At 48.9% G+C, this 141422-nt stretch overlaps 5 protein-coding genes and 2 non-coding genes across 9 annotated transcripts in view; 4 read left to right on the top strand and 3 right to left on the bottom strand.

Moving 5' to 3' along the window:
• Tns4 (tensin 4) overlaps positions 1-13463 on the top strand; it is a 16072-nt gene extending 2609 nt beyond the window's left edge. The window contains exons 2-12 of the mRNA XM_026387126.2: positions 3080-3443; positions 4435-4859; positions 7383-7469; positions 7783-7908; positions 9335-9427; positions 9547-9624; positions 10558-10632; positions 11478-11646; positions 12328-12396; positions 12838-12864; positions 13322-13463. Coding sequence (XP_026242911.2) covers positions 3080-3443; positions 4435-4859; positions 7383-7469; positions 7783-7908; positions 9335-9427; positions 9547-9624; positions 10558-10632; positions 11478-11646; positions 12328-12396; positions 12838-12864; positions 13322-13463 — 1655 coding nt within the window. The remainder of the gene's footprint in view (positions 1-3079; positions 3444-4434; positions 4860-7382; positions 7470-7782; positions 7909-9334; positions 9428-9546; positions 9625-10557; positions 10633-11477; positions 11647-12327; positions 12397-12837; positions 12865-13321) is intronic.
• Positions 13464-26609: 13146 nt separating this feature from the next.
• On the bottom strand, positions 26610-38435 carry Igfbp4 (insulin like growth factor binding protein 4). Its single transcript, XM_026386858.2, has 4 exons — positions 37786-38435; positions 30804-30961; positions 29769-29903; positions 26610-27791 (listed from the first exon to the last, which is right to left on the bottom strand). Exons 1-4 carry the CDS (start codon positions 38132-38134, stop codon positions 27657-27659), a joined length of 777 nt encoding a protein of 258 aa, XP_026242643.1. The 5' UTR covers positions 38135-38435; the 3' UTR covers positions 26610-27656.
• Positions 38436-54009: 15574 nt separating this feature from the next.
• Top2a (DNA topoisomerase II alpha) lies at positions 54010-79626 on the top strand. Its single transcript, XM_026387027.2, has 35 exons — positions 54010-54079; positions 55134-55289; positions 55489-55579; positions 56070-56133; positions 57739-57884; positions 58073-58170; positions 58352-58564; positions 58890-59063; positions 59221-59322; positions 59423-59560; positions 61019-61157; positions 64001-64158; positions 64477-64602; positions 64989-65099; positions 65218-65323; positions 65413-65522; positions 65769-65861; positions 66712-66826; positions 66928-67049; positions 68212-68360; positions 69129-69360; positions 69710-69844; positions 69949-70149; positions 70357-70552; positions 72347-72438; positions 72727-72891; positions 73021-73104; positions 74288-74470; positions 74820-74910; positions 76688-76840; positions 77016-77139; positions 77513-77556; positions 78055-78198; positions 78921-79120; positions 79498-79626. Exons 1-35 carry the CDS (start codon positions 54059-54061, stop codon positions 79624-79626), a joined length of 4605 nt encoding a protein of 1534 aa, XP_026242812.2. The 5' UTR covers positions 54010-54058.
• Positions 79627-83557: 3931 nt separating this feature from the next.
• Positions 83558-83664, bottom strand: LOC113181558 (U6 spliceosomal RNA). Its single transcript, XR_003300599.2, has one exon. It is a non-coding gene; the product is annotated as a U6 spliceosomal RNA (small nuclear RNA).
• Positions 83665-92787: 9123 nt separating this feature from the next.
• On the top strand, positions 92788-93942 carry Gjd3 (gap junction protein delta 3). Its single transcript, XM_026387140.1, has one exon. The coding sequence runs from the start codon at positions 92788-92790 to the stop codon at positions 93664-93666; it is 879 nt and encodes a 292-aa protein (XP_026242925.1). The 3' UTR covers positions 93667-93942.
• A 6140-nt stretch (positions 93943-100082) lies between these two features.
• Rara (retinoic acid receptor alpha) lies at positions 100083-135460 on the bottom strand. Of its 3 annotated transcripts, none has more exons than XM_026387021.2 (9): positions 135276-135460; positions 122368-122912; positions 108452-108600; positions 107125-107266; positions 104999-105159; positions 104598-104774; positions 103157-103361; positions 102198-102356; positions 100083-101615 (listed from the first exon to the last, which is right to left on the bottom strand). In XM_026387021.2, the coding sequence occupies exons 2-9, from the start codon at positions 122543-122545 to the stop codon at positions 101398-101400; spliced, it is 1389 nt and encodes a 462-aa protein (XP_026242806.1). In that variant the 5' UTR covers positions 122546-122912; positions 135276-135460; the 3' UTR covers positions 100083-101397. The 3 variants fall into 3 exon arrangements, with proteins under 3 accessions (XP_026242806.1, XP_026242807.1, XP_026242808.1); XM_026387022.2 differs by lacking the exon at positions 135276-135460 and adding an exon at positions 132364-132391; XM_026387023.2 differs by lacking the exons at positions 122368-122912; positions 135276-135460 and adding an exon at positions 113730-114319.
• A 4900-nt stretch (positions 135461-140360) lies between these two features.
• On the top strand, positions 140361-140433 carry Trnav-cac (transfer RNA valine (anticodon CAC)). Its single transcript has one exon. It is a non-coding gene; the product is annotated as a tRNA-Val (tRNA).
• Positions 140434-141422: the final 989 nt, after the last annotated feature.

The raw sequence follows: 141422 nt of genomic DNA, 5'->3' as shown, positions 1-141422 counted from the left end.
TAAAGGAAATAGTGGTAACCTCATTTTACCTACAAGGAAATTGAGACTCCAGGAGGGAAGCGATGGCCCCTGGCCAGGAGGAGGTTAGGTCAGACCTCAAACCCCACATTGCTGGGCTCCAAAGTCCACAGTCCTGCCAGCCATGGCACTCATATCTGTAACTCCGGCGACTTGGGAGGCTGAGGCAGGAGGATCACAAGTTCAAGGTGAGCCTCAGCAACTTAGCAAGACCCTGTCTCAAAATTTACAAAAAAATAATAAAATAAAGCGGACTGAGAATGTGGCTCGTGCCCCTGGGTTCAGTTCCCAGCATCCCCCCCAAACACAAACAAAGTTCTTGTTCCCATTGTTTTCTATTTCTTGAGGCTAATTTTCTGCCAGCTGGGGCATCCCAAAATATCGGTTTGGAGGTAGCCTGAGGGCCCCGCCTCTGAGGCTCAGCCTCCCCAGCACTTGGCCCTCCTTCCCCTGAGTCGCCTGCCTCTCTGCCTCCTGCTCACCTTCTCCTAGGCCTGCCCTGCAGGGTCCCCCTCCCCTCCTTTCTCCTCTCCCATGACCTCCCACCCCATCTTGGGAACAGGCCCCCACATTTCATTTTCCAGCAATTTCTGCCAGGCGAGGCAGCTTGCCAGTCCCGAGGGAAGGGTATTTAATAACCGTCTCTCCACCCCCCACCCACGTGCCCTCCCTCGGCCTGCCCGGCCTGCTGCTGGCGCCCGCATCCACCCTGCACTGCTCAGACTTGCCCCACAGGCCTGTAAACAGCGACTGTGCCCCAGGGTTGGGGTGGGGGCCCCTACCTCTCCAGCCACATCCACCTCAGCACAGCAGCGGGTGCCAGGGCTCCTCCTTCTCTTCCCACCCTGCGCTGCCTGCTCAGCCCCCCACCCCCCAGGGGTCTTTGTGTGGTCCAGGAAGCAGGGGACCAGGAAATTTATCAGGCCCAGAAGCCCTCCCCAAGGCCAAGTGGTCCCTTGAAATGAGGTCTCAAGGAGCCCAATCCTCTTCCTGACATAGGCATAAAAAGAACTCAGGAGCAGGAGTTGGGTTCCTCTACTCACTAGCTGTGTGGCATTGGACAGCTCGCTTAACCTCCCTGAGCCTTGATTTCTCATTTGTAATATTGCCTACTTTTATTGAGTTGTTGTGAGAGTTAAATGAGACAATACAGTTAACTTATTTGCAGCAGCGCTGGTACGTAGCACTCAAATGCCAGTCTTTATTTAAAAAAAAAAAAAATTGTGCAATTAAGTGCTAGCTACAGTTCTACTTATCTCCAAGCCTCAGTTACCTTCTCTAACAACAATATCTGTCCTGCCTAAGGACTGTTATGAGGTCCAAAGGTAGTTATGGATATAAACACTATAAAATCCTATAAAAATAGAAGTTGCACTTGCCAGTCTTCCAGAAGAATCCACCCCAGTCTAGATCTCTTCTCTTTAAGAGCCTATAATATAGTGCCCCAAAATGCTCCCCTCATGCCCTCATCTTCCTAAGGAGAAGGACATCTGCTGTTCCCCGCCTCAAGGGCCGCCCTGGGCCAGGCTCCAGCTCCGTTCTGCACGTAAACTCCCCGGAAGTTGGGTTTAAATCAACAATCTGCAGAAAAGGAAACTGAGGCTCAGTGAAGTTATGAAACCTAACCCAGTGCCTGTTGGCTTCCAAGTGACAAAGCCAAGACTCACACCCAAGTTCATGTGACTGCAAAGCCGTTACTGCACAGGCTGGGACAGCAAGCCCAGGTCAGCCCTCCAGTCCCGCTCACCTGACGCAATCCCCCCTCCTCCACCCTGCTCCAACAGGCTCAGGCAGAGGCTCCACCAAGAGCAAGGCCAGGAGGCCCTACCCAGGAGCGGGCTGGGGCAGGCTGGGACTCCACAGGCTTGGGGTGGGAGGGATGTGACTGTGCCAGGCCCAGGGGAGGTGGGAGGCCGGCAGACAGGAGCCAAGGGTGCGGATTCTCCCTGACTCTGACTCATAGCCCTCCAGAAGGGGGCAGCTGGCGACCTCTACCTTCCACCACCTTTGCTGGTACAGCACCAGGACAGCTCTCCTGCCCCAGGTTGGGAGGAAGAGTGTCCATCCTCCCCACAGGCAAACCACAGGGCACCTCACTCCATCTCTGGAGGAGGAACAGGGTGTCGGAAACCCAAGAGTCCTGGATGCCCGCATTGGGGCCCAGGAGTAAATCATCAGCTCCCCCCACCCCCACCCACCCCTGTGCTCATGGGAACCAGCTATGAGTGTGGGGACAGCCACAGTGGGAGGCCTGTGACACAGCCAGCCCTGCTCTTAAGGAGTTCTCAAACTCTACTCTGCACTCAGGTGCCCAGAGGGTCTCACAGAAGTGCAAATTCTGATTCCAAAGGTCTAGGGTAGAGCCTGAGGTTCTGCCAATGGCCAGCTCCCAAGAGATGTGGTGCTCAGGCTCCAGCATCAGAATCACCTGGGAAACTAAGAAAGCAAAATCATAAACCAACCCGAGGTCCGGGGGACCCTTCAGATCCTGATCTAGTTAGCATGGGGCAGTGGGACTTTTATAAGCTCCTGCATGATTCTAGGGTGTGACTGGGCTTGAGAACTCTGGCCTTCATTTGTGGGTACAGAGAAGCAGCCCTTACGCATCCTGATTGAGGAAGGCATTGGAAGCCTCTCCATCAGAAAGATGGAGATGATCCTTCAGATTTTAAATACCTACTAAGTGCCAGATCCATTTCATCCTTCCTGTGTCACCGAGAGGCTGGGCAAGGCAGCCTCCTTCTGCGGGATCTTGAGGCTCTAAGTGGTAAAGTCACTTGACTGAGCTCTCCGATCTCAAGTGGCAGAGTCATACCTCAAACCTAGGTCTATCTGATTCCAAGGCCACTGCTTCTCCTCACCCAAGGAACAACATCGCAGAAAGGGTGACTTTGGAACTGAGCCCTGAAGGTGGAGTTGGGTGTTCATTCCGATTCTGGGCCTGTTTCCGCATCTGTGTAAAAGAGGAGGGACCCGAGGGTCTTCAGGCTCCTTCCAGCGTTTCCATCCTGAGCGTCCAGGCTCCTGGGTTTCACCGATGTTCTGGTTTTTCTCCCTAAAGATATAAAGTACATCGAAGTGAACTCCACCCGATCGCGGTGCCACGATGGCTCTCAGCGCAGCTCCAGCCCATCTGTCACGCCGCCTTTTGGCTCTCCACGCAGTGGTGGCCCCCTCCTTTCCAGAGATATCCCCCGAGAGACTCGAAGCAGCAGTGACAGTCTCATCTTCTCTGGGAACCAAGGCCGGGGTGCCTCCCCTCACCCCTCCGCCTCACCCAGCATCTCCATCCCTGGCATGGGGAGCAGAGCTTCAGGCCCTCATGGCCTGGGCTCCCCACTGAGGGCCCTGGCTTCACAGCGGGGCAGCAGGGTCTCTGTGCTGTCAGCCAGTCCAGCATCTGATGTCAGCTATGTGTTCGGGAGGTAGGTTCCCTGGTTTCCAACCTTGCTCCCCAGCACGCACACGCACGCACACGCTTCCACACAGATCCTAAAATCACCGCGGGCACCCTGCTCTATCTGAGCAAAATCTGAGCATGCACTAAGACTGAAAGGATGATTATTGTCTTTTCTGCCATCACAGCCATTGGGATTTCGTGTTTTCCTCAAGCATTTAGAATCTAATTCAAAAACTGTGTTCCCATCTATCTGCCTTTTGAGAATGAAGCCGCTGCATTGATAAGGCTCACCTGTCTCCTCTCCAGCCCTGGCACAACCCATCTCCAGAAAGGGCTTTTTAAAACTCCAAACCACAGGGATGTATGTAGACATTGGAGGCCTGAAATAAACGTTCAGGAATGAAAAGCCATTGTGCTGACATACCCTTTGTTGCTGGCAAGACCTAGTAGAAGGAGGCCCCCATACCTGGGCATTATTTGCAATGGTCCCAGCTCACTTTTCCCCGGGCCTTGCGGTACAACTGCAAACACACCCCATCCTGCAGGGTTTCTGCAGCCATGCCCACCAGCTGGATGCCGAGCTGGCCTCCTCCAACTGGGATGTTGCCCCTGGATCAGCATGGATGTGCCCAATCCATGTTCACCCTGACTGCAAGGCTCCTGGGAATGATGTACAGGGGACAGACCAGTGTGACCGTTCAGGCAGACCTGCCTGGCTGGAAAGGCAGAGGGAGTTCAAGCCAGCCTAAGCCATGCAGCCTGCATGAGGTCAGCCTATGGGCTACTTAAAATGACCAAAGACCCAATGGCTAGACTTCTTTGACCTTCAGCATAGGATCTGTGTGGAAGGGATAATTGGTCATGCTCTTTGCTCTTTGATCTGGGTTTGGGGTAGCAGGATATGATCTGTTTGGCCAAAACCATGGCTCCCAGATCATTAGATTTTAGAACTTGGCTCTGGCCCTCAGTGTCCACCCTGACTCCCTAACACTTTGTTCCTGGTCTCTCCCCTGCAGCAGCCAGTCCCTCCTCCAGTCTAGCATCTCCAGCCCTCAATCATCTTCTAGATCCTTGGAAAGTCCAGCCAGCTCTTCTTCCAGCCTCCACAGCCTTGGTCCAGTGTCCCTCTTTATGAGACCCAGTGATGTCCAGGCCCCCAGCAACCCTGCTCTGAGCATGGGCCAGCCCAGAGCCAACCACTCTCCTCCACTGGCCAAGGAGCATGCCAGCAGCTGCCCACCATCTGTCACCAATTCCATGGTGGACATACCCATTGTGCTGATCAATGGCTGCCCACAAGCACAGTCTCCCCCACCCCAGTGGACACCAGGACAGCAAGGGTTTGTCCAGCCTGGAACTGCTTCTTCCAGCCATCCCCGTCAAGCCACCAAGAGCCACAGCCAGACCCTGCCAGATGCTTCCTTCACCACGTCCCCAGAGGGTAAGTTATAAACCTCGAGTGCTGAAAGGTTTGGTTAAGGGTAAGAGACAAAGCATCAGTGGATTTCTATAATAGCCAGTCAACCCATTTATTGAGTACCTACTATGTACCTGGCCCTGGGACAGGTTGTGAAGACACAGTCTAGAAAGGAGACCAAAAGCAAGAATCACTACAGAGTCAGATAAGCACAAGTAAAGATGCTCGAGCTTATGGGGCAACAGAGGAAGGAGTGATGCTTACAGTCTGGAGAACAGAGGAAGTGACTCTGAGCTGGATCGGGAAAGCAGATCGGAGGTGTGTGTCCAGGGAAGGAGAGAAAGGGCATTCCCTGCAGAGAGAACAGGGACTCCACAGTCACCACGCACAGAACACATTTAGAAGATGCTTAGAATGTTGGGTGCAGGTCATTGGGAGTAATCTGGAGGCAGATTGTGAAAAACCTTGAATGTCAAGTTAAAAAGTGGATTTTACACTTTAGGCAACAAGGGACCATCAGAGAGTCCCAGACAGGGGGGAGGCTGGCTTGGTGGCTCACGCTGGCAGCTGTATGAAAGATGGATTGCCATGGCAAGATCCAGGGTGGGGCAGTGGGGGTGGAGGAGAGAGAACAGAGCCAGGCAACCCTGGGGATGTGGAAGGAGCAAGCCTGATGACTAACCCAGGGAGAGCCAGAGGGCGCGTCGGAGCTCACTCTGACGTTCATGGATGACGAGAACACAGAGGGGGCGCACAGGGAATGGAGACAACGCATACCGATCCAGACAGCCGAAAACCACAAAACAGCAAACACCCTCCTTCCCGAGTCTGTGACTGCAGGCGTCCAAGAAGAGCACAATCAACAAGAACCCACAGCAGTAAACACAAAGGCTGAGCCACAACACCCCTCGGGCAGAGCAGAGCCCCAGGCATGCTGTCCCAGCTCCCCCTTCCTGGGTTATCTCTGTCCCAGGAATTCCAAAGGTGGAGCCGAGGGGTGAGGTGCTCACTAGCCTACTGCTCACTCCCAGGCAATGCAAGTGGCAGAAAATGGTACGTTAGGCCTGACTTTGAATCCGTCTGATCACTTTCTTGGGCAAATCATGTAGTGATTGTAGTGCATTTTTTATAATGAGTTACTCTCAACTGACCACCGCACACCTTCTTAAGATGCTGAAATTAAGGGCTGGGGTTGTGGCTAAGTGGTAGAGTGCTTACCTAGCAGGTGTGAGGCACTGGTTTTGATTCTCAGCAACGCATATAAATCAATAAAATAAAGGTCCATTGACAACTAAAAAATATTTTTTAAAAAGTGCCGAAACTAAGAACCTTTGCTGTCTGCCTTAGGAAGCCAGGAACATGGTCATTTTGTCATTTCAAAGAGCACTTTTGCATAGACAGGTGATATTTCCATCCTGCAATGGTGATGCCCCTGATATCACTAATGGTACTCCAGGATCTTATCAAATTCTGCAAAACATTCTCAAAACAAAATTCATTCTAATTTCCTATGTTCTTAGAAGATCAAAGACAGTCAGAAGCTGGGCATGATGGTGCACTATATAATCCCAGCAACTCAGGAGGCTGAAGTAGGAGGATCAAGAGTTCAAAGCTAGCCTCAGCAACTTAGCGAGGCACTAAGCAACTCAGTGAGACCCTGTCTCTAAATAAAATACAAAATAGGACTGGGGGGGGCTGGAGATGTGGCTCAGCGGTAGCGCGCTCGCCTGGCATGCGTGCGGCCCGGGTTCGATCCCCAGCACCACATACCAACAAAGATGTTGTGTCCGCCGAGAACTGAAAAATAAATATTAAAAAAAAAAAAAATTAAAAAAAAAACAAAAAAACAAAATAGGACTGGGGATGTGGCTCAGTGGTCCCATGCCCCAGAGTTCAATCACCGGCACCAAAATAAATAGATAAAAAATAAAAAGGGCTGGGAATGTGGCTCAGTGGTTAAGCACCCCTGTAACAAAAAACTAACTAATCCTCAGTAACAAAAAACTAACTAACCAACAAACAAAAAAAGATCATCAGAGGTTGTAGAGCCCACTCTGTCTCCTCTGGGCTTCAAGAGCTGAACCACTATTCAAGTACTCAGGCTCCCAAACTCTGAGCACAGATCTGCTGATTTCTTGCTCTTCATCTTTCCTTTAATTTTCTTTCCCAAGCCAAATATACCTCTAAGGAACTCAGAATTGCTAAGGACAATGTGAAACCAAACATGCGTCTGAGAATTCTTTATCTATCCCTATTTCAGTCCCCACCAGGCAACGTCAGGTTTGTTATCTATTTGTTTTTGATTCATTATGTTTTTGATTCATTACCAAGGATACAGGGGACTTCTCCGGTCCCAGATGACCCAAGCCCTTCTGTTTGGTTTTGCTTCTTTAGGCAGTTTGGAGATAACTGGGGATGGGGGCAGGGAGAGTGGGTCAAATGGGACCTCTGGGCGGGGGAGCAGGAGAGGGTCTCCAGCCTTCTCTGATGATCATCCCTCAGCAACCCTCCATCTCCCCTACAGAATTCCCTCCTCTGTGTTTCCAGGTCCTTCCAGGGACATGCAGCCCACCATGAAGTTCGTGATGGACACATCTAAATACTGGTTTAAACCAAGCATCACCCGAGAGCAAGGTAAAAGGAAGCCGTGTGTTTCGGGGGACAAGTGACCCTAGGAATCAGGTCTGGGTCCACACATTAGGCAGATGGGGGCCTGAGTCATTGGAAAAAAGGGAATAGCAAAGAGTAGGCCCAGGGAAGGAGAGAGTCCTAGTGACCTCAAAAGGAAATAGGACCTACAGTAAAAATGGTAGACATTAGCCAATACAGAGGACGTCCTGGGAGCAGAGGTAATTCTGTAACGACTGCTCTAGGAAGACCTAGGGGGCTGGGGCCAGAGAGTGTTCCTGTGGAGTGGTGTCTGCCTCTGACCCCAGCATTCTTCCAGCAATCGAGCTGCTGAGGAAGGAGGAGCCAGGGGCTTTTGTCATCAGGGACAGTTCCTCCTACCGAGGCTCCTTCGGCCTCGCCTTGAAGGTGCAAGAGGCTCCAACGTCTGCCCACAACCGACCAGGTACGCACCTGTCCCTGTGCTCACTCAAGGCCTCACTGAGGCCGTGAGGGGTGGTGGGTTCCATCCCAGCCTGATGCTAGATTTCAGGGTGACCTTGGGCCAGTCCCATAGCAAGTCTGGGTAGGAGCAGCTGCCTCCAGCCCTGAGCCACCACAGGAAAAAAAAAAAACTTTCACTGCCAGCATGAGTTGCCTCTGTCCTCCTGAGTACCCCCAAATTCCTTGCTCTCCCTTTGTAATAGGAAGAGGAAGACCTCAGCCCTTCCCTAGGTTGCTCTCGTGGGTAGCCACCCCTGTCTCATCAATCTAATGTAATAATGTGTGTGAATGGCTTAACACATTTGTGCAATAGCTCATTACATGCGTGTGATAGCCTATCTCGTGTGTTAATGGCTTATCACACATGTGATAGCTTATCACGTACTTTCTCATGATTTCACATGCTCGTCCGATAACTCAGCACACATCTATGAGGTCTCTGCAATGTGTGAGCAACAGGGATACAGAGGAGTTTCACGCAGAGGCCACTGCGTTAGGGAAAGAGAGGAAAACACATAATTATAGTACAAGGTACCTGGGTCCCAGTCCCTCCCCCAAGCTTCAGGTTGTACCTCTCATTTAACAGATGAGATAACGGAGGCTCAGAGGTAATGACCCCAGAGCAATTAAGTGTCAGAGGGAGAATGAAAACTCCAACCTTATATTCTATTTTTTTGGACTGGGGATTGAACCCAGGACCGTGTGCATGCTAGGCAAGCTCTCTGCCCCCTCTACCATCCCCAGCCCTTTTTATTTTTAATTTGAGACACGTTGACACTAAGTTGCCAAGGCTGGCCTTGAACTTGCGATCCTCCTGCCTTAGCCTCCCAAGCAGCTGGGATTACAGGCATGCTCCACCAGTACCTGGCCCAACCTTGCGTTCTTTATGCCATATCTCACTGTCGGAATAAGAAAACTGGGACGAGTATTGGTCATCAAGGAAGCCTGGCAAGAAGCAGGGAACCCATATGGAGGAGGGAATCTATGGGCTGGAGGGCACTCTGTACCCTCCCAGGGCCAGCCTGGCTCTGGCAGGGATGATCTGGTAGAAAATAATAGCATCAGGGCTGGGGTGTGGAGAAAGAGACAGAAACCAGACAGAAGAGCGGATATTTAGTCTAAACAGTAATTGGGACCATCCCTGATAAATCTTAACCAAGAGAGAATTTTCCTGAAGGGGAAATGACTGGACACAGAAGCCTTTGAGCAAATGTGTTGGCACCACTTTGGGGGAGTCCTTGAACGTAGGATCTCCACTGCTGTTCTGTCCAGGGCAGGGGACAGCCAGATAACCTTTGGATGGCCCTGGAGGAGGTGGGTTGGGGAAGGAGTTGGACTGGGTTTGGCTACCACAGGGCTCTGGAACTCCTTCTTCTTCCTTCGTCCAGGTGAGGACAGCCATGATCTGATCCGTCACTTCCTCATCGAGTCTTCTGCCAAAGGGGTTCATCTCAAAGGAGCAGATGAGGAGCCCTACTTTGGTGAGCTGCCCCAACCTCCAGGCCCCTGGGGTGGGGGTCCCACTCTTCTGAGCTACTACGGTAGGCGGGCGGTGGGTCAGGAGAGCCTTCCTCATGCAGGGCCACCTGTTTTCCTGCAGGGAGCCTCTCGGCCTTCGTGTGCCAGCATTCCATCATGGCCCTGGCCCTGCCCTGCAAACTCGCCATCCCACAGAAAGGTAGGTCTGCGCCTAAAGGAGGCAATGTCGAGTGCCCAACCTGGCTGTTCCCGCTAGAAAGGCTCTTGATAGTCACCTTCTACCCTGTTTATGGATTCCTTTAGAGTCATGAACCAAAGTCCAGCTCTACTTCCTTAGCTGTGTGAATTTGAGAATGTGCACCTCTGAGCCTCAGTTTCCTCTTCTATAAAATAGGAACAATCGTCATCATACCTCCCTAAAACATTGGGATGTAGGTGGAAGGAAAGAGCGCCCACCAGGCCCGTAGCACAACGCTTTACACCGAAAAGATGAATTAAAAACAGAGGTGGTCCCCCCCCCCCCGCCGCCATCCCACCGGGATGGGATGAGCACGCGCTCATTCACTGCCCACCATGACCTTATGAAGTAGACAGTACTGCTATGTCCCATTTCACTCCGGCCCAAAGGCCCACGAAGTCACACCCAAGGACGATCAGCAAGCCCTATCCAAAATGCACAGCCCAGACAGAGCCGGTCACCTCGGGACGGGGCAGGGGAAGTTAGGTGTAAAAGCACCTCTGCTTTCCACAAAGAAAAGCCTGGGTTTGGGATGGGTTCTGAAAGAAGTGAGGTCTGGAGCCCAGGAGGACAAGCCCACAAGCCCATGAGGGGGGTGGGGGATGGAGAGGGAGGTGGAGGGGGCTGGGGGGGGAGGGCTGTGGGGGCAGGGAGCAGGGGGAGAAGGGATCAAAAGACTTCCAAGCAATGCATTTGGGAGCCCAAAGTGGCCTGTTTGCCTAATTACCCTAATCACACCTGGTTTCTCTGGCAGTCACTTCCTGGGGGTGGGGGTGGGGTGGGGGTAGAGGTAGGAGTTGTTCAAAGGGATTCATGGGGGCCTGTTCCTCTGAAGGGGGTCCACTCACTCCATCCCCATCCCCTTGGGGGGCCTGTTCCTTTACCTTGGCTCAGAACTGGGAGGCGCAGATGGGGTGGCCTCGGACTCCTCCACAGACAGCCCGGCCTCCTGCCTGAAGAAATCTGCGGGTGAGTGGTGTGGGGGCGGCGCCAGGCCTGGCTGTGCCCCCGGAGGGCCCCTCCCAGCCCTCCTCGCACAGACCCACACATGTTTCCCATCATGGCTTTGTTTCTGCAGTTTAACAAGGTGTCACAGCCCCCCGGCCCCCCTTTAAACCAGAAGATGAGAGGCTGCAGGCACTGACCCCAGGGAAGGGGGTGGGGTGCTAGCAGGGCTTACACCCCATCCTGTGCAAACACGGACACACATGTACGTCTGGGTCTCATATACCTGCCCTGGAGGAGGTATCTAGATGGGGATCCTCTGAAGGGTATCCGGAGCCCTGAGAGCGTCAATACAGGAAAGAACCCTGCCCCCACTCCCACCCCCACCCACCACCCCACCACCACCATCCCCCATCCAAGGGCCAGATAAAGATCAGCCCTGACAGCTCCTACTCTGTGCCCCCAGACACAATGTCTCCCCTCCACATTCTTAATTTCTCTCCCTGCTCTCACCAAAGGAGGAGGTGGGATGGGGTTTGGGGGCGGGATAGGTCCAGACAGAAGGCAGTTCTCCTGAGTGACCCTAGACACAAGGCAACATCCCCTCCCTTCCCTCACCCACCCCAGAGGGCCAAGGGCCAGAGCAACGCAAAGCAAGAGATGTCCAAAAGTCCTCTGAGGTTGGCCTCAACTCTGTCACCCTCTCCCTGCCTCTCTGGTGGCCAGTTCTAAGGGGAACCTCATGAGAATTCTGAAGAAGAAATCCCCCTCCCCTGGCTCTGGGCAGAGGGAAGATCTGGGCCTGGTGACTCCCCCACCCACTCCAAGGACCCTGGCTGCAGACTCGGGGCAATATCTGCATCCCACAGGCTGCCACACTCTGTACCTGAGCTCCGTGAGCGTGGAGACCCTGACGGGAGCCTTAGCCGTGCAGAAGGCCATCTCAACTATCTTGGAGAGAGAGGTCCTCCCCACACCCACTGTGGTCCACTTCAAAGTCACTGAGCAGGGCATCACCCTGACGGATGTCCAGAGGAAGTAAGGGCCTTCCCTCGTCCTGGGGCTGCAGGGATGGGCAGCGTAGGTCTGGAGGGATGGTGAGACTGATGCTGAACATCAGTGAGAAAGGCAGAGTTCAGGGTCCTGGACCAGATGGGACTGGTGACCTGCTGGGTGACTCCAGGCAAGTTCCCTGTCTTCTCCAGGCCTATCTCCAATGACCCCCTGCCAAGCCTCCCTCATGGTGACTGATTTTGGAGATGGAATTAACTATTCCTCCACTGGGTGCTGATTAAGTGTGCGCCCAATGAGGGGACATCGTTCATAGGCCAGATGCTGGCTGACTGCTGGGACACAGATTGGAATGAGATCACTGCTTCCTGGGGCTCAGGGACTCAGTCGAGCAGGAGCCCGATTCTGAGCTGGGCACTTATCTGGGAGATGCAAGAGAGAACCAGGATGTAGCTCCATCCTTAAAAAGTTAATGACATGGGGGGGGGGGTGGCAGAGGACCATAACGTGAGGACACAGGCAGAAGCCCTGGGTGGGAGTAGAGAGGCACAAGCACAATGGGGAGGCCACAGCAGTCAGAAGGATCTCACTGGGAGACTTCTTGGAGGATAGGACATCTGAGCTTTGGGGGACCCAGAGATGCTGGAGGCAGAATGTGGGCCCAGCATAGGCCCTCATCGGCTTCCTTTCTCTCCTGGCCTCCACCAGGGTGTTTTTCCGGCGCCATTACCCACTCATCACCCTCCGTTTCTGCAGCATGGACCCTGAGCAACGGAAGTAAGTTCAAAACTGGGTCAAAATAAGAAGGCCAGCCAGCCAGGCACAGTGGTGCAGGCCTGTAAGCCCAGCAGCTCGGGAGGCTGAGACAGGAGGATTGCAAGTTCAAGGCCAGCCTAAGCAATTTAGCAAGGCCCTAAGCAACTTAATGAGAACCTGACTCAAAATAAAAATAAAAAGGGCTGGGGATGTAGCTCAGTGGTAGAATGCCCCGGGGGTTCAATTCTCAGTACCAAAAAAAAAGGCCATCCAGGGCACGGCTCCCCACCAACTTTCTTAATGACTCTGGGATTGGGATGGCAGAAGGAGCCATGAACTCCAAGAGGTCAAAGGTGACAGAATGAGGGCAGGAGGGGCATGGTTGGGTGGGGACTTGACTGACCAGGCCCTGTCACCGCTCATCCAGGGTCCTCCTCAGTGTCTCATGTTCCTTTCCTACAGGTGGCAGAAGTACTGCAAGCCCTCCCGGTAAGACTTTCCTGACCCCCTCAGCCACCCTAAGAGATGTCCCTGTGGCAGGGCCCCAGACAGACCCAACAGAGCAAAGGATCTCAGAAAGAAGGGAGGCCTCCTCTTGACCCTAAAAGCTCATGGTGTCAAGGAAGGGACAGGCCCTGTCGTCAGGGAACCTTGGCCTACAAGGATGCCCCAAGCTGATGGTCAAGATACACCTTTGCCTTCAGGGAGCTTCTACTCTTAAACAAGGAAATACAGAGGTCCTGTCCTTAAAATGGAGGAAACCCAGAGCTTGAACCCAGAGAGAAGGCATTTCCCTAAGAGAGCTCCATTATAATGAGGTGCTGGAGCAAACTGCCTGGGGGAGGTGTGGGGAGGAATGAGGTATAGACCCACTATCCCACCCCAGTGCCATCAGCCTGCTGCCCCCTGCATCCCACCACCAACTCAGACTGCACTCTCCCATCAGGATCTTTGGATTTGTGGCCAAGAGCCAGACGGAACCACAGGAGAACGTGTGCCACCTCTTTGCAGAGTACGACACGGTCCAGCCAGCCTCACAGGTCATCGACCTGGTGACTGCTCTGCTGCAGGACACAGAAAGGATGTAGGAGGAGGGAGCTGCCCGTGTACCTTCCCAGACATCCTGAGGGGCTTGTCCAAGAGCCATCTCCGCCCCTGAACAGTGGGGTGTGGTTACACTAATAGAAGAGTCTATTGGACTGGAGAACAGTTATCCAGCTGGAACCCTGACCCTGCTCTGACCTTCAGCAGTAACCCCCCGAGCCTGTTTCCTCAACTGAAAAAAGGAGTCTGGTACACAAGACCAGCTGCTCTTCTGAGACATTAGTGGGCATCTTCAGCATGCTCCTCCATGACTCTGAGGCACACCCACATCTGAGGACCACTACTGAAAATCACCTCCAAGAACCTTCTGATTCTATCAGCTAGAAGAGAATCAGAATAATAGTTGGAGCTAGAGATCTGTGGCCCCTGTCTCATGGCAAACAACAGGTTCTGAGTTGTGACCCATGAGGATCCCAGTCTGAGGCTGGTTTATGGTTTATGAGGATTGAGGACAGACTGTCTTCTTTCCCTCCCTTTCCTGATGGCCTGTTGGATCCGCCTGCCCAGGAGTCAGCAAGCTGACCAGGATGTGGTGGTTGTGGCAGCTCTGGTGTAGAGGAGTGGGGCTTTCCCTTATGATCAGAGGAGACGCAGTTGTTCATTCTGTCTAATCTCCTCTTCCCATTGCAAATGAGCATTAACCCTACTTGGTAATCAAATCGCCCAAAACTCAGCTTCCCTAGTGTTGCTTATACAACCTACATCTGGCAGATGTGGGTAGAGAGACCCCTTTCTAGAGCAAATGTAAGAGCAGCTCTCTGTGGTTCTGCCTCAGCTCCAGTCTTGCTGAGTCCTCCCTACACACACACACACACACACACACACACACACACACACACACACACACACACTCCACAGCTGTGTGGCATCAACTGGCCTCACAGCCACAAGGGGGCAGCAGAGAGTCGAGAATGCAAAGAGGCGGCTTCCTCGAAGCTAGAAGAAGCTGGGCCCTTTCCTGTTCATCTTTGCCCAGAACTAAACCAACCCAGAAGCTGGAGCCTTTTCTCTAACAGACCCGGGTTCCTAAGGAAACCACACCACGGCTGGAAAGGGAGGCTCAGGGAAGAAGCCCACTCTGGCTCTATGCAGAGCAAGCACCTACCACCTCTCGAACCAGCTCTGCCAGAGCATCATTATCTTTGGCCAAGATTGGGCCTGACAGGTTATGATTTCAACCAGGAAACCAGACCAGACAGGAGCAACCCTGGGCTGCGGGACAGGCTGAGCCCAGCCCACCCAGGCTGTGGTCAGTTACTGCGCCACCCTTGGAATCTGCCAAGGTCCTCAAGGTCACAGTGCTCAGTCCTATGGCAGGGGGAAGAGGGTTGCTGGCGTAGTCCCCTGTAAACTCATGGGTGCCCGTATGGCTCCCATCATAAAAATAAAGTGTCTGTCTTTGCATAACATTTGGTCCAGAGGCACTCAGGGCTGTCCCCTCAGAGATGGAATGTTAAACAGAGAAGGGGACTCAGCTTATCAGGTAGTGACTACATCTCAGAGAAAATCAGGTGTGCCTCCCTCCCCTGGCCACAAAAATACAGGCTTCCACTGATTCCCATGTCACAAACCATCGCTTAAACCACTCTGTCCCCCACATGCCCAGCACACCCCTTTCCTTCTTCATGCCTCTGTGCAGAAAACAGAAGGATTGGAGTTCCCCTATGTCCAGGGCCTAAGGTGAGTTTATGGCACCCTGATGAGTTCCAAAGTCTCACTTAGCCTCCTGCATTGTGAGGAGAGTCCAGGGAAGCAAAGCAGCTCCACAGGAATCTAGAAGAATATCCGAACCCAAATGACCCCCAAGCGACCAGCTCAGTCCTGAAGAACTGGACAGTGGCCCCTTCATCCCACCCTGAGCCTCCTCGGGTTGGGATTCTACCCTAGCTTCTGCTAACTGGAAGCCCCCCCCCCACTCCAGTCCTGGGTCCTGAGATAGTAGGGCATGCCATGAGGTCACCAAGTGCAGGGGGAGGGCTGCCGGGCTATCTGGCTGTCCTGCAGAGCCTGAGTGATGTGACCTCAGTGGCAGGGGCTCTTCCAAAGGGCCTGTGAAGAGACCTTCCCAACAGCCTTGGTCCACCATTGGCCAGCCCCTGCTCCCCCTCCCAGCTGCCTCTCCAGCCTGGAGCTCCTCTCAGCCCCTCTGCATCTGGGCCTTTCAACCTAGTCAGGAACAAAGCTCATGGAAGGTGACCATCTCTGCAGCATTTGCCATCATCATTCATCTTTTCTCCAAGAAGTTTTAGCAGAGACCCCGACTCGGTCTTTTGCTGAGAGGCACAACAGTCAGCCCAGTAAGAGTGGGAGGGCTGGAGGCAGAGGGGAGCCAGGAGGCAGAGGGCCTTCGCACCCACACAGTGGCATCCCGGTCTTCTCTCCAGGAGGATCCAGGTCTTACAGTCCTTGGACCCCCTCCCGTGTCCCTCTTCCCTCAGTCTTTCCATCCTTCCCATCCCTTTCTTCATCTCTATACACCCTGACCCCACCTCCCTCCCTCACTGTCCCTCTCTCACTTCCTCTCTCCTTCCTAGCCCCTTCTCATCAGCCTTCTACCCAACCCTCCAACCCCAAGCCCATCCTCACTCTTTCCAGAAAACTCTTCCCTCCCTCTTGCTCTTTTCCAACTTCCTTCCTTTGCCTCTTTGTCCAGGCAGCTGGACCCACAGCAAAACCCAGCTGCTGGGGATAATGAGAAGGGAGGAGGCAGCCCCTGTGCTGCAGACCCCGCTGCAAAACCCAGATTCCCACACCCCTCCACCCTGCCTCCTGTCTCCAGCTGGAAAGCCAGCTCTCTGGAAGGCTAAAGCTCCTCACCCACAACCTCTGACCTCTGGTGAGCCACCTCCCCACACTCGTGTCTCATTGTGGGCCAACGCTGCTCACCTCTAAAGTTTCATCTTTGGTTTCTGAGCCATCACCCTGGTGCCACCCAATAATCTGAGGATTGAGAGCCAGGGCAAGGGGTGGTGGCTAAGGGCCCTCAACTCAGAGGACCTCAATTCATGCAGCAAATGTTTTCTGGCAGCAAGCTTCGGCCACATGAACTAGTGAAACAGATAAACATGACAGCGTTATAAAAAAAAGTTTGCAAGCCAGACGTGGTGGTACATGCTATAATCCCAGCAGCTTGGGAAGCTGAGGCAGGAGGATCACAAGTTCAAAGCCAGCCTCAGCAACTTAGCAATACTCTGTCTCAAAAGAAAAAATTAAAAGGGCTGGAGATTGTGGCTCAATGGTTAGCACCCCTGGGTTCAATCCTTGGTGCCAAAAAGAAAAAAAATATAGATATTTACTACCTGGGTACAGTGGCACATACCTGTAATCCTGGCAACAGGAGAGCTGAGGCAAGAGGATCGCAAGTTGGAAGCCAGTCTCAGCAACTTAGCGAGGCCCTAAGCAACTTAGCAGGACCCTGTCTCAAAAATAAATGATAAAAAGGACTAATGGATGTAACTCAGTGGTAAAGTGCTCCTGGATTTAATCCTCAGTATCAATTTTTAAAAATCTTTTTTTTTTTTTTGGCAGGGAGGATACAAGGGATTGAACTCAGGGGCACTCGACCACTGAGTCACATCCCCAGCCCTAATTTGTATTTTATTTAGAGACAGAGTCTCACTGAGTTGCTTAGGGCCTCAGTAAGTGGCTGAGGCTAGTCTTGAACTCATGATCCTCCTGCCTCAGCCTCTGAGCCACTGGGATTACTGGCATGTGCCACCACACCTGGCTCAATTTAAAAAAAAAAATTTTAAATGACCAAAGTTTGCAAATGCCATGCAGGCTTGGTGGTGAAACTAGAAACAGGCAAGATCAACTTTACCCCCTCAGAGGACAGGAGAGTCTTCCAGGGTGAATAGGACTTTGCCATGCAAAGAAGGGGAGAAATCAACTTTTATTGTGGGGATTCTATGTGCTAAATGCAATGTGAGTCATATTCTATATTTAATCTCATTCTGCAGATTAGAAAAATGAATCTCAAAGAATGAACATGTAAATGGCAGAGAAACAGCATTCCAAGTCCACTCCCGTCCTACTGCCCCAGCACTCTCAGACAAGCAGATGGGCAAATTTGTATGTGAAGCACACAGATATAAAAAGGGGTGCCATGTTTAGTGTGGCTAAAGAACATGGTACCCAAGGTGTGCCATGTTTAACGTGGCCAAAGAATATGGGAGGTAAGGGAGTAGATGAAAAAGGAAGAAAAGGAAAGAGGCAGGCTGAGGACCATGTGGGGAAGAAGAGGACCAGGGACCCCATTTCCCTCAATTCGGGCTACCCTATTTTGTTGTAGTACTTCTTATCCATTGTGCGTCTTCAACAATAGAAATTTTCTCACAGCTCTGAGGCTGCAGTTGGAGATGTGGGAGTCTACATGGTCAGGCCCTGAAAGAGCCCTCTTCCTAGCTTACAGATCTCTCACTGTGGGCTCACAGGTGCGCTCCAGGAGGAACTCTCTCTTCCTCTTATAAAGCCACCAATCCTGATTAGGACTCTAACCATATGACCTCATTTAACCCTAATTACCTCCGAAAATTCCTATCTCTACATACAGTCACACTGGGGAGGCCGGAGACGTCAGTAGGTAAATTTGCAGGAAACAATTCAATCCAGAGCCCTCTCCAGCCAGGGTCCTGCCCTCCACTGTCCCTCACCCCTTCCATCCCCCCAGTCCCTATCAGGCTGGAGCTCCTGGCCCCAGGAAGGCAGACCCTGTGCTCCTTGGAGCCAGCCAGCCAGCTTCTCCTTCCACCAGAGCTGTCCTTAGGACCAGAGGGACCAGGACAGGAGGGGAGGGGGGAAACAGCACTGAGCAGGGGGCCTTGGCCCTCAGTCACTCACTTCTCCCCAGCTGGCTGCAGCCGGGACGCGGGTGGGGGCAGTGTCTCTTGGCTGGGAGCAGGTCGGGACAAGGACACTCTTCAGGGGAAGGAAGGGAAGCCAAGAGAGGAAGAGGAGGGAGACTGACCCAGGCTTGCTTATTCCACATTGCACAAATTTGTGTTGAACCCCAAAGAGAACAGTGCAGAACAGGTCAGCCAGGGGTTGGGCAGGAGGTGGGGCCTCCGAGCACCCCAGGATGCACCCTGAATGGCAGATTTGACACGCAGTGAACCCTAAAATGGGACATATCCTTAGTTCACCCCACTCCCACCTACACACACACACATACACACACACACACACACACACACACACACACACGTTTCCCTCTTTAGCATCAAGAATTAGAATCCTGGGTGGTCAGGCAGATCTGGGTGGCAGATCCTTTCAGCCATTGACTAGCTGCATGGTTTGGGAAAAGTCACTTCTCCGGGCACCGAGCCTTGGTTTCCTCAGCCCTAATACCCACCTCCCAAAATTAAGATGTGGGAAGCCTAAAAAAATACATCAGACGTGAGCCTCCTTTATAGCCTGTGGGACGCTGCACAAATAAACGTTCCTTATGAGAAGAATGACAGTTCTGTTGCTCTGTCATTGAGCACTCAGTGTATGCCAAGCGCCATATCACAGGAATGGGACTCGAGAGAAAAGTGGCTCATGTTGTTCACTGCTGAATCCCAGGACCCAGTACAGTGCCTCGCACACAAGAGACCTTTGGGAAGTATCTGTTAGAAGCTTTGCCACATGTTATCTCATTTAATTTTTTTTTAACTACTACCCAGGGTTGCTTTACAAACTGAGCTACATCTCCAGCCCTTCCCATTTTTTTATTTTGAGACAAGGTCTTGTTAAGTGACTGAGGCTGTCCTCAAACTCGCGATCCTCCTGCCTCAGTTTCCTGAGTCCCCGAGATGACAGGCCTGCTCCACCTGACCAGATTTATCTCATTGAATCTTGAAAACAACACTGTGTAAGTCCTATTATTTATCCTCAGTTGATGGATATGGAACTGTGGATTGAGAGATTAGGTAAACTACCCCAGGTCCAAACATAATAAGTGACAAAGTGGGATTCGAGCCCAGGCTATCTGGACTCAAACCCACAATGATGCGGAAGGAGATGACAGCGTATTAAATCAGGGATCATCAGATCCAGTACCCTGCCTCCAGGCACACCAGGGTTGTCTGCTTCCAGTGTCTCTGCCAAATCCCTCGGCTTCCATGAGCAGCCCCATCCTTGCCCCACCTCTGTCCCTAGCCCCAGGCTGCTCAGGATATTGAAAAAATCACCACCCCACTCTGCCTGGAAGTTGGGACATCTCCCCGGCAACCTCCTCTCCCAGAGGCTATCCAAGTGCTGGCTCTCCTGTCTCACGGATATTTCCTGTCTCCGTGAGGCTTCTCCTGCCACCAGAGCCATCCTTAGGACCAGTAGGACCAGGACAGGAGGGGAGGGGGAAAACAGCACTGAGCAGGGGGCCTTGGCCTCCAGCCACCTACTACCACCTTCCTCAACTGTGGTCTTTTTTATTAATTTATCTCATCAACATTCACTGAGCACCTACTGTGTGCCAGGTTCCAGAGACTCAGATGTCAATAAATGGGGCAGTCGTGTATTTTAGAAAAATAGGGAGAAAAATAGCAATTGTAGAAAAAGAAAATAAGTATGATAGAAAAGTAAGGTGAAGGGACATACTCTACCTGGGATGGCCAGGGACGACCTCTCAAAGGAAGTGACATTGGGCTAAAGGCTGAAAGCTGAGGAGCCACCTGGTGAAAGGCAGGGGAAAGAGTGATTCTGGTAGTGGAAACAACATGTACAAAGGCCCTGAGGCTGGTGGGAGTCATAAAACAGGGGCTAGAGAAGAGGTATGGATAGAAAGACAGGCAAAGGCAGGGCATTCCAAGTGAGCCCTCTGAGGAGTTGCGTCAAGGTCTTGGGGAAATTCCTCTCCACTGAGCCTGGCCTGTACAGACACCCTCTCCTTGGTGCCTAGGTTTGTGGCCCCCACAGCCCCTGGGTGCTCAGACACATCCAGACCTTTACATGGAGTCATGTACCTCCTTCCTTCCTTCTTCCCTAACAATAGCCATGACTGAGCTTGGCCTGCTGGTACCTGAGGGTCTCTTCCTGGAGGGGCTCAAAGGCTCCTTCTAGCCTCCCTGGGAGATGTTGGTTCTAACCTCTTCTGCCATCAGCTCATGTGTGCCTTCAGACAAGCACGTCACCCACGCACCTTGGTGACAAGGAGGGGGAGACCTTGAAGCTGCTCCCAGCCTTTCTTGGCCAGTAGGGTTAGATCCCCCCACACTCCGTTCCCCCACCCCCACACATAAGCCCTGCTCTCTCCTCCCCAGAGTGACACTGTCCTTCTCTCCCCTAGCTCCTTTGCTACCACCCACCACAGAACCTCCAAATCTGCCTCCTGGCAACTTCTGCTCCCCCCCATGCCCCCCGACAGTCCACCCTCTAGTCTGGATTGTGCTGACTGTCTACCTCTGCCAGTGCCCACTGTCCCCGACAAGGCCACTACCTGCAGAGAGTAGGACTGGAAGCTAGCCCTTCCACAGCCCACAGGGCCTTCTTCCCTCTCAGAGACCCCAAGAACATCTCCATGCAGGGTTGACAAGGGCCTCTTGCCTTCCAGGGACAACCTCCCTTCTCCCCAGCAGAAAAAACAAAAACTTTCTTTACACTTTTAAGGCGCCAATTTCCATTAGAACATAAACCCTAGAAGGCCTGTTGCCTGGGATTTAGGAATCAGCAGTCCCTAAATCCACTCTGTCTTTGGGGAGTGAGGGGCTGGGCTGCCCAGAGAGGGTCCCACAGCCCTGCTGGTCTTCAGAACAGGCTCCAGGGGCTTTTGGAAGTAAGGGTGGCCACAGACCCTGGGAGGAAAGGTTCTGTGCTGGCCTGGCCTGACCCCTAGCATGGCCGCCGACAGGGCCAGGGTCACTGAGCAGTCAAATGTCACTTTGAATGAGAAGCCTTGAACTGCAGCTGAGAAATGAAGTTGGGAAACAGCTCAGCCAAAGGCAATTGGACCTTTTTTTTTTTTTTTATGTTTTTTGGGGAAAAAAAAAACCCTCTATTGTCCAACTATCCTTCCATGATGCTGGAAAATTGCATTGATTTCCTGAGCAGTCAGCTCTAATTTCCCCTGGGTGGGGACAAGGCTGCGCTCCCCTCCTGGCTGCTCCAGCTTGGAAGATCTGGTTCTGCTCACAGACCAAGAGCAGGAAAGGAGACAGAGACCCTGAGCCTGGGCCCTGGGCCCCCGCCCCATCCCCTGCGGGCTGGGGAAGCTTTCTTTGGAGCTTCATGTTTCCTTGCTATTCCGGCTCTCTCAGCAACCTGGCTTTGCGCAGCAGCTGTCTTGGCCTGCCCCCGGCCCAGCCTGGCTCTCACATGCAGCCCTCTGTGCCCCAAGTTCTCAGGCAAACAGATAGAAATATAGTTGTAAAGAATTTGAGTGGCTGCCAGGCTAGTAGGGGAGCCATCTGCCACAGGGGAATCACCAGGCCTGAAATGACGGGTACCCTGGGCCCCAGCCTGGGCCTAGCCTGGCCCCCACTCTCCCACTGCAGCCCCCAGTGTAGACCACAGAGGCAAGAGGTGAGGGGAATAGCTTTCAGGCCACTCCAAGAAACCAGGGGCATGGTCAGTCCCCACTTGGCCATGGGTCCCTCAGCCGAGCTTCAGGCTTGGGGAAGTGGGAGCAGAGGATGTCGTCCTAAGGTACAAGACTGCCGCCTAAGCCTCAGTGACAGGCTTGTCCTCAGCTGACACCTCCCCATCACCAGCCTCCACCGACTAATAGATTTCCAGATCGTGAACCTGGAGAGGAAGGAAAAGGAAGAGGGCATTCCCCCTCAGACCCAGCCAAGAGCGGCCTCCCACACCTCCATTTCCCCTTGGTGTGTCCCCCTGCCCCTCTTGGTGTGGGGACTGTTCAGACAGGCCTCCAGCCACAGTGACACATCTGGTTCCAATCAGGAGAACAGGTTCCCAGGTCACAGAGGAACATGGGGAGGGAGGCCAGAGGACAAGCAACCCGAGCTCACAACCCCAGTGCTTCCTCCCCAGAATGAACCCCCCATCCCATTTGTCTCCTCTCGCCTCCCAGATGAGTCTCCCATGGCCCCTGGGAGACGGAGGGAAATCCTGTGGGGGTGGGGAGGGCCACTTTTCTTTTTCCCTGTGTACTGACCACAGACCCCTGACCTCGTCCCTACTTAAACCTTCAAACCACAAAGGAAAGAAGAAAGGAAAGTAGGGGCTGGGGGGAGGAGGAAGGGCTGCAAATAAAGAGCAAGCAGAGGTCCCGGAAGCCATCAGGTCCCAGCTGGTGCTCACGGCCCACGGGGAAGAGTCCAGAGAAGGAAGTCCACTAGAATTCACTGAATCTGCCCCGTGCCTGGTGCATGCCTTATGCCCACTCCTTCACAGCAGCTCTGAACAACAGAAGCATCAGCCCCACTGGACAGATGGGGAAACCGAGGCTCAGGGAGCCAGAGGTCTCAACTGTCCAGCTCACCCAGGTAGTAAGTAACCTGGTATCTGATTCCAGAGCGTGGACACCAAGGTGCCCTCCGGGAAGCCATCAGGATCTGCTCTGATTCCCACAGTCAGCACGAAGGACGGCCCCAGTCTCAACTTCTTCTCAGGCCAGAGTCAGAGGATACGAGCCTCACTAGCAGCCTCAGTGGACAGGGTTTGGTGCCAGAGTTCTCATCCTGGCTCCGGATGGGCCTCAACATCCCTAGCAATAAAAACGAACAGGGGCCGTCTAAAACTGGGTTGAACTGTGATTCAGTGACTCCCCCATCCTTTCGTTCCTGTCACCCTGAACAAACCTAGAGGCTTCCCCCTGGCCTGGGTGGTCTTTAGGAAAAGGATTCTGGCCCTAATTTCCGAATGCAGAGTTGGCAAGGGGGCCAAGAGAATGATGGGACCCAGCCATCCATGGAAGCCGCTAATCTCCATCTTCCCTCCGCCCCTCCCTAGGGGACTGTACTGCCGCCCCCACTGAAAGCAATTTGTCATGCCCTGAATTAAGTGATTCCAACAAGGGTTTAATTTCAGTTTAATGGCTCTGTTTTTATGTGTAATTAAATACCATTGCATAGCAAAAATATGTTGTTTGCACTTTAGAGACCTTGTAAGGGCCCGGCGAGCCAGTCCCAGGGAGTTTCTCCCCCCAGGCTCCACCGGCCCCTCCCCCAGTCTGGCTGGAATTGTCCAGGTCCAAAGGAAGGGGGTGGGGGACCTGAGGAAAGGACAGGGGAGGGGAGGGGAGAGGTGGTCTTGGTGGCGCCAGCTCACTCAGTAGAGCATGTTTCTAATTATCTGCAGCACACACACCCCCCTCTTCTTTCTGACCTCAGCCCTCCCCAACCCCTGGGGCCTCAGACACAGAGGGGACAGGTCACTCCAATAGTGAGGATCTAATGAGACCCTTGTTTGGCCAGGGTGATATCTGTCCACCCCCAGGGGTATGACAAAGCCACGGGCTCCACTGACCCTCCTCTGCTTACCTCCTTCTCCCTCTTGAATCCCTTCCTTCCTTCCTGTCGTCCTTCCCTCACAACCACAGACTGCCCCCTTTTCCCCCTCTTCCGTGAGGACCCAGAAGGCAGCTGCTGCAGCCTCCCAGCTCCATCCAACCACTTCTGGGTCAGAGGTGACACTGCCACAGGGGCCTGGAATGCAGGGGGAGTTTCTCTGGCTGGAAATGTTTCAGGGTCATTAACCACATAGCCATATACCCTCCGGAAAGGGGGGGCTGAGCAGGCACCCCAAATCCTACATGCCTCATGACATTCCTGGAGCAGCTTGGTGGCAAAATCTGGCTCTGAGAGCCAAGAGGTTGGGACAATGGGCTTTTCCTGCAAGGAGCTGAAGGGGTGGCAGCTGCTGAACCTCAGAACATTGATGGGGAACAGGCTGGAGGCTTGGGGGATTATGCTGCCCAAATCCAGGAGAGTCAGTTCCACGCTCCCGGTTTCCTCCCTTCCCCCACCTGCCTTCTTGCCAGTGGGAAAACCCAGCCCCCAGCCCATCAGGGCTTGATCTCCCCTAATGAGCTGGGAAATGGAAACCAAATGCTTGCTGTAGATCGGCACCAGTGGGCTAGGGGACCCCGGATGGCACAGCGTGCCCATCCCCCTGCCCAAGGCAGGAGAAAGGGACATTTCCTGGGGAGGCAGAGCCGAGCACGCAGGACCTCAGTTCTCAGGTTCTTCCAGGTATAGTGGGGTGGCCCCCACCAGGACTTGGTCCTTATCACCTCCCTTCAGTGCTGCCAGAGGTGTGGACACTCCCCGTGGAACTCAAGGGACCATTCAAGGTTATCCAAAAGCAGAAGGCAGGGTGGAAGGCCCTACATGCAAATATAGATCTGCTTTTATTGTTTTCTTTTTTTCCTTTTTTTTTTTTCTTTCTTTGTGGTACTGGGGGTGAGCCCACTCTACCACCTTTTTTATTTTTTGAGACAGGTCTCACCCAATTGCTCAGGCTAGCCTCAAACTTGCAATCCTTCTGCCTCAGCCTCCCATGTTGCTGGTATTATAAGCGCCCTGGCACCCAGCTTTATTTTCTTTTGACACTAGCACCTAGCCCCAGGGTCATGGGACCAGCTCTCAGAGGGGAGTGGTGGAGTGTGGAACCCCCTCAACAGTATACATGCTCTGTTCTCCAGTGTTAGACAACTCCCTTAAAACCTTCAATGGGGACACCTAATGAGTGAGGGTCCACTCACTCATAGCTTAGAAGGAAGTGACAGGCTCTGTAAATGTCTCCTTCTCTCTTCTCACCTCACAAAGACGCGCTCAGATTCACACTGCCCACACAAACACCACACAAATATGTCTCCTCTACACCCATGGGTAAAAGCCCCTACTCCCAGGCCTCACCAGGCTACCTTCACACACGCACCCCCCACACAAATCCCATGACCATGTATCTGTCACACGGACACACCCCAGGCCACACACAGTGCTACCTCCACACAGACTCTGCTTAAAAATCAGCTCTGTGTGTGTGTGTGTGTGGTACTGGGGACTGAAACCCGGGCCCAGTGTATGCTATGCTGGAGCCTGCTTTTCTTGGAGACCCGAGCAAGGAAAAAAAAAAAAAAAACTCCCACAACCTGCCAAGGGTTCAAGCACTGGGAAGGGGGTTGGAAAGATACATTTCAGGGAAAGAGATCCTTCTACTCAGGACCCAAAACTTAATCTTGGGGCTGCACCACCTCCTAGCCCAACATGCCTTAGCCCAGGCCTCAGAAGGAGGGGGCTCTGGGAAGGGTGGCCAGCGGCCCGGGGAGGTACTCTCAACACCACTTTGTTCTTTATCTCCTTCTGCTGGCAGCAGCCTGGCGCCTGGGAGACCAGATGGCTGCAGGCGGCTGCAGGCTGCGCCCGCTGAGGCAGAGCTAGACTTGCTAGAAAGCTGGAGACAGCAGCCCTGGGCTCAGGATGCTGGTAGCACAGGTGCTAAGGAAGTCAGGGGCCAGTGTAGTCACAAGCCTGGGAGCACCCCGGAATGGGGGAGGAGAGGGACAGGACACACTCTTTTCCCCAGCAGGCAGCACTCAGGGCACAGGGTCTCCAGGCTGCCTGTGGCCTCCTGGGAAGGGACCCCCATGTGAGAGATCAGCCTAACCCTACACAAAAAGAGGTGTGGGAGCAGGAGGGGTATTGCAAAATGGCCAGGAATTCACGTGGCCACAAGTTCTGAAGCAGGGGCTAGCACTGAGAGCCCACAGCCAGGTCAAGGATGTCTCCATTCCCAGCTCCTCAGAATCAAACTCAAAACCACCCCCCAGTAAAGAGCTGTGGAATGTGCTGCAGAGTTCTCGCCCCTTTCCCAAGGCAGGGAGTGCCCCCTGCCCCCCGCCCCCCAGTAAATTAATAAATCAACTCCAGATGCAAACCCAATCTGCCCCGTGCCCTAGGAAATGCCCCAGCTCCACATCCCAGCGAATCCAGAAGGCAGCTCTGTCCCAACAGGGCTGTCCTTGGTCACACCCTCCCTTCAGAAGCCAGTCCACCCACCAGGAATCTGAGAGCCCAGACAGGCCTCTTCAGGGAGGACTGTCCTCTCAAGTGTTCTTCCATGCAGGAAGGAATGGGAACCCCACAGTGCCCACCTCTCTCCACCCCTGGTCCATCCACGTCTCTGATAGTAAATAAGTCAACCAAACACAATTATCTGGACATTTTTTTTGGTTTTGTTAAAAAAAAAAAAAGTGGGGGTGGGGCAGGAGGGAGGAGAAAGACAGACACCCCAGCTGACCAGCGGGTCCCTAAGTCTCCAGTCAAGCTAGAAAATGCTCAGAGGGACTTGTGGGAGGTGTAGGGGAAAGAGATGTTGGGAGGAGGGCAGAGCCACTGGAAAGACGGGGTCACCCTGGTGATTTCATAGCTGTGACCACAAACAGGATAGGAAACAAGACCCCAGGCAAGCCTTTCATCCCCCAACACGTACATCATCCATCAGGCACGCTCAACCCAACCTTGCAATCCTTTTTCCCACCTGACTGCTCAAAGGCATAGCCTGACCTGAACCCTCTGTCCTGCATGCCTTCCTCTGTCCCCTCTCCCTCCCTCAAAACAGGGTCTCAGCTGCCAAGCAATCAAGCAGATGGCACAACACCCAGGCCCAAAAGCAGGTTTGTCTCCCAGGTCCTCTCCCCCACAATGGGGAGTGGGGGGTGGGGAAGAAGAGCAGGGGAGCCCAGCAAGCCTAAGCCTTGGGTGTGGATCTAGGTCTCATGGTCCTTGAACTGGCTCCCACCCTGTGACTAGATAAGGGAAGAGACAATATGCACGTCTCTCTCTCTGACTCTAGGAAAGAGGTTTCTCTTCTCCCACAGGCCTACGCTCACTTTACGGGAATGGCTCATATGCCACAATTAGAGGAAGTCAGAACAAGGGTACCCAGGGCTGGAAACTATAGCTGGCACATAATATGTGGTCAATAAATGTTTTTAGATGACTGAATGCATGAATGAATCCAGGATTGATCTGGAAACACAACAGGGCTCCCCATTGCCACTCTCAGACCTCTTGGGCTATCTAAGCTCAAAGAGGACACTCCAGGCTCTGGCTTACCCCAAGGGCACACTCGTGCCCATAAACATACACACGCACACACACGCACACATGCCAAGGGAAACTTCTGGGTCAAAGGCAAAGCTTGGACCCAGACTCAGACTCCACTCCAGGTCAACTCTGCAGCCCCCAAGCATGGGGGTAGTAGGGGGCACCGAGCCCCCTGCCTGCTAGCAGGTGTCACTCTCGGAAGCTGTCAGCCAGTTGGTGGCAGTCCAGCTCCCCTTTGGGCTCCAGGCCTCCTGGAAGCTTCACGCCTGTCTTCCGGTCCACACACCAGCATTTGCCGCGCTGCCCATCCAGAGCTGGGTGACACTGCCAAGACAAGGGCATGAGGGGTCAGATGATTCCAGGCAGGCTGCCCCTATTCCAGTCCAGCCCCCAAGTCGGACAGTTGCCACTCCAAGATGGCATCGGAAGGTGAAGGCTCTTTCTAAGTACAGGTTCTGTGAGCTTGCTGGGAGAACTTGGTCAAGAAGGAAGGGTCCAGCCAGGCACAGTGGCACATGCCTGTAATCCCGGTGGCTCAGCAGGAGGATCACAAGTCCAAGGCCAGCCTCAGCAACTTATCGAGGCTCTAAGCAATTTAGTGAGACCCTGTCTCAAAATAAAAAAAAAAAAAAAAAGGACTGGGGATGTAGCTCAGTGGTTAAGCATCCCTGGGTTCAATCCCTAGTACTACCAAAAAAAAAAAAAAAAGACACTGGTGGAGATAAAAGTATAGTCCAGAGTCAGAATTAGAGTTCAAATGAAGGTTGACTCAGAATTGGCCTGGGATAAAGGGTCAAGAGTCACAACTTTCACTGTAATAAAAATTGGAGGAAGGAAAAAGATATAAAATTGTACAACACAAAAAGTGAAGGCTGATGTAAACTCTAAACTTCAGTTAATGATAATACATCAACATTGGCTCACCAACTATATCAGATGGACCACACTAATGTAAGATGTTAATAATAGGCAAGACTGGGGCGAGGAGGAGGCAAGATATGGGAACTCTACTTTCTACTCAATTTTTTGTAACCCTAAAACTGCTAAAAATAACAACAACAAAAAAAAATCTTGTCCAGGCATGGTTGTGCACACCTATAGTCGCAGGGTATTGGGAGGCTGAGGCAGGAAGATTGCAAGTTCAAGGCCAGCCTCAATAATACAGCAAGGCCTTAAGTAACTTAGCAAGACCCTGTCTTAAAAATTTAAAAAGGGGGGTGGGCAGGGATGTAGTTTATTAGTTTTATTAGGTTTTTGTTTTTCAATTGTGGAGGAACTTACAGAACAAGGACAAGGATAGAATTTGTGTTGGGGTAAAGGCTGGAGATGGGGCAGGCACTGGTTCTGGGGAGCTCCCTCTAGTCCACCGCTCACTACTACTACGTAAGGCCCTTCTCATGCCATGCTGGGATTTATAGACCCAGAAGCAGCCTTTGCCCTCCTAGCAAGGCCTCTGCTGGTCACATGGCAACCCAGGTGGTAGACGTGTCCACAGCATGTGGGAGGGCATGTGTGCCCACAGCTCACACACAGGCATATGTGTCTATATCCACAAATGCTGGAGGAGACCCAGGTCAGGGCTGCATGGCCACCCCCAGCACTCTGTCCAGATTGCTACCCTGTTGATGGGCCAGAGATGGGCTGGAGAAGGGCAACCCTGAGGGACATCCTAGCCTCCAGAGAGCCATCAGAGACCCCACACTGCAAGGGTAGGAGGGAATATGGAGGCTGCTGCCTTTACAACTTCTCTCTTGCCCCTCCCTCCTCTGCTTCCAACCAAAATGCCTGTAGGGGGCTGCTAACCCTGGCTCCACCTCCATCCTTGCTGCACCAGCTGGTTGTGCCGCTCAGCTGGGTGGGCTGGGAGTCCTCCCTGACTCCTTATGACTTGGACCCTTCTGGGCCCAGGTGAAACATCAGACATTAGTGACAAGGGAGACCTCTTCCTTGGACTAGAGCAGGGTGAGGGCTGGAGCAGAGGTTGGCAGGACATCTACCCCATAGACAGAGAATCCAGAGATGACAGAAGCATCCCCGGAGGTGGGGAGAATCTGTGCTGTGAAGTCAGTGCAATGATTTCAGGCCAACCAGGACCCTTTTATACTTCTCTGGGTCTTGGTCTCTTCATCTGGGTTGGGAAGAGCAAACTGAGGCTCCAGGGTTGGGATAGGGCTTCAAGAAGGCGGAGGGATTGGGTTTGGGTTGAGGAGGACCCCCTTCCAAAGATTTCCACCCAGGACCATCCTGCAGAGAGTCCAAGGACGCCCCTGGAACCCAGGCAGGGCTGAGCCCAAGACCCACCTGCTTGGGGTGGAAGTTGCCATTGCGGTCGCAGTTGGGGATGGGGATGATGAAGAGGTCCTCGTGGGTGCGACTCTGTGAGGCAGCCAGGCGCTCCAGGGCCCGGTGCAGCTCGCTCTGGCAGGAGCCCTGGGGCTGGGGAGGAGAGGAGAGAGGAGTGAGAGCTCTGGAACTCAGAACTAAACAGGGGCGGAAGGCCTGGAATGCCTGGAAGCTGGGAGGGACCTGAAGAGGTGGAGGCAAGGTCTCAGGCTCAGGGGACATTAGTGGGGGGAAGAGAGGGACACTGAGGAGAGGGTCTCGAGCCAAAGAGTTTCTATAAAGGAGGAGTGTGAATTGAGGGAGGGACCTGGTGTGGAATGGAGCTATGGAGACCTATGGAGGTCAGAACAGGGGGATGTCTACGCAGGAGGGATAGAGAAAAATCACAGAATTAAAAACTTGTGGCCTGGTGTAGGGGCTAATCCCAGCGGTTCAGGAGGCTGAGGCAGGAGGATCCAGAGCTCAAAGCCAGCCTCAGCAAAAGCGAGGTGCTAAGCAACTCAGTGAGACCCTGTCTCTAAATAAAATACTCAATGGTTGAGTGTCCCTGAGTTAATATCCCGCACCCAAAAACTAAATAAATAAATAACTTGTAAGGCCCAGTTCAGGTCCATCAGTACCATGTATCATAAAGGACATTAGCCAGACCCTGGAGCAGGGTCCCAAGGACCCCTGCTTTGGCCGGCATTCCCCCTTTAGTTACTGAAGTCTGGGATGGGGAATCCAAGAAGCACCAGGGGGGTTGGAACCCTGCTTCTTACCAATCAGAACAAGGAAGTATACCAGTACTGAACTATCACTTCAGCTTCAGCTACACCAGTGTTTATAACTGAGGAGCAGGAAGGAAATGCAAAGAAAGGAGTAAGGATTCTCTCTTGAAGTGCATCTTGCACACAGTAGGTATCAATGCCTGCTGGGTGAACAGAGTCCAGATCTGGTGGTGATGGTGGTGATGTCCATGCACATGCATATCTGTGGGGCAGAGGTCCTCACCACAGGCCGGACTTCCTCCCGAGGTGTCCCAATGACTTTCATCTTGCCCCCACTGGTGCTCCGGTCCCGAATTTTGGCGAAGTGCTTTTGCAGGCACCTGCGGTCATGAGCGCTGCAAGGGCTGAAGCTGTTGTTAGGATGGTCACCTTCATCTTTGTCTGTAGTCAAGGCAAGAAGGGCAGAAGTCAGCACCAGAACAGAACAGGGCTTGCCAGGGGCGGTGGCGCACACCTGTAATCCCAGCGGCTCAGAATGCCGAGACAAGAGGATCATGAGTTCAAAGCCAGCCTCAGCAACCCAGTGAGACACTTAGCAACTCAGGGAGACCCTGTCTCTAAATAAAATACAAAATAGGGCTGGGGATATGGCTCAGTGGTTGAGTGCCCCCAAGTTCAATCTCCAGTACATCCCCCCCCAAAAAAGAAGAGAACAGGGCTTCACACCAGCCCCACCTCCCACCTGCTTTCTCCCCTCCACAGAGTTCATCAGCCTGGTGCTGGAGAAAAGCAGGGAGCCTGGGAGACAGGAAGAAATGAAAGCAGCCCCCCAGCCCAGCCCACTCCCCTGGACCTCCTCAGGAGAATATTCCTCTTGAAGTCCTTGACTTGTCCCTCACCCCACCCAGTCCAGTCCACAGATGAGTCACCAGCTGCAGCTGCCCAGATGGCAGGAGGGTCCCCTGGGCCCTGCAGGGAGGTCTGAGGCAAGCAGGGGGCCCCCTACCGGATCTTGTCTCCCTCATTCAGCTCCTCCCAACATCCCCCTCTCAGTCAGCTGGCTCTTCCTGTCTCCATTCTTGCTCTTTCCAAATGTCTGGCAGGGCCAATGAGGGATCCTGAGGGCCATAATCAGACTTTCCATGAGTGAGGAGAAATGTGACCCCAAAGGCTCTCCCCACTGCCTGCATGCGAAAGTGAGTGTGGGGGTGGGGGGTGTGTATGAGTGACAACCTGTGTGGCCCCAGGGACAAGAGGACAGCTGCACATGTTCCTCCAGCCCTCCATCTCTAACTGTCCCATCCCTAGACCTTAGGTGTCATGTCACTCAGAGCCAAGGCAGTGGACATCTGGATCAGGAGATCCCTCCACTGGATCTCCTGAAGGCGCCATCTGAGCTCCAGAGAAACCCTATCCAGAAGTCCCCCCATGATAATGTGCTCCAGGCGGCCAAAAGTGGAATGCAGGGCAGAACTGGAGAAGGAGGCCGGGACTGGAAGGCCTTTCCGCACATCAGAGCCACCTCTGAAATGCTCGGGCTTGGCAGCTCGCTCAAGGCCTGAGTGCAGAGCCCCTGCCAGCATTCCAGATGTTGGCAGCCGGACAGGAGGTTACATCTGGTTTGCGTCAGGATTTTTTTTCCTGAGGAGTTAGCAGGTTCCTCCATGCATGGCAGCAGTCCCAGAGCTGCCTCAGGGTCAAATGGTATTTTTCTGCCTAGCCAACACTGGTGGGGTGGGGTGGGATGGGGGGTGCTTCTCTTTTTCTTCTAGTTTGGGGGAAGAGGAGGGAAGCACATAGATAAAGGGAAACCTGAGGAGGGAGACCTTAGACCACCAGAAAGTCTTTGTGAAGGTTACTCATAAAATTGAGTCATCAAGGATGGAAGATTGTGTCACGAGTGGAGAGCTGGCTTAGAAAGAGGAGTCGAAAGGAAGGAGGGAATGGAGCAGATACATCCAAGCCACCCTTCTGCCCGAGTGACATCCCCAGAAAGACGCGAAAGGGGGCTCCAGTTCCACATCCAGCTCCTGAGAGCCAGCCAAAGAGAAGACACTGCAGCAAGACCTGTCACAAGGTTTCAGGGGCACCGGATAGAGCTGGGGAGTGGAGAGAAAGAGGGAAGAGAAGACATAAAAGAATTAGCACCCCATCGCAGAGGGACAGAAGCCGAGCTGAGGTGCCAGCAAAAACCTCATCATTCCACCTGTGAAAGGCTGGAGCGGATCACTGGTCCTTAGCCACAGCCCGGGACACTAACTCTAGGGACACCTTTCCAACCCAGAAGGCCTTCATTCTTCCTGAGTGTGGAGTGTGCCTTCTTTTCACAACCATGAAGGAAAGCATGACTTTGCACGGGGACTCTTGTCCCTCTCAGTAAATGGACAGAATGTTCCTAGCCTCAGGGAGTTCAAGGAGTACGTTTTCTGAAGAAAGGGGCTGTCTCAGAAAACAGAGAGCTCCTCACCCTGGAGATGCCTAGCCTTGTAGCCTCGGTGTGGGGGAGCCTTAGGAAGCCGGAGGGAGAGGGAGCAGAGGCTTGATCCTCTGTGATTTCCAGCACGGAGCTTCTATGAGTGGAAACTCACAAAGGATTACACCTCAAGGAATCATCCATGGATATTTGGAATGGTCACCTCTAAAGAGGACAATTGGGTAGCCCTCTGAAACCGAGGGCTGCATGGGGTAGAAGGTAAGCCCAGAAACATAGCTTGTGCTCTTGTGTTGGAATGACCCCATGTAATACAGAGAGGATTTTCTCGGCAAGGCTGAGGCAGAGGGCTGCTGGCCTACCCACTGTTGGTCGCCCCTTGGCCCAGCCACTGATCCCTAGATCACATCTAAGTTAAGAGTAGAACCCACCAGATTGGGAGAGTAGCGCCTTACTGACTGACCTGGGGACTCAGGTCCACAGAATAAGTCCATATCTGCCCCCACACTCAGACAGGCTGGACCTCAAGAATCACAAACATACAAACAATCACGTGTCCAGACACACTCATCCACGCACACACAAGCACATGCACTCAGGCACTCTGACCCTGCCCTGGGTCAGAGACGTAGACCCAAGGCAGGGCATGATGACTTCCCAGTCTCTCTGTAACATAAATTTGTTGACTTTCCACTTAATCTGTAACTTTTCCTTGCCCAGTCTTGCTTAACTGGCAGACTGAGGAACCACCCCAGGAATCCACCCCTAGGCACGGGTTTAGGGGATAAGGGTTATAGCACTGGGTCTCTGAAAACATTAACTTTCCAGTGTTCACCCTGATAGTGCCCTCTGCAGAAGTCCCAAGGCCCCCAGGTTCTTCTCTGAACAGAATCTGGAGTCAGACCCCTCCCGAAAGCTTGTTTGGGAGGTGGAACTTCCAAGGTCAGGGAGGTCTTCTCCTCCAGCCCCAGCTTGGAGGCAGCCGGAGCTAAACCAACTGCCTTGCGGTGCCATTGTTATCAATGGCTGCAAAGTTCCTGCTGCCTGAATTCACCCCCATGATTTTTCCCCAATTCCAGTCCCATCCCCAAGCTATGAACCGGATGGACCCCACCACCCAGACACAGAAGTTTCGCCCTTCCCCTTGAGGGTCACCCACCTGCCCTGCAAGAATTCTATTCCTTCTTCTCCTGGACTCTGGCTGGAGAAGGCAAGACTGCATGTGTGGGATGCCAGGCCCTTTCTTTAAGGTCTGGCTCAAGAGTGTCCCCTCACCATTGTATCAAGCCACCAGCCTCAGTAAGGCATGTAGCCTGGTGTATCCCTGTAAAGCAGGAAAAGGCCCTCAGAGGCAACCGACCCCTCTCAGCTCCTCTGAATGTCCCCTACCTTGGTTCCTCTGCCCTAGAGGCCCCCACAGTCCCAGCACCAGCTGCTCTTCATCTCCATCTTCATCATTACTCCAATTTACTGAGCTCTTACTCCATGCCAGGCCCCCCGATGCTATTACCCACTACCATTCCCACTTTGCAGATGGGGACACTGAAGTCACATGGGTGGAGGGAAGGAGTAAAGCGTGTCTCTGCTGCCCCTATGTCTTTAAATGGAAAGATTTCTGATGGCCAAGGCACCAATAATTTGGACTTTGCCAATACTAAAGAAAAAATGCTAAGCAGCCATGCTCCTCCTTTCCCCTCCCCCAAGCACAGAATTTCTGGGAAGGCCCTGTTTCCATGACATGACTGGATTCCCAGTACTGAAGTAGGGAGGACAATATTTGCTGCGTTGACTAAAAATTAACCCAGTCTGCCTGCTCTCTAACCCTGTCCTGGAGGGACCCAGAGCCCAGTTTAGGAACTCCCTGTCCTAGGCCTGATCTCCCCACCAAACACTCCCCCAGCTTCTATGAGTGGAGGGATCAGTACCACGATGCTGACTTGTGGGCTTCTGAAGCACATGCCTACCCCCACCTCTGGTGACCTCAGCGGTGTTAATCCACAATCTGGCTATCTGAGAAAGCGGGGCAGGGCTGGCTGGAGATGGAAGGAGAGGCCTGCCCCCGGGGTTAATAGGAGGCACCCAAACCATCACAGGCCAGGGACAGGAGCCTGCCAACTGACCATCCTCCCTGACCACCTGCTGAAGAAGCTCAGCCCCAAGAGGAAAGCACAGAAATGACCTGACATCTCTACCAAGCTATTCCAGTCCAGAGGGCTCAAGTCTGGGAGCCTAGTAGGAACAGTGGTCTGTTAATAGTGTAAAGCTAAAGAGGATAGTGGGTTTAGGGTCTAAGCCTTGCTCATTTTATCTCACCAGAACCCATGCAGAGATGCTGCACAATCCTAGGGGGTACGCTCCCCATGGTGCAATAAGGCCAAGGCACAAGAAGGAGTACTTCTATGATGATGGGATGAGAGGGCATGGGCAGAGCTTGTTGTTATGTACCTAGTTTACCCAGGGTCCTTCTGATTCTTTTTCCCTCTCTATGTGTTTGCATGTACAACATGGTAGAGGACAAGGCCATCAGAGACCTGGGCTCTGTTTTCCAAAGGGGATCTAAAGCCACTCCATTCCTAGACATCTCTCAAGGCTGGTTTGCATTATGTTCACATGTCAATCACAAACTGTCCATGCCATGCCCTCCCTGATCCCCTGAAGAATCAGATTTTCCTCCTCTAGGATTCTCCTACCCAGTCAGAGAAGAAGACCCTCAGAGGGCTCTTCTGCTTTATGTTCAAGTTGATGAGAGAAAAGGAGCCACCAGCCATCCTTATCTGCTGCCAGTTACCCACTGGCTGGTGGAGGATGGAAATTCAAAGGGAAGTGGCCCTGCTGTACTCAGGGAACCCAGGGGCTCAGCCCTCACTCCTATTCTCACTGCCACTGGCATCTCTGCCTCCAAATCAGTGACTTACTCCCCCAGGACTTCCCACCCCAGGAGTGCTGGGTGTCAGGCTGGCATTTCCCCTAGAAGGTTTTCTGCTGACCCATCTCTCCCTGCCCAGGGGCAGGAAGGGCAGAAAGGCTGGAGGCCCAGACCCCTGGGGTCCACCTCCTTCCTGTTTTCCCTGCATCCTGCTCTCCTCCAGCTAACAAGCTACAGAGGATTGAGGAAGTGAAGCAGTCTGGGACCCAGGGCAGGAAGCTTGGGGCCAGAGTCTCAGCATCCGGACTGCAACAATGGAAGCCTCAAGCACCAGGAAAAGGGACAGGCGCAGAGAGGCACAGGGAGAGCAAAACAATCAGAGAGGGAAGGAGAACCAGAGGCAGAGAGGAGAAAAGCAGAGATCAGAAAGACAAGAGGCAGACATGGTAAGGGACACAGAGACAGAGAGGCAAAAGTCAGAGAAGCAGGAAAACCGAACAATGTGGAGAAAGGGAAAGAAACTGATAATGCACAGAAGACATTGTGAAAAGAGAACTTCAGAATGTTATGATGAGGGGCTGGGGCTGTAGCTCAGTGGTAGAGGCTCGCCTGGCATGTGGGAGGCACTGGGTTCAATCCTCAGCACCACATAAAAATAAAATAAAGGTATTGTGTCCATCTACAAATAAAAATATATTTTAAAAAAATGAATACTATGGTGAGGGGTGGGGGGAGGGGTTCCTGGGGAGCAGTACTGGACAATTCTGTTATTATATTGTGTGCATGTACCAATATGTAACAACAAATCCCACCATTATGTACAACTATAATGAACCAATAAGAAATGTGGAAAGAGAAGAAAAAAAAAAAAGATTGTAATGGCGAAACTAGAAGCCGAGAGGCACGGCAGGAAACAACAAAAGAACAAGAGAAGGAAGGAAAAAGACTGAGAAGGATTCTAAGGAGAAACTGGAAATGGCCAACAGAGAAATGGACAAAGAGAAAGTGTAAGAATGAGGTTGGGGCAGTGGGTCTTCTCAGAGTCTTCTGTCTTCTCTCTTTCTCTCTCACTCCCCCTTTCCTCTATTTCCTATCCCATGCCCCTAAGGTTTCTGCAATTCTGGGCTGGGAGCCAAAACTTCTCTTCTGCCACCTCAGATGGCACCTGCCAGGAGAAAAGAGTAGAGATCCTGCATAGCAGGGCAGGGAGAGTTGCCAGGGTCTGGCAGAAAGACCCCTGTCTTTCCACTGAATAAGCAAGAGAAAAGAGCTCAGGGTTTTGGGAAAGGGCAAGTCTGATGCCCCTCATCATCAAAGTCCCTATGATTTGTACAACCCACCCCACTATAAGATGACGAAGTCCATGTCCTGGTTCCTCAGACTGAGGGAGGGGTGACGTTACCTGTGGCAATAGTGAGGGGTGGCCTCTGGATCAGGAACAGAAAGCTGCCCCCAACCCCCATAGACACCCCATTCCGTCCCCCAGTTTTCTGAACCTAGACGGCTGACTCGACCTGACGAAGTCACTTGATTTTCCACTCTTGCATCAGCAGCCAGGCCTATCGTTGAGACCCTTCTTCCCAAATAGGCACTCCCTGCGGACTGGGGATGTAACTCAGTGATAGAATGCATACACAAAGCCCTGGGTTCAATCCCCAGCCCCCCACCACACACACACACACACACACAAAAAAAAAATTAAATTAAAGAAAAAAACAAATAGGCACCCCTGGGATGTTTGAGATGAGGGATGAGACAAAGTTCCCCTTGATGGTGGCAATTACAGCTAGGAATTCAGGAGCAGTTTCCTTGGCTGATCCTGTCCCATGCCAGTCGGGCCCTGCCACGTACCTGCTTGCGCCTCAATTCACAGGGGATTTTCAAGGGCCTTCCAAGCCAGCCATGAATTGGAAATAAGTTACTGAGAAAGAGTGCACTGGGAAGGGTGTGGGAGGGTAGGGATCTTACCAGAGGGCTGAAGGCTTTCCTGGATGGCCTCGATCTCCGCCAGCTCCATGCACACGCCTTGCCCGTGCATCAGCGTGTGCAGGGGCTTCTCTACCCCACGGGGTGGGTAGCAGCGCAGGCCAGAGCCGCAGCGGGGAGTATACACCCCACAGGGCATCCCTAAGCCCAGGGCGCAAGTGGCGCAACAGCCGCAGCCGGGCTCCCGCACCAGCTCCTCACAGCCCACGGGGGGGCGGCAGCGCGCCAGCTTCTCCTCGGAGCAGGGCGGGCAGTGGATGGCTTCGTCGCCCAGGCTCGGCCCGGGCCCTGCGGCCAGCAGCAGGGCGGCCACGAGGCAGAGGGACAGCATGACCGCGCGAGGACCTGGAGCGGGCGATGGGCGCAGGCGGGGAGCGCGGGCACGCGGGCGGGAAGCGTGGGTACCCGGCGGCAGCGCCCGGCGCGCCTGGAGGACCCCACCCGGAGAGCGCGGGGAAACGGGGCGGCCCGGCTGGCGGGCAATGACAGAGCCGAGGGAAGTTAGCAAGCGCGCCGGAGCGGAGCGAGCCTGGCAGCCGAGGCGCTGCGCCGCATCCTCGGCCCGGCCCAGGCAGAAGGCGGGCGGCTGGGGGCAGGGGGCTGAGCGGCTGCCCGGGACCAGCTCCCCGGACTTTATACCGGCCCCTGGCCACACCCCCAGCGCCTTCCCCGAGGTGGGGGAGCCGGGGCGGGCGAGGGGGGCAGGGAGAGGCGGCCGTCAGGGGGAGGGGGCGCTGTCCTGAGTCGCCGCCGCTGCAACATCTGAAAGTCCTTTGCACCGTAGAAGGAAGCGGCGCAGTTTGGAAGCGGTGGCAAGCGCCCAGTGCGCCTCTGAACTGGAGCTGGGGAGGTGAGGCAGGAAGAGGGGAAACGAAGGTGCTGCTGTTTGGCTCCCTCCCCGATTTCGGAGGATACCTCCCTAACCTTAAGAGAACCTGGCCTCCTAGCCGACTCCGGGGTGGGCTTATTCAGTCTCCCTGACCAGAGTCCTTTCCACCCTTCCCCAGTACTTCCAGTCTCCACCACTGGACTGGTGAGGTGGGGCAAGGCGCAAGGCATATGGGCAACAAGGGTCATGGAAAGGCCTGGTGACCCTAAGACGCTAATAGGCTCTCTTCCCACTTGCCCCCTGGGAACCTTCCCCCTTAAGTCTCCCCAGGGTTCACTTGGGCCCTGGTCCACCCTGCCTCCCCAGGATGGAATCAACCCAAATCATGGAGAGAGGTGCCAAGCCTCTTCCTCCTTCCTGGATGTTTGCCTCTACTGCCCACATGGGCTCTGGAGAGAGATTGGCCTGGGAGATCACCACTTGCAAAGTACAAGCTGTGCATTGAACAACTCCAGGGGGCACCATTCCTTGTAGTCATTGTTTATTTGTATAGCTGTTGTGACGGTTTCCCAGCAGATGGCAGTCAAGGTTTTGAGGAAGAGGTGCCCTTTTATAATTCACTTAGTGCCACTCTTTGGGCTAGTGTCAGGGCTGGCTCACCCTTCCTTGAAATCTTATTGGTGCCAGTATCTCCCACCCTTGCCCCAATGCTAGGATTGGGAGGAAGTCTAGAATAGCATTTGAAGCAGAAACTCACCCATTTCCTAGCTTCCTTCTCTGGTGCCCTAATACTCACCCTTCCTCCCTCACAAAGGCTCCTGCTAGCCTGGAGTTGACTTTAGGGGAAGGGGGCCTGTCCAGGCATCATTAGTGGCCCACTGTCAATTATTTTTAGCTTGGCCTAGAAACCTGCAAAACTGCCAAGCTGAGGTACAAAGAACCCCCTTTCTGCTGCTTCTCCCAGAGCAGGGGTCTTTCCACCTCACAGGGGTTGGGCCACCTACTTTCTGCAATTGCAGACAACTGGGGTGATTGGAGAAGAGAGGGCCTGGGAATGGACCTGTAGGACAAATCAAAAAGTTGCAAACTGACGGCACCTACTGGCAGCCATGGAGACTGCAGAAGGGCTGGGGAGTCACAGCCAGGAACAAGAGTCTAGGATTTTCTCTGTCCCATCATATAGAGAATGTGGGGTCCCTTCTACCTTGTCTGCCTTGGAGAAGGGCATATAGAGCCAGGTTCCTCAAGTTCCTGAGGGAAACCCAAACTGTACCTGATTCAGAAAACTTCCCCTCTGCCCCATCCCCCTCCATTATCACTGGACCCAGTTCTGCCACAATTTAATGGATGGATTTGGAGTTTGACTGTCCCTTTCTGTAAAAATGAGGTAAGTCATCTCCACCCTTCTCACCCCTTAAAACTCTTGTGAAAATAAAATGGACCAAGAAAGATGATTCTGATCCCAATGCTAGACTTGTCCCCTAGATGAACCCAGGAAAGGTAAAGGTCCTGAGGCCGGAGGCAAGATGAGAAGAGGCTGGACAGAGCCAAGAGGCATGCCAAGGATAGAGCATGAGTGCCCACAAGGGTGAAAAATCTGGACAGGTATCCAGGTGAGACTGATGCCCACACCTCAGACGCAATACCTCCCCGGCCCCCAGTCCATCCTTCAGCATCTTCCTCACCCCACCCCACCATCACTAGGGTGGGGTCGTTCCAAAGAGGCAGGAGAATAACAGGAGGAGGCCTTCCAAGCACTTCCCACCATTCATGCAACCCACAATTACTGAGTACCTATGATGCGTGACTTTGTGCTCTGTCTTGGCACAAGACTACTCTGTGCCTAAAGGAGCTCACTGCCTAGTGACAGAAGTCAGGTGTGTAAATAAAATAAGTCTAAGAGGTGCACACATGTCCGGAGAGATGTTTACATAGGGAACTGTGGGCACCCACAGGCATAAGTGGTCAATTTTACACTCAGAGCATGGAAAGCCTTTGCTGAGGAGGTGGCGCTGGCCACAACTTTCATGCTAGAGGAAGAATTATGGGTGTCAGCATGGCCAGATGACTGGGTTCTAATCCCAGCTTTGTCACTAGGAACACGCTAGAGAGTTACTTAAGCTCCTGAGCTTCAGGCCTTGTCTAGAAAATGGAACTTTGCAGCAAGAGAAAGAGAAAGAACTGTTCAAAGCACCCAGCACATAGTAGACCCAAATGTTTTCTACCTCCATCCCTTCCTATTGGAAACTAACTTCCCTAGTGGCTGGAGATCCCTGGTGACAGGACTTTTATCTCCCCACACCCCCAACAAAGGAAATTCTCAGAAGATCAGGTTAGTGTCCCCATCTAAGCCTGTGGTATCTGAGAGAGACAGTATATAAAGGGACTTGGCATCAGGGAACCTGGATTCAGTTGCAGCATAGCCACTTAGCCGTGTGATCTTAGATCTCCCTCTTAATATCTTGAGGGGTTATTTTCTTTTTTCCCCAGTACGGGGGATCAAACCCATGCTTGGCAAATGCCCTCCAATTGAGTTAAATCCCTAGCCCTTTTTATTTTATTTTGAGACAGGGATCTTGCTAAGTTACCCAGGCTGGCCTTGAACTTGCAAACCTCCTGCTTTAGCCTCCAGAGTCACTAGGATCACAGGTATTGTCCACATAAAGGGTTATTTTCATCCTTTGTTGAAAGAAAAATGAGGGCTGGTGAGGGAGTGCGTTTAGCTCAGTGGTCTAGTGTGTATGAGGCTCTGGGTTTTCTTCCCAGCCACTCCGAAGGCTGAAGCAGGAGGCTCACAGGTTTGAGGCCCTCCTGGGCAACTTGGTGATAACCTGTTCCACAATAAATATTTTTATAAAGAGGGCTAGGGCTGGGGATGAAGCTCATGGGTAGAGTGCTGGTCTAGCATGTGCAAGGATTTGGGTACAATCCTTAGTACCACACACACAGAGAAAAAGAAAATATTTAGGCTTACTCTCACAGGATGGTTGAGAGGGAAAATGAGGCAAGGGCTCTGGAACTCAAGGAGCTGGGTACAGGTACAGGTGCTGGTTATTGGTGTCTTCTACCCAACTGCTGCCTCCTTAGGGACTGGGAGCTCTGACTAGGACCTTCTGAAAGGCAAAACTCAGCCTTCCTTCCCACCTCAGGGCTAATATAGAAAATCAAGTAGCACCACCACCAACACACCACTCACAGACACATAGACGGCAGCGGCAGCAGCCTTGCCTCTCCCTGGCTCCTGAGGGCCGGGAAGATGCTAGCTACTTCTAATTCACAGATGAAGGAACCCCTCCCCCTGGCCCCCGCAACGGGCTCCAGGCCTCTTCTACACCTCACACCCTCATTGGCTTGTAGCTCAGAGTGTTGGTACAACTTCAAAAACCTCTGAGAAGCATACATTGGGCTCTTAGAAAATAGGAAGAGGGCTGGGGATGTGGCTCAAGCAGTAGCGCACTCGCCTGGCATGCGTGCGGCCCGGGTTCCATCCTCAGCACCATATACAAACAAAGATGTTGTGTCTGCCGAAAACTAAAAAAAAAAATATTTAAAAAAAAAATTCTCTCTCTCTCTCTCTCTCTTTAAAAAAAAGAAAAGAAAATAGGAAGAAAAACAGCTTAACTATGGGGACATAGAGTTCTGCCTTCCAGGAACCCCTAATCTGATGGGCTTGCTTTAGGGAGCATCCTATCTGATGGAGTGTACAAAATAAACACAATAATGATAGTTAGCAATCAACACGCACAGACCTTGTGTGCTTCCCAAACTCATGACATAGGTGCTATCATCATCCTTTTATTAAGATGGGGAAACTAAGGCACAGAGAGGTATATAATTTACTCAAAGTCACACGGCAAGTAAGGTGAAAGAACAGGGATGTGAACCCAGGAAGTCTTGCTCCAGAGACTGCACAATTAACCCCTAGGCTCACTGCCTTCCGAAACACCAATGAGGACAGAAGATTATGACATAGAGTGCATGTGGTGTGGGGATCAGGCACCGATGGCATTGGTATGGGACTAGGCCCCAGTCCTCTTGGTAACTTGGGCTTCCCAGCCCACTCCTGACTACTTGGACTGTCTGTTATGTCTACACTGAGTAGGGGGTTCAGCTCCCCTCTATGTGATTTGACATTCAGGTCCCAGGTAGGGCATCTCCATGGTCACTCCAGGTGTAGACCTGAGCAATAGTCTATCAGTACACTCACCTTCCTGCCCTACTTCCTGCCAGTAGAGCCAGAATCTCCACAGAGACCTCAAGGCACAGAGGGAGGTTCTGGCTCCAGAGCATGGAACCCGAGTCCTTCTCTCAGGACTTGTGGCTTCAGCAGTGAAGAGCAAGGGAGGGGAGGAGCAGGGGAGAGCAGAGTCCGTTGCAGTTGCATTGGCCAGAATCTGGCTTCATATCTCCAGGCCAGCCAGCTCCGCTACCTGCCAGCTTTGTGACCACTTCCCCTTCCCCAGCTTCAGTTCCACCATCTGTACAAAAGAGGGAGGGAAATTTGCTGAATTGTGAAGCCCCTTCCAGCTCTGAAAGTCTAGGAAACTGAAACCTCTGAGTTCCTTTTGCAGGTTTCAAGGTCCCATTCTGGCAGGGCTCCCAACCCTCCAGAGTATGCAGTCTCTCCAGGCCTATTGGCACCAACAGCACCCCTTTCTCATTGTCTGAGGCCTGCACGAGAGACTAGCCAAATGAACGATGTTGGGCTTAATGAGAGCTCTGATACCACCCAGAGAGATGATGAGGGTCACTCAAGAGCACACAGCTAAGCAGGGCATGGTGGTGCATGCCTGTAGTCCCAGTGGCTCGGGAGGCTGAGGCAGGAGGATCATGAGTTCAAACCCAGCCTCTGCAAAAGTGAGGCACTCAGCAACTCAGTGAGACCCTGTCTCTAAATAAAATATAAAAAAGGGCTGGGGATGTGGCTCAGTGGTTGAGTGTCCCTGAGTTCAATCTCTGGTACCCCACCTCAAAAAAAGAGCACAGAGCCAACAACCCTAGCACCTCCTCTGGGCCATCCTGCCTCTGCTGCCAAAGCCATCACCAGTGAGCCACAGGCTCAGAACTTAAGCAAGAAGAAAGTACAACTTGGGTGAATCTATGCAAGACACCTGCAAAAGTGGAGACAGAAAATCTGGGCAGACAAAGCCAGATATTAGGGTAGGAAAAACTCTTGCCCTGCCTCTCCTGAGACCTGTCATGTCAAACAGAAGTGTGCCTTCTTACCAATGTACCTCTTGATTTGACAGATCAGAATCAAAGGAGACTCTCTGTCTTTTCCCTACATTCCCTGAAGGGCTTTCTGGCCCAACCTCCTGCTCTCCCAGCTCTGGGAACAAAGTGCCACCTAACTTTAATGAGACCTCTGAACCCATAGAGATCCTTGAAAAGTCTCTAGGCTTAAAGAGATTCCATGGAGGGGTCTTCAGAATCATTAAATCCCAGAGAAAGGGCTTGGGATCCAGAGAGATCCCCAATACCTGGATATATACAACTGCATGCCTCCCTGTCCCCACCAGCACTAGAGTCATGCCTTCTAATTACTCCCAGACTCCTCTGGCCCCATCACTCCACACCCAGAGCCCCCTCACCAGCCTTTATGCTTCATCCTTCCCACTCCTGCCCACTTCACCCTAACCTCCTCCTCTTTTCCCTACCCAAGAGAACATCATGGCCTGAGGGACCTCCCAGGGTGTGACCAGACATTCATCCTAACACCACCAGGAAAAGTAGAAAGGGGCCCCCCAAAAAGGTGAGGGGATGGGAGGAGAAGAAGACAAGAAGGAGTAACTGTGTATCTCCATTTGCCCATCTGCAAAATACCTACCTAGCTCATGGGATTATTATGAGAAGCTATGTAGTAGGTGTTATGGGTACTTGCTTTCAGTTCTGCTTTATTTAATAAATAGACATAGAAAACCATGAGGGATACCACTACATACCCGACAGATTGGTAAAAATTTAAAATACTGACAATACCAGGATGTGAAGTAAGGAGATTCTTACATAATGCTACTAAAGAAAACAAATTTGTACAACCTCTTGGAAGCAACCAACAATTCCACCTCTAGATATACACCCAATAGAAATATGTGTGTGCGCATTCCAAAACATATGTTCAAGAGTGTTCACAGAAGTGCTCTATACAATAACCAAAAATGGAATCAATTGTAGAATAGTAAATCTATATTTGAATAAGTTATTGCTACATCCAACAATATAGATGACTCATATGTTGATCAAAAGATTACTATTCTAGGGCTGGGGTTGTGGCTCAGAGGTAGAGTGCTCACCTAATATGAATGAGGCACTGGGTTTGATCCTCAGCACCACATAAAAATAAAATAAAGATATTGTATCCACCTAAAAAATAAATATATTTTTAAAATTACTATTCTATGACTCTATATAAAATTCAAAACAGTTTTTAAAATCAGGATAAAGTTTACCTCTAAGAGGAAGGATGGAGGCAGTCTCAGGGAATATGAGTAATATTTATTACTTAGTTAAATGGTATACTTACTATGTGAACATTCATTGAACTAAACATTAACTTTTCTATATGTATGTTATACTTCAACTTTTTAAAAAATTTTTTTATTTATAGATGGACACGATGACTTCATTTTTTATTTATTTATTTTTATGTGGTGCTGAGGATCAAACCCAATACTTCACATGTGCTAGGCAAGCATGCCACCACTAAGCCACAACCCCAGCTCCTACTTCAATTTTTTTAAGTAAAAAAAAATGACTTTTTAGCTAGGCACAGTGGTACGTGCCTGTAATCCCAGTGACTTGGGAGTCTGAGACAAAGGATGGCAAGTTTGGGGTTGGGGATGTGGCTCAAGCGGTAGTGCGCTCGCCTGGCATACGTGTGGCCCGGGTTCAATCCTCAGCACCACATACAAACAAAGATGTTATATCCGCCGAAAACTAAAAAATAAATATATAAAAAAAAAGGATGGCAAGTTTAAGCGCAACCTCAGCAACTTAGTGAGGCGTCTGCAAATTAGTGAGACCCTGTCTCAAAATAAAAACTAAAAAGGGCTTAGGATGTAACTCACTGGTAAAGCATCCCTAGATTCAATCCCCAGCACACACACCAAAAAATTAAAAAATAAATAAAATAATTAATAATAATACTATTTTTAGGGTCTGGGATTGTGGCTCAGCAGTAGAACACTCGCCCAATATGTGCGAGGTGCTGGGTTCAATCCTCAGCATCACATAAAAATAAATACATGAGGGCTGGTGATGTATTTCAGTTGGTAGAGTCCTTGCCTAGCAAGCCCCAGGTTCAATCCCAGCACCACTAAAAAAATTTAAAAATAAATAAATAAATAAATGAAATAAAGATATTGTGTCCAACTACAACTAAAAAATAAATAAATAAATAAATAAATAAATAAGTAAATAAATAAATAAATAAATAGTTTTTTACAGCACTCACTTTCAAGTCAGCCTGCCTGGACTAGATTCCTGGAATAGATTCAAGATGTTAGTCTGTGCCTCAGTGGCTTCATCTTTCTTATTAAGTGACTATCGTATAGGGTCGATAAGACAAAAGATGAATGAATCTGTGTAAAACATTTAAAATGGCACCTGTCACATTGTAGGCGCCCAGTCAGTGCAAGTCATTAGTCATGACCAGCCAAGTGAATGAGACTAAGAGCCTGGAGCCAAAATGCCTGCACTGAACCCTGGATTTGCCATTAACTAGCTCTGTGACTTTGGCAAATGGCATCTTTCCTCTTATCCTCAAATGCCCTCAGTTGTAACAGAGAGATAATGCCAGCCCAGCCTCATAGGCCTACTAGAAAACTTGCCGAGATGATGTGGGTAAAGCACTTAACGCTGCCTGGCACAGAGTAAATCTCAACACATGTTAGCCATGTGATCATTGATTACCATGGTAACCATATAAACCCAATTTACAGATGAGATTCTGGGCAGTAAAAAGACTGGCCTAGCTGGATGGATGTAGAGGTACATGCCAGTAATCCCAGAGGCTCAGAAGGTTGAGGCAGGAATTGGCCAGTTCAAAGCCAGCCTCAGTAACTTAGAGAGGTCCTAAAAGCAACTCAGAGAGACCCTGTCTCTAACAAAATATAAAAAAAGGCCGGAGATGTGCTCCTGGGTTAATTCCTGGTACCCCTTAACTTTCCCCAAAAAAGACTGGCCTAAGGCCACATGCAATTCAATGTGATTTATACCCAGCTGTGAAACAACAGAACCTGTGCTCCAGGCACACCCAGCCTTCAACTGACACCCTGCCACACCTACCTCCAAAAGCACCATGGCCTCAAAGTGTTTTCCAAACCCAGACAGCACTTTCTCCCCTTGCCAGGTGGCCCTGCTACCACTGAAACCCTTGCCCTTCCAGCTGCAGCTGGTCAGGCTCTATGTGCCCAGAGGCTATTGTGTTCTTCCTGTGACTCAGTTCTAGCACCAAACTGACAGTTTTTTGTTGCTGTTGTTGTTGTTTAATATTTTTAGTTGTAGATGGACATGATACCTTTATTTTGTTTATGTATTTTTTTATGTGGTGCTGAGAATTAAACCCAGTCCCTCACACATGCTAGGCAAGAGCTCTACCACTGAGCTATAACCCCAGCCCCCAACCTAACATTTCTTAAACCCTCAATCAGGGTACTGGGGATATAGTCTCAGACCCAAGATGTAACCCCAGCTGTGGGAGGAGGGGGATTCTTGGAGAAAAGCCCCAGTGCCCACCAGGCTTCCTATGCCAGGGGCTTTTCTGCTGCAGTAGGAATTGTGCTTGATCTGAGAGAGAAAGGGGTGCTCCTAAAGATGACCAGAGAGGACTGAAGGGAACTTTAGGGCTGAAGAATAGGAATGGGTGGACCCAGAAACAGAGTGCCCAGAGTGCCCAATCGCAGCCCTCATCTCTCTCCTGAAACCTAGATTTATTCCCTCAGCCCTCCCTATTTCCTAAGACTTGATGTTTGGAACCAGTAATCCAGCAATATAATCCTTACCCCACCTAGTTAGTCATGGTGATCTCCAGAGCTGCAGAAACTGGGCCCCAAACCAGGGGGATGCCAGAAAACCCACAAGGGAGAAGCCTTCTGCCCCCAGATGGCGATGCACAAGCTGTGGGGCAGACAGCCCTGATCTGGTGTCAGAGCCAAGAGTTCCAATCCCAGCTCTGCCCTTATTGGCAATGCACTATGGGCACAATGGGCTTTTCACTTGACATGATGGACCTTAGCTTCTTTATCTGTAAAATGGGGTTGCCAATCCCTATTTCACTCTGCAGGGCTGTTTAGCTACATCAAATGAAGCTATCTACATAAGTGAAAGTCTAAATGTGCCAGAAAGCAGATTACAAATCGATGACATCACTATTATGACCCTCTTGGGTGTCTTGGTTCCAATATTCTGTCATGCTTTAGAACATAGAGAACAGGATACAAAGTAATAGCAAAGAAAATGCCAAGAGATGGAAGGACTGAAACATACAGTAGCACCAAGACCTGGAAAGGAAGAGAAGAATGAATAGATGTGATGAAAAGGAAAAGCCTGGAGAGTGGCTCTAGATTCCCCGAACTTGAGTCATCAGCCACGCGACCAGCACGCTGGCTTCATACTAGAGGTTCGAAGCATAGAAGTTAACTAGTGAAATCAAAATAAACACACATAAACTCAAATTACCTTTTTCTTTGACCAGGTCTGAGACGGCTCTCCCCTCTGGCTCCTGCCTAGAGCCACCTGGTGGGGCAGCAAGGTTTACACAGACTAGCAGGAGAGAGAGAGAGAGAGGCAGGGCACGCCAGAGAGTGGCCTTTTATTGGGGAACAAGAAATTCAGGGGAAAATTCCATCCAATGAAGGTTGAGGGGGACAGCATTCCAAGGTCAGGGTCAGTGATTGGTCTCCGGGTCAATGGTCAGTCACACTCCCACACACGGATGGGCTCTCACACCTAGAAAGGGTGGGGATTAGTCCCCACACAGTTTAGCCAGAACACATCACACCCAATCAGGGAGGTGCCTCCCACAGAGTCATTCATTCATTTTTCAGAGGGAGATAGTAGCTGTCAAGCTGCACCAGGTCTCAGAGCCACATCTACCCACTAACTGTGCTCCCAGCAGCCCCCAAGAATCCTCTGGGGGAAGTAGACTGGAAGATGGAATTCTGCAGCGCCAGGCATCCTCCTCCTCAATTCAGACAACTTTATTCTGACTCCAAAGTCAGAGGTGGGGGAGCAGCTACCTGGAATGCTGGTCTTCTGCTCCTACTCCCACCCTGACTCCCACTAACAAATGGGAGTGTCTCCCCGACACTTTTTCAGACCAGATTAATATTTACCCCTGCTGAGCAAATGTGGCCTTGGAAAAGAGAAGGGTCTAGGGCCCCCAAAAGTGAGATGGCCAGAATTTAAGACAGCTTGACCCAGTGGCTCAGGAGGCTGAGGTAGGAGGATCACAAGTTCAAAGCCAGCCTTGCAAAAGCAAGGTGCTAAGCAATTCAACAAGACCTTGTCTCTTAAACACAAAATAGATCTGGAGACGTGGCTCGGTGGTTTAGTGCCCCTGAGTTCAATCCCCAGTACAAAAAAAAAAAAAGACAGCTTGATTTTAAAGGTGTCTGTGGGCTTCCTCCTCTAATGAGAAGAAGACTAATGGCTTGCACCAACTGACAGTCATCTCTGTTCTCTGAACAATCCCCACCTTTCTGTTCCCATAGTTTCTCTCCTTTCATTAGCAAGAAGATGAAGAGAGAGCTGGAGATGTAGCTCAGAGGTAGAACTCTGGCCAAGCATACATGAGGGCTTGCCCAATACTGCAAAAAAAGCAGGCCCTTGGGAACACCATGATTTTCTTTCATCCTAAACAAGAGATAGCTTTCTATTTTTCTTCAGATGAAAGATTTGCTCCTCACTCTACTCCGTCCCTTTCTAATCTGCCTGATACCTCATATCATCTGCAAAGGGGCCCCTGTAGACCTAAACGGGCCCTGATGGCTACAGTAGTATCAGCAGAAAGGAAGGCTGTCAGATTAGCATCAGAGGGACGACACCTCAAGATGCTCCCCCTCTCTTTTTTTTTTTTTTTTTTTTACCAGGGATTGACCTCAAGGGCACTGAATCACTGAGCCACATTCCCAGCCCTAATTTGTATTTTATTTAGAGACAGGGCCTCACTGAGTTGCTTTGCACCATGCCGTTGCTGAGGCCGGCTTTGAACTTGTGGTCCTCCTGTCTCAACCTCCCCAGCTGCTGAGATTAAGGCTTGCATCACCATGCCCAGAAAGATATCCCTTTTTGTTGTTCTGTCTAGGTGAAGGACTTGGGCAGAATTCTTCAGTGATGATCTTCCATGTGCCACAGTGACCAGGTAAAATGTAATGGGGGTGTGCATTCAAGTAGCCCGAGGGCCATCAAGATCACAATCCAATTCTGCCTCATCGTGGTGTGAGAAGTTGAGAGACTAGAGAAGTTCTTCCCTGGCCTTGATGTGAGAAGGAAAGACCACAGTCTCCTGACCCACCCCCTTTGCCACTTGCATTCTAGTGGGGTATAGAGGAAGAACGTTAAGGGCTAGAGAATTCCAGAATAAGGGAGCAGTGAGGGGCTTACTATTGTTTGCCCAGGTCTTACTGACCAAGCCTCCCGCAGGCATAGGTCAAGTTCCAGGAATTCCCAGAGGGCTCTAGCTTATCCATGTCCAAACCCCAATCCAGAGCCACACTTTCAGTCCAGCCCCTTCTGCTCAGTCAGCCCACAGGAGAAAGGGGACAAGGCTTCATCTAGATCTCCCAGATTAATGGTGGAAACTCAGTTTCCTCAGTACTTCTCCCCCTGCCACTGAGCTGGGAGACCAGAAAAACACCATATTCAAGAGAAAACAACCAAAGAATAATTTTGAAAGAAACTCATGCACATTGGCAAATTTACTTCAGAAGACTTGAATGAGCTTCAACTAAAGAGACTGACTGAGAAGACTCCCTAGAGAGGAGAATTTTGGACTGGTTTTGGAGGAAGGGACTTATGAGACTGACTGAGAAAGTTCTGGAAAGCAGCAGAGGGAATAATTGCAAAAGTGTTTTTAGCACTTGCTATTTGCCAGGCAATGCACTAAGCACTTTACCTGTGTTGATTCACCCTCAGATGAGGAGTTACTTTCATTGTCCCAACTCACCCCATCCCCTGGTTCTGGGGATTAAACCCAGGGACTCCCTACCACTGAGCTACAACCCCAGCCCCCCCCCCCTTTTTTTTGAGACAGTGTCTTGTTAAATTGCCCAAGCTGGCCTCCAATTTGTGATCCTCTTGCCTCAGCCTCCTAAATTGCTGGGATTACAAGCATGCATCATCACACCCAGCTATCCCTATTTTAGTGAAGAAATGGAGGCAAAGCAAGGCTGAGTGACTTGCCCAAGATCATATACCCAAGATCATATACTCAACCTTCCCCACAGGTGAAGGCCAGGTGGAGCTAAAGGCTGGGCCCCTGCTGAGTAGGGAGGGGAGATAGGAGATAATAAAGACAACAATTTCCCCCTCCCCCCCCCCCATAGGCCCTAGAACTGAGTCCCAACCCCTTCTTTCCTCCCAGGACTAGAGTCAGCCACACACCTGGAATTCCAGGTGGGAATTCCCAGACCCACCTGTACAGGACCCCCCACCTACTTAGTCCTTCAGTAGTCTGACAGAGAAAGAACTTGTGCCCAGAAGAAAAGGAAACAAGAGGGCAGAATAGTCATCCTGCGTGCTTCCGTATTTCATTCAGCCCTCTGTATCTTTGACAAAGGAAAATTACATGGGGAGAAAAACTGAGGCTCAGTATTATTCTTATTCAGGTGTGTTTAATTCCAAAGTCCTTTTCACTCCACAGTTCTACTTCTGGGATTTTGGAACAGACATGCATACAATCAGGATCATGCTAAATTTAAGGGGAGATTTAAAACTGGGTCCCAGAAAATCCGAAGGGAGCAACTTCTTAAATTCCTATTGTCTCATTTCCAGATGGGTCTTGCAGGGTATTGCAACCTGAATGAGCTACAGGTTACAGGCTCAGTGCTGCAAAGGCTGGACTGCCATTCTTGGGGAAGCATTCCCACACACCCCTAACGCCTTGGGGACTCTGTGCCCCAGGAGGGAGAAGGCAGTGTGACTGACTTCTGACTGTCAGGCTATCCTAGGCAAATTACAGAAGTATGATACACTGGCCTTGGAGCCCAGGACCTGGTCAGCCTTCTGACTGGGCAGAAGCAACTAGATAGACTTCCCTGCTGGGGAAGTCAACTGCTCTGAGATTCTAGTGGTCATGTACACTGAGGTTGCCTTTTTTTATTCAATACATGTAGTCAGCTCCACTGAGCTAAAAAAAAAAAAACCTGCTTAGGGACTGGGGTTGTGGCTCAGTGGTAGAGCGCTCCCCTTGCATGTGTGAAGCTCTGGGTTCAATCCTCAGCACCACATAAAAATAAATAAAGTATCATGTCCATCTACAACTAAAAAAATATTAGAAAAAAAACAATGCTTAGGGACTGCTGGGTAACAGGAACCAGAGGACAGGAACCAGACCGATGCCAAAGCTCTTTTCCTTTAGCTTTTTCAGTCATCCTATCTTTTTTTTTTTTTTTAATTAGTTACACATGGCGGTACAATGACCTTGACATATCATACATTTGAATCAGATGGGATATAATATCTCATTTTTCTGAGTATACAGGTTGCAGAATCACACCGGTCATGTATTCACATATATAACACAGTAATAATAATGTCTGCTTCATTCTACTATCCTTCCTATCTCCCCAAACCCTCCCCTCCCCTCCCATCACTTCTCTCTACCTAATCTAGGGTAGGTACATTGAGCCACATCACACCCTATCCTCATTGGTCTTCCCTTGGGGTTGGCCAGCAGAGTGGACATCGGACCTGCTGGGCTTACTTTAGAATGGTTGGCCTCAGGTTTCTTTTAGAAATTAAAAAAAAAAAATTAAAAACCACCAGATTCTGCTTCCTATTTCTGATTTTTTTTTTTTTTTTTTTTTTTTTAACCCAGGGGACTTCCAGCATGCTAAGCAAGCATGCTTCGGCTGAACTACATCCCCAGCTTTAGCCTATTGTTTAAAAGTCTGTGAATCATTTCATATATTTTTTTTTATTTTTTTTTTTAAGCAGAGGAAACTTAAAGAAGCTTCCTTCACCAAAATGACACAACTAGCAAATTGACAAGCTGGATCTGAAACCCAGGCGGACTAAGGGAGTAATGAACGGAAGTGGTTCTGATGGAATTAGTAGACATTCATATCGTGCAGTTATTATTTTTTTCCCTAGTATTTTGTAAGGGCAATCTTTTTTTTTTTTTTTTTTCCCCTCCTGGTCGTCTTAAATCGTGGACTGACAAAGAAAATATAAGTGCACTCGAACATTTATACACGGGGGCGCGGTTTGGGCAAACTTCAGTCCACTTTTGGCATTTCCTCCTCACACTGGCACGGTTGCTCTGGCCTGAAGAGTTCTCAGAGGAGAGCAAAAGTCACAAGATCTGTAGGGGTATCTCACGGGCTGTGTGAGGAAAAGGTTTCAGCCCCAAGAAGGCCCCTAACTCGCCCTCAGCCCGGGAGGCCACCGTCATAAATATTGTCTCAGTTCTTCCCCAACACTGCTCTGCTGGCGATTTGAATGCTGCCCTCTATTTTGCATCCTCTCTGGACATCCTTCGGTTATATGGAAGCCAAACCCACATCAGTAGAATTTCTTTTTCTTTGCAAATAAGTTATTGGGGGTTGGGCGGGTTTGAAGCAGAAACCAGAAACCTGTTTGCTTCACCAAATGGCCAGACCCCCTGGAAAGAAAGCCGGCGTTCAGTTTCCTCAGAAAAAATGGAGGAACGCCTATTCTTCTTGCTAACGACCTCAGAGCGCAGCATTTCAGGGATCGGAAGTAGATTCTTAGTTGCTGGGAAATACACACCCCCTTTCTCCCCTTCTCTAACCGGCCAGGCACCTCAAGACAAGCCCCCTCCAGCTTCTGCAGCTCCCTCTCGCCTTCGTTTTCGGCAAGAAGAGAATAAACGGTTCCTCCCCAGTGGCCAGAATGCCTGTCAGTCTCTGTGCTACGATTCCGAGTGGTGCATTTTGAAAAAAAAAAAAACCTAGTCCCGCCTCCCTCGCCTAATAGGTTCGTTTGAACCGACTGGCCTACTCAGACATTCATTGGTAGAGATGAAATACCAGCTGCGATTGGTTATTCTAGACAGAGCCGGTGAGAAAGAATCAGTGATTGGATTATCTGATTTGGGCGGGCTAGGCGAAGGCTTTCGAGACACTGGAGGCGCTCTCCTAACCGACGCGCGTCTGTGGAGGAGCGTCCGGGTGTTTGATCGTCTCGTGGATCCCGCCGGTTTAGTCGCTTTCGGGGTTCTCGAGCCCCTTCACGACCATCACCATGGAGGTGTCACCACTGCAGGTAGAGCTCGCGGAAGGGGCCGGGTGGCGGAGCTTCTGGCCGCCGGTGAGGGGTGAGGCTCCTGGACTGTGGACCCGCCTGCGAAGGTCTGGGAACCCATCTTCGGTGTCGACCCCCACCTCTGGGCCCTGGGCATCGCGAACAGGCGGAAGCCCCTAACCATGCGGGTTGAGGCTTTATCGGCTCAGCTCCCTTCTAGGGTGTTACAGTTCGTAGGGGCGGGGTTCATCTCTGGGAGGCTGTAGCCTTTGCCCACCTGCCCTCAGGCTGAAAAGGACTTTGAATGCCTTCCATCTTGGAAGGTGCAGAGCAAGGGCAGTGAGCGGTTCCCATTGAAGAGCTGGCGGAACCCCTTGCACCCCCCGCACCCCGCCCCCCAAAAAAAGCGCCCTTTCTGTGTTCAAAATGTTCACGTGGCCTAGGGGTCGGGTCAATGGCATTCCAAAATGCCATCATTTGCCTGGGATAGCGGAGGCATTCAGTAAATGTGCAATAAGGGAAAGAAGCGGGTGCATTTTTTTTTTTTTTCTTGGACATCAAAAACTTTGTCCAAGGGCTGGGGCTGGGGCTCAGCGGCAGAGCACCTGCCTGGCATGTGTGAGGCACTGGGTTCGACCCTCAGCACCACGTTAAAAAAATAAATAAATAAAATAAAGGCATTCTGTCCATCTACAACTATTTAAATTCTTTTTATTTAAATAAAACTTTGTTCAGGAAGTTTCCATGTCAGATGCACTTGGTGAGATAAGTGCCCCCGGGGCACTTTACCACTGAGCCAACAACTCCAGCCCTTTTATTTGGAAACAGGGGGTTTGCTAAATTGTTGAGGCTGACCTTGGACTTGTGATCCTCAGTTTCCCTAATCCCTGGGATTGTAGGCCTGCCACTACCCTGCTTAATTTGCCATTTTTGTTCCAAACTTTTGTCAAGTCCACCTATACACACTCACAGATACCAGTTTATGACATAGTGTATTCTAGTGTATCATGGTACATATTTTATTCATTGTTTCCAATACATTTGTGATGGAAAATTCTTTTTTTTTAAATTCTAGCCTATAAATGAAAATATGCAAGTGAACAAAATTAAGAAAAATGAAGACACTAAGAAAAGACTGTCTATTGAAAGAATCTACCAGAAGAAAACGCAATTGGAACATATATTGCTCCGCCCAGATACTTACATTGGCTCTGTGGAATTAGTGACCCAGGTAAAATCAAGCTAATTAAGTGCAATTAGTTAGTTGAAATACATACATTTCCAGTTTAGTTTGCAGTTAATAGTATCACTGGCCTAACTATTATTGTTCATGTATATGTTTATGTACAAGTATTTCATTTAGAAGGCTTTATAGTAATGATGACAACTAATATAGAATAAAAATACCTATTTCTTTGTCCAATTTCTAGCAAATGTGGGTTTACGATGAAGACATTGGCATGAACTATAGGGAAGTCACTTTTGTTCCTGGTTTGTACAAAATCTTTGATGAGATTCTAGGTGAGTAAATTTTTTCATACAAGTATACTGGTCAAGTCCTTCATAAGAAATATCATTTCTGTCAAATCCTCTGTAGCCAGACCTCCTGTGATTTTGCATAATTAGTTGGCAAAAGTGAGGCAGTCTACTAAAGTCCAAGAAGTTGAGTTTTTTCCTAGAAATAGTTCTATGAACAAAAATTGCTACAAATTAACACCTTATTAATACTACTTTTTTGTTATTTGGGATTTGTTTTTTCTACATCATTTTACCCTCTCCCCTTGGTTCTGAGGATTGAACCCAGGAGTGCTTTACCACTGAACTACATCCCCAGCCCTTTTGTTTTGAGACAGTCTCAGTAAGTTGTGCTAAAGCTGGCCTTCAACTTTCAGTCCTCCTGCCTCAGCCTCCAGAGTCACTAGAAATTATAGAAATGTGCCAACACATCCAGCTTTCTTCCCACATTTTAAAGATTTAATTTCTTATTAATGTATATTTTATTTTCTTTCAGTTAATGCTGCAGACAACAAACAAAGGGACCCAAAAATGTCTTGTATTAGAGTCACTATTGACCCGTAAGTTCTGTTAAATACCTCATTGTTGTTATTTGCATTTACTTTGGTTGCTAATGGAATTGGCTGTTTTGCAAATGAAGATTTGCAGAAGTACCAAAAAGCAGAATAATAAATAACATGAATACCTACCACCTAGATCCAAATAGTTGTCAACTTTTTTTTTTTTTTTGGCAAGGGGGATTGAAACTGAGGGCACTTCACCACTGAGCTACATCACCAGCCTATTTTTATTTTGAGACAGGGTCTCACCAAATTGATTAGGACCTTGAACTTGCAATCCTCCTGCCTCAGCCTCCTGAGTCACTGGGATTTCAGGTGTGCACCACCACACCCTGCTAGTTGTCCACATTTTTTCATGTTTAATTGATCTGTATTTTTTTTCCTGAATCATTTTAAAGTATAGACATTATGTCACTTAATCTCTAAATATGTCTCAAACATCTCCAATAATAACTCCAAGCATTCATGTCTGCAGAATTTAAATTCTTTTCTCAAAGTGCAACTCAAATAGCAAACCAGCAGGTGGCAATAGAGAAGAATTTGATCTAACATTTCAGGTTTTAATTGATGGTATTCCTTCATGGGTGGTTGGGTGCTTGTTTCACCTGTTTATTAGCCAGGTCAATTATCACATAAAATATACTTACAGCTTGTTTTTTTATGATTTATTTATTTATGTGCTGGACATAAAACCCAGGGGCATTTTACCACTGAGTTGCTTCCCCAGTTCTATTTTGAGAAAAGATCTCGGAGTTACAGGAGCTGGCCTCAAACTTGAGATTTTCCTGCCTCAGTTTCCTGAGTCACTGGGTCTATCTATAGGTGTGATCTACTGCACCCAGGCTTAAGGTTATTTTTGGTAATGTGCTAATGATTACTTACTCAAAACTTTCTAAATGCTTAGTATCATAATCTTTCCAAAAATGTTGAGCTAGTTTTAGTCTTTCTTTTTTAAATACTACTTGGAATAAGAACCATAGCATATGTTCCATTATAACTTAAATATTCTGAGAATTATCCTAAAATAAGAGAAATAAATTCAAGTAAGCTTTCAGCATTTTATTGGCAAGCAGGAAAGTTTTTGATGGATAATGTTTTTCTCTTCTGTTTCATAGTGTGCTTTGTTGGTTGAGAAAGCTAAGGGAACTAAGCATATACAGATGATCCTCCTAAAAGCGGCATGAACTAGAGATATATTTGCCTAACATGTGTGAGCCAGAGTTTCACCCCCCAGTACCACAAAAAAGAAGTAGTATAATATTGTTTCCAAATTTTGTTCTTTCCATTGGGCATAATTCATTTCCCTTTGTTATCCTAACCTTTTTAAATTTTATATTTTTTCAATATTATCAGTGTCTACACAGATGTTGGAAAGGTTTCTCCCTTTATCCCCCACTCCTGTTCCTATTTCAGATGTGTCAGTAACTAAACATGGAAGAAAAGGTTTTCGTGCTCAATTTTAGAAGGCATATATGAAAAGAGTCATAATGAAATTAAGACATAAATTTATATATTTTAGAAATAATGGTATTTAAATATTTTTAAATTATAAGTATTAGTTTAACATTTGTTTTTACAATAAAATTTTCAATCTTCTTTTCTTAGAGAAAATAATTTAATTAGCATATGGAATAATGGAAAAGGAATTCCTGTTGTTGAACACAAAGTTGAAAAGATGTATGTCCCAGCTCTTATATTTGGACAACTCTTAACTTCTAGTAACTATGATGATGATGAAAAGAAAGTAACAGGTAAATGACTGAAGGAAAATGAAGAACATATTTGTTGTTGGAAAAAAAAAAATCACTTTTTTAAATGACTGTAGCATGAAGGTTAAAAATATGAGAATAAATGTTTTTAATTAAAAAGCTTTGCCAGTAATTAAGAAATAAAGTTGTCGATGAGATAATAAAGTAGCATTTTTAATTTATTTGCCTAGGTGGTCGAAATGGCTATGGAGCCAAATTATGTAATATATTCAGTACCAAGTTTACTGTGGAAACAGCCAGTAGAGAATACAAGAAAATGTTCAAACAGGCAAGTAAATAGATCTTTTTTTTTTTTAGATGTTGATGACCTTTTTTTTATTCATTTAATTATATGCTGTGCTGAGAATTGAACCCAGTGTCACTTACATGCTAGGCAAGTGCTCTACCACTGAGCCACAATCCCAACCCTGATTTGAGTTTTTTAAATTTCCTATTCTTTGTTTCCATAGACTTGGATGGATAACATGGGACGAGCTGGTGAGATGGAGCTCAAGCCTTTTAATGGAGAAGATTATACCTGTATCACCTTCCAGCCTGATTTGTCTAAGTTTAAAATGCAAAGCCTCGACAAAGATATTGTTGCATTGATGGTTAGAAGAGCATATGATATTGCTGGATCCACTAAAGATGTCAAAGTCTTTCTTAATGGAATTAAGCTGCCAGTGAGTATTTTCTTGAGTGTTAATTAAGGACATAAGGGAATCTGTGATCATTGTTGAGAGCAAAATTGATTTTTTTTCCTCACAATTGTTTTTCTGATCACTTTATATTTGTTCCTGAAAAAACAATAATGAAATAATAAACTCATTTTTAAATTACTGAAGGAATTTCTTTCCCAAAGAAACACCTAAAATAAATACTTTTGTGCTCTTTAGTGACCATTCTCCCAGTTCTTCAGTGAACATTGGTTTTGGAAAATCTTCGTAATGTTATTGGACCTACTTGTTATAACTTTTGTTAATACTATTACCTTTAATTGCTGTATAGGTAAAAGGATTCCGCAGTTATGTGGATATGTATTTGAAGGATAAGTTGGATGAAACTGGCAACCCATTGAAAGTAATACATGAACAAGTAAACCACAGGTGGGAGGTGTGCCTAACAATGAGTGAAAAAGGCTTTCAGCAAATTAGTTTCGTCAATAGCATTGCTACTTCCAAGGTAATGTTTTATGTTCTTGTTATTAATAAATGAAATAGACTTGAATATCTGACTGTCTTGGTATAAAGAATCCAAGCTACATATTTTTTTAAGTGTTTGACTATTGTTGTAATTTGAGGATGCTGAGTTTTAACAGTTTGGGGTTTTTCCTCATTAGGGTGGCAGACATGTTGATTATGTAGCTGATCAGATTGTGACTAAACTTGTTGATGTAGTGAAGAAGAAGAACAAGGGTGGTGTTGCAGTAAAAGCACATCAGGTATGGTATTTTGACAGTTCTCTTTTTCTAAAGTCCAGGGAGAAGAAAATCTTTAAGTAAAGCATTAGGACATTTTAGTGACTATCAACTTTTATTGCAGGTGAAAAATCACATGTGGATTTTTGTGAATGCCTTAATTGAAAATCCAACCTTTGACTCTCAGACCAAAGAAAATATGACTTTGCAAGCCAAGAGCTTTGGATCAACATGCCAATTAAGTGAAAAATTCATCAAAGCTGTGAGTACTTAAAAAGAAATAAAAATCAAAAATTGCCTTTTCAACTCTGCCGAAATGATTCCTCCCATACAGTACTTCTTCAAGCCTTCCCAATCTGAAAAGGAAATTTTTAAAAAGCAACAGCAACTTCCTGTTTTAGTAAAAACCCACTGTAGTGCATGCCTATAATCCTAACTGCTGGGAAAATTGAGGCAGAAGGTTGCAAGTTCGAGTCCAGCCTGGGCAACTTAGCAAAATCCTGTCTCAAATTTTGAAAAATAAATGAAGGTATGGAGGGGCTGAGGATGTGGCCCAGTGGTTAAGCTCTCTGGATTCAATACTTAGTACCTCAAAAAAGGTAGTATCCTTGTCATTATCTACCTCTAAACAAGAATCATCTCTTGAATATCTTAGTAGTCTCCCACCATTATTTCTTATGGATTATTATAACAGGTTCTTAATTTTCTTATTGTTTCAGGCTTTTTGCAATTCTTGCTCGCTCTCTCTTTTTTTTTTCTTCATCTTTTTGTAGATGGACAGAATGCCTTTATTTTATTTGTTTTATTTTTATGTGGTGCTAAAGATCAAACCCAGTGCCTCATGCATGCTGGGCAAGCGCTCTACCACTCAGCCCAAGCCCCAGCCCTGCAATGCTCTTGAATGACCTTCTTGTGTCGAAGCACACATTTTTGTTTTTACCCTCTTGAAATCTTTCAATAGCTTCCACTCCGGAAGTTCAAATTCCATTTCCTCAGAGCCTTTATTTTCTACTCTTCACCCCAAGTTGGTTCCAATGTAACACTGAACCTGTATTATTGTTTAGCAAACTTTTCATTTAATCATAACTCTTCTCACTTATTTCTATCATTAAACCCCATGAGAACAAGTACCATGTTAGCACCTAGCACAGTATAAGTACACAGTAAATATTTATTAAATTAATCAGAAGAACCTGCTTCCCTCACTGGTGATAACCTAAAACAGAAAGATCACAAAATCAACATACTAACCTCTAACCTCTGTTCGGAAATTATTCTCTTCGCTTTTCAATCTTTAAATTATTGTTCATTTTCTTGGGGGCTCATTCGTATTCTAGATTTTTGTTTGTTTGTTTTTGTACTGATGATTAAACTCATGGGTGCTCTGCCAGTGAGCTATGTGTACCCCAGTCATTTTAATTTGGAAACAGTGTCTCAAGCTAAGTTGCTGAGGCTGGCCACAAATTTGTGGTCCTCCTGCCTTAGTCTCCCAAGTCACTGAGATTACAGGTATGTACCAACAAGCCACTTGTATTTTTACAGTTTTTATTTAGAGACAGAGTCTCTCTAAGTTGTCTGGGGACTCACTAAGTTGCTGTCTTTGAACTCAAGATCCTCCTGCTTCAGCCTCCCAGGCTACTGGGATTACAGGCATGTACCATTGCACCTGGCTGTATTCTAGAATTTTCTTTTTTCCTAATATGAATCTTCTTGTTTTCAGGCAATTGGCTGTGGTATTGTAGAAAGCATACTAAACTGGGTGAAATTTAAGGCCCAAGTTCAGTTAAACAAGAAATGTTCAGCTGTAAAGCATAACAGAATCAAGGGAATTCCAAAACTTGATGATGCCAATGATGCAGGTACACGTTTAATAATGTTTCCAAACTTTAAATCTCATACTTCAGTTGTTTATTTATTAACCAGAATACCATGGATATTTTCCCTTTGACATTTAATATTCAACAGATTACTTAATTAAGAAATCAACCAATCTTCTGTTATTTAGTTCATTTTCAGTTTGGGGCTGTTACAACGTTGAGATGATTTGGAGTAGATATAAAGCAAGAATGGGTCAAATCTAACCCTAGTAAATATTTTCAGTATAATATCAAACTGATATTTAGCAGCAGTATAAGTATTATGAGAAATTTTTTTAAGAGAGAGAGAATTTTTTAATATTTATTTTTTAGTTAGAGAATTTTTAAATATTTATTTTTTAGTTATCTGCAGACACAACATCTTTCTTTGTATGTGGTGCTGAGGATCGAACCCAGGCCGCACGCATGCCAGGCGAGCGCGATAACCGCTTGAGCCACATCCCCAGCCCCAGTATTATGAGAAATTTAAGAAACTAGATCTAGTAGTCCTTCCTTAACTTCAGGGCATATATTCTTTTTTTTTTTTTTTTTTTTTTTAAGAGAGAGAGAGAGAATTTTAATTTAATATATTTTTTTAAATGAGTCTTTTTTTTTTAAAGAGAGAGAAAGAGAGAGAATTTTAATATTTATTTTTTAGTTATTGGCAGACATAACATCTTTGTATGTGGTGCTGAGGATCGAACCCGGGTCGCACGCATGCCAGACGAGCGCGCTACCGCTTGAGCCACATCCCCAGCCCCTCAGGGCATATATTCTAAGACACACCCTCCCACCCCCACAGGATACCTGAAACCATTAATATTATCCAACTCTCTATATATTGTCTCCCCCACACACACATATATGATAATATAGTCACAGGAAAAGATTAACAATAGTAACTAATAATAAAATAGAACAATTATAACAATGTGCTATAAGGGGCTGGGGATATAGCTCAGTTGGTAGAGTGCTTGCCTTGCATGTACAAGGGGATCAATCCCCAGCACCACCACACACACACACAAATGTACTTTTGAGTATGGGGAGGAACTCATCAGGGGCACTTGACCACTGTGCCACATCCCCAGCCTTATTTTGTATTTTATTTAGAGAGAGGGTCTCACTGAGTTGCTTAGTTCCTCACCATTGTTGAGGCTAGCTTTGAACTCTAGATCCTCCTATCTCAGCCTCCCGAGCTGCTGAGATAACAGGCAAGTACCACTGAGCCCAGCCTAAAAATATTTTTTTTTAAAAAGCTATTCCATTATTATTATATCTTGTATTTTCCCTTCTTGTGACAAAAGATATTAACAGTGTTTATATAGGCATTGTGAATGATATAGGCATTGTGGTATAGCATTTGGATTTGAATACAAGCAATGGGATACCAAGAGCATTGACCTGATAACCAAGAGAGCTATTAAAAGACTAAAAAGTGGGGCTGGGGATGTGGCTCAAGCGGTAGCGCGCTCGCCTAGTGTGTGCGAGGCCCGGGTTCGATCCTCAGCACCACATACAAAAAAACGAAGATGTTGTGTCCGCCGAGAACTAAGAAAAATAAATAAATGTTAAAAATTCTGGGCTGGGGATGTGGCTCAAGCGGTAGCGCGTTTGTCTGGCATGCGTGCGGCCCGGGTTCGATCCTCAGCACCACATACAAACAAAGATGTTGTGTCCGCCGATAACTAAAAAAAAAAATAAATATCAAAAATAAAAAAAAAAAATTCTCTCTCTCTCTCTGTCCCTCTCTCTCTCTCACTCTCTCTTTAAAAAAAAAAAAAAAGACTAAAAAGTTAGCCGGGAGTGGTGGTGCATGCCTGTGATCCCAGCAATTTGGGAGGCTGAGATAGGAGGATTGCGAGTTCAAAGCCAGCCTCAGCAATGGTGAGGTGCTTAGCAACTCAGTGAGACCCTGCCTCTAAATAAAATACAAAATAGGGGGGCTGGGGTTGTGGCTCAGTGGTAGAGTACTTGCCTAGCATGTTTGAGGCCCTAGGTTCGATCCTCAGCACCACATAAAAATAAATGAATAAGGGTATTGTGTCCAACTAAAAGATAAATATTTTTTTAACATAAAAAAATAAATAAAATACAAAATAGGGCTGGGGATGTGGCTCAGTGGTTGAGTGCCCCCTAAGTTCAATCCTCAGTACCAAAAAAAAGACTAACAAGTAGATAGATAACAGACACATTGTGGATACACTGGACAAACTAATGATTCATGACCTAGGTGGAACTGTGAGGTTTCATCACACCACTCAGAACAGTATGTAATTTAAAACTTATGAATTGGGCTGGGGATGTGGCTCAAGTGGTAGCGTGCTCGCCTGGCATGTGTGCGGCCCGGGTTCGATCCTCAGCACCACATACAAACAAAGATGTTGTGTCCGCCGAAAACTAACTAAATAAATAAATATTTTAAAAAAAAATTTAAAAAATAAATAAATAAAACTTATGAATTGTTTATTGCTGAAATTTTCCATTTAATACTTTAGGACCATGGTTGATTATAGGTAACAGGGAGGGCTGGAGTTGGGGCTCAGTGGTAGAATGCTTGCCTAGCATGTGTGTAGCACTGGGTTCGATTCTCAGCACCACATATAAATAAATGAATAAAATAAAGGTCCATCAACAACTTAAGAAAAAGGAATTGCCCTTGGGCATGGTATTTTTTTATTTACTATGAATTTTAACCAAAATATGTAACTAATTATTGTCTCATTTTACTCCTAAGCCAATTTATTATTGAATTTCTAACTCATGTGTTTTGTTACAAGGCTATTAACATAATATTTGGGATTGAACTAAATGTGCTAAAATTAATTTGTCTATTTTTACTTTAGGAAGCCGAAACTCCACTGAGTGTACACTTATCCTGACTGAGGGAGATTCAGCCAAAACTTTGGCTGTTTCAGGCCTTGGTGTTGTAGGGAGAGACAAGTATGGTGTTTTCCCTCTTAGAGGAAAAATACTCAATGTCCGAGAAGCCTCTCATAAACAGGTAGAGTATAAAACTAACTTTAGCATTTAAATCTAGTTTATAATGTAGATTTCATGTTTCTACCCCATTTTCTCATTGGGTGTTTTGAAATGAATCTTAGGTTGTTATTTTGTGTGTTTAGCATTTGTGAGGACCTGGGTTCTAAAAAAAAAAAAAAACAGAAAAAGAAGAAATTATATATATTGTAGCATATCTTACAGATATTTCTGACTTAATATACTAACAATTCAAAATACAGGAGCTCACAAAAACTCAGGCATCTTATTTGTTATTTTCAAATTTATAAACAAAACTACTCTTTTGGTATGTGTCTTTCAGATCATGGAAAATGCTGAAATTAACAATATCATCAAAATTGTGGGTCTTCAGTATAAGAAAAACTATGAAGATGAAGATTCATTAAAGACTCTTCGTTATGGGAAGATAATGATTATGACAGATCAGGTCAGATTTGTTATCAAATATTTTAAACTGTTAAACTAAATTAAAATTTTTTTGTCATTTATTTGCTTTTTTGAGACAGTCTCACTATTTTGCTGAGGCTGGCGTCAAACTGGGTTCAAGTGATCCTTCTGCCTCAGCCTCCTGAGTAACTAGGATTACAGGTGTACACACCACACTGGCTAATGTCTTACTGTTACACTGCTTTCCCACCGTAAAGACAAATTACTTTATAACTAGGAGCTTTATTCATTATCTCCAACCAATATCTAATCAGATATGTTCATATCATATGTATATTACATACAGCATAAGTGAGTTTAGATTTAAACACTTTTTTAAAGTTTCTAAACAGTTCTTTTATGCTTTGGCTTTTTAAATATTTCTAGGACCAAGATGGTTCCCATATCAAAGGCTTGCTGATTAATTTTATCCATCACAACTGGCCCTCTCTTCTGCGACATCGTTTTCTGGAGGAGTTTATCACTCCCATTGTAAAGGTATACTAATTTTAGGATACAAAAATAGACATTCTAAGACTCTATTCCTCAAACCTGAATCTCCAATGATATATGTTGGTATGCAGGTGAGCCACTTTACAATGTGTCCTTTCCATAGGTATCTAAAAACAAGCAAGAAATTGCATTCTACAGCCTTCCTGAATTTGAAGAATGGAAAAGTTCTACTCCAAACTATAAAAAATGGAAAGTCAAGTATTACAAAGGTTTGTAATGGAATTCATAGAAATTTTTTATTTTGTTTTATACCATTATGCATGATTATATGGGGTAACATGGTATCCTTGGTTTGTAGGTTTGGGCACCAGTACATCAAAAGAAGCTAAGGAATACTTTGCAGATATGAAAAGACATCGTATTCAATTTAAATATACTGGGCCTGAAGATGATGCTGCAATCAGCCTGGTGAGTTTCAGTTGTATTTTATTTATATATAAATAAATAATATATATTTTTTTTCCCCTAATTTTAGAAATTACTATGTTGGTCAATTGAAACATTTAGATCTTTATATGAGTGTTTTATAAAATAGAATATTTCTCATATCCCAGAGAAGGAACCAGATATTTTAGAAAATAGTATTTTTTGTTGTTTATTTCTTATAGAAGAGATATTTTGGAACCTATTATTAACAGTCCCATCCTTTTGTAGGCCTTTAGCAAAAAGCAGATAGATGATCGAAAGGAATGGTTAACTCATTTCATGGAGGATAGAAGACAGCGAAAGTTACTTGGCCTTCCTGAGGTAAAAATTTTAAATATATCCCACAAAATGTGCTATGTGGTAGACTTTTTAGAATTGATATTGTAGCAAATTAAACTTATTTAATATAATCAATAACTATAGTCATGTACCATATAATAATGATGGGTCACTTATGCAACAGTGGTCCTATAAGATTATAATGGAGCTGGAAAATTCTTATCTCCTAATACCATAGCCACGAAGTCATACTACAAAGTGTTACTTATGTTTGTGGCTATGCTGGTGTAAATAAAGACGTTGAATTACCTACCATTCATGTAAAAGTAGAGCACATGCAATTATTTATAGTGCATAATATATTATGCTATGTTATACCAGCAGTAACATTATACATCTTGTGTTACAAAGTCTCTTGATGACATCATTTTCTCTTTTGCTTCGTTTAACATGGTTTCTATGTTCATCATGGCCCTAGGAGCAATAGGCTCTAGTATATATTTATAACATTTAGCCTAGGCATGTGTATCTATATACACATACTGTATAGGTTTGTCTAAGTATAAGCGATGATATTCAAAAGACAAAATCAGCTAATGTGTTTCTCAGAATGTATCTCCATAATTAAAACTGTGCATGACTTTATAAATATTCTTATTTAGACTATTGCATAAATTGGTCCTGGAAAAATAATTTAAAAGACAATGCACCTTTTTTCTAACTGTATAGCAATTAAGATTGCATTATCTTTAAAACATAAAATACTTGTGCATAATTATATTGCGGGGCTTCAGAATTATAGAAATGATGCTTATTATTTTTGTGTTAAGCATTGTTAAGACCAATGTTTTATTTTAAACCAAATAATGTAATATTCTCTTTGATCCTTCAGGATTATTTGTATGGGCAAGCTACCACTTATTTGACATATAATGACTTTATAAACAAGGAACTTATCCTGTTCTCAAATTCTGATAATGAGAGATCTATCCCATCTATGGTGGATGGTGAGTTCCAGTTTGCTAGTCTTTTTTGTAAGGAAGAAATCTTGTGCCCAGAAATGATTAAATTGAGAATGCTGTTGTTTGCCCTTCTTTTATCTTAACAGGTTTGAAACCCGGTCAAAGAAAGGTTTTATTTACTTGTTTCAAAAGGAATGACAAACGAGAGGTGAAGGTTGCCCAATTAGCTGGATCAGTGGCAGAAATGTCCTCATACCATCATGGTGAGGTAAACATACAGCCCATAATATTTCCTGAAAGCATTATATCATAAACAATTTCAAGGTCATTCTCCAAATGTGTTTGGTGCAACTATAAGCTGTTACATCCATAATAGGGAATAATTTGGTACAGTCTATTAAATTATAGTGAAATGAGATCACACTCTGACCAAACAATTTTATCTCTGGAAATAATATATCCTATAAGGATATTTATTATAACTTTGCAATGTCAAATTTTAGACATGCAAAATGACCATCAACTGGGAAATTGTTATAAGTGGTCACAAATGCTCATATGGACTCATTGACATAAGTAAAACTATGCAGTTACATAACATTGAATTACATTTTTTGCACTTAACTCTGTAAAACAATTTTAAAGAATTAAGGGTGCTGACCAGGCATGGTGGCACATATCTGTTATCCCAGTGGCTCATGAGACTGAGGCAGGAGCATCAAAGCCAGCCTCATTAGAAGTGAGGTACTAACAAGCTTCTAGAAATTTCAATGTAATGGTTGGCCTACTTACTATTTTAAATCAAAATATAGCGAGGACTTGATAAATATTCACTCAGCAAACATTTGTTGAATGCCTACCTGTACCAGATATATAAGAGTAAATATAAAATACTTTATGTACTTTTAAGGTATAATCACAATTTATCCAGAAAGCCAACATACATTCTATCGAATAATGTGATCTATGCTAGAATAGAAATAACCAAAGTGTTAATGACACAAAGGTGAAAGTATTTCATTTTGCTGAGGGTTAGGGGAGAAACTATTTCTTCCAAGTTCATAGGATTTAATAGATAGAAATTGCTATTAGAGGGGCTGAGGTTGTGGCTCAGCAGTAGAGCTCTCGCCTAACACGTGTGAGACTCTGGCTTCTCTCCTCAGCACCACATAAAAATAAAATGAATAAAATAAAGGTATTGTGTCCCAACTACAACTAAAAAAAATAAATATTTAAAAGAAAATTGCTCTTAAAAAAGACCCCTGAACTTGGAACTGGAAGTCTTAGGTTTAGGTACTAGGTCTGCCATCTATCTTTGAACATCACTATAAACCTAAGATTTATAAGATTATAATGAGGCTTGGTCACAATAATCAATATGTATTATTAAAAGACTTTTGGTCAGATTAATCAATCTTTTTCCTCCTCAGATGTCACTAATGATGACCATCATCAATTTGGCTCAGAATTTTGTGGGTAGCAATAATCTGAACCTCTTGCAACCCATTGGTCAGTTTGGTACCCGCCTACATGGTGGCAAGGATTCTGCTAGCCCTCGATACATCTTCACAATGCTCAGGTGAGTAGGTTTTTAATTTCTAGTGACTTGCCATGGCCAGTTTTGAAACGATGTGAGACAAAAATTCAATTAATTAGGAAATACTGGGCAGAAGCCAGGGATGCTACAATAATGTCAGCTCCTCACAACAAAGAATTATTCAGCCCAAAATGCCAGTAGTGCCAAGGTTGAAATCCCTGAGGTAGACTTTGGGTTCAAATAAAGAAAACTTAGATTCTTCCTAAATATTGCAATTGAAATTTCACTTTATAAATCTGTAGGATGTTATAAATAGTTGGTTTTCAGCTTTTATCTTCATCTTTTCAGCAGCATTCAACACAGTTATCACTATCTTCCTTGAAACTCTTCTTTATTTGGCCTGTTCAACAATAGAAGTTCTTTTCCTTATTAGCTTTCTTTGCTGGTACTTCTCATCTTCCTTGGCTCTAAATACTGGTCTGCCTAAGGCTCCTTCATCAGATCTCTGTCTACTATCTAAACTCACTTCCCAAATGATCTCCCATCTATCCAGTCTCATAACTTTACATCTCCAGTCCTGACTTCTCCCCTGATTTCCAAACTTTTATGCCTGACTGCCCTCTCAACATTTCTCACTTGGATGTCTAATAAGTGTTTCAAATATTAAACCCAAAACTGAATCCTTAGTTTTCCTGTCTTTGTAAATGAAAGACCTTACTTCTAATTTCTCAGGCAAAAAACCCCCGAGTGACCCTTTACTTCAGAAAGCAAATATTTTGTACAATAACATTGTTTGATTGTTTCCTTTAGCCCTTTGGCTCGGTTGTTATTTCCACCAAAAGATGATCATACATTGAAGTTCTTATATGATGACAACCAACGAGTTGAGCCTGAATGGTACATTCCCATTATACCAATGGTCCTGATAAATGGTGCTGAAGGAATTGGTACTGGGTGGTCCTGCAAAATTCCCAACTTTGATGTTCGTGAAGTTGTAAATAACATCAGGCGTTTGATGGATGGAGAAGAACCTTTGCCAATGGTAACTATTCTGTGCATGGTAGCAACATTACCTTTCCTCGGGTTTCAGTTTGGATTATACAATTTAAAGGGGATACAAATGTAAAGTTTATTTCATACCTTATAATTAGATTTCTTGTTGAATACCTTTGTGACTTCTGTTTTTAGTATCACATTTAGGGCTGGGAATGTGGCTCAGGCGGTAGCGCGCTCGCCTGGCATGCGTGCAGCCCGGGTTCGATCCCCAGCACCACATACCAACAAAGATGTTGTGTCCGCCGAGAACTAAGAAATAAATATTTAAAAAAAAAAATTTTTTTAAAAAAAAGTATCACATTTAAAAGACCTTCTTTTTTATAATGTCAATTTAGCTTCCAAGTTACAAAAACTTCAAAGGTACTATTGAAGAGCTGGCTCCAAATCAATATGTGATTAATGGCGAAATAGCTATTCTTAATTCCACAACCATTGAAATCTCAGAACTTCCCATCAGAACATGGACCCAAGTAAGTAATTGTGGTTTTTGTTTGTTTTGTTGGGATTTTTTGTTTTGCACTATTTTTGTTGACTGTTTAGAGATTCCTTACAAAAGGATTTCTTCTTTCTTCAGACATACAAAGAACAGGTCCTAGAACCCATGTTGAATGGCACTGAGAAGACACCCCCTCTCATAACAGACTACAGGGAATACCACACGGATACCACTGTGAAGTTTGTTGTAAAGATGACTGAGGGAAAATTGGCAGAGGCAGAGAGAGTTGGGCTACACAAAGTCTTCAAACTCCAAACTAGTCTCACCTGCAACTCTATGGTATGTCTGGGTTTTTTTTAAATTTATGTACTTTTTAAATTTATTCTACATGACAGTAGAATATATTTTGACATTATACATACGTGGATGATATGTCTTATTTTCTGAGAGGTTTCAGATTATTTTAAGAATTAATAGCAAATAGCAATTTTATAAAGTTTACCAAATTTATTGATTCTTTGTTCTAATCTTGTTTTCCTTTTCCAGGTGCTTTTTGACCATGTAGGCTGTTTAAAGAAATATGACACAGTGTTGGATATTCTAAGAGACTTCTTTGAACTCAGGCTTAAATATTATGGATTAAGAAAAGAATGGCTTCTAGGAATGCTTGGTGCTGAATCTGCTAAATTGAACAATCAGGCTCGCTTTATCTTAGAGAAAATAGATGGCAAAATAATCATTGGTATGTTTTTTAAATAATTGTTTATACTAAAACTACAGTTATGCTAAACTTTCTTTAAATATTTTTGGTGAGAGCAATGGTGGGGAGGAGGGAGGACAAAAATCCATTTAGTTCAGCTAGTTATTTATATACATTTCATTTAAATACCTGATTAATTATTTGTAGTTTTCAAGAGATAGCTTTTCCTAGATTGAGGTTTTTTGTTGTACCCCCTTCCCTGCTCCATACACACACACTCCAGTGCTGGAGATTGAACCCAGGGCTTTGTGAATCTAAGCCTGCTACCTCTACAACTGAGTTACATTCTCTAGCCCACTAGATTAAGCATCTTAAAAAGATTAAGATTAGTTGACATTTAGACAGGGATAAATAGAGCTAGAATACCTTGTATCAACTGGTTGATCACAAAAAGAGATAATAAATCTGATAGAAAAGAAAAGAAAGAAAGGAAGATTATAAATGACTTCCAAGTAAATCAGACTACTAAATTCTTGGACAAGTCTTAGGAATTTTCTTTTTTAAAGAAATTTTAGGGGCTGGGAGTATAGCTCAGTTAGTAGAGTACTTGTCTCGAAAGCACAAAGCCCTGGGTTCAATCCCCAGCACCAGGAAAAAAAAAAAAAAAATTCTATAAGCAACAAAATCAGGATTTAAGTGATGAGAAAGAAAATATTTTGACCAAAGTGGGGGTATGAAGACTAAAAGAAATAACTCTTAAGAACTAGTACTAGGGCTGGGGATGTGGCTCAAGCGGTAGCGCGCTCGTCTCGCATGCGTGCGACCCCGGTTCTATCCTCAGCACCACATACCAACAAAGATGTTGTGTCCGCCGAGAACTAAAAAATAAATATTAAAAATTCTCTCTCTCTCTCTCTCTCTCTCTCTCTCTCTCTCTCTCTCTCCCCCTCTCCCCTCTCTCACTCTCTCTTTAAAAAAAAAAAAAAAAAAGAACTAGTACTAGCCTATCATCCTCCTTATTTCACAGATATTTTTGCTTAAGGCAAGGCTAAGATGAGTGATACTGGACATGACTAGAGGGGGAAAAAAGAATGTTTTTAGCTGAATGGAATTAGGAAATATTCGGGACTATCCAGTCTTCTTGAGGAATATAGAAAGTTTAAATGTGTAGTCTGTCAAGTTAATTGATTAAAGGTGGTACTCCAAAACTGTTTAGCTAGTGACTCTTAGATCAAAGTATAAAAAATTAACTGCAGTAGATACAGAAAGAGAGGTATTACCAAAAAAAGGGAAGGAATGATTACAGTGTTGTCGTGATTAAGAGAAATCAATCTTTGAATGGGTAGTAGAAATGTAGAAATAAAAAAATTAGGGAGCATAATTTAGGTAGAAGTGTATTCTAAATAAAGGTTTGAGTCTCTTCTGTTCTTATAAGAGTTATAATTAGATCATGGGCTGGGGATGTGGCTCAAGTGGTAGCGCGCTCGCCTGGCGTGCGTGAGACCCGGGTTCGATCCTCAGCACCACGTACAAACAAAGATGTTGTGTCCGCCAAAAAAACTAAAAAATAAATATTAAAATATTCTCTCTCTCTCTCTCTCTCTCTCTTTAAAAAAAAATAATTATCATAACTTCCATCATGATTTGAATGCCCTCATAATTTACAATTGTCAATTGTTTAAGGAGAAGACTTAAGCAATATACCAGGTTGTACAAATATATGCACAATAGAGACCATCTGAATTCCAGTTTTATTCTTTTGACAATATGATAAAACTTTGTCATAAAATCTTGCTCAAAACCCTTATATCTGTTCACATTTTTTTCTTTTAATAGAAAATAAGCCTAAAAAAGAGTTAATTAAAGTTCTAATTCAGAGAGGATATGATTCGGATCCTGTGAAGGCCTGGAAAGAAGCCCAGCAAAAGGTAACTTCTTGGTTAGCAATTTTGTTAAATACCAGGTATGGGCAGGTATGCATGCCTGTAATTCCAGTGGCTGAGGAGGATCACAAGTTCAAAGCCAGCCTCAGCAACAGTGAGGCACTAAGCAACTCAGTGAGAGCTTATTTCAAAATAAAATACAAAATAGGTTGGGGATGTGGCTTAGTGGTTGAGTGCCCCTGAGTTCAATTCCTGGTACCAAAAAAATAAAAATACCTGATATGTTTGTGTTTCACATATTCTATTAATTATACATTTTAATTTGTCCTTTAGGTTCCAGATGAAGAAGAGAATGAAGAGAGTGACAATGAAAAGGAGACAGAAAAGAGTGACTCTGTAACAGATTCTGGGCCAACCTTCAACTACCTTCTTGACATGCCCCTTTGGTATTTAACCAAAGAAAAGAAAGATGAACTGTGCAAACAAAGAAATGAAAAGGTAAGTTATAGATAGGATGGTGCATATTACTTCACATTATTAATGTGAATGGTAAAAGTAAAAACTGGGCTTCATAAAAATGCTATTAATACACATTTGTTGACTTAATTTTCTGTTAATTTTCTAAAGGAGCAAGAACTGGACTCATTAAAGAGAAAGAGTCCATCAGATTTGTGGAAAGAAGACTTAGCTGCTTTTATTGAGGAATTGGAGGTGTGTAGTTTAAAGTTTTTATTTATGAAATATTGTAGGGTCTAGGGGTACAGCTTAGTGGTCAAGTGCTTCCCTAGCATGCACATGGCCCTGGGTTCAATAACTAGCATTTTGTTGTTTTTTAATGTGTTCCTATAATACTTCTTTCTGTCAAGAAACTTTACAGTTGACAATAGAAAGGATATAGGCAGCATAAGGATACACTCCAAAATAATACAAGAAAACAGATAATTAAATGCTACTTGGAATAAAGGATATGAGGCCAGGAACATATTACCCAGAAGTTTTTGAGGAAAGAACTGGAGTTGACTCTTTTATAAAATTAAATAGGAAAGACCTATTAGGACTAAGAAGATAGAGACCCTAAATGTGGAAGAAGACCCACCCAGTCCCCTAAGTCAACTTAAAATTAAGCAAAGCCTTTTGGGGCAAATCAATCAGATAGTTTCAGAAGATCCTTTTATTACTTAAGTCTTCCAAATAATACTTGTTTCTTAAAATTATTTTAACATAGCTGGCATGGTAGCACCTGTAATCCCAGCTATTCAGGAGATTACAAACTCAAATTCAGCTTCAGCAATTTAGCAAGACACTGTCTTAAAATATAAAGGACTAGGGATGTAACTTAGTGGAAGAGTGCCCCTGGGCTCAATTCCAGAACCAACAAAGGGGGAAAAAAGTTGGCATAGGGATGCTGGGGTTGTGGCTCAGCAGTAGAGCACTCACCTAGCACTCGTGAGGCCCTAGTTTCAATCCTCAGCACCACATAAAAATAAATAAATAAAATACAGATGTTGTAGCCAACTAAAATAAATAAATAAGTATTTTGGGGACAAGTTGGCATAGGAAAAATAATTGCACTTCATAATTAAACTTAACACACAAATTTATATTATGGTACTTTGGTATAAATATTTACCTTATTCTAATCAGTTGATTAGGTAAGTGTACATTAGTGAGTATGTACTTATCCTTTCTTACAAGTGAATTAATGTATATGTGTGTGTGTGTATATAGATGGACAGAGAGAGATTTATCTTTAACATAGTTTCCCCTTTTTATCCTCAGAAAGGTTAAGTGATAGAATTACATATAAAACCCAATCTTCTATTTCCACATTTATTTACCTTTATTATCGCATGTTAATTATACACAATAATGAGTTCTTACATCTGTTTTATAGGCTGTTGAAGCCAAGGAAAAGCAAGATGAACAAGTAGGACTACCAGGGAAAGGGGGAAAGGCAAAGGGGAAAAAAGCACAAATGACTGAAGTTTTGCCTTCTCCACGAGGAAAAAGAGTCATTCCCCGAGTTACTGAAGAGATGAAAGCAGAGGCAGAAAAGAAAATTAAAAAGAAAATTAAGGTAATACTCTTGAAATCATTACACATACTTTGTGGACTGGGGATGTAGCTCAGTGAAGAGCTCTTGCCTAGCAAGCACAGGCCCTGGGTTCAGTCCTTAGCACTGGGGAGAGGACAGTGGATTTTTTTTTTTTTTCTTAAGCACCTAGTTTTTTAATATTTAAGTATCTTGAAGAAATCATACCTGTACCAAAGAGCTCTTAACCAAAACCCAAAGAAAAACATTCTTTGGTAATATACATATTCATATATTCGACTCTATATTATTTTCAATACAGTAAATAGAACTGGATCATTCTTATTATTATTTTTTATTTTTTATTCTTTTTTAATATCTTGCTGTCTTTTAGAGTGAAAATCCTGAGGGAACCTCTAAGGAAGATGGTGTAGAACCAGATGGCCTAAAACAAAGACTGGAAAAGAAATTGAAAAAAGAACCAGGTATTACCACACTTTAAAGAAAACAGTATAAAGTTGAAATAAAAGTTAGATCTAAGAAAACATCCACCAGTTTAATAAATTTCACTTTCTAGCCAATTTTAATGTTGAAGTATACAGTTTCTTGAGGCCAGTGACCACATCTTGGTCATCTCTAGAGTTCAACATCATCCCTGGATTCTAGGTAATGATACCACACAGAATCAAGAGTTCTATTAACCAGTCTTCACATACCAAATTTGCCTATTTTAAGTGTACTATTTAATGGTTTCAGTATAATCACAGAGGTTTTTGAACAGTTTATCACCCCAAAACAAACTACCCATTATCAGTCACTCCCCATTTCCCACCAATCAATAAAAACTTAACTGTCTCTAGATTTACCTATGCTAGGCATTTCATATGATTAGTATCATGTGTTCTTTTGTGACTGACATCTTTTACTTGGCATGTTTTCACGGGTCATCTATCTACATAGTAACATTTATCAGTAGTATATTCATTTTTATTGTAAAGTAGTATTTCATGCATGCTAGGCGAGCACGCTACCAATTGAGTCACATCCCCAGCCCCCTAAGTACCACATATTGAAAGATTAATTTCCCTATTGAATTATCTTCACCTTCTTCAAAATCAATTGACTGTAAATGTTGATTTATTTATGGACTCTCAATGCTATCCTACTGATTGATCTGAATATAGAATCTATATCTATTCTTAAGAATCTACTTTAGATAGATATATGTGCTCAATTCTGTGGGCACACATATATATCAGTTTATACACAAAATTTTAAAAAGCAAATGGAAATATCTTAGTTTTTTTCTTAATATTTTATGTGTGCCATGCTTTGCAACATTACGTATTGACCTTATAATGCAACACATGTTTAACTAAAACCTAGCTAGAAATAATTTATACTATACAACTAATAGGTCAGCTTAGTATTTTGAGCATTCATGTTCCTACTGCTGTATCCAATATTCTGAAGGTACAAGAAGTGGGAAAGCATGGAATTAACCCTCAGATTTATAAAGAAAAAATTGAGTAGTATATACTAGTCATTTTAGGGATCTAGAGAAAAGCTGAGATCCATATAGGCTCCTAAAGATTATAAAGGTAAAAAACCAAATCAAACCTGTAAGGAAACTGCACTTATAATCTTAGTGGGACAAGGTGAAGGAAATAAGCAAAGGATAGGTATGAGAGACACTTGGAAACTTACTATTAAGGACCCCTCAAGATAGTTGCAGCCACATTAAACTGTCTCCCTTGCCTTGAGTTCAGCAGTACATTTCATTGTTTTACATCTATTCTTGCCCTTTTCCAGTCTCCATACTGCAACTTGAGAGAAGTTGTTTTTAAAAGTGCAAATATGGTCATATTCCCCAACTTCTGCTTTCTAGTAATAGTGAACTTGCAGTTTTCTAAGTATGCTATTTCTTCCCAGAACTTTTATACATGCAACATCCTGAGTTAGAATGTTTCTTCACTTACCTTCAACTAATTAGTTTCTTAAACCTTCACATCTCAGCTCAAGCATCTCTTTCTTAAAGAAACCTGATATTTATGGATATATACCACATTCCTTACATAAGCATATTGAGTTTATTTGTGCGATAAAATGATTGAGTTCTATGCTGCATCTATTTCTATTCACTATTGACATTCCCAGCACCATCACAGTGCTAGATAAATATTTAAAGGATGGGTGGATGATAGATGAAGAAAACTGAGCCTAAGAATATATGTATGGTTAATATCTTTTTTTCCTTTCTAGGCACCAAGGCAAAGAAACAGACTACATTGACGTTTAAACCTGTCAAAAAAGGCAAAAAGAGAAACCCCTGGTCCGATTCTGAATCAGATATGAGCAGTACTGAAAGTAATTTTGATGTCCCTCCACGAGAAACAGAGCCACGGAGAGCTGCAGGTAAGGAGACCAAAGAACATGCTGGATATGCTATGGCAAATAACTTCAAGATACTTAATCCCATAAAAACTGAAGCATCTTTTTTAGGAGGTTAAAGTGAAGCTTATGTGCTCATGAAATGTTTCATCAGTCTATGAATTAAATATTTCTCTTGCCCTCTTTCCTTGTTAAACAGCAAAAACCAAATTCACAATGGATTTGGATTCAGATGAAGATTTTTCAGACTTTGATGAAAAATCTGAAGATGAAGATTTTGTTCCATCAGATGCTAGCCCACCTAAGACCAAAACTTCACCAAAGTATGTATCTTATCTAATGTAGATCTTAACCTGATTTTTTTTCTTAACCTGATTTTTTTTTTTTTTTTTTTTTGTACTGGGGATTGAACTCAGGGGCACTTGACTACTGAGCCACATCCCAGCCCTATTTTGTATTTTATTTAGAGACAGGGTCTCACTGAGTTGCTTAGTGCCTTGCTGTTGCTGAGGCTAGCTTTGAACTCTGGATCCTCCTGCCTCAACCTATGAACCGCTGGGATTACAGGCGTGTGCCACTGTACCCAACTCTGATTGTTTTTAATAATTAGATAATCTTTGATATTTGACATACTTAGAATTGGTTGTCAGGATGTTATTATTTATTATATATATATATATATATATTTTATTCTAGACATACTGAAAAAGAACTGAAGCCACAGAAAGATACCATGTCAGGTATGTATTTTGTAAAAATAATTAAGACATCTACTTTACTGGGACTCACAGGTCCAATTAGGTTCTAATCTTGACTATAATATCCAAGTACTTCATTTGAAAATAAACATGAGTTTGTATTAGCATTCTATTACCATCATTCATTTAGTTTTTGCACATAAATACACTCCACGTTTAACATACTAAAACTAATTCAGCCACTTGCCCCAGGTACTATGCTTCATGCTAGATACAAAAAAATAAAAACTTTTTTGCTGATAAAGAATTCAGAAATTAGGGCTGGTAAATTAAATAATTGGTAAAAGAGTTAGAGATGTTGTTGGTCAGTGGTTAAGTACCCCTAGGCTCAATCCCTAATATCAAAAATAAGTAAATAAAAATGAAATAACATAATATAAATTTTCCAGAAAATGTCTAAATGGGAATTCATAGCAGGGACAAAGCAGTAAATGTATTTCATATGTTGCTCATATATATTGTTTTACTTTCCATTTGAAGTGATTGACCTCCATGATGACGATGATACTAAAGATAGCGTACCATCTTCTTCGAGCCCTCCTGTAGCTGATCTCCTAGTTGAAACTGAAATGAAGAAGCCATCTTCAAAAAAGAATGTGACTGTGAAGAAGACAACAACAAATAGTAAGCCTAAATCTTTGAAATAGATTAATACTAAACTAATTCACTTTCCCAAGTCAGCATAACTTTTTTATACTGAAATTTTACTTTTTTATTATTATTATTTTGTATGGGATTTGAACTCAAGGACACTATCACTGAGTTACATCTCCAGTATTTTTATTTATTTTGAGGCAGGGTGTCACTACATTGCCCAGGCTGCTCTCAAACTACAGTCCTCCTGCCTTGCTTCAACCTCCTGAGACACTGAATTATAGGTGTTCACCACTGGCCCAGAAAAAATTCACTACTGTTGATATTAAAATTAAACTTTTCCAAATGGAAGCAGTTTTAGATCTTTATAATCAAATGAGATAGTTAATAGGTTTACTCTCAGATATTTTCAACTGTATTAGATTATCTTTTCCTGTGTCACATATAGTCTTCAAGTTGTTAAAGAAAGTTCAAAATGAGCTGGGCACAGTGGTGTACACCTGCAATCCCAGCTACTTGGGAGACCGAGGCAGATGGATCCCAAGTGACAGGCCAGCCTGGACAACTTAGTAAGACACTGTCTCAAAATAAATAAAAAGGGATAGGGATGTGACTCAGTGGTAGAGCCCACTGGGTTCAATCCCCAGTACTGCCAAAAAAAAAAAAAGGAGGAAGGAAAGGAAAAGAAAGCTCACAATGAGAATATTTCACCCCTAAGAGCAGCCATGATGATTTCCTGTATTGACTTGCAGGTCATTCTACCACCTCCACTACTGGTCCCAAAAAAAGGGCTGCACCAAAAGGAACCAAGAAGGATCCAAACTTGAACTCTGATGTCTCTCAAAAGCCTGAACCTGCCAAAACCAAGAATCGACGCAAAAGGAAGCCATCCACTTCTGATGATTCTGACAGTAATTTTGAGAAAGTCATTTCTAAAGCAGCCGCAAGCAAGGTATTATTCCTGTTTAGTCTTTTTACTCTAGATGTTTTGAAATACCTAACTACATTTTTCCTGTTAATTTGATATATTTTTAAGAATTTTAAATCTCAAATTCATTAGTTTTTGCTGTGGATAGTTTAGCTATGAGAAAAATTAAATATGGCTGGATATGGTAGAGCACACCTGTAATCCCAGCAAAAGTGGTAAAGCAGCGCCCCTGAGTTCACTCCCTAGTGCCAAAAAAAATTAAGTAAGGCACTTATTTAAATATCAATGGGATTGTTTCCTTAGATCTATTTCTTACTACTTAGTAGAAGGTAGAAAACTCTTTGAATTATAATTATGCTATCATGTTTACATTATGCAAATTACTTGACATTCCTCTTTAGAAACCCAAGGGGGAGAGCGATGACTTTCATCTGGACTTGGACTCAGCTGTGGCTCCTCGCGCAAAATCTGGACGGGCAAAGAAACCTATAAAGTACCTTGAAGAGTCAGATGACGATGATTTGTTTTAAAACATGAAGTGTTTATTTTAAGGAATGGTCTTACTGAGCCCAAGACTGCTTTTAAAGTCACCTAAAATTCTTAAATTCCTCTCCTCTGAATTAGTTTTGGGAAGGTATTTTAATATACAACTATCAGAGCAAAGTGAGTAGTGACTCTTTCCTGGGCATTGTTTTCTTCTCTGCTTTGTATGTTACATCTGTTTTCTTTGGTCTTTAAAGTCTGATTTTAAATTCTTCTGGACTCTAGTAATAGTGAGGTGGTCACTTCAGGAAATTGTTGACCATTCATTAAGCTAAAACTAGAGCATTTTGATTTAAAAGTATCACTCTGCCTTCTTTCCTATTTTCATTAAATATGAAATAGAGCATGATAAATTCCATATTATCTTTGTTTTATTGATAATAGTCCATCAAATAGAACTTGATAGTTCTAATCCAGTACTCTTCTGTTCAGCCTTTATGTACTGAATTTTTGTTCAAAGAATGAGAAATTGCTTATATCCTCCTGAAAATCATCAGAAGCTGAAGAAAATTACCTTGACTGTATCTGCATGACCTCGACCCAGTCAACAGGATGAGAATATCAGGCCAGTCATAGGACTGTCTCAACTCTTGACTTGTCCCCTCTGCTGCCTCTAAGTCAGAATCTCCCAAAGGATTAATATCTATGGAGCACTATATTGCAGAGTGGGGGATATCATTTGCTCAGAGATCTTACATATGACATTAAAACCATTCTCAGCAGTGAACCATTAGATCCCTTTTGGGAAATCTTCATAATTTCAACTTGTAAACCTTTAAGACCTTTCTCTGCATTGTTTGTGTATTGTTACTTGAGTGATGTTATCAATGTTTTTGTAAATATTTACTATGTTTTTCTATTTAGCTTAACTCCAACAATTTTGTACTTTAATAAAATGTTCTAAACATTGCAAGCCATTCATTGCCCCCTTTTATGACCCACACTACACCTTATTTTAAAAAACTGGGTAGAATGGCACGCCCCTATAAATCTCAGCTACTTGGGAGGCTGAGGCAGGATTGCAAGTTACATGAACAAAGGGCTGGGAGTGTGGCTTAGTGGTTAAGCGACCCTGAGTTCAATCCCTGGTACCAAAATATGTGTGAGATATATATATATATATATATATATATATATATATATATATATATATCCCTTAGCCAGGTGCACTAGTGCACACCTATAATCCCAACAAATCCAGAAACTGCAAGCAGGAAGATCACAAGTTCAAGGCCAGCCTTTGTGGTGCTGGGGATGGATTCAGGACCTTTTACATGCTAGGCGTGCTCTACCACTGACTTATACCCACAACACCACCTACCTATATTTCTTTTAAAACTTAACATGAATCCACAATTATTTCCAAGCAGGAAGATACTAATATATAGTTCTGTAACAATAAAACGGGAAATAAGTGTCCAAAAATAGAGGACTTCTGATAAAATATTTGGGTTAAACAAATTGTAAAGGTGGAATATCAGGTACCTATTAAGTGTGAACATGTGTGTTTATTTACAAGAAAAACTATTCTATGACATTGCTGAGTAAAAAAAAGTAGGTTACAAATCAAAGGTGAAATCCCTGTCTTGTTTACAAGATAAATAGTGGGGAAAAACCCTCATTAGAAGAAAAATCTGAAATATTTCTTAAAAGAAGTTTGCTCCGGATTAGAAAAGAGCTTACTAACTGTAAGAAAAGTTTGTTCCTTGACTCTCTACATGTTATCTCTAAGCTACTGGCATTCAAGGAGATAAAAATTGCAGTGTGGGCTGGGGATGTGGCTCAAGCGGTAGCAAGCTTGCCTGGCATGTGTGTGGCCCGGGTTCAATCCTTAGCACCACATACAAACAAAAGATGTCTGCCGAAAACTAAAAAATAAATATTTAAAAAAAAATTCTCAAAAAAAAAAAGTTGCAGTGCTTAATAAACTTAGATCATTTAGACCTTTTCTAGAATGTAATTTTTTCCTATGCATATGAGAAATGGCTTAGATAAATTAATACAAATTACAAAGGGAGAAATGAGATTTTAAAATTGCATTAGTGGATAAATGATTCATTAATCAACTTAGTAAGCCTTTTTTCTTTTTTTTTTTTTTGGTACTGGGTATTGAACCCAGGAGCACTAAAAATTTTTTTTAAATATATTTTAAAAAGAAGATAATCTGTTCTTGCTTATTCAGAATCCTTAGTAATTCTACTTTGGAAAATTCTATAAAAATTCAAATTTTGTTTAATGTCAGGCGTGGTGGTGCACGCCTGTAATCCCAGTTATTTGGGAGGCTGAGGCAGAAGGATTCTAGGCCATCCTGGGCAACTTGTTGAGACCCTAACTTAAAATTTAAAAGGGCTGGGGATGTAGCTCAGTGGTAAAGCACCATGGATTCCATCCCCAGTACTGCCAATTTTTTTTTTATTTAAAATAAAAGTAACATGGATTGTAGTTATTACAATGAACTGGAATCACATCAGGAATTGATCACAGATGTTTTTATCTTTCATTCATATGCAGTGAGATGCATTTGCAAATCCAAGCAGAATTTTTACAACATGGAAAAATGAACTGAACTGACACTTCTCCAAAGAAGAACAAATAATTATATGTGTATGAAAAAAAAATGTTCTACCATGTTAGCCATCAGGGAAATGCAAATCAAAACTACATTGAGGGGCTGGGGTTGTGTGGCTCAGTGGTGCTTGCCTCACATGTGTGAATCACTGGGTTCAATTCTCAGCACTGCATATAAATAAATGAATAAAATAAAGGTCCGTCAACATTAAAAAAAAAATTAAAAAAAAAAAAAAACTACATTGAGATTCCATCTGACCCCAGACAGAATGTCTATTATCAAGAATACAAAAAAAAACAGCCAGGTGTGGTGGCTCATGCCTGTAATCCCAGCAGCTCAGGAGGCTGAGGCAGGAGGATCACAAATTCAAACCCAGCCTCAGCAAAAGTGAGGCGCTAAGCAATTCAGTGAGACCCTGTCTCTAAATAAAATACAAAAAGGGCCCCTGAGTTCAATCTCCAGTACCAAAAAAAAAAAAAAAAAAGTACAAAAAACAAGCTGGGCACAGTGGTGCACTTCTGTAATCCCAGTGGCTCCGCAGGAGGATTTCGAGTTCAAAGCCAGCCTAAGCAATTTAGCAAGACTAAGAAACTTTAGCAAGACCCTGTCTCTAAATAAAATATTTTAAAAAGGTTTGCGGGGCTGGGGATGTGGCTCAAGCGTAACTCGCTTGCCTGGCATTCGTGCAGCGCTGGGTTCGATCCTCAGTACCACATAAAAATAAAATAAAGATGTTGTGTCCACCGAAAACTGAAAAATAAATATTAAAAAATTCTCTCTCTCTTAAAAAAAAAAAGGTCTGGCGATGTGGCTCAGGAATTAAACACCCCTGGGTTAGATCCCCATCCCCCAAAACAATGCCAGGCATAGTGATACATGGCTGTAATCACAGTGACTGGGGAGGCTGAAGCAGAAGGATTTCAAGTTCAAAACTAGCCTCAGCAACTTAGCGAAGCCCTGTCTCAAATTTTTAAAAAATTTCAAAAAGTCTGGGGATGTCTCTCAGTGGGGGGTCACTCCTGTATTCAATCCTGGGTACAGGGGATCCAGATGCTGCAAGGATTTGGGGTGAGGGGCAAGGAACCTTTATAGTTTATGTCACAGAATAATCATGCCATCTTTTTTTCAGATCAAAAGTTGGTTTCTAACCTTTCATTGCTTAACAGTCACATGGTATAATTCCGCTCAACAGGCCACTTAAAGGGTAAACAGCAGCCACGCACTCACCAGTGGCACAGAGTTCTACTTTTACATTCTTACACACTGGGAGCTGAGAGCCTAGAATTCTCCATGCACTTACATTGTCATATATCATTTATTTATTTTTAAACAAAATTTTGCATTTTCAAAAAAATATGGAACACTTTACGAATTGGCATGTCATCCTTGAGAAGGGGCCTTGCTAATCTTCTCTGTCTTGTTCCAATTTTAGCATATGTGCTGCCGAAGCGAGCACTTGTCATCATATTTTAAATGCCAACTTGTGTAGTTTGTTTACAGCACAGCAGTACTAACGGTAAACACATAAGTGAATGGACAAAGAAAATGTGGAATATGTTCACAATATCCACTCATTTCAAGAGTGGAGTTGAGTGAACTTTACCACTGAGCTACATGCCCAGCCCTTTACTTTTTTTTTTTTTTTTTCCTGCTGTGGTGCTGAGAATCCAACCCAGGCATTATGCATGCTAGGCAAGCACTCTTCCACTGATCCACATTCCCAGTCCTTAATTCTTTTTTAATTTATTTTTTAGTTTTAGGTGGACACAGTATCTTTATTTTACATTTATGTGGTGCTAAGGATTGAACCCAGTGCCTCGTGCATGCTAGGTGAGCTCTCTACCAATGAGCCACCCCCCAGTCCCCAGTCCTTAATTTTTAATTTGGAATAGAGTCTTGATAAATTGCCAAACTTGAGATCCTCTTGCCTCAGCCTCCCAAGTAGCTGGGATTACAGGCAGGTATATTCCACCCAGCCCTGTCTCAGTCTTGACTTTTTTTTTTTCTTTGTATTGGCATTGAACCCAGGGGAACTTAATGACTGAGCCACACCCCCTCACCTTTTTTATTTTTTATTTCAAGACAGGGTCTTTCTAAATTGCTTAGGGCCTGATGAAATTGCTGAGGCTGGCCTGGAACTTGCAATCCTCCTGCCTTAGCCTCCAAGTTGCTGGCATTACAGGCATGCATTACTATGCCTGGCCCACATTGTAAAATTTTAAAGACTTTGCAATTCCACAGTTGTAAAATTAGTTTATTAGGTTTGCAAGAGTTGTTTTTTTTTTTTTTTAATTTAATTTATTTATTTGTATGTGGTGCTGAGAATCGAACCCAGTGCCTCATACGTGCTAGGCAAACGCTCTACCACTAAGCCGCGACCCCAGCTCCAAGAGTTGTTTTAATATGTAGGAAGATATTACTTGTGATAGTGGTCAGTCACATCAGGCAATTTAGTAATTTTTTAGAAATGTCTAAAAAATTCATCAATTAGGTTTATAATTATCATTTATAACTTAGGCAAGTTTAGATCATTAAAATTATAATTAGAAAATAAGAAATAAGTGAGCCGGATGTGGTGGCACATGCCTGTAATCCCAGTGGTTTAGGAGGCTGAGACCTGAAGATGGTGAGTTCAAAGCCAGCTTCAGCCAAAGCGAGGCACTAAGCAACTCAGTGAGACCCTATCTCTAAATAAAATACAAAATAGGGTTGGGGTATGACGCAGTGGTCGACTGCCCCTGAATTCAATCCCCAGTACTCCCCTCAAAAAATAAAAGAAAGAATTAAAGAAGGAATAAGTGAAAAGTATTATTCTTATTCTATACCTTAATTACTAAGTATATAACCAGAATGACACATTGTATAAATTGAACTTGAAGGCTGTGTTAGTCAACTTGCCATTGATGTGACAAAAAATCCTGAGATAAACAACTTAAATCCCGCAAGTTGGAAGGCTGAGGCAGGAAGATTGTAAGTTACAGGCCAGCCTCAGCAACTTAGTGAGACCCTATCTCAAAATACAAAGGCTGGGATTGTGGCTCAGCGGTAGATCGCTCATCTAGCACGTGTGAGGCCCTGGGTTCGATCCTCAGCACCACATAAATTAATAAAATAAATACAATAAAGATATTGTGTCCAGTTACAACTAAAAAAAATATTTTTAAAAAATTCAAAGAGGAAAAAAAAAGTGAGGGTATGGCTTAGTGGTTAAACATCACTGGGTTCAATTGCCAGTACCTGAGAAAACAAAAAAGAGGAAAAATTTATTTTGGTTCACAGTTTCAGAGGTTTCAGTCTATAGTCACTTGGCCCAGTCACTTTGGACCTGTAGCAAGGCAGAGCTGTGTGGTAGGGAAAACTGCTCACCTTGGAGCAGCCAGGATACAAAGAAAGTGAGAGGGAAGGGCCAATATCCCCTTCAAGGCCACACCCCCATGACCTACCTTCCTTCCACTAGGTTCCACCTCCCAAAGACTCCACTACCTGCCCAACAGCACCACAGCCAATGCGGAGGCACACTGCCTGTCATCTCCACGACTCTGGAGTCTGAGGCAGGAGGATCACAAGTTTGAGCACAGAAGTCCTTATCCTGAATCACAAACTCAAACTGTTAGGACAAGACAAACTACTTTATTTCGTAAAGAACTGGAAGAGAAGCAGATGATAAAGGGGGATAAGAGGACCAGCGTAGATGTGAGGGGAAGAGGAGGAGGGTAGAAGAGAAGAAGGGGGAGGAAAGAGCCATGTAGAGAAGGGGACAGAGACTCAGACGAGGATGACAGTCTTACTCTGTGTTTTCACTTCCCCATCAGAGACTTTCAGTACAGATCAACACTGCTTTTTTCTCTTATTTTATTGAAGTATAATTTACATACACAAAATTCAGCCATTCTAATTGTACAGACTGACATTTGGCACACATATATCCTGTGTAATCACCATCACGATGAAGATATAAAGTCTTTCCATCACTCCAAAACATGTGTCTCCTCAACTCCTGGCCCCAAACACTGACCCGACTTCCACCAATAGAGGTTATTTTTACCTATTCTAGAATTTCATATGAATAGAATCACACAAGATGATCACTTTTATCTCAGACTTCTTTCATTTAGCAGAGTGGTTTTTTAAAATTCATCCCTTTTACATGTATTAATAGTGCCTTGTGTGTGTGTGTGTGTGTGTGGTGCTGGGGGGATTGAACCCAGAGCCTTGTGCATGAGAGGCAAGGTCTCTTACCAACTGAGCTACATTCCCAGCCCTAAGAGTGCCTTTTTCATGTTATTGCTAAATGTGATTCCACTGCATGGATTTGTTTATCCGTTCACCTGCTGACGGACATTTGGATTGTTTCCAGCTTGGGGCTATTATGAATAAAGTTGCTCTGATCACTAGAATACATATCCTTTTTAGACATACTTTTTTCATTTCTCTTGGGTAAATACCTAGGAATGGAATCTTTGACTCATATGTTAAGTGTACATTTAATCCTTTTTTTTTTCTTCTTTTAATTGGGGATCAAACCCAAGAGGATTCTACCTCTGAACTACATCTCAGCCCTTTCTCTAAATTTTATTTTGAGACAGGGTATCACTATGTTGCCCAGGCTGATCTTGAACTTGCAATTCTCCTGCCTTAGTCTTCCTAGTCGCTGGGAATACAGGTGTTTGCCACTGATCCAGGCAAGTGTATGTTTAACTTTATAAGAAGCTGAGGAACTGCTTTTCAAAGCCAGCTTTGTATCATTTTTGTATCCCTCCCCCCACGGCCACTTACATTTTTCCTCTATACCTTCAGGGGTCAGATTTGCATTTCTTTTGAGTCAGACAGTATATTCACCGGCCTCAAGGCATCCCCAGTACATCCTGGTGAGTGTCAAAAGAAATACCAATAAATGTTACTTTAGCTGGACGAAAAGAGGTTCTATCTACAGTGATCTTGTCTTCTGCACCCAGTAATCTGATTCTAAGACCTGTTCCAAGCGGAGTTCTTTGGGCACAGGAGAATTGCTTTCAGGGACGGAGTCACCTATGGTCAGCCAGTCAATTGACCTGGAGGTGACCTGATGGAAATCCCACCTTGCATCATCCTCCTTGAGAACTGCTGGAAGGGAAGAAATCTTGGAGACCTCTCTCAATACCACTCCAGGTCTAGAATCATGAGGCTAGGGTGACAGATAGGGATCAGGACCCCTGGCTACAGGCCAGGGATTGTGACTGCTTATATGTCTTGACATTCACAAACGGGCCATGTAAGGCTGTATGGAGGGAAAAGGACTTTGAAAGATGCTTCTTAAAAGCCTCAAACCTGGGGCTTGGGTTGTAGCTCAGTGGTAGTGTGCTCGCCTAGTATGCAGGAGGCACTGGGCTCGATCCTCAGCACCACGTAAATGTAAAATAAAGATATTGTGTTCACCTAAAACTAAAGAATAAATATTAAAAAAAAAAAAGACTCAAGCCTTTCCCCACTCTTAATCTCAGAGCATTTCTCTCACCTGTCAGTTCTTTTGGGGCTTTCAAGGAAAGGAAGAGAGCGACTCCCAAGCCTGTCAGATGAGCCAATGCAGGACCCACCCCGGAGTAAGTTTGCTATATGTGTAACCTAAAATATGGGTGAAAAGGAGGAAAAAGATAGGTAGAGGTCTCCTTTTGGAAGGCAGTGACCCCTCTGCCCAAGGATAGGAAAGGATGGAGCTTGGCAGAGGTCCATGAAGAAAGGCCAGAGGTGCAGTCACTTGGAAGGGCCTGGGGACGAGGTGACAAACCAGACTGAGGAGTTTCCCTCTTCCTCCAGGAGAAACTATACAGGGGAAGCTGGTAGGGACAGGGACTTGGAGAAAACTGAGTGTCCCCGACGCCCCAACTCAGCGTGGAGGATCAATGCCAGAAACAGATATAGGACAGTGAGAGAGTACAAGTTCCCCTAGAATAAAGACTACATTTCCCAGGCTCCCTTGCGGATAGGCAGGGCCTAGAGAGCCGGTCCTAACCAATGACTTCGCGTAGACGGGTCATGTGGCAGCCCTCGGCCTCTCTGGGAACCAGAGCGCTGTAGGGAGGGGCTTGGCCCAATCCACGCGACGTTGCCTGCCCTGTGTCTCCCTTCCTGGCGAGAAAGCAGTGTTCTACAGTTCTTGTTGCTCCTCCAGCCAAGCCTAGTCTTGAATAACCTTAGAGCCAAAGGAGGAGTCAAAGCGGGAAAAGGAAGCGGGTCCCAGTTGTAGGTAAATCGCAGAGCCCTAGGGGTGTGTTGGGAGCCTGGGGCTGAGCGCTGGGGAGAAGAGGGAGGTTGCAGAAGTACCTGGTGAAGTAGCCCAGAACCAACCACCTGCGCACATTGCCCACTCCCTGTCTTTCCCTGCCCAGGCTTTTGGCACATGGCCCCCTGAGCCAGAGAGGACTCCTGCCCATGCCCTGCCCTCAACCACGGGGGTTCTCTGATTCCTCTCTGCCCCGCATTGCACATTCTGAGTATAGACCTGAGACTGAGTTGGCCACTTAAGTGGAGCACAAGCTCTAGAGACCAGAGTGAGTAGTTGTGGGTGGGACCCAGGATATAGATCTGCATCCTCCCCAACCCTCCCACTCCACTTCATCCATTTGCCCACCCAATAGATATTACGGAACTTCCACCAGTGTTTAAGTGCTGGGGATTGGACAGGGAAGAAAACCAAAAAGCCTGCAGTCATGGAGCCTAGGTGCCAATGTGGGAGGCCGGGGTAGATGCTGCACAGGATAAATAAGAAAAACATAAAGTATGTTATGTAGTGATCAGTGCAGAGGAAATAAAGCTGAGAAGGGGTAGGAAGTAGGGGGTTACATTCAGGTAGGGCCACTAGGGAAAGCCTCACTCACTAAAAGGCAGCTTTCCTGTGAAGATGTTTTTTGCTGCAGTAGGTAGCAAGCCCAAGGCCTTCTGCTAACAAGTGTTCTACCACTGAGCTCCATCTCGAGTCCTTATTAATTTTTATTTTTTGTTGGGGTGGGGGTTACCAGGGATTGAACCTGAGGCACTCGACCACTGAGCCACTCCCCAGCCCTATTTTGTATTTTATTTAGAGACAGGGTCTCACTGAGTTTTTTAGCACCTTGCTGTTGCTGAGGCTGGCTTTGAACTCAAGATCCTCCTGCCTCAGCCTCCCCAGCTGCTGAGATTATAGACCTGCACCACCATGCCTGGCTCTTTTTATTCTATTTTAAGAGAAGATCTTGGCCTGGTTGCCCATGCCTGCAATCCCAGCAACTCAGTAGGCAGAGGCAGGAGAATCACAAGTTCATGACCAGCCTGAGCAATTTAGCAAAACCTTATTTCAAAAGTAAAAAAAACATAAAAAGGGCTGGGGATGTGACTCAGTGGTAGGGTGTTCCTGGGATTAGTCCCTCCCTTGGGGAAAAAAAATTTGACAGGGTCTCTCTAAGATGTTGAGGCTGGCCTTGAATTTGGGATCCTCCTGCCTCACTCTCCTAAATAGCTGGGATTACAGGCATGCATCATGGTGTCCGGCTCGGTATAGACTTTAAAATATTGAAGGGGGCTGGGGATGTGGCTCAAGCGGTAGCGCGCTTGCCTAGCGTGCGTGCGGCCCGGGTTCGATCCTCAGCACCACATACCAACAAAGATGTTGTGTTCGCCAAGAACTAAGAAAAAATAAATAAATATTAAAATTCTCTCTCTCTCACTCTCTCTTTAAAAAAAAATAAAGAAAGAAAAATAAAATATTGAAGGGGTGTAGGAGAAGAAAATACACTTATGTCTCGCTATGGCATGGTATTAACTTGATAAGTACAAACATGTGCGTGCTGCATTATGTGTGCCCCTTTGTGACTAATGAAGGAAGTGTCTCCACATCCCAGCAGACCAGGGTGAAGTGTCTGGAACAGACTGGAGCAGGGCAGGAAGGGCTGTATTCATCTTCAAGCAGGGCCAAGAGGGGCCAGTGCTCTGGGCATTGTCAGCGACACCTCTCCCAGCCCAGACAGCACTATCTGAGAAGGAGGATGGGCCTTGGAGATTATAGCGTCTCCTATGTCTGGCCCTGTGACTTGGGGGCCAGGGAACAGTGCAGGATGACTACGGGCTCTCTATCCCCCCCCTCCCGTGCACACCTCAGCCCCTTTCTACTCCCTTTGCACTCCTGCCAGACAGGAGTTAGGGTTTTTTCCAGGCTGGGCCCATGGCCTGACCCAGCAGGGCCACAGGGATGGGGCAGGGACCATCCTGGACAGTCAGGAGAGATGAGGCGTGACCCTGAACCCCTGTGGTTGAGGACAGGGCATGGGCAGCAGCTTTGCTGAGGACAGATGGAGAATGGGGAGGGAGAGGTCAGCAGTGCCCCCTCCACACATCCTGTTTTCAGAATGTGAGACCCTATCACGTGCTCTTCCCTTTGGCCTTCATCCAGGGCAGCACCCCCCACCCAGGACCACTCCCAAGGCACCCCTGCAGGAGGGTGGGAGGTTCCCCCGGCACACCCACGCAGGGCTTCACCTAAGTTTTTCCAGGCTGGGCTGGGCCCCTGAGCCAGTGGGGGTGAAGGGCACATTTCCCACCCCTTCCTGAAAGCAGACCAAGGGGTCCCTATCAGCAAATGGAAAACCATGCAGGTCCCTGTGGCTGACTGAAAGAGGAAATGTCACGTGGCAGGCTCTGGGACATCACCTGGGAATCCCAGCCAGGTCAGAGGAAAGACAGACAGGCTTAAGAACCAGTCAGGCAGAGTGTGAGGCCAGGATCTGCTGTGGCATGACTGGTGGCATGACTGCAGGCAAGTAGCTTAGACCCCCTGAGTCTCAGTTTCCCTGGCTGTAAAGAGTGCCCTCCTGCCAGGGTTGGTAGGAGGACTGAATGAGCAAATGGGCGTGTCCAGGCTCCAGGCCCTGTCCAGCAAGTGAGAGGGGGCAGTGTGCTAGCTGGGCAGACTCCTAGGACTCCCTAGCTGCTCAGGCCCCCATCAGTCATCCTAACTCCCCTCCCCAATGAGACAGCCTCTCTTGCCACCTACAAGAGTAGGAGACCATTGATGGACTAAAAAGGCTTATAATATAACATGGTCAACATAATAAATCTGGAAATTACATAAAAGCAGAAAGGAAGCCAAAGCCTTTGTTTAACTACCAAAGCCAGTCACTCTGGATACCTTGATGTTGTTCCACATGACATTTCCAAGCACAGGGCTTTTGATTTTCTGTAACATGGCTGAGACCTGAGCATTAAGATGGTGAGCCAGACTTGGGGGTCAGCTGGCCCAGCTTCCTTGGATGGAGATCCTGGCCCAGAAGAGTGGAATGACTTATCCAGGTCAAGAAGTGGCAGAGCTGGAACCAGAAACCATTAGATGTTTGTTGCCTCCTAAACACCAGTAAGAACTTCCTCCTGGCACCAAAGACCACCTTCAAAAGGAACATTTATAGCAGATCTTGGCTTCCAGTTGGGAGCGTCTGTTGAGGAAGAGCTTCCATGAACCCCTTGGCTCCTTCAATAAAAGATGTGGCTCTGACTAACCCTATGCCTTTCTGCAGATGTAGACCCAGCTAGGGGATGAGGGAGAGGTGGAAAGGGAGGGTTGGCAGAGCCCAGCAAGGGGTGTGGCCTTGGATCTGTTCCCAGGGTGGAGCCAGCCATCAGGGTCACCCTGTCCCTTTAAGAGAAGGGGGAGAGCTAGCCCCTCTCAGCCATCCTGGCCTGTCATCCATCCCAGCCAAATCCGAAAGGGAAAATGAAAGAGGGACCAGGAGGAACAGGTCCCAGCTGTCTCCCAAGGTCCTGCTCTTGGCTCTAACACCTCAACCCCAACCCCTGGTGAGTGGGTCAGCTGTGGGTCTGGGGGCACCAAGGGGCTGTGGGGGACCCTTAGGACTGTGTGTCAGGGAGGTTCTCTGGAGATTCTGTAGGATGGATGCCTGGCAGGAGGCGGGAGGAGGCTGGGCCGCATTCCCACCACCGTGCTAGGAATGGGCAGCAACACCCAGAACAGAAGAGTCGCAGGAGTGGCGGCTGCTTTTGTATTAGCCCCTTGATCCCACCAGGCGTTCCCTGTGGTTCCCAGAACAAGAGGAATGGTGGGCAGGGAAAGAAGAAGGTCTCAGTGGCTCTGCCTGCTGTTCCCCAACACTCCCAGGAGTCCCAAATGGGGCCTGGCATCCTGGACTCCAGGCATGGCCCTTGCGGATGGCCAGCATTGGTGCATACATGGCCACTGGGCCTCAGCTTCCATAAGTGCAAGTCAAGGGCTGGCCCTGGGCATCTACAGAGTCCCTTCCCCAAAGTCTGAAATCTGGAGGAGTATAAGGGCCAGCCGAGCAGGCCAAGCAGGCCCAAGCAGGCCCTGACTAAACTCCCAGGATGCTGCTTCCCAGCTCAGAAAGAAGAGAACTTAGGGAATCACCTCCTCCATTTAGACCCCTTCGTCCTGGGCTCCGCTGTTAACTCATTCACTCCCACAAAACCCTGCTGCACCAGGCTTCTCTGACCCCTGGTGCACTCTGAAGTTAGAGAAAACTGACTCCCACCCCATGGGCGTGGGAGGGGCTGGGGTCCCCATCAGTCCCTGCCTCTTACTACCCTCTGCATCCCCAGCACCATGGGAGAGTGGGCGTTCCTAGGCTCACTGCTGGACGCGGTGCAACTACAATCGCCTCTGGTGGGTCGCCTCTGGTTGGTGGTCATGCTGATCTTCCGCATCCTGGTGCTGGCCACCGTGGGCGGCGCGGTGTTCGAGGACGAGCAAGAGGAGTTTGTGTGCAACACATTGCAGCCGGGTTGTCGCCAGATCTGCTACGACCGCGCCTTCCCAGTCTCCCACTACCGCTTCTGGCTCTTCCACATCCTGCTGCTCTCCGCGCCGCCGGTGCTGTTCGTCATTTACTCCATGCACCAGGCCAGCAAGGAGGCGGGCGGCGCGGAGGGTGCAGCGCCGTGTGCGCGCGGGCTCCCGGAGGGCTCTTGCGCGCCCTGCGCCCTGCGCGCTCGCCGCACGCGCCGCTGCTACCTGCTGAGCGTGGCGCTGCGCCTCCTGGCCGAGCTGGCCTTCCTGGGCGGCCAGGCGCTGCTCTACGGCTTCCGTGTGGCCCCGCACTTCGCGTGCGCCGGCCCGCCCTGCCCGCACACCGTCGATTGCTTCGTGAGCCGGCCCACCGAGAAGACGGTCTTCGTGGTCTTCTACTTCGCCGTGGGGCTGCTCTCGGCGCTGCTCAGCGTGGCCGAGCTGGGCCATCTACTCTGGAAGGGCCGCCCGCGCTCTGGAGAGCGCGACAACCGCTGCAACCGTGCGCACGAGGAGGCGCGGAAGCTGCTCCCGCCGCCGCCGCCGCCCGCCCTGCCATCGCAGCGCCCCGACCCAGATCCCTACGCCCCACCCGCCTATGCGCACCCGGCACCGGCCGGTGACAGCGAAGGCGAGGGCGGAAGCGGCCGCAGCAAGGCGTCACTAGCCACTGTCCGTCAGGACCTGACCATCTAGCGGCGGTCCCTGCCCTGTGTGGACGGTGAGATCCCAGGCCGAACCCCACCACCCGGGTCCCTGCCGTAGAAGCAAGAGACTTCCGAAAGGACTGTCGCGGGACCCTGCCTGAGCACGGTGGACTGGCCCGGGGAGGCATAGCACTTAAGGAGTGCGCGCAGGTGCCACTGGCAGCAGCCATTCCGGGGTCGCAGAGAATGAACTAAGGCGGGTCCCTGATGCTCTGATCCTGGTCGGAAGGGAGGAGGCCAAGGGGACTGAGAAGTGGACGTGAGGAAGGCAGCTAGTGACCTGGTTGTAGTAGGGACAGAACCAACTGTGATACCAGCATTCCCAGGCGCTCTCCTTGTTCGGAGAGGGGTGACTTCCCTGTGGGTTCTTGGTGAGTGTTCGCAAATGAACACATGAATATGCTGTGAGATTTGTGTGCACACGCAAAACCTGTGTGAGCTGTGTGCACCGGGAGCCTGTGAACACCCTGTATGCATGCAGGTGCACACACGTGTTCACACACACACCCCTCCCAAATGTATTGTGAATACAGGTGCGCATAGACACATGGACCTCTTGGTGAGCAATGCGTGGTGTGTACTTGTGCACACAGACACATATATGTCCTACATGAACTGTTGCACACGTGTCATGTACATCCTGCGGGAGCTGGGTGTGTGAGATCACTTACATGCGCTGCAAGGATAGCCAGAATCCAATGCCAGCAGCAGCCACAGTGACTGTCTCCCCACTCCCCTAACTCAGCCCACCTGAGGGCTTCCTAGGAAGGTGTCCCCTCCTGAGAGGACACACCGGAAGTTGGGGGGAGGAGTCACCCTTCACAGGGGCAGATCTCTTGTAAACACATCCCACTCTCCACCCAATGGCTGGGGTAGGGTGACTGGGCCCTTGGATGGAGGTAGAGTGGGGTAGGATGGGCCAGAGGGTAGGACAGACTAGTGTTTGCCAGTTTTTGTTCTGTTTTGTTTTTAGTACTAAACCCAGGACCACTAGGCTGCAGCCCCAGCCCTTCCTTAATTTTTTTTTTTTTTTTGAGACAGGGTCTTGGTTGCCCAGGCTGGCCTTGAACTTGTGATCCTCCTGCTCAGATTCTGTGCCCAGCCTAGTGTCATTGTTTCATTTTCCATTTTCACCCTTCTTGTTGTCGGCTCCACCCTGGGGAGAAACTGCCCCTGAGACAGGCTCCTGCCTGGTTCCCCTCAGCTCTCCCCTGCACCCACACCCCGGCATTCAAAGGACCGTCCCCTCAGCTGCCTCACACCTGCCTGTCTCTCCCCTACCCCCATCTGTCTTCCTCCTTCACCACCCCAGTGAAGACACTGTTGATAATCAAGAGACAAATCCAGGGGCCACCATGTCACCGCACCTCAGGGACTCGCTCCAACCCTGCTTGCTTACCTGGCTCTGCTGTTGACCACCATGTCCCCGCTCTACTTCATTTCCCAGGTCTCTGGAGTGCCCGCTGCTCTTTCCCTCAGTTTCCCTCCTGTGTGCCACACAGCAGCCTGAGGGACTGTCTAAGTTTCTCCCTGCCCCCTTGCCCTGGGAGTAAGGCCAGCCCCCTCATGAGCCTTCTGAAACGCTGCCCAGCCAGGCCCCACTTGAAGGCTTCTGGCCCTGTGGCCTTCCTGTGGTTTCTGTGCTCAAAACCATACCAAGTCTGTGCCTAGCCCGCTTTTGCCAAGAGTTTGGATGTGACGACCTTTGCCAGAAGCAGCCTCCCTCTGCAGCCCTGTCCTCCCCTCGCTCATGCCTGCCTGCCACCTTCAAGAAAGGGGTCTTCCTGAAGGAAGAAGCAGGTACCCTAAGTCCTGTGCTTCCCCAGGAAGAGCACTTCCCCTGCAGGATGGCTTTGCTGTCTCTCCATTCTGTGATACACAGCCTCGTGCATACAGAGGGCTTAATAAAGTGTGTTCAGTGAAGCCACTGGGTGCACACCTGCGACCCCAGCTACTACGAGGCTGAGGCAAGGAGGATCCCAAGTGCAAGGCCAGCCTCAGCAACGCAGTGAGGCCCTAAGCAACTTACTAAGAACTGGTCTCAAAAAACAAAAAGGGCTGGGGGTCTAACTCATGGTAAAGTCCCCCTGGGTTAAATCTCCAGTACCGACCCCCACGCCCCAAAAAAGAAGGAAAGTTTGAGGCCAGCCTGGGCAACTTAGGGAGACCTTGTATCAAAATAAACTAAAAAGGGCTGTAGCTCAGTGGTAGAGTACCTCTGGGATTCAATCCCCAATACTACTCACACTGGAAGAAAAAAGTGTTAGATGAGAAGCTGAACAGGTCTGCAGACCGCTGACATCTCCACGCCTGAGTACATACTCAGCCTCCCAGGGCACAACTCCATCTCTCTGATGAGAGTCAGTTCTGGGTCTGCAGCCTGGTCCCCTGTACACCAATGCTGATGTGGATGTCCAGCTGTTTCTAGATCAAGTTATTCAAAAAATATTTGTTGAGTGTATACTATGTGTCAGGCAATGATCAAGATCAGCATCATTTGGGGCTGGGGCTGTAGCTCAGTGGTAAAGTGCTTGCCTCACATGTGTGAGGCACCGGGTTCAATCCTCAGCACCACATAAAAATAAAGACACTGTGTGTTCATCTACAATTAAATAAACATTAAAAAAATAGATCAGCATCATTTGATGAAATGGTATGTGAGGAGTCAGGTGCAGTGATAGATATGCACCTATAATCCCAAGGACTCTAGAAGCTGAGGCAAGAGGATCACAAGTTCAAGGCCAGCCTGGACAACTTAGGTAGAACTTGTGTCAAAATAAAATTTGAAAGGGTTGGGGATATAGCTCAGTTGGTAAGAGTGCTTGCCTAGTATCCATAAGGCCCTGGGTTCAGTCCCCAGCACCACCAAAAAAAAAAAAAAAAAAAGAAAGAAAATTTTAAAAAAGATTAGGGCCAGGCGTGGTGGCACTTTCCTGCAATCTTAGCAGCTTGGGAGGTTGAGGCAGGGGGATCACAAGTTCAAAGCCAGCCTCATCAACTTAGCAAGGACCTAAGCAACTTAGTGAGATCCTGTCTCAAATTTTTAAAAAATAGAATAAAACAGGGCTGGGAATGTGGCTCAGTGGTTAAGTGCCTTAGCGGTTAGTCCACGGCTCAATCCCTGGTACCATAAATAATTAAATTAAAATAAAATAAGTGTTGGGAAGGTAGCTCAGGGGTAGAGTGCTCCTGGGGTTGATCTCCAGTGTGGCTGAAAAAAAATTGCATGTGAACTACTTATATATTTTCAAGTTTTCCATTAGCCATGTTAAAAAACAAAAAGGAAACAAGTGGAGTTAATTTTAGGACATGATTTTCTTTAATCCATTATATCCATAATAGTGTCATTTCAACCCCTTGTCAATAAATTAAAAAGCATTCAAAAGATATTTTACATTTTTTTACATGAAATCTTCCAAAGCTGGTGTGAACTTTCTATTTAGAGCACATCTCAGATTGGACCAGCACATCTCTAAGGCAAGTGTTGGTGGCTGCTGTATGGTGTGGTGCATGTGTTGGGGTCCACCATATGCACTCAGGAAGCTTATGTTCTAGAGAGGAAGATAATAGTAAATGGGTACAGGATACATGTCAGTTGGTTGTCAGAAGAGTGACACCCCTAGGAGGTGACACTTCAGAATTTTGTAGCAAAGGGTAGCCATGAAACTGTTTCCAAGAAGAGCATTCAGGTGGCAGGAATGGCAGGTGCAAAGGCCCAGAGGCAAAATGGAAAGAGGCTGGTGTGGCTGGAGTGTGGCTGGCGTGGAGTGAGCCACAGGGCAAGAGCGCCCCAACAGCAACCCCAACTTCCTCAGTTGCTGGGCAACCTTACTAGCTCGGCCAGCCCCACCCCCTGTGTCCCACAAGTCAGCAGTCGCCTGGTCCCACTGCTTAACCCCCTTAGCCTCTTCCTCCTGTGCCTGCCTTTCACTACCCCTCAGAGGCCCCCGGGATCACTGGTGGACCTGGAGAACCCCCACAGCCTCTGTTCCCACCACTCAAGACCAACCCAAACACAGTCATTCCTGGACCCTCAGGATTCCATCCAGCTCCTAAACTGACCTTGGCCTGAGCCCATCCCAGCCTCCATGCCTCACCTCTCTGTGGCCTCACCTCTCCCACTGCTGTGATCCCAATTGGAAATGGTGGGCTGGGGTCGTGGCTCAGTGGTAGAGCACTCTAGCATGCGTGAGGCACTGGATTTGATCCCCAGCACCACATAAAAATAACCTAAATAAACAAAATAAAGGGATTGTGTCCATCTACAATGAAAAATATTTTTTTAAAAAAATTGGAAATGGCTAAAACGTCAGAACTGCTGACAATTTCTGATCATGCAACTCTCCTTGCCACTCTGTACTTTGCCTCCCTCTTCCCCTAAGGGTTGAGAGGGGCCACCTCTTCCAGGAAGGCTCTGGGTGGATACCTCTGCCTGGTGTTGCAGTCACCAGGGTCTGTGACCTCTGGGTCTGTCTCCCTGTGGAGGTCCCACTGGGGATTTACATAGTGAAAACCTCTGAATTACCTGAGCCCAGTACCTGACTCTGTTTTACACATGAAACATTAAGGATTTTCCTTGTTTGTTTGCAAGGGTATTTTATACACAGAATATAGCAGTTTTTATTTCAACATTCACCCAGCTCTTTTTATTTTTCCTGTGCTTCTTATACAGCATGGCTTCTAACCTTACTTTCCCGCCAGCCCCCGTATTACTGGGGATTGAGCCGGGTGGGGGGGGTGTCTTTAACCACCAAGCCATATCAGCAATTTTTACTTTTTACTTTGAGACAGGGTCTTGCTAGGTTGCCTAGGGCCTCAATAAGTTGCTGAGGCTGGCCTTGAACTTGCCATCCTTCTGCCTCAGTCTCCTGAGTTGTTCGGATTACAGGTGTGCACCATGGCCCAGCCAACCTTACTCCTTTTAAATCCGAGTGTCCTCGTTCAAAATAGGCACATGCCTGTAATTCCAGCAACTTGGGAGGCTGAGCAAGAGGATTGCAAATTTGAAGCCAGTCTCAGCAATTTAATGAGACTCTGACTCAAAAAAAGAGGCATAGATCTAGGGGTGCCTGCAACTCAGTGGCAGAGCAGTTGCCTAGCACGTGCAAGGCCCTGTAAAAACAGAAGCACGAGTCATCACATCGAAATACATAGCACCCCTTTCCTCCTTTATACTGCAGTTGTTATGGAATATTGATCTTGAAAGCATTGATCTTGAAAGTAGGGTATGTGGGGCTGGGATGTGGCTCAAGCGGTAGCGCGCTCGGTAGCGCGCTCGCCTGACATGCGTGCGGCCCAGGTTGGATCCTCAGCACCACATACAAACAAAGATGTTGTGTCCGCTGAAAACTAAAAAATAAATATTAAAAAAAGCATAAAAAAAGAAAGTACAGGTATGTTTTATTAAATTTTATTTGTTTCATAAAGTGTTAGAAAACATTTACTAGAGGAAAACCTGTTTTTCCCAAGGCTCCTGCAGTAAACAGTGACTTCAGTGAGGAGCTTCTGCCACCTAGTGGCAGAAGTAGAAATTGCTGGGGGACTCCTTTAGATTGTCTTTGCAAAGGACCAGACAACCTCCTCCCACCATCACCACCACCCCTGCTTCCTGTATGAGGTTTCTTCTAACGCAGTTCCAGGGATCCAGTAAGGAGACCTACAACAAGAATTGGGAGCCCTGGGTACTGATACCCAACCTGCTACTAACTCACTGTTGAGCCTGGGGCAGGGACACTGCCTTCTCTGGGTTGAAGGATAGGCAAAATTGGTTCTGAAGGCCCTTGGGGTCTGCCACACACATATGGATGAGTAACATCCAGGCTCTCCTGCAAACTCTCCTCTGTGCCTGCTGCCCACAAATGGGCTTCAGGTAGATAGGGGTGGGCTGACTGCCTGAACTTTTACCCCAATCTCATGTTCTTATAGGTTGACATAAGGCCTGACCCCCACCCCTATGCCACCTGCCACCCCTGCCATAAAGACCAAGTCTGTGGTCACCTCCAAAATAGATCTCCTCTGAGATCCAAGCTCAGCCTCAGGTTCTCCATGGACCAGGGACTGACTTTCTCCCTTGGATTGGAGGTTCCTGAGGGATAGGGAAGTCTTTCCTCCTCTCCCCTCCCCACTCCCAGCCTGGGGCTCCCTGACCGCAGGCAGCACAAGATCAGGCCTGTCTCCTCCATCAGAGTCTCCGAAGAACCTCACCCTGTTGGAAGGACAGCTTTGAGCAGCACACAGGCCTAACCCTTGTGCCCGCCCCACACGTGCCTGTGCTGACAGCAGGGGCCTAAATCCTGTCAGGAAGCCCTCCTCCCAAGCCCCCTACCTGGACACCAAGGGAAGGGAGTGGAGGCAGCGAAGCCGAGGCAGGTGTAGAATAAATATAACTTTATTCTTTATCCAGTAGATCTCAGTGGAAAGTCCAACAGTAACAGGTGCGCCAGTGGGCTCCGGGGGATGGGACCCCAGACCTGGGGCCAGGAGGGCAGGGCAGAGCCAGCTCCCCCAGCCCAGAGGTGCAGGGGTAAGGGAAGGGAACCCCCCCATACACCCGTCCTGCGGGAAAAGAAGGGGGCATGGGTGTGGGGCAAGCCAGGATTGGGGGATAGGCCAGGGAAATGGAGGAACTCAGGCTAAGTGTGTCAGCCCATCAACTCTGTGTGTGTGTGTGTGTGTGTGTGTGTGTGTGTGTGTGTGTCCAGGGACCTCTTGGGGTGCTGGTGGCTGTGAGGCTGGGGGCAGAGGCAGCTCAGAACCCCTGGCTGGCCCCTTCACAGTGGGGCTGGGGGCTCGGATGATTTGGGCCCTGACAGGCAGAGACATTGTAGAGAAGCACTCTACATGTCCCCAGGGACCCCAGTCCTTCCCCTACCCCACTTGTCATTGAGTGGAGGCAGATGCCAAAGGCCAGGACCCCTCCTTCCAAGGGTTACCTGAAACTGTCCACACCCAGTGGTTAGGAAGAGGGAGGAAGGGGCTGGCTGCCCCCCAGCACAGAGGGGAAGACAGGCCATGGAAAGTTAGTACTTCACAGTATTAAAGAGAAAACTGAAGAGGAGAAGGCTGAGGAGGAGGGCTGGAGGGACAGGGACGCAGAGGGAGAGCGGGAGCCCTTCTGAGCCACTTCCCTCCCCCAGGACCCACCCACCTCCAGCTCTGGATCCAGCTCCCCCCAATACACAGCACAAATTCCTTCAGTATAAATGTGCTTAAAATGAAAATTCTTATTAAAAAAATCAAAACAAAAAAATTAAAAACAAAACCAGCGAGAATTAATACCTGGGTGTTGGTATGGCAGGGTATATACAGGGGGAACCCCCCACCCCGGCCACCCCTTTGTCACCAACCGAGGCGGGGGGAGGTTCCCCAACCGGGGAGCAATGGCTTGACTTTGGAGGATGGGGAGCCAGGTCCCGGCATTGCTGGTGATGAAGATGTGGCGAGGCGGGCAGGGCTGTCTTGACAAACGCAAGGTCCAGGCCCAGTCCTCGCTTGGCTCACTGCCTGGCCCCCGACGTCAGCCCAGGCTGCAGAAGAGGGCAGTCCATCGCGGGCCCAGGCCTTTGTCCAGAGAGTTGCTGCCTCCTCCCTCCTGTCCCCTGGGAAGGTCCCCAGTTCTGTCTGGGAGGCCGGTGGGGGCAGGGCTGGCAGGGTTGCGTGGTTGGTAGGAGGCAGAGAAAGCCGGGGCACGGGCCAGGGCTGTGTCCAAGTGGCGCAGTGGTCACGGCGAGTGGGTGGCTGGGCTGCTTCTGTTGGAGCTGGGGCTGAGGCTGGGGCTACAGCTGCCTGGCGGGGGCGCCAAGCCACCCCCGTCCCGTCCCCCGCCCCCCGACTGTCCGCTCAGAGTGTCCAAGCCCTCCGAATTCTCCAGCATTTCCTGGATGAGAGGTGGCATGGAGCCTGGGATCTCCATCTTCAGCGTGATCACTCGCTCGGCCCCTGCAGGAAAGGAAGGTGGAGGTCAATATGCCCCACCCTGGCCAACAAAGGTGGGAGGGCCATGGGAGGAGGGAGGACAATACAGGAATGTAGGCACCCACCACACACTGTACTTGGAACTTAGTTATTTGACATGTACCAGCTCTCCTAGACCCCATGTCCAGGGGCTTGTGGCAATGGGGCAAAGTGGTACCAAGTTTGGGCTCCAGGGTCAGACTGCCTACCTGGGTTTGACATTGGGCCTGCTGATTATCCACTCCCACCTCCAGACCTATCACCATCCCCACTCCTCAGATGGGAAACTGAGGTCCAGAGCTGCTAGTTTGTGGCTCATGGACAACACCCACGGGTCTGGTTCCAGAGCCGTGCCCTGAACTACCGTGCAAAGGCATCTGGCTAGAGACCTTTCGGGAAACTATAGCTTAGACAGGGACAGGGACAGGTGGATCCAGATGAGCAGCACATTGTCTGGGCAGGGTGAGCTGTTGCCAGCTAAGCTGTTGGGGGCCAGACCCTGGGCATGAACAGTAGGTCCCAGGCTAGGTGGAGGGGGCCACACCCTTGTAGATCAGGGAGCCTCACCTTTGGCGCTGATGCTTCGCAGGTCTGTGATCTTCATCAGCATCTTGGGGAACATGTGGGGACGGCTGGGCCTCCGTTTCCGCACATAGACCTTCAGCGCCTCAAGCAGTGGTTCCTGCAGCATGTCTACCCTGTCAGGCTGCTCCAGGTCCTGCCGGTCTGAGAAGCACAGAACTGTCCCCTGAGCAGATGCCCTCAACTAGCACACAACTGCATTCCCAGTATTGGCCACTGGGGGGCATGTCTGAACAGGCCACAGTTAGGGCAGCCCAGAGGGTACCTCAGACCTCCCCACAAGACAGGGGGTCTCTGAGCGCCCAGTGAGAACAGAGGCCCTTAAATGTAAGCAAAGAGGAGTTAGGACCAGAGTTACCAAAGCCCTCCCTACCAGCCCCTTTTGTGGGTCTGGGACCCCTAAACAGGCAGCGCCACTGTCAAGCAGAGGGAGGATTCCCAGCAGGCTCCCAATCCCACCAGGCAGGATGCTGCAGAAATCACCACAGGATGGTGACAGCAACCAACAGGAACCGGGACTTACTACAGGCACGCTCTGCCTAATTGAAAACCACGTTAACCCCACCTCGACTTCATGAGGTAGACCAACTGTTATTGACCCCATTTGACAGAAACAGAGGCTCGGAAGCAGGCTCGGAAAAGCTCAACAACCAAAAGTTAAAATTTAAAAATAAACATTAAAGAATCAGTAACCTGCTCAAGGTCACACAGCTGCCCAGGACTTGAACCTGGGCAGACTGACCCTCCAGTCCTCATTCTTGAACTCCCTAGAAGAAATAGGGCTTCAGGGTTCAGGCCCTTGACACTGCTGTCTTGCTGCCCCTCAAGGCCTCAGTGTCCCTCTCTCAGAGGGTCATGGCAGATGATGTCTGAGTTTTCTGCAAAGGCTCCAAGGCCTGCACACCCACCCTGGACCTGGCCCCCACACTCAGGCCCCTGCCCACCTCCACAGATGAGGCAGATGGCACTGAGCAGCCCAGTCTCAGCATCATCCATCTCCAGGGGCAGCAGCTGGTTGGCGAAGGCAAAGACCAGGTCGGTGAGGGGGCCGAAGCCAGCGTTGTGCATCTGGGTCCGGTTCAGGGTCAGCCCATCGGAGAAGGTCATTGTGTCCTGTTCGGGCGTGTACCGCGTGCAGATCCGTAGGATCTGGGTGCAGAGAGGCACAAGTTCAGGGACTCAAGCTCCATCTACCCCTGGCACACAGAACCAGCATTCCCCAGAGGACCACCTGGCAGGCAGCCAGAGCAGTGCTGTCTGACAGAATTTTTCTACAATGATGGAAAGCTTCGCTCTGCACCATCCTGCACAGTAGCCACCAGACCTATGCGGCTACTGAGTATTGAGATGTGAGTAATGCAACTCAGGAACTGGCCTGAGTCTAATTGTAATTAATTTAAATTTAAATAGCCACACAGAGCAAGTGGCTACTGTATTGGGCAGTGCAGATCTAGGTCATCTTGCCTCCACAGAGAATCAGAGGGACACAAATTTCCAGGAGACAAGGAACTAGGAAGATCTGTGTCCACAGTTCACAGGACAAGGCTTAGTCGAGGTGTCCTGACCTGAACCAGGTGCACCCTGATGGTGCCTTCCACATCTGGGCATGGAGATGGGTGGCTGCGCATGGACAGCACGCTCTCTGCCTACCTCCCATAGCCTCACCAAATCCCAGGTGCCTCACCCTGGACGTATCTGAAAGGGAACAGGTGGACTGAGCCCTTGTCAGGGATGACAGGGAGAAGAGTCCTCTTCCCAGCCTCGGTTTGGGCAGTTCCCACTACCACCTCCTGCATTCTAACCACAGCTCAGTCCACCCTGTCAGCCTCAAGTGCCTTGCGGTCCCCTGAATCCAGAATGGTCTCCCAGCAGCAGGCCTTTTTTGCTCCTGGGAAGGGGAAGTCCTCTCACCTGTTCCTTCTATCAACTTCTAGAGGGCGCTCCTTTCAGACATCTTCCCTGGTGGCCAGGGAGTCACAACCCTCTCTGATGGGGAGGACACAGCCTCCCCTTCCCTCTGGGCAGCACTTAGCAATTTTGTATCCTCTGTTTACTCATTGTGGTTCTCAAGAGAGGGTACAGTGGTGTGTCTACCTCGGGCTCCCGATACAGCTCAAGGATTGGCCAGATGGGTGTAGGTGAATCTTACTATGAGCAAGGTGACTGGGTGAATGCAGACACACTAGCTGCTGAGTGGCTGTGTGGACAGATGCACAGGCAAATGAGTGGGCGGGTGGACACATGGGGGAGGAAAGGTGGATATCTGGGTGGTGGGCATTTGGACAGGTCAATTCAATATGGACATTCAGAAGAGCAACTATTCAGCTGAGAGGACATCCCCCAAGAACAGGGCAATGCCCAGGACAGTGGGGGGCAGACCCTCACCAGGATGTCCAGGCAGGCAGCCTTGAGGAGGGTGATCTGGTCGGCAATGGTGAGGGTGGTAAAACCGGGCAGCTGCTTGGCGAACTCCACAGTCTTAATGATGCACTTGGTGGAGAGTTCACTGAACTTGTCCCAGAGGTCAATGTCCAGAGACACACGCTGTTCTGAGCTGTTGTTCTGGGAGAGGGAGGAGAGTAAGGGCCTCCTTAGTGGCACCCATGCTCAGCCTGGCTCCCTGACCTGCCCTCCAGCCAGCCTCCACTTCCTGAGAGCTCCTTGGAGGCAGTGGCAGCAGAGGGGAGAAGGGAGATAAGGAGATCCGGCCAGGCTCCCGGGGGAAAGCATACCAGAAGGGACATCCTGCAGGGCGCTCCCCACCCCCAATTCCAGGGGGCACGTACCGTGGTATATTTGCCCAGCTGGCAGAGGGCAGGGAAGGTTTCCTGGTGCGCTTTGCGCACCTTCTCAATGAGCTCCCCGACCTCCGGCGTCAAGGTATAGCTCTCGGAGCACTCGGGCTTGGGCGCCTCCTTCTTCTTCTTGTTTCGGTCGTTCCTCACAGCTGTGGAGGGCAAGGGGCGGCTTAGAGAGCTGTTGTTGCAGCGGCCACCGCAGGTCTAGCACTTCCCACCATACAGAGCTGCTGAGGTCACCCTGGCTGTCACGAACACACAGACACGCGATGCACACTGGACAGGAAAGGCATCCCCTACGCTCTAGCCCTTATCTTGCCCCATGACCACAGCTATGCCCCCACCCATCCCCACACACGCCCCACAGCCAGCCAGTGACACGCTGTCCTTCCAAGCACCCCCTTCAGCCTACACTCGGGAGTGAGAGCAGGGCTGGGACCCGCAGGACACATCTTCCTCCTCTGTACCTTGCTTGCTGGCGTCCCCCTAAGAAGGACCTTCCTCGGCACCCAGCCTCCCGGCAGTCTCCCTGAAGATCCCTAGTACTAAGAGGCTCAGAGTAGCTCCTTGAGCAGGTGGGGAGTACTAGGGCTCCCCAGCCTCTGAGTGGGGGGCTAGGCGGGTGAATCTCTCGGTCCATTAGCTGGGGAACTGACAAATCACCGGGGGCGCTGAGCCGCACACACCACTCGGCTTTAAAGAAGCGATGGGGTCGTTACCAGCCGATTATCCCAGACACACAATCACTCACAGGACCGGTGGTGGTGGCTGCTGACGAGGGAGGAAGGGAGGGTGGGGGTGGGGGCCCAGGAAGGGGGCAGCAGTGGGGGGAGCTGGCATAATTTGGAGATCACTCATGTCGATTCTGCAAATTCAATAAAGTGCAGGGGAGAGGAGGGAGAGGGAGAGGGAGAGTGGGGGGATAATTTGGGAAGAGAAAATTGCAGCTGTGACAAGACGTTTATCATTCGGAAGCTTTAATTCTATTGAAATGGCAGCTGCTCAGCTCCAGGGCACAGAGCAGCCGGGAGAGGGGAAGGAGGGAGCGACGGGGAGCTGTCAGTGGGAGGGAGAGGGGGTCCCCATACTGGTCCTTCAGCAGTGAAAAAGTAAAAAGAGCGGAAGGTGGCCAGAGGGAGGAGGAGGTGACAGCCCTTCTGCGATGGTCTCAGGCTTGCACGTCCCAAGTTGTCACCCACTCTACAGCAGGGAGCACCACTTCCTAAGCTCAAAACCAAGCACGCCCAGCCTCCTGAGGCAGGAGATGGCAGGATACTCCAGGTCCCCTCTGTTCCTGTCTAGGGCTCCTGGTGCATCAGTCAGAACCACCTCATCCCTTAACCCCCACTCCACTTCCCTCCTCACTACCCTCCCCACAAAGGGCTAGGGGGTCCTGCGGCTCCCTCCCCCACTCCATCCCCCAAGGCTCAAGCTCCATAGCAACGGCCACGCAGACAAGGAGGCGTCTGTCAGCGTCATTTATCTCTGACATCATCAATCACCGGTCACCACGGCAACACCCATGATTCAACACAAGAGGGTCTCCCTGTCCAGCCTTCCCCTCCCTCCCTCCTTTGGGCCTCAGCTGAGCCCAAACTGGAAACCCCTGTTCCTTTGGGATCTGAGAAGCTCCAATTCTCTTCCAACTCCAGGTCCCAGGCTTACCTAGACAATGGCTTCGGATCCTTGTGCCAGCTCCCACTCCATACAGAAATACCAACCTAGCACCTCCCAGAGTTCGGGCCCCTCCCAAAAATGCATAATCAGGTATGCCTCTGAGCCCCACCCTAACACCAAGCAGGGCCTGGGAGAAAGCTATCCTGGGAGCAGATACACATGCACCAATGTACAAATACCACAGTCGGATGTGCAAATGGAATAGTTATATGCACACTGGGCTTGAGCACTGACCCACACTTGGACACACAGCCAGCTGGCACCACAAACAGACCCTTACAGCTATACACAAACCATTCTTAACCACGAGCCTGCATGCCATAGCACGCATATCTACGCATGTGCACACACAACCACACGGCCCTGCTCCACTGGCCTTCAAGAGCACCTTGGCCCCACCTGGGGTGGGGCTTGGCCCCTAGCCCTGTGGCACTCACACTCCTTGGACATGCCCACTTCGAAGCACTTCTGCAGCCGGCAATATTGGCAGCGGTTCCGGGTCACCTTGTTGATGATGCAGTTCTTGTCCCGGTGACACGTGTACACCATGTTCTTCTGGATACTGCGGCGGAAGAAGCCCTGGGTATGGAGGGCAGGGAGTCAGGTCATCCACACCCTCAGTGGGAGCAGAGCCCAGCATGGAGTCTCAGTTTGGGGAAGACTGCCAGCAGCTGCTGCCCCCAAGCCTTTGCCCATTGAGCCTTGAGCAGGCCAGAAAAGGTGGGTAGATGATTCACCTAGGAGAAGGAAACTCCTCAGGAGAATCCCAGGACCCGCCTCAATCCTGCAGCGTGGGCAGGAGTCTTCTTCCAACCTACACCCACATAAACAACTCCTCCCTTGAGGGGATAGGACCTCAAGGCTGCTGATGAGTCAGGAATAGGAACACATGGGCCTGGATGGGAAGAGGCAGAGATTTGGAACCCACAGCCCAGCACTCAGAACACAGAAAGAGATGAGAAGAAGGAAGAAGCCAAGAAGATGAGAAGAGAAGCACACACTCATAATCACACAGACTTGGGAGAAGACAGCGAGACAGGTTCACTAACCAGACCGATACACATGTTCACCCAGATAGACAGACAGTCAGACTAGGTAGGAAGAAGCCAGGAACAATCAGACAGGACAAGAAGACACACACAGTCTGAGGCCTGGCTTTGCTGTTGACCTGAGTCTCACACCTGGGGACAGCTACTCTAGGCTGTGACCCAGAGTCAAACACAGCCCTGAAGCTGTGCAGTTTGTAAGCCCTACTTCTGGAAGAAGAACCCAGTACGAGACTCACAGGGAGAAGAGCTGCTGGGAAGGTACAGCTACATCTAACCTGGAGTCTAAGGTATGGGTGGGGCCAGCCAGACATGAGGAGCCCACACCACAGTCTGGGTGCCTGAAGGGGAGGCCAAGGCAGGGTGCCTGCTCCCAAATGCCTTCTGCCCGGCTGCCATGGTGAGGTTCAGACAGGGCCGCCGGGGGCAGGCCTCCTGGGTCCCCAGCCAAGAGCCTGTCGGCAGCCAGCTCACCATGGCAACCTGGGCAGCGGTGGCAGAACAATGTTTGCCCTGCCAGCAGGAGGATGGATTTGGGGAAAGCAGCTCAGGCAGGAGGGCACCACTGGTTTCAGGGAGCCTTGGCATCATGGAGGAGGATCTACTGCAGGTGTCCCCTACGCCTCCACTGCTGCTATTAAGTCTCAAGAGCAACATCTTTGGGGACATCCCATTTATCTAATCAGGACTGCCCTTCCCCATGACTCCTTCAACTCACCTTGCAGCCCTCACAGGCGCTGACCCCATAGTGGTAGCCTGAGGATTTGTCTTGACAGACAAAGCAAGGCTTGTAGATGCGAGGCAGAGGGGGTGGCGAGGGAGGGCTGGGCACTATCTCTTCGGAACTGCTGCTCTGGGTCTCAATGGCTACAAGAGAAAAGAGAGCAGAGAGCAGTTAGAGACCTTGCCCCACCCTGCCTCCTGGTCCCATCCAGGAGCCTATGCTCACCATTGCAGCAGGATTCAAAGCCTGGGGCAGGGACAGTCTCAGGAAAGCTGGCACTCTCAGCCTTCCCCTGAGGAAGGAGGCTGCCATGACACCTCTATTTCCCCCATCACTCCTGACTACTTTTCCAGGACCCCACCTTTGACACCAGAAAGATCAGATTATAAATCATCAGATGTGTGTGTGTGTGTGTGTGTGTGTGTGTGTGTATGGCTGTGCTTGTGGGGTGGGGAGCAGGAATTAGCCCAGTTCCAAAGCTGAGGGCTCCAGGCATCTTGGCTTGGTTTCCCCAGAGGTAGGAAGGAGTTAAGACCTGATGAGGGAGGGAGAGAAGAGGACATAAGCTGGGGGCAGAGGAAACTGGGGTCAACAGGATATTCAAAGCCGGCCACTCCCTCAGCCCCCTCAGCTTCCGCTCCCCCCTCCACCCCTTCTGCCAGCAACCACAGCCCCTCCTCCACCCAAACAATCCCCTGGCCAGGGACTCAAGGCAGGGTGTGCAAAGAAGAATCACAAATATTGGGGTAGAGCAAGCTAGGCCTCCTAGAGATATTTAGGGAGATCCCTTGAAGACAGGAAAAGAGTCCCTATGGCCCCAGGAACCCATCACTCTGGGTGCCCGATGTCTGGGGGGAAGCATCATGACAAAGGGGGTCTGTTCCCATCAATGCTCTGTCTGTCTGGCCTCAATACTATGTCCGGGTTACTACCCCCTCTCCTTCTGTTATTCAGCTCCAAGAGGGCAAGCCAGGAGGGGTGACCCAGCCAGCATGGGCAGCCCCCACTGGCCAAATCTCCCTAGTGCCTGGCTCCATGCCCATCACCCCAGGCCAAACAGGATTGGCCTGGGTGGGGGATGTCTATGTCTAGAGCCTGGGCAACTGGGGATGCAGTGTGCTGGATAAGAACTACAACAGAGGTAATCCTCGATCCCCAAGGGGCCATCCAGCGTCCTCCTGAGGCCTGCCACATCCACTTCCTTGGGGCCAAAGATGAGTAAGGATGCTTCCCTAGGAACATGTTTCTGCACACACCCCAATCAAGCTCCACTCTACACTCTAGCATATAAGAAACTGGCATTTAAAGTAACCCCAGCTCCTGGTCCAAGTACCTTACAGACATGAATCCTATGGCCCCAAAGTCCAGGAACAGAGAAAGGACGTGTGGGGACAAGGGGGCTGTAGCACCCTCCCCCCCTTACCTGCAAACATACCAGGGGATGCCAGGCAGTTGATGACAGGGAACCAGGCCAACAACCTTGGCAGGCTTTCCTGGCTCTTAGTAAGGCCTGGGCACCACTTTGCTGGTCAGCCCAGCTGACCAGTACTACTGTAGCCCATGTTCTCCTTCCTGCCCAGAGAGCAACCTGCAGTGAAGGGACTACCTATGCCTACACCCCCAGCCTTCTGCTCTTCACCCCAACACCAAACTGTCCTGGCCTGTTTTTTCCCCCCATCTCATTCTCCCCAAGCCAGACAAGCAAATCAGACAGGCAGGGAGGCCAACGAACAGCTGCTGGGGGGGGGGGTTGGGGGGGCCTGGGTGAGGCCAGGAGGCAGAGGGGTGAGCAACAAAGGAGCCCTTTGTTGTGCTAACTTTTTCCAAGATGTAAAAGCAGTAACAATAGACAATCCGGGACTGGGGGGGGGGCATCAAGGACAAGGAGGTGGGGGGGCTGTGGCCTAGAATCCTGGTCAGCATTCCAACAGGCAGGGGAAGAAAGCTTTGACCTCCCCTCCCCTTCTAACCCATCCTTTGCCCTAAGCCCGCCCTCTAAAATGAACCAGACTGGAGGAGGAGAGAACCGAGGGAGCTCTGGGGTACAGATAGGAAGGGGGAGCAGAGGAAGGCACAGGATACCAGGATGAGGAGCAGCCAGTCAGGGACACACCAGAGGGGCAAAGGCTCATAGACATTTGAAGCTAAGGCAAAGTCCAGGGGTTGTTTATAGAGCTGAAAAAAATGTGCTTTTTACAATTTACCCAGGGCTGGGGCTACAGTTTGGGCTGGGTGAAGCCCCTTTCAGCCATCCCACAGCAGCTTGATTGGCTACCTTTTAGGCTGCAATACAGTCTAGCTACACCCCCACCCCAACATATCCCCACCTGTCACCCAGATAACCCAGCTCAAGGTTTCCTGCTCTGCCCTTTGAACCCAGAGCCTGGGGCACAGTCCCCACCTCCCCAGGCTTCCAACCAGCAAGGCAGGAGGGACAAGGCAGAGGTGTGGGGACTCCAGGCTCCCTCTGCTTCAGCACGAATTAGAGCACAGCTATAATTCTGCACACTAGAGGGAGGGGGAAAGATACCACCCAGGAGGGACTACCCTGGCCCCTCCCTGCAGGCCTCCCTTCCGAGAGGCCCCAGCCCACAAATCTCTCCTCTTCCTGAATCAGGACTAAAGCAGAAGAAGGACCACACCTTCTCAGCTCAAAGTTCCAGCGCCCAGTAGAGGGCTGGAACCGGCCCAGGAAGCCCGGCGTCCCCTCCCGCCACTGCTGCCAGGGTGCCCCTCCCCAGTTCCCCCTCCTGGGCGGGCGCGCAGAGCACTCGGAGTCCCCACGCCCCTGAGCCGCCCCAGAGCCTTTCGCAGGCTCGCGCAAGGGGCCGGTTTCCTGGAGGAGATCAGCAGGAAATCAGCCGGGCCCCTGGCCAGCGGCTCCCCTCCCAATCCAGCTGGCGCCCTCTCCTCCACAGCTCCCTTCCACAAACCCTGGGGAGAATTGGGGAGGGGGCAAAGGACCCTCTCTCAACTGCCCAGCCTACACCGGGGAAGAGGGTGGGGGTGGCTCTGGGTGTAGCACAGCCAGCCAACCAGGGAAAGAAAGCCCTGAGCCCAGCGGGCCGCTCGATAAGCATCTCTCCCCTCCCCCACTAGGGGCATCCACGTGCTTCACATTCTTGGACGTCTGGGAGCGGGCGGAGGCGTGAGCTGCGGAGATTGGTGGGGGACAGATGGGGCGCCACATCCTATGCACCCCTTGTCTAGGGCACAGAAATGGGGGCTGCGGAGAGGGAGGCAAGGTCTCCAGGTCCCTGCGGGATCCAGTAGGTCTCCTTCCACACAAACCTGCTCTTTTCCAGGAGGCAAGGGGTGAGTGGAGAATTCTCCATGAGGGGGCTGGAAAATGACTCCAGTCCCCAGAGAGCCTCACCATACCAAGGGGTGACATTGGTCCTATGCACTCTAGACAGGGTCTAGTGGCCACCACAACTCCAGGTTCTTCCTGCATGCCTCAGAGCAAACTCATACCCCATGGCTGCCATATACACACCCCACTCTGACTAGGGGAACTGGAACCCAGGCCTCTAGCTCAAACCCACTCCAGGCTGAGTATGAAGCAGGTCTCCACTTCCTCATATCCAGTGGTTGGGGGAAGCAGCCTCACCAAACTGGCCACATGTAGGACTCTGCAAACCTCCTTCCTTCTAGTTCTGGGCCAGGTAGAGCTGAGCTGTCTCCATGGGCTAAGGAAGAGACAGGGGCTGAAGCCCAAGGGCTCAGATTCCCAGATCCCCAGTGGTCTAGAGAAGGCAGTGAAAGGGGTGGGCCTGGCAGCCCTGCCCCAGTTATCCCTGTGGAGGGTGTGCATGTAAAGAGGGGACTTTTTCCTCCACTGCTGGGATAATGGAAAGGGTTCTAATGTCACCTCTTTCACCTCCCTTTTTCCAAAGCCAGTGGTTATCACTCACCCCTCCCTCCTGGTCGGCAGCCTCACAGCTGATTCAGCCCCAGAGGCAAAGGTCAGGGGGCAGGACAATAGGAAAGACTGGTGTAGAGGAGTCTCTGGGAGGGCAGAGGTGGGCTATCTGTCCACCTCAGGTCTCTTCCTGAAGCAAGAGGGGCTACGGGTGGGTGGGTAAGTCCTTTGCCATTTAATCTTTCTAATCTGCCAGATCCCCAGAGACCCCCTCCATTCCTCCCTGGCAGGCAAGAGAGTGGCAGCAGGTCTAAGAAGGTGGGAGAACCTCCTGGGAAGAGCTGAGTACAGATGGATAGGGTAAGAAATCTGAGTCACCTAACAATAACCCCCCAAGCGCCTGTTCTTGCCCACCTCACAGATGGGCATGAATACACCCAGGTGTTCACCCTGGCATACACAAACCCCTCCCTCTCCAGCCTAAACCCTGACTAGAGAAGGTACTCAACTGCCAGGACATCAGGGTTCTCATCAGGCCCCTCTTAGGGACGGCAAAAGACACCTGGCCCTATTTCCTAGACTAACAAAAGGATTTGGTGGCCAGTCGGGTTAGGAGAGAATAATATACTCCTCATTTCCAGAACAGCCCCAGACCCACAAAGACAAACTCAACCCAGATTAGGACTAGAGGAAGGAGGATTATTCCCAACAGAGCAGCCTCTTCCTTCCATTCCTGGAGAAAGAATCCTTTTCGATGCTAGCCAGTGTCTGGGGCCAAGACACCTCCAGATGAACCAGATACCCCTCCCTAAGATTGGTCCCTACCTAAGGGTTGGGTCAGGACAGTACACTAGGATCTGGTGAAGTTGCCCCTTCTGCCACACCCCACTGGAAGCACCAAAGACGGAGCACTCTCCTGATACCCACTCTAATGACACAAGAGTGGGGGCTAGGGTCAGCAGATGTACATGGGAGGGGGTTCTCTCCCAGGCTTTAGCAGGGGTGGGATCTGGGGAGATAGCCCCTCCCCCTGGGATCAGACAAGCTCACAGGAGCACCTTTATCCCACCCTCCGGCCTGCTGGTAAGCTATGGGATTCCAAACAAGAAGATATAAACTGGGGGCAAGAGGCTGGGCTTCATGTCCCCTGGAAGAAGTGCAAGAGAGGTGAATGAATGCTTCCTTGAAAGGAGGAACCCTCAAAGTTCCTCAGCCCGGTTATAACAGAAACAGCACCCCAGGGTGACTGGGGACAATTGTCCAGCTAGGGCACTCAAGTGGAAGTGAGATAAGGGAAAGTGAAGGGGAGGGACAAGACCCCTACCGCGCCCAGGTGCATCCCCGGGGAGAAGTGGAAGCCCCACCGCCACCCACACCTCCTACAATAGCAGAGAGGAGGCCAGTACATACAGTGGTTTGAGCCATTCCAAAGCGGAGTCCGGAGCGGAGTGGAGTAGGGACCCGGGGCGGGGAGCCCCTTCTCCGGGAGTAAACAGGCTCGATTCTGGTTATAAAAATCCACCACTAGGAAGGGGTTAGGGGTGGGGGCAAGCCCCCCCACTTCCACACTCTCGTACATCTTCCCCCTTGAAAACAAGAGGTCCAGGTGGGGAAGTCCTGCGTGCCGCCCCCTCACTCAGCCGGCCGCGCCATCCGAGCAGAGGCCGGGGACAAGGAATACGTCCCCTTGCCCCGACTGGCGACCCGGGCAGCCAGGCAGCCCTTGTCCTTAAGTGCCAATGTCTAAGTCCGCCGGTCTCTCCACCAGTCCCTCCACCAGTCCCAGGTGGAAAGCGGGAAGTTGCGTGTGCAGACTGGGGTCCCTGGGAGGGGACGCTCAGTGGAGGCCAGGGAACTCGGCGGCTTCACCTCGAGGGGGCTCCCATCTCAAGTCTCCCGTGTCCGAGGAAGAGTCCGACGGCTCCCGAAGTCCGCAGGCGGGAGGCGGGTTCGGTAAGGAGCAGGCGGGGTGGGGGGGTCTCCGAGCACTTCCTCCAACGCTCCGGGACTCCCCGGCTTCTCCTGGGCGAGGATTCCGGGTGGGGGTGGGAACCCTGAGCGGCCCCGCCTCCGCCAGGCCGGGCCGCGGGCGGCTAGATGGGTCTCCCGTGTGTGTCTTGGCCCCCCCAGCCCCCGCCCCCGGCCGACAGCCCCCTCCCTCCGGTCCCACCCCCTCTCCTCTGCCCCGCCCCGATCAGGCACCGCCCCTGGCTTAACCCTTTTGGGGCGGGTCTGACTGTAGATGACGAAACACAGGGAGACGAGTGAAGAGCGAGTGGGGAGATCCTCGAAGGGGAAGAAGAGGGGAAGGAAGAGAAAAACGAACCAAAGGAGGAGTACACCGAGTACAGACGGAGGCAGGGTACGGGAAAGGAGGGGTGCGGGCGGAAGAGGGGCGGGCGTCTCACCCATCCCAGTTCCGGCTCCCAGCTTCCCCCCCACCCAGCTTTGGTCAATCCCGGGCAGGCGCTGCGGAGACCGGGGAGGTGGGGTGGTCCCCTGTCCTCCCCTTAACACACACCCCCACCCAGCCCCGGCCTCATTTGCCTAATGCAATGCGGCTGAACTCTCGCTGAACTCGCCTAGCGGCGCCTCACCTCCAAGTGACCCACCCACCGCTGCCCGTGACATCACCCGCAGGGTTCGCCCGCCGGTCCCCTGCCCGGCCCGACCCGACCCGGCCAGCTCTCCCAGACACGCAGAGAACGGCCGAAGGTGGGGTTGGGCCGTGGTGCCTGTGGCCAAGCATTAGAGCCACGAACGCAGCGTGCCTAGTGTCCCGGTTGTGACATTGTGCAACTTGGGTACTGTGTCTGAATGAGACGCCCGGCTTGTGTCACTGTCTGTGACATCATGTATGACTCGGGCCACCAGCCCGCCCGCCGGAACCCAACGCGGCAGCGCAGTACTGTTGGCACAAACACAAGCAGAGGGGGTTCTCCTCCCCACTCTGCGTGCTTCCGGTGAGCAAAGCCCCGCCCAGGGTGTCTCCCAGCTAGGGAACTAGGATTCACAGCCAAATGGTCCAGCCCTGGAGAGATAAAAGGAGGGTCTGGTGTCTTCCAGCTGACCACTTCCTCCCGGAAGCCCTCAGGATGCCTAGGATGTCTGTTTCTTTGAAAGAAGGACCTTGGTTGGGTAGGTCCTTAGAAAAAGGGGATGCCCCTGGAGGAGGTGTATCCCTTTACCCTGCTCTGTAAAAAGGAGATGAATTTACCTAAAACAGAAGGTTATTCTTCTAGAAGCCAGGTGCTTTACATATGTTGTCACTTAATTCTCACAGCAACTGCAAGAGGCTTTAAAAATAAACAGTTTGGGTTGGAGATGTGGCTTAATGGTAGAGCATTTCCTAGCTGCATGAGACTGGTTCGATCCCCAATACCACCAAGAAAAGAAACTGAAATCTCAGCAAGAGTAGGTGAGTCCTGCAAGATCACACTACTAATATAATGGGTAAAGATGCAAGTTTCTGTCACCAGAGCACATGCTTCCACCAAAGCAACTCAATATGAACTGTATTTTCTAAGTGTCTTTTATAAAGTGGATATCCTGAAGACCTTCTGGAGTAACATCTACTAATGTGTAATATGAAAACATTATATGTACATATGTGTGTGTGTGTGTGTGTGTGTGTGTGTGTGTATATATATATATATATATATATATATATATATATATATATACAGAGAGAGAGAGAGAGAGAGAGAGAGTATTATGTCACAAGTATAGTGTGCTCTGAAAGAAAGGTGTCAAGGTCAGGGAAAAATTCAAAGCAGAGACATTTTAGAAATTCAGAAATCACGGAAAGAACAGAAAGGAGTACAGTTCCAATAAAAGAGCCTGTGCAAAGGTCCTGGAGGTAAAGAAGTTGATGATTCATTCAAGGAACTGACAGAAGACAGGATGGATGCAGATGAAATTCAAGAGGAAAAAGAGGCATCAGACCAGGTTGGAAAGTGGGCTAAGACCAGACTATGTAGGTTTCAATAAGGCTTTTGGATTTTATCATAAATGCAAGGAGAAGTCATAAAAAGATTACAAGCAAAGAAGCAAGACCTGAAGAAATTCATACTGTGTGAAGAATGAATTAGAGTGGGGTTGGTAAAGTGCTTGCCCAGCATGCACAAGGCCCTGGGTTCAATCCCTGGCACCACCAAAAAGAATGGATTAAAAAAGGATGGCAAGAATGACCATTTAGAAGCTACTGCAGGAGTCCAGGCTAAGGCAAAGGTAGCTTAGCATAAGAAACTGGCAGTGGTGAGGGACAGAGAAAGGTGAATTCACAAGATATTTTAAAGAAAGAACCAATGGGGGTGGGGTGGAGTGGGAAAGGGTATCTGGTATAGCTTACACAATAGCTAAGTTCCTGAGACAGCACTATAGAGAAGTCCTTCTGCTACTGGGCAGATAGATGGGTTTGGGGCTCAGCACTGAAGGTCAAGGTTGCAGAAGGAATACTGGGGGCTGGGATAGGTATGCAAGTCTTGGCAGTGAATGAGGCTGCTGGAGAAGAGGACAGAGTACTTCTGTGCCCTTGGTATCTTTCCGTCCAATGATGTAGCTCTTTGGCACCAGTTATGTGCTAGGCTCTATGCTCACAGCTGCAAAGTGGTAAGGGATCTGACACTGTCCCTTGTGGTCAGGGCAAGATCTCCCAAATGATTATAGCTCACTGTAGGAAAGGGAGAAGTAACTGGTAAAGAGATGAGTGTTGTAAGAAAGAAAAAACTAAGGAGCCACAGGCATTCAAAGGAGGGAGGGAGGGAGAGGATGGCAAGGAAAGGAGAACATCTGTGAAGATTTTGGGGAAGAGGCAGCATTCAAGATGTTCCTTGAAGGATGGATAGGATTTCCAGAGCTAGAAAAGAAAAGCTGGGGCGAGGTGCCTGTTCTGGGCAACTGCAAGGTCATGCAGCAGGTCAAGGCAGAACACAGTATCCTGGGGCAGTAGGAGAAGAGGAGAAAAGGAAGGCTCTGGCCAACAGCAGGGTGTGGAAGCTTGGACCCCATCCTCCTCTGCTTCATTCTCCCAGCTCCAGCTCCTCCAGGGCTTTGTGCTTAGCAAACCCAGAGCAAGAGTGGGCTGAACCAGCTCCCACTTGTGCTAAGCAGTGTGTCTTCCCTTCTGTCCCCACCTTCAACTAGAGGGGACATTAAACAGATCATGAGGCCTGATGCCAGATCTGAATACAGGGTGGCCATCTCCCAAGACAATGCCCAGCTCCACCCTGCCCCTTGTTATCACTGTTCTTGAAGGCATTTGAAACTCACAGAAGCTATCACCAGCAAGTGGGTCATTGTGGCCTCACAGCAACTAGTCCAGCCAGGGACAAACTAGGAGTCTTTCTTCAAGAAGGACAAAACAGACTCAGAGAGAGGTTAGGTGACTTGCCCAAGGCCACACAGGAAGAACTATATTTTAGGACTTCTGCCCTTGGGGGAAGATAAGGGTAGAGGGGTGTCAGGTCACCTTCAGGAAGAGGAAGACCTCTATTTGATATAGCCAGAGCTGAATGACCTCCAGTCTATCCTGGCCATGGAGGAGAAGAAGGTACCACCCCAGCATGACTTGGAGAAGGTACCACTTCCTCTTTCCACAGATACTACCCCTCACAGGGCTGTCAGGTCCTGTACTAGCACATCCACATGGGCACATATCCCTTGGCATGAGGTGGACACAATGCCTCAGAACCTGACTCCCCTAAGAGAAAGAGAGGCTTCCTTCCATGAGCCTCTACTGCCACTGGCAGTAGACCTGCACTGAGAGAGCCTGTGCTTTATCCATGCTGGAAGATTAAAGGTGAAGGATCCCATTTTCATTCAGACAACTCCCTTTCCCAAGGGCTCTCAGTTGACTCTGCATTTTGGACCCCCAGAAAAGGCATTGCTAGGCAGCATCCCCTCCCCCGATCTGAGAGTGGGAAGAAGGGAGGGAGGATGTACAGACTGCAAAAGAGAGGAAGTAGAAAAGAGGAAGGCATAGCCCCCTCCACTGTGCCTCAGGTCCAGGCTTACCCAAACCCTGGGGACACTCCCCAGTCTCTGTGGACACACAGCAAACTCCCAGATGGAAAATCTGGAGCCACGCTTTCAGGCTCCCATCCCTGGCTTCTCTGTTGACTGCTTTGAACTTCCCTGCACCCACCCCACAAATTGAAACAAAATAAGAATAATAGGAACTGTGGCTTTTACATGCTGTTCCTTCAGTGTCTGTCTGAAGATGGGGGGAGGGTACCCACTGAGCTCTGCAAACTCTTGTGGGCTGCAGCGGGCAGACTGGAGGTGGGGATGGGTGTGAACAGATTGTAGCCACAACTTCCAGGACAGGATGGAGATCTGGCTGGCATCTTATCTCCCCTTTCCTCCAGCCTTCAGAATCCAAAACAGAGAAGAGGGGGTGTGGCTTGGTGCCTTCCTTGCACCCCCCTGGGGTGGGGGTGGGGCAGGAAAGCTAAAGCAGAGACAGGGCCTCAGCCATAGGACAACAGGAGGGAGTGTCAACATTGGCACAGAATTCCCTCCAGGCTCTCCACCCAGGAAGTGCCTCCCCCACACCTGCCTATCTGGATGGTGGGAAACAGCCCCACTTTACAGTCCTCCAGATTGGGTTCTGCCATACCTTAAGTTTTAACTTGTGTAAATGGGAGTAAGTTCCCTCTCCCAAGATTGTAGGGATTAAGATTTGTAAAACCCAGATAAAGTTCCTGACCCACAGCCTCCTTTTCTCTCCAGCTCCCACCTACAAACAACGAAGGTCCAATGGCTTAGGGTCATGTGCCACACACAGCTGAATACAATACCTTGACAATCTTGCCTAACTCAGTCCTCTGAGGTAGGTTCTGGTAATATCCCTGTTTTATAAATGAGGAAACATGTTCTGAGAGGTAATCACACATAGTATGTCCAAGTTTTGACCGGCGAGCTCCAATGCCCACTCCATGGCCCCCAGTCAGACCCCTTGGCCTATGGAATTCTCAGGGTAAGCAACAAAAAAGGAAGATTAGTTCTCCCTTTCAGCTGAGCAGAGCCATGACACAAGCATAAGAAAGAGAGACCCTCTCCTCCCAAACACAACAGTAGAAAGATCACTTCCCCCTTAAGCACACAAGCTATGCCATAAATCATGTCCCACCCTGAGCCCTGGCAAATAAGCAAGCTAGCCAACACCCCCTCTGGAGCACTGGATTTGATTCTCCCAAAACACACTCAACTCTGGAACTCTCTCACCAAATACACACTAGCCATTAATTCCCTTCTTGTTTGTTTTTTGGTGCTGGCGATCGAACCCATGGCCTTGTGCATGAAAGGCAAGCACTCTACCAACTGAGCTATATCCTCAGCCCCTTAATTTCCTTCTTAACACAAAAAATCAACCTTGACCTTCACCCCTAAAACCCTCCATAATACACACAGCATCCCAAACCTCCACAGCAAACACCAGTCCTCAGAGGCCAAGCACAAAGGGGAGAGGAAGGTCTCATACTCTCTTGGGGGCCTCCCACCTGGTTCCCTGGGAGGATGCAGCAGGCATTAGGATAATGCCCACCTTTCCCCACAGTGAACCAGAGAGGAGTTCTGTCTTTCCACAGGCCACTTGGTTTCTGAAGGGCACACTCAGAACACCTAAGGTGCTGCCTCCACCCCACCTGGGTAGAGAGCTGAAAGGGGTTGGAGGAACCGTCCCAACACCTTTGCTCAGTAGGGAACAAGAAAAGGCAGTATCCTCAGTGAGTTTTCCTCAGAGGACCAGAGTACACCATTGCTCCCTTCAGGAATGGAAGGCCACCAATCTCATCTCTCCCAGAACAGCCTGATCCCCATCGTCAGCCCCAAGGGGCAAGCTAAGCTGCCTCCATCTCCAAGACAGACATGTGACATCTTTATCAGTCCTGCTTCCCTACCCAGAGCTGAAGAGCTCTGATCACCAGGCTCCTCCACCCCTACAGGAGAAGGAAAGAGATGCCTTCAAACCCAAAGCCATGCCTCTGATCTCAGAAAAGGAAGCTCAGAAGCTGGGGGTCTAAATAGGAAGAGAAATTGTTGTTGTTTACTAGGAGTGGGGGAGGAGCTGGGAAACTAACAGGCTCACAGAGGAGGGGACAGGAAGGGGGCATTGCTTAACTTGGGTGGAGAAAGCCAAAGAAGGCCACATTTGCCCGAAATGTGGGTACCCCACCCTGGGGGTAGAAGGTTACCAGGGTAGGAATCCCTCCCCACCCACCTCTAAGAAAGAGGAAGAAGCTTGCAACACTCAGGGGAGGGCAAAACATTTGCTCTGTCTGGCAGAGAAAGGGCAAGGACAAGGACCAGGCCCTAGCCCCCCACCTCCAACTCTCCAGTGAATATAGGCCCCAGGTAGGGCTATGTTCCCATCACCTGGGGAAGGAAAAGCTATCCACAGGCACCAGGTTGCAGGATCCCAACTCCTCTACTCCTTAAAAATCCCACCATGACAAGAAGCAGATGTTCTTCCAGCTGCAATGACCTGAGACTGGACTATTAATTCTGCTCCCTTCAAATGTAGCAAATATTCCATATAGATGCACCCACCCAATCCCCAGCAACCCTGAACCCCAGAGGCTGTCCTTCTCCTGTCACCAACACAAACTAAAAGACCAGACCAGAATTGGGGTTCCCAGACTCCATCTGCCTCACCCTCCTATATGAGGTAGACAGAAGAAGGAGCAGAAACAGAAGATGAAGCTTTCAGAAAGGGTTTGCAAAAAGAAACTGAGGCAGCACCTGTCTGTCCCCTAGCCCCAGGGCACAAAGTACAGGGAACTTTTAGAGGAGCACAGATATAGAGTTCCTATTCCTGGTGGCTAGTGGGGCCTGAAGGGAGGGGGCTGTGGTGGAGCCAGAGGAGGCGATCCAGGAAGCAGTGGTGGCAGTGGGCCGACGGCCAGTGTGGGCAGTGAGGTGCCCAGCCAGGGCCTGCCCCAGGGACAAAGAGACTCCCTGGCTCCGGGGAGAGAGTTCTGCCCCCACACTGAGAAGGGGACACTAACCCAGCCCAGCCAGGCACATAGGGCAGTGGTGCCAGGCAGCTTGCCAATAGCTGTGGGAGGGGCCGTGGGTACCCAGGGCGGGGTGTTCAGTCCCTGACGGCCAGGAGAGGTGGGACACATTTCCCAGGTCAGCAGCTGACCAGCCAGCCAGCCGTCCATGGCCTGTTCTGCTGCTTCCACCCACTCCTGCCCCAGGCCAGGCCTGGCTCCCTCCTCCCCAACCCTGGCCTGGCGCCCAGCTGGGCCCTGGGGGCCAGAGTTACTGTAAGCGGCCTGGCAGGCCTCAGGCCTGGACTCTGCCAGCTGGCCATAGCTGCCGCCACCTCCCACTACCTGGCTTGGCCAGCCAGGGAAGAGTACTGAGACCCCCACCCAGCCAATGGGTGACCATCACAGCAAAGGGTGGAGGCAGAAAACACAGGCCCTGCCAAGACCATGCATATGTCTAAGCCAGAGTCCAATCCGAGCGCCCTCTCCTGGGATACTTAACCCTGTCCACCAGGCTCAACTGCCAGTCCCTCTCTCACTCTCCCACAAAAAGAAATGGGGTGCTAGTGGGGGGTGCTAGTGGGGTAGAGCAGAGGGCTCTAGCCACCTGCCTTTACTTAGAAGCCCTTTCCCTCAGAGTAGTGGATGGGGGCACGTAGGTTAGGGACAACTCTCTAGCTCTCCATAGAGCTGCCATTTCCACCAAATGTTGAGAGGTTTGTTTATTCACCTCCAGCCTCTGTGTCCAGTCCTTGGAACTATTTATAAAGGCCCTCAACGGCAGAGCACAGGAGAGGGGCACAAGGGATTCCACAGAGCTGGGAACAGCATGGTTCATCTCTCTGCCACCCTCAATGTCAAACACTGCAAACAAGCCTACAGGCAGTGGGACTTTCATCCTTGAGCTCCCCACACCATAATCCCACTGGTCTGGAAAAGACCTTGCCACTCATTACGCTCCCAGCAGAATAGATGTGCCAAGAGCCCAAGCCCTGAGCCTGCTGCCCTCCACATCTCCCTCCCACAAAGCCTCCCCCGACACCCAGACTTACTGGCTGGGGATGGTGTGCTGTATCCACTAACTGGAAGCTGGTGCTGGAGAGTGGTCAGAGGGCCTGGTGGGGAGAGTCCACCCAGCATAGGAGGGAAGAAGAAGGCATAGGGAGGCACCGGGTACCCATTGAGGTGCCCACCCCCAGGTGTTGGGCAGGAGCTGCTGTTGCTGGCCATGCCAAGCGACCACAGTCAGAAGAGCAGGCAGATAGTCTGGCAGGGAGCTGTGGCGGGCTTCAGGCTGCCCCTCCTCGAGGCATGGGGCCTGGGCCCAGAGGGGGTTTGGGTGGTCAGCCCACCCCCCTCTTCTGTCCTGGAGCTGCTGTCCAACGTCAACAAACCAATCTCAGCCTTCTGGAGCCCCCACCCTAGCTGGGGGGCCAGGTGGGTTGGGGAATATCCCAAGAGTTGGTCCTTTGGCGAAGCAGTTCTGTGAGCTGTCACTTTCCTGGGAAGGTTCAGAGCTGGCCTTCAGGGTACCAAAAGAGATGCCACTCCTAGACGGACCCCAGCTAGGCAGTTGGGGGGGCCATGTCCTGTGGTGCTGCAAAAGGAGAAAAGACAGGTGAGTGGACACTGAGGAAAAGGCACATGGGATTCCCCGTGGAGCTCCCTAACCTGGGTGACCGGAGATTTTCCTGTGGCACCAGCTGAGCAGACAGCTGGCACCATGCCTGGCTGGCAAAGCCAGCCTGGGAGCAGGGCCCAGGCACTGCTGGGGGTGGCAGGATAGCAGAGCCAGGCTGGGGACATAGCCCAGAGTATCAGAGGGCCTCTCACCCAGAATCCTCAGGGAAAGGGTCTACAGTGCCACCTCAAAATATCAATGCAGCAGAGGCAGGCAGCTGGCTCTCCTTCCTCAGTGTGGGTTACCTGAGGTCAAGATGCAAAGAATGTGCATTGGGGGAGGAGTGGAGAAAAAGCCGCTTCCCTAAAGCATTGGCACTTCTCAGAAAAATGACTCCTTAGCCAAGAGGCCCCTCTTATATCACTTCCCACCCCAAATCTAATTCCCAGCACCCCAGATGGGTTGGTCCCACACGCCTGGGGACGAGGCCCATTTACATACACACAGAGGGGAAAATGGAAATCAAAGACCCCTAGGTATCACTTCCAATGCCTAAGAGCATGGATGGTCCGGAGTGTGGGGGAGTGGGCAATGTGTTAAGAGGGCCAGGACTGCCCAGGGTGGAAAGTCTCCCACCTCCAGCAATGAAGGGGCAAGAGAGGTTGATCTCAGAGTTCACCACAACACTTTTGTCTGCAGAAGCAACACACCGAGGAATGGGATGGGAGGTAGGCCAAAGATAAAAGGCTAGATGACCCCCTTAGCAGTGTGTACACAGATCCACACCCTGTTTCAACAGCTGGGAGCAGAGGATACACAAGGAGTAGATAGGCAGTGGTGAACCCAGAGATTCTATGACAGTGAGACAGGTAGCACAAAACAGAGAGAAGAAAAATGAGAAACAGATCCACAACAAGATATTTTAAATTCATTTGGATTATGGGTTACAAATAACAAACTTTATATATATATATATGAAATGTATATATTTATATATATATATATGTACATATATATATTGTGTATATGTATGTAAAAATAAATCACAGCCAATCAAAATCACAAGAAACTCTACCCAGTCTTGTTTCTTTCCCTTCCTCTTCCACCAGGTACTATCTCAAGAATAATAAAGGATGGGCTGGGAATATAGATCAGTTGGTAGAGTGCTTCCCTTGCATGCACAAGGCCCTGGGTTTAATCCTCAGCACCAAAAAAAAAGAAGAAGAAGAAGAAGAAGAAGAAGAAGAAAGGTATGCAAGGTATGCACACATCACAGGATGGCTCTAATAAAGAAGACAGAAAATAACAAGTATAGTTGAGGATATGGAGAAATTGGAATCCTCATACAAGGCTGGTGGGAATGTAAATAGTATAGCTGCGTTGGTAATTCCTCAAAAGGTTAAACACAGGTAGCATATGACCCACCAAATCCACTCCTATGTATCTACCCAAGAGATATAAGTCCACAAAAAGACTTGTACATAAATGTTCAGAGCAGCATTGTTCATAATAGCCAAAAAGTAGAACCAACTCAAATGTCCATCAGCTGATAAATGGATAAATAAAATGTCAACTATCTACAGGAGACTACTATTCTGCCAAAAAAAGAAATGAAGTACTAACACACACTATAACCTGGGTAAACCTTGAAAACAATATGATAATTACAAAAGACTATCTATTGTATGATTCAATTTATATAAAATATCCAGGAGTGACAAAGCTATGCAGGCAGAAAGTAGACTTGTGGTTACCAGGGTGTGGATATGAGAGAAATGGGAAGTAACTGCTGATGGGTACAGGGGCTCTTTTTGGAGTGACAAAAGTGCTATTAAAGCGCTGGGGTTGTGGCTCAGTGGTAGAGTGCTTGCCTCCTGTGCATGAGGCATTGGGTTTAATACTCAGTACCACATAAAAATAAAGATATTGTACCCACCTAAAACTAAAAAAAATAAATATTAAAAAAAAATGTTATTAAGGTTCAGGGCTTGGTGGTACATGCCTGTAATCTCAATGACTTGTGAGGCTGAAGCAGGAGGATCACAAGTTTGAGGACAGCATCAGCAACTTAGTCAGATCCCATATCAAATTTAAAAAAGGGGCTAGGGATATAGCTCAGGAGTAAAGCACTCCTGGGTTCAATCCCCAGTACAAAAAAAAAAAAAGAAAAAGAAAGAAAGAAAAAGAAAATGCCATAAAAGTGACTGTGGGGCTGGAATTGCGGCTCAGTGGCAGAGTGCCTGCTTGCAAGTGTGAGGCATTAGGTTCAATCCTCAGCACCACACAAACATAAGTAAATAAATAAATAACTATTGTGTCCCTCTACAACTAAAAAATATATTTTTTAAATGAGTCTTTTTTTAAAAAAGAGAGAGTGAGAGAGGGAGAGAGAGAAAGAGAGAGAGAGAATTTTAATATTTATTTTTTAGTTATTGGCAGACACAACATCTTTGTATGTGGTGCTGAGAATCGAACCCGGGCTGCACGCATGCCAGGCGAGCGCGCTACCGCTTGAGCCACACCCCCAGCCCCCAACTAAAAAATATTTTTAAAAAAAGTATTGTGGCAGTTGCACAACCATGTGAATAAACTAGAGCCACTGAATTATATACTTTAATGGGTGAATTTTATGGTTTGTGAATTACGTCTCAATAAAGCTGTTAAAAGAAAAGAAAAAGGGCTACAGAGACCCAAAATAAGGACTTACCCTTTCTAACATCCTCCATCCTCACCCACTGAGCTTAGGTTATACCAGGTTCCAAGCTCCAAGCCCTAGGCTCAAACCCAGAAACCAGAGGACACGTACATGGCCAGTATTTGGCTGGAGACCAGGACTGGGATGGGGGATTTTCTGCCAAGGCCACTATGGAAGAGGCCAAGACTTCTGAGCCCAGCTGGACCAGCCAGCCAGCCTGTGTCAGACTGATGGAGAGATTAAGGGAAGGAACAGGTACTGGCTAAGAAGGAAGCAGCTGCCTCTGGAGTAAAATCTGGATTTTGTTAATGACCGTGATTTTTTTACTGTTACTTATTATGACAAGCACAAGGCCTCTCTCTTCACTCTCACTCCAGAATGAGGTGCCCTCTTCCCTTCCCAGGCCCTGCTGATTCCCTCCCAGGCAGAAAAAGCAAAGTCAGAGGAAAAGGGGCCCCACCCACTGGACCAGCTACCAGCTGCCACCCTACTCCCCTACCCCCTATTCCAGTGGGGCCCCACACAAAGGGAACTTGAGCTGGGGGAGCCAAGCAAGCAAAGGAGGGGCTGGCCAAACCTCATAAGTGTCTATAGTTGGACCCTCACACACATACACCGTGCACTTGCAGAAACTCACACCATGTAGGTCTATAGAAAGCATGAAGGTGGGCAAGAGCATGCTTGCAACCCCAGCCTGTGTGTGCAGGCATGCACGTGAGGAGAGGGAACCTCGAGATACCATCTCACACCTGGGCTCCACCATGTAGTGAACACAGTTCAGAATTTGTATGGGCCCCTGAACACACTCCCAGAAGACACACAACCATAGTCCCACAGTTTCCCAAAGTGCATATTCCCTGGCCCTCACACAGCCAGGTTGGCCTTTCTGTCTACCTCTTCTGCCAAGAAATGCTCCAAAGTCCTCCCTGTGAGCCGAGCCCATGTACATCGCCTCCCCATGCACAACCAGGATCCAGACTAAATGGATTCACATCCAGAGCCTGCCTCCCTAGAGGTGAAGCCCAGGGAGCAGCTGACCCAAAGTTGAGGCCTCCTGAACCAAGGCTGAGGCCCAGAAAGCCATTCACTCTAGACCCCAGGCTTTGGGGGTTTGGGAGACACCCAGCCTGGACTGCTTGGTGCCCAGCTGGGCACTTTCTGGAGCTCAGCCTTGCTCCCAGAAAAGAGGTAACTACAGTCACCTTAGAATGAACACCTCAATTCTGATTCTAAAGACTTTGAAAGTGGATCAGGTTTCAAGGTTCCCCCTCCAGACAAACACCCCAGGGACAGGCTTGAAAGTCCTTCCCTGCCCCCTACCAGAACCTCCAATAGCCTAACCCAGCTCAGCCTGCAGCAGACTTCAGTACAAAGCTGCTCAGCTCCCTGGGGAGGGAGAACCCAGAACCAAATGAGGGGGCAAAGGTCATAGAAATGGGCCAAGGGCCAGGCTAACCAAGGAACAGGGATGGGCAAGGACAGGGATGATGGTGGATGGGACTGAAAGGGCACAGGCCCCGCCTCAAAGTCCCTTAGGAGCCATGACCCTCATGGAGGGGCCTGGGCCCCAGCACCCTGTACACAGGGGTAGAGAAGGCCCCATCAGAGAATCGAAACCAGCACCAAAGAGAGGGAAAACAAACTACCCACATCCAACCCCCACCCTATGCCAGCCACCTCCACTGCCCACGATACCCTCCCTAGAGAGAGAGAAAACCACAGACCCACAACTCCAATATACTGAGCCCAACAGAAAAGGGTGGGGGTGAGAATGCCTATCACTAGCCATGTGCCCCTGTTTGCTGGGGCCTCTTTCACCTCTAAAAGGTGCCAGGATCACACCCTAGAGTCACACACACTAGAGGAAAAAGGTAAGAGCTGACTGAACCATAAAAATGACAGGAAAAAAACAGAGGTCAAATCTCAGCTCTGCCACTCTGGGCGACCTTAGGCAAGTCACTTAACCTCTCTAAGCATCTGTTTTCTAGCCTGTGAACTGCCTATCTCAACAGCTGGTTGTGGGATTTAAGAGATGAAGCCCTGGAAAGCACCTAGCAGAAGCCTGGTGCAGGGGGAGAACTGGGCACCTAGGCCCTCCCTCCCTGCGCCTTTCACTATCACCCAGGGCCTCAGCAGTCTGGTCATCTCCTGCTCGCCTCTGTGGACAGGGCAGGGAGGAAACACTACCCATTTTCCAGGGTCTGCTTCCCCCAGACAGAGGAGAGGGATGTGGGAGACGGATATTAGGGATGTGGGTGGAGGCCTGACCACAACCCTTTCCCAAATTCCCTTCTTGAATTTCACAAACCAAAAAAGGGAAATCTCTGGATTTGGGGAGGGAAGAAGGGGGAAGAGAAATAGACCATTTCCTCCCCTATCCTCAGGGGAATGGAGCCAGGGATCCCCAAGCTCAGCTGGGCCCAGCCTGCCTTCTTCTTCATTCATTCTCTCCTCTCTGTTCCCCTGGCTCCCTGAAACAACAGTTGCCCAGGAATAGAAGTCAAGCAGTCCCCTCCGGAGGGACTAAGAGAAAGAGGCAAGGATTGAGGAGTTTATAAGAAGGGGAGACAGGGGGTTTCCTAAGCATTCTAGACAGTTAATGAATCATATGCAAATGACACCCAGAGCTCAAGCTCAACTTGGGTGGGAGGGACTCCAGCTCTGGCAGAAACAAAGCCCTGCCTCCTCTGGACCCCCTACTCTGCCAGGAGCTGGCTGAGCTGGCCGAGCTGGCCAAGCAGGGCGGGACAGGGCACATTTCAAACTAGAACAGTGGGCTGGAACTATTTATAAACTTTCCAGGAAAACACACTCACACACACACAAAGCCACAACCTCTCCCCTCCCCCCCCTTCTCCATCTGCAGACGGGCTGGGGAGCGTGATGACCACTATTCCCTTTTTCCTTTTTGCAAGAGGCCGCTCTAGCCATGGCTCTCACTCTTCCTCCAAGGGAAGCCCAGCCTCATTTTCAAAGAGAACACCTGAGGAGGGCTTGAGAAGGATCACCTGGGGAAGGCTAGTACAGGTGGAGGGTACCTCTTCACTACCAGCCTCACAGAATCCCAGCTTCTCTGTAGCTAGGACTGGCTTGAAAACCTGCACCAGTATGTCCAGGCCCTGAGCACATCCTCACAGACATCAAGGGAGAGCAGTAGTGCTGCTGGGGCCTCCCACTGCCCACTGCCTCAAGACAGCACTTTATTCCAGAAGAATGGTTGTCCCTGCAATTTGTACTCCACACAGCCCCAAGTCCAGCCCCAAGTCCTGTCCCACGTCCACAGAGCTGCCTGGCTCCCAGTCCCCACAATGTCAGCAGTGACTGAATCTAGGCAGGAACCTAAGCCCAGGACAGGTCAGGTTCTAGGAGGAAGAAGTGGGGATATCTGCCAAGTACCCCCAAGGATGGCACCTGAGAGCCCTCTGGAGCCATGCTAAGGACCTCTAAAGCCCAGGGTAGCTGCGATGCCCACCCAGAACCAGAGCTGAAGACCCCCTACTAGGTCTTCCTTTGAAGTACAGAGTAGGTGAAAGGGCAGGGGGCAGCCCAGGATTCAGGGAGAGGGACCAAATGGGGAAGGAAGAAAACAGGAAGAGGAAGAGATGAGCCTGCTGAGGCTACTGCCAGACCACAGGAGTGTATGGACCACACAAAGGCACCTCTGTCTGGTGGGGGACCAGAGGGGCACTAAGGGGACCCCCCAGTTTGGAAACCACCATCATCACACCCAGCCTGGCATGGGGCTTTCCCCACCCTCACCTTGGCAGCTGCCCCTGTCCCCCGCCTCCGGGCAATACACCAAGCAGGAAGCACTGGGGAGCAGAGGGCTAAAAGAGAAATGGGACAGAACAGCAAGTAGGGGAACAGGCTATAGCACTCACCCACTCATGGCCTCATCTGGGCCCCAACCCTGAGCCTGCCATATTCTGAATCCTAGGGCAAACTGCCAACAGGACTAGATGCTACCAGCCCACTCCCAGCATCCTTCCCTGGGGACCTAAGCTGCAGGGAAGCCAGGAACAGCCCCCTTCCTACCTCAGGATATCCTTTTGGCTCTGACCCCAGACTAGGCCTGAGTCAGACTGTGCCCCGCCCCATACCCCACACCCATCGACCCCCCAGGAACTTCCTACTCCACACCCAACCACTCAGTTGGGGCTAGAACTAAGGGGAATCTCTTGTCCCCAGCTGATCAGGGAAGCCCACAGTGGGTGGGGAAATCTGGTCACAGAGCTCATGGCCTTCCCTAAAGAACAAGGGTGCAGGATAAGGGAGAAGCTGGTACTGGTTCTGTGTAGGAGAAAGCACAGTCTACAGATCCATTCCCACCCCCAAAACACACAGGGGACCCTGCCCAGAGTCCCTCCACACTCCAGTCTTGATCCCAAGAAGCTACAGAAACTCCCTGGGGAAGGTGGTGTCCATCAAAACACAAGATGAGAGAGGGCTCCCAAACTGTATGAGGGAAATAGGGAAGGCAGGGGCTTCGTGACCTGGGATCTTAGGAAGCAGAGGGTTGGAAGGGATGGGGCCGCCAAATCAGTCAGATGCGCAGTCACAGCCATAGTCAAGCACAGCCAGATGCGGTCACAATCTCCCCAACACTCAGTCTGAGTAGGTGGCTGTGACTCCTTCCCACAGACAAAAGTCTGGGGGGCCCTGGGGGACCTAGGGCATCAGAGACCACACACACTCAGCCTGAAAAGGCCCCCTAGTCAGGCCCCCCAAGTCCCCCTCCCAACTGTGGGCTTTGAGGGGAGGGGCAGCTTTCTCCCCACAAGAACCAGGGGTAGTGCCTACGGCAGCCATCACCATGACAACCAACAACAAACACCCAGGGAACCACAGTGGGACAGGAAGTGACAGCCACGTGACAGGAAGACATTTTTTTCTCACTGTTGGGGGGGTGACAAAGATTGTTCACAGCCCCTGGGGAATCAGCTGTCCCTCAAGTTTCCTCCACCTGGAGCTGGAGGGAAAGGGAGCACCGCTGGGAGGGTTGCCATCCTCCATCACCATATGCACGGTCAGTCAGTGCAGGGTTGACAGGGTCCTCCCTCCTTGCCTGCCACTCACTGTTCCCCCCCCTCGGTCCCCCTCCTCTCCACTTCCTGCCGTGACTGGAGATCAGAGAACTCCCCACCGCAGTTTCCCCTTCTCAAGTCTCGATTCCTGGACTGAAGTTTTCGCTGTGGGGCAAGGGACAGAGGAAAGGAGGGCTGGGGACCTGCAGTAGGACCCAGGGGACAGAGGCTTCAGGGGGAGGGGCTAGAAATAAGCCACTCCAAGGTAGGTGTATACACACAGGCACACAGTGAATGGGTCACTGTGACACAACGCTGGATGGGCGCAGTGACATATGGAGACAACCTGACCTCGGGCAGCTATGGGGGGGTGTTTGGGGGTGGGAAGGATCCAGCAGGCACACCCGATTCAGGTCCTTTAATGAGCCTCTGGGTTCATCTCAGGTATCTACTAGTCTCCAGGTAGGTACAGTTCCAACTGTGCCTAGCCCCTGCTACCTCTCCTCTGCCTTTTGTGCTGAGGAATCCCCCTCCCTGCTCCAAGGTGCCTGCCAAGACGAGGGCACCTTGGCTGGAGGTGGGGGGAATGGAACCTCCCTCCACCCCCCTCCTCTTCTCTGCAGATGTCCCAGACTATATTTAGCCCAAACTGGGCGGCCAGCCAGACCCAGACTCCCCACTGGTCCAGAGCTGAGCTCCCAGTTTTTATGCAATTAAAACATTAACAGAGAACCACCCCCAGCCATCCCCCAACACACACACACACACACACACACACACACACACACACACACAATCCCTAGCCTGCAAAGCAGCAGAGCTCTGAAAACTTGAAGGAGGGCATCCCGGCTCAGCAGTCAGTGATGGGGACAGGCGTCATTGGGCATCAACCCTAAGATCATCTTGACACTTGGGGAGATAGTGGGCAGGCTTTCCTTCTTCAGGCCAGAAAGGAAAGACTTATCCAGTTGGGGGCTGGGTGGGAAGGTTGCCTAGCTGCAGAAATTCCACCTGTCATTTTGCAGCCCCCTCCCTAGCCAGCTCCAGTTACAGGGTTGGGATTGGCAACAGGTGCTGGCCAAGCTGGCAGCAGCCTAATCCCCTTACTGGCTCCCCAGGCTAACAGTGGTGCCTGGAGGTCCAGCAGGGGCCTTGTGGGGCAGGACACTAAGTAGAAGGAGAGTCATTGCCCAGAGAGGCGGGCAGCCCATGGCCCATCTGTAAGAGCTGGCTACTGTATGCAAGAGGGTCTGGGGAAGCCAGGGAAAACTTAGTTCCACAGCACCTATTTCATTTCCCCAGGATGCCAGGCGGGCGAGCGGGCGGGCAGGCTAGAGTGTGGGAGGTCTGTCTGCCTGCCTCTTCCTCCTCCTCCTCTCCAAATTCCAGGAACAGGCAAGGGAGGCTCCAGTTGCGGGAGAAGGAGAGTAAGCAGGCGGTCCTGGTTGGGGTGGAGGGAAGGAGGGGGATGAAGACTAGAGCAGGAGGCAAGATCCAGACGAAGCAAGAGACACCCACACCCAAGCCAGACTGGGGACAGACACACCGACTCTGACACATTCTCACACTCTGGGCCAGGTCCCCACATGCCGCCCACCCTGCAGAGACACCCAAATACCCTCAGTCAGTCCTGCCAATTCCCAGAACACTCCCTGGACACACACAGAGATCCAGTCTCTACCCTCCGCCCCACATCCCCCCCACAAACCCTGTGTGCTCCAGACAGCAGCCGGAGGGTGGAGAGGAGAGCAAAGGGAGGAAGGAGCAGGCGTCAGAGAGGATGTGCAGCCAAAGCCCTGGGAGCTGAGGGTATCAGTTGCCACACTCCTTTCCCAAAACCCAGTAAGCCAAGACAACTCTGGACGTCTTGCCAGGGGCCCTGCCAACTTCCCACACTCCCAAACCATTACCACCAGACAGGGGCGTGAGGTGCTGGGCAAGTGGAGATTATCCCACTTACTCCTCGTCACAGGGAGAGGATTATCTTCCCCAAATGCCCGTCACCCTAAATCCCAAGCAGTGCTCCCAACCAGACTCCACAAGGCAGCCCTCAACATACCTACCCCTCCAGCCAAGCCTAAGTCCTGCCCTGCTCATGCCTCCCAGAGGGAAGAAATCTGGATACTGAGCCTTGTATTTGGGGGCAGGCCCTACCCTCACATCACATAATTCTGAGGACCATCCCACCTAAGACTCTAGAACCTGAGCAAAGAGTGGCCTGGGGAGATAGGTCCCACAGAGTAGAGCCAGCTTCAGAGACCAAAAGGTTTAGGGAAGGGGAGCTAATTAACTGGGCTCTGGGTTGATATCCCCCAAACAAACCTGAAGGCCACTCAGACAATATTCTCTCCCCCATGTAGACTGGGTGGCAGGAACCACGTCATGGCATGAGTGGGTGACTATGCCCAGCGTGGGAGGAACGGGGCGATCAGGATGGGGCTGCCTACAGCTAGCTTCCTGCCAGAGTGCTGGAGGGTTGGGAGTAGGAGGGAAACTAGAGAGGTATCCCAGGGTGGCAGCAGGGGCATTTAGGGTCAGACTGAAGGGAGCAAGATATAAGGGATTTAGGAGGAGGTGGCCAGGATTAAGCTGTTCCAATCCCAGGGTCCTCTCAGAACTGCCACTTCATCTGCACTGCCTCAAGAGTCTGGTGGTGGGGCCTGGGGATATAGCTCAGTTGGTAGAGTGCTTGTCTCACAAGCGCAAGGCCCTGGGTTCAATCCCCAGCACCAAAAAACATAAACAAACAAAAAAACCTTTGGGGCTGGGATCATGGCTCAGTGGTAGAGTGCTTGCCTGGCATGTGTGAGGCCCTGGGTTCGAATCTCAGCACCATGTATAAATAAAATAAAGGCCCATCAACATCTAAAAAATATTAAAAAAAAAAAGTCTGGTGGTGCAACCCTGCAATGACCACCTCAGGCACAAGCTTACACCCTCAAAGTCCCTGCAAATCCAAGATCCTCAGTTCCCAAAGGCCTACTCATGTCTGACCCTACTGACCTCTCTGTTTCATAGCCAGGACTCTCATGCAGTACTGATGTCCCAACTCTCCTGTGCACCATCTTTCATAGCCACAAACTCTGACTCCACAATCATTCCCCTTCTTCCTCCAGGAGGAAGAACCAGATCCCAAGTCCAAATACTTTCTCTTGTTCCCTCCCCCAGACTCATCTCCAACCCTCCAGGGGGGGAAGCCCCAAAGCTCTAAGCCACCCCAACTCCAACCTGGGGCTTCCCCAGTCCAGCCTCCCCATACAGTCCTGAAGGAGCTTGAGGAATTTGGGGACCTAGACCCTAATTTCCTAGCAAGCCCCAGGAGGGTCCTTACTGAACCACTTCCCCACAAAGGGTATTAATACCCTTATAAAGACTGCAGCCAAGAAAATGTGCAAGAGACATCTCTCAATCTCCCCACTAATGTGGGGGGAGTCAGGAGCAGAAATGAGGGCTGGGGTAAGCAACAAAGGGTGAGCAGTCAGGAAGTGTTCTCAGGTACAATCCCCTCAGAAAACATTTATATATATATATATATATATATATATATATATATATATATATATAAACACAGACATATTTATATGCTTTGTGTGTGTATACATGCGTACACACAGGCAGCAGGCAGAAGATAACCTGATGGCAGAAGAGGGAGTTGACACAAGGTGGGGTGAGGGGGGTACCCTTACATGTCAACATACTGGGCATCCTATCCAAGACAGGATGAAGAATGAAGAAACTTCTCCAAGGCTGGTGGACTTTTTAAAATCTGATTTTTCATATAAGCTGGTCCCCACCCCCAGGTTAGTACAATGGGGGCCTGCCCCTCTTTCTATGGAGCAGCCTGACAACAGGGCAGTACCCAGAAATGAGGAGAGGGGACATAGCCAAGCTGATTTTTCCCTCCCCCGCACCCGACACACATACACACATCTGGCTAGCAGCTTCCAAGCCTCGTGGGTGGCACCAGGTCCCAGACATCCTAGGCAGAGCAAGGTCGGCCAGTCTATTCTGTCCTCCTCCACCCTAAAAGGCTTCCAAAACCCCATTGTAACACAAGACCCAAGGACACCCCCCACACGACTACACTGGCTCCGCACCCAATTCTGACGGCTCCCCTCACTCCATGGGGGACACCAGCTGGGTGGGCCCCGCCCCCATCCAGCTCTTTCTGGTGGGGGTGGGTCCCCTTGCTGATTCTCCCCAAACCACAGGGCGGCTCAGGTAACAGGAGGAAGGAGGGAGGGGGCTAGTCCGTTGGGCATCTGATCTCTCCCCAAACAGGTTTGAAAGTCTTTTTGTTTTGCGTGGTTTTGAGGAGAAAAGAGAGAGCAGGAGTTCCCAGTGGCGGTTCTGACACGGCTCGAGCGCCGGGGACACGCACGGCAGACTACCCCAGACGCCTCAAGGCTGCGCGCGAAGACTCGGCGCAGACAGACGCACAGATGGGGCTCCCCCACCCTGGACACGGAGGCGGACGGCTGGGAAGCCCAGGAACCCTCAGGTTCGGGTCGGAACTGCCTGGCACTTGGTCCCTGCCCGTGGCTCCTATCAAGAGCAGGCCACCGGGCCCCGAAGCCAGAGGGAGCCGAGGGCTCCCGTGAATCCCGGGGGAGAGGTTACCTCGCAGCAGGGGGACGCAACACGTCTGGAGAGTCAGCGGGCACGGCGTCTGCCCTAACCCGGCGCCTCGGCGCTGCTTGGCGTCAGGGTTGTGGGGTCCCGGGAGAGGAGCCGTCCGGGGGGCCGCGGCTCAGGGGCGCGGGGCGACGGCAGCGGCCATGGCGAGTCACGTGCGGAGGCTGAAACTTTACCCGGAGCCCCAGACTGGGGGGGGGCGGAGGGTATGGAGCTGGGGTGGGGGGGAAGGCCCCCCTCAGGAACGCCCCTGCCCGCCCACCGGCCAATCACCAGTCAGGGGCGGGTTCTCAGGCTCACGCCCGCCCCTCTCTCCTTAATAGACCTAGGGAAGGGCGAGTCTTAAAGGAGACGCTCCATGCTGAAGGTTAGACCGTGGGAATCTGAGAGAATCTCTCCCTCATCGCCAGAATGTGAGATTCAGAGCGAGAAGCGGGTGAAGTTTTGTGGAAAGAAAGAAAATAGGGCTCAGTGGAGAAAGGATCGCAGTGTGTGGTATCCTATACTCCCTTTTCCAACCACATACGCCCACACTCATAGGGACGTGCTTCTCTCTCTTTCACACACACACACACACACACACACACACACACACACACACACACACCACACCTAAACCTGGGAAGAGAGAAAGAAGAAAGAAGTTGGTGAAATATGGAAGTGAATGCGGTGCCCTCGCTGTCAAGGCCCTATCTCATAATTACTATTTTCCAGGATTAGCTGGATCTGAAAGCTGCGTGACCTTGAGCAAGTCAATTCCCTTCTCTGGACCTCAGTTTTCTCATTTGTAAAAAAGGGGCACAGGAGTAAATCTCCCTCAGGGACACCTCCTTCCCCCCCCCAAAAAAAAATACTCTCCGGTTCTTTAGGGTCTGAGGAATCCTGGCCCAACCCAACCCCCAGGACCTATTGAAGTAGTTTCCCCAAAGTGGGTAGCCCTTGATTTTCCAGTAGGGGCGACCAGGAGTACCCATCTATGCTAGAAAACCCGGACTCAAGATTCTCTGCAAGATTGGAGGACCCAGAAGTTTCTCATTTATGTTCCAGCTGGACAGGATCTGGATCATGCTTCATCTGCAGACCCCAACAAAGCCAGGAGTTCCCTCCCTGCCTGCAACTCGGTTTGGGAGGATCATATCCCCACCGTTAGCAGAACCTTCCTGGGTGGGTGAGTGAGGGGATCAGACTCACTCTCACTAGGGAACAGCCTAATGAGTTCCCTAGGAACGTTCCACCGCCACGTTCCAGGACAGAGAAGTGGCCACAAGTGTCCCCACAGGACTTCCCACTGGAAGGGAAGTGCCACACTCCCAAGCTATCACCCGAGAGAAGAGCCTCTCATCATGACCCGCCAATCCGACAATCCCCTCATGGCAAATTAGGAAAGGAGGCCAAGAGTGGACACCGGGTTTTGTCCACGGTCGCACGGGTTGCAGAACCGGCTCTAGAATTGAAGTATCTGGTTGCTCTCTCTGTCTTGTTAGCCCCCTAGTCTTGGAAGGAAGCAAAGGCAGGACAGGCCGTGTCGGTGGGACGCTATGCTCAGAAGTCCGCAAGGGAAAACCTTCACGGTAGTGCGAGCAGCGTTTCCCCAGACCCTTTCCTGCCTGCTGGGCTGGGGCTGTCTCCAGCTCCCGTCTGGATTTCCGTCTGCCGGTGCGAACCGCCCGCCCAGTCTCTCCCGCCCTGTCCCGTCCAGATCCATCCGCAAACATGTGCTCAGCCGGCAGGAATGCGCCAATGGCTCCCAGATGTGGACGCTGACGCTTAACCCCTTCCCCTCCATCCCAGCCCCCTCCCCCAGAGCCTTCCAGCTTAAGCCCCATCCATCACAGGGGCCTCCACTCAAGTAAGGATCCAGCCTGCCAGGGGGTTAGAGCCAGCCCCCTTCCAGCCTCTACAAGCTTCTCCCAGCCAGCCTAGTTCCTACCAGCTGAGACCAGAGGGGAAGGTTCATAGACTGAAAAATGCAAGTGGGTATGCACAGTTACACTGCCTCCAACATGTACGACCTTCACATACACCTGCCAGCATAAGGATTCAGGTACATTCGTGCACGCAGAGATTCAGACATCTTCATACAAATGCATACCTACCTGGACATTCAGAGAACAAATGTATACACCCTCAAAACACATGTATGCACATCCAGCAAGAACAAGCACATGCAGACATGTGTGCACACACAAGGGCATGAAGCAGAGGGTGGGGCATGCTTCTGAATAGACACAGCAGTAAGCCCATGTGCAGATGAGGAAAGAAATTCATGCACACACAAACCCACCCCCACAGAGGATCAGACACTCATAAGACTGTGCCCATGGGTACAAACACATAGCCAGCACACCTTTGGGGTATTCCCTCCCAGGGCACCCAGTACCACCTGTCCGGGGTCCAGTCTTACCCAAAATTGACTCCTGGAAGCAGGAGAAGTTGGGGGAGAAGGAATTTCCAATCCCCAGTAGCAGCTGAACTCCAGCTGTGCTGGACTCCAGCTGTGCTGAACTCGAGCTTCCAGCCCCTCCCACCAAGGACCCTGATAATGGAGAAGAGTGCTCAGGAAGTGGCAGCAGAAGACCAGCAGAGGGAGAAGAGCCACCAGGCAAGAGGTACCTTACTCTTTAGGAAAGACACTCCTCCAGGAGGCCTACCCTTCCCCTGCATACAGGAGATAGGCTGGCAGAGCATCTGAGCCCTGGTTTCGTCAAACTAGGATCCCTTTTCAGACTGACAGGAAGCCAGAGAGAGCTTGGATAGGTAGGACATCCAGTGACAGGTCCCAGTAGTCAAAGGAGATACAAAATAGCCCTAGCAGAGCCCACACTTCTAGCAAAACAAGACCTTCTCTTCTCATAGCCTGTGGGAATGCCTCTTTAGGCTTTTCATTAAGTGGAATCTAAAGAGAGAATGGAAAACAGTTGTCTCTCCAAGACCACCTGGATGCAGGTGGGGTAGGAGACTTCTACTGAAACCAGCCCCATCTGACCCTTTTTTTCCCTTGCCTCCCAGATTATTTTAAAAAGGTGTTCCTCTCACAGTTATCTTCAAGGCCCCATCTCATTTGACTCAGTCCTGAGGGGGCAAGGCTCTTGTTTCCATTGTATAGATGAAGAATCAGGCTCAAGGGCTGAGGTTGTGGCTCAGTTGTAGAGCTCTTGCCTAGCATGTGTGAGGCACTGGGTTCAATTCTTAGTGTATATATATATATATATATATATATATATATATATATATATATATATATAATCTCAAAAAGTAAGTTACCTTTCCAAGTTCATATAGATATATAGAGCTGGGATTCAAACCCCAGTCCTTTCCCCAATGCCCCCTGTGCCCAACCCTGACAGCATTTACGCCAAATCAAACATTCCACATCATTCTGTAGCCTGCAGCTTCTTCCTTTAACCTCTCAACAGAGCACATGGGAGAAACACCATTCTTGCCTAGCTTTGCAGATTTATGGGTGGGGCCAGATTGTGCCAGGAGAGATCAGAGAAAGCACTAGGGACTACACATATAACCCTCTACCTCCTCCCCAAGCATGGTGCCCACCTGCCTAGCAGGCATGGCTGGGTGACTCAGCCGCATCCGGGGGAGATGCCAGGGCAGTGACTCACCTACCGAGAAGAGCAGAGTCTGGCCCTTTGCCAGCCCCAGGACAGAAGCGACTTAGTCACCACAGGGACTGCACTGCCCTACAGGCATGGTCCAGGGATCAGGGACAGGGGCAGGCTGTGCCCTTCCATGGTTACATGCGCCCCCTGGTGAAGGTAGGCTTCAGCATCCTGGAGTGAGCTGAGGCTGTGCCTGTCCCTGCCCACTCACTACTATCCATCCCCATCACACCGGGCCCTGCTCCAGTGCTGACAAGTTCTGTGAGACCCCTGGGCTGCTCTGCCCTCCTGCAGCCTGCACCCTGCCCATCACTCACCACCCACTCTCCTACCTGCCCCACCTCCTCCTGCCACCCAAGTTGTACCCAGGCTGAGTCTCCTTTAACATGTCCTGGCAGCACCCCTGCCCCCACAGCCCCTCTCACCCCCCCACATACATACACATGCACTTGCATATACTTCTGCCAGCCTTGCTTCTGCCAACAGCTGCTGAAGTTGTTGAGAGGGAGGGAAATCAGGAGGGTGGGGTACAGGGATTGAGTTACTAGAGCTAATGGGGTGGGCTGTCACCCAATCCCTTCTCCAGCTAGTACCCCCACCATCTCCCTCACCCACCTGCCTCCCTCCCCACCTCTGGCTGGCAGCCTACTGCCCTTTGAGCTTCTCCACCCCCACTCCACCCAAACTAGGAAATAAATGTTCAAGAGTATTTGTCATGCTAAGACCAGCCCAGCATATGAAAGAGAATGAAAGAGACAGAGATGGACATAAAGAGTAATTCCTGTGCTCAGTGCTCTGGCTCCACACTAGGTGTGTGTATCTATGTATATGTATGGAAGGGGACTGAGTAACTTCAAGAGTCCCAGTGGAGTTGGTGGGGCCCAAGGGGAGTTGACAAGCTGAACAGCCTCAATCCATTTGCACTATTGATTTCTCACACACTGCAGCAGGACTGATGGGAGGGGCATGATAAATCAGCACCCCCACACACAGAGAAACTGAGTGGAGCTGGGGGAGGGGTTCCTGCACCATAATTTGTGACCTACTGGGAGCTGCTTGGTGGGGAGGGGTGTGTGGCAGAGGAACCAGAGAGGTTGAGAGGCAGGAGATAGGATGGGGGAGAGGGTGTTGGATTAAGGGCTGTCTGGAACACCTCCTTCCAGCTGAATCTGAAGCTGATTTGAAGAAAGAAGGTGGGGAGATAGATGTACCATGCTTGGTTACACAGACAGGGCCCTGGACAACTCCAGGGAGCACTATTCACTTCATAGTTCAAGGAATGGCTTTCTGTGCAACTGTATGACATGGTGGCCCTCAGGGAGACAGAACACAAACTGAATTCCGAAGGACCACAATTCCCCACCAAATTTCTCCCCCTATCCCCCTAACTCTCAAATACCCACTCCTGCCTCCAGGCTTCAGAGGAGGGCTCCCTTCAAATTAGTGATCAAGAACTGGTGATATAGCTCAGTTGGTAGAGTGCTTGCCTCACATGCACAAAGCCCTGGGTTCAATCCCCAGCACCACCAAAAAAAGAAAAAGAAAACAGACTAGTGATCAAAAGCCTGTGCTAATCTCTCCACTCCTCAGACCTGCTCCCTTCCTTTGTTGAGGGGAGTGGCAAACCAGGACCATGACCCACAGGGCTGTTAGAGGGAGGCGCTGGCCTTGGCAGGAGGGAACTCACAAAGGGCTCTGGAGAGTTTAGAGCCTTGTGTCCCATGTTTTCCATCTATCGCTAACTCATCCTGCAACTGTGGGCAAATCCCTGACCCTCTCTAGCTCTCTAAAATGGAGCAGCTGGAAGGGACGTCCCTTCTGTAAGGTGTGTCTAAGCCCCACAGCTCGCCAGCCTGTGAGTGTGTTGGAACCTATCCAGCACCTCCATTCACACCAGTGGCCACAGACCACCCAAACAAACCCCAACCCCAACCTCCTTCCAGCCTGGGCATGGACTCTCTCCATACAGTGGAGACTTAATAAACAAAACAGGCTGGGGTTTACCCAAGACCCTGTATAAACAAGCAGAGAGGGAAATAGACTATGTGTGCTGGCCTGAGGTCCCCGCCCCCCTGCAGCAGGGGAAGGAAATCCAAGGAGGTGTGGAGAGGGAAAGTGACCAGAGAAATGACCAAGGGGCCTGGGTTCAGGTCTCAATGCAGTCTGTGGCTGGTTGAGGGTCTTAGGGCATACCACATCCCCCTCTAGGCCTCAGTTTCCCTCTCTGTAACCTCTGTAACCTTGGTAACCTCTAAAGTCCCTTCCAGTTCCATAAAGTTGGACAGAGAGCCTTGAGGGGTCCCAGGACTCCCCTGCCAAGTCCAGCCCATCTACCTGGTCAGACCCTTCTCAGCAAGCTCTTGCTCATGCTCAACATGCCTCAATCTGTGCCCCCACATACTCCTTTGCCTGCCTCTTACCCTCACCTTGGCCAGCCCCTCTGCCTGCCCCGTGCTTTTCTGCACGTCCCTCCTGCCAGGGGACAGACCAACTAAAAATAGTCCCTGCAGCCTTTCTG

The sequence above is a fragment of the Urocitellus parryii genome, chromosome 7, assembly GCF_045843805.1.
Source record: "Urocitellus parryii isolate mUroPar1 chromosome 7, mUroPar1.hap1, whole genome shotgun sequence".
Classification (NCBI taxonomy): domain Eukaryota; kingdom Metazoa; phylum Chordata; class Mammalia; order Rodentia; family Sciuridae; genus Urocitellus; species Urocitellus parryii.
This window is presented reverse-complemented; position numbering and strand designations above follow the sequence as displayed.

Coding starts and splice junctions, on each gene's coding strand:
- Igfbp4 (XM_026386858.2), bottom strand. CDS start 38,134: ATGCTGTCCCTCTGCCTCGTGGCCGCCCTGCTGCTGGCCGCAGGGCCC. Junction 29,904..30,803: donor GGGAGGAAGTCCGGCCTGTG/GTGAGGACCTCT, acceptor TCTCCTCCCCAG/CCCCAGGGCTCCTGCCAGAG. Junction 27,792..29,768: donor GCAACTTCCACCCCAAGCAG/GTGGGTCTTGGG, acceptor TTGTCTTGGCAG/TGTCACCCAGCTCTGGATGG.
- Top2a (XM_026387027.2), top strand. CDS start 54,059: ATGGAGGTGTCACCACTGCAG. Junction 58,565..58,889: donor TTAATGGAATTAAGCTGCCA/GTGAGTATTTTC, acceptor ATTGCTGTATAG/GTAAAAGGATTCCGCAGTTA. Junction 76,841..77,015: donor AGAGCCACGGAGAGCTGCAG/GTAAGGAGACCA, acceptor CTTGTTAAACAG/CAAAAACCAAATTCACAATG.
- Gjd3 (XM_026387140.1), top strand. CDS start 92,788: ATGGGAGAGTGGGCGTTCCTAGGCTCACTGCTGGACGCGGTGCAACTA.
- Rara (XM_026387021.2), bottom strand. CDS start 122,545: ATGGCCAGCAACAGCAGCTCCTGCCCAACACCTGGGGGTGGGCACCTC. Junction 107,267..108,451: donor GCGCCTGTGAGGGCTGCAAG/GTGAGTTGAAGG, acceptor CTCCATACCCAG/GGCTTCTTCCGCCGCAGTAT. Junction 103,362..104,597: donor CTGCCTGCCTGGACATCCTG/GTGAGGGTCTGC, acceptor CTCTGCACCCAG/ATCCTACGGATCTGCACGCG.